Source organism: Nomascus leucogenys, chromosome 20 (assembly GCF_006542625.1).
Source record: "Nomascus leucogenys isolate Asia chromosome 20, Asia_NLE_v1, whole genome shotgun sequence".
NCBI classification, from domain to species: Eukaryota; Metazoa; Chordata; class Mammalia; order Primates; family Hylobatidae; genus Nomascus; species Nomascus leucogenys.
Genome location: NC_044400.1, coordinates 32293259 through 32437437, shown reverse-complemented (window position 1 = coordinate 32437437; position 144179 = coordinate 32293259). Strand labels below are relative to the sequence as shown.

The 144179-nt window shown below is 44.2% G+C and overlaps 1 protein-coding gene and 1 non-coding gene across 2 annotated transcripts; one reads left to right on the top strand and one right to left on the bottom strand.

Moving 5' to 3' along the window:
* Window positions 1-40701: 40701 nt before the first annotated feature.
* Window positions 40702-40808, top strand: LOC115831990. Its single transcript, XR_004027466.1, has one exon. It is a non-coding gene; the product is annotated as a U6 spliceosomal RNA (small nuclear RNA).
* Window positions 40809-47084: 6276 nt separating this feature from the next.
* Window positions 47085-87072, bottom strand: GYPC (glycophorin C (Gerbich blood group)). The gene is made up of 4 exons (XM_030801273.1): window positions 86755-87072; window positions 53370-53477; window positions 49807-49863; window positions 47085-47808 (listed from the first exon to the last, which is right to left on the bottom strand). Exons 2-4 carry the CDS (start codon window positions 53461-53463, stop codon window positions 47612-47614), a joined length of 348 nt encoding a protein of 115 aa, XP_030657133.1. The 5' UTR covers window positions 53464-53477; window positions 86755-87072; the 3' UTR covers window positions 47085-47611.
* Window positions 87073-144179: the final 57107 nt, after the last annotated feature.

Sequence of the window (144179 nt, the reverse complement as noted above, 5' to 3'; positions counted from 1 at the left end):
CAAGCTCTGGGCACTAGTTGTGCTAATTGCTACTGGGATGTCATTGCTTTAAATGTATATTAACCTGGGGATGTGTACATATCTATTCCTATTTCTATGTGTAACCGTCTCTACGTATACTAAGCTAACATGAGTTCTTACTGATTATCTGACTCTAATCCATTATCATATAAATAATTCTAGTCTCCTTCTCTTACTTATCTTTAAACTCCCACTTCAACAGTGAGAAACCTAGCTCCCACCATCTCCCATTCTTTTACTTAATTGTTCAATTCCAATAGATGTGTGCAGTGATATCAGAATTATTACTATTATTATTATTATTTGAGATGGAGTCTTGCTCTGTCGCCCAGGCTGGAGTGCAGTGGCAAAATCTTGGCTCACTGCGACCTCTGCCTACTGGGTTCAAGTGATTCTCCTGCCTCAGCCTCCTGAGTAGCTGGGATTACACGTGTGCACCAACACATCTGACTAATTTTTGTATTTTTAGTAGAGATGGGGTTTCACCATTTGGGCCAGGCTGGTCTCAAACTCCTGACCTCAGGTAATCTGCCAGTCTTGGCCTCCCAAAACACTGGGATTACAGGCATGAGCCACCACGTCTGGCCATGATACAGAATTATTAACCAGTGCCCCATTGCAGGAAAACTTTATCAGGTAGCATTTATGTACAATTTCTTTCGTCTTTAGTCTTACAGACTCCACTCATTTCCAAAGTTACTTAGGTCAGTCCCTTTTCTTCTCATTTCCTTCAGTGAGGTTGTTTCATACATTTGTAAGTCAGATTTTTTGCCACGGCTTGCATTTGCAGTCCAGTGTCCCTCAACCATTTTATCAAAATTATTTTGATAAAATGATTACCAAAAACATTTGCATGCAGTAAGGGTTCACTCTGTGTGCTCTAAAGTTCTATGGGTTTTGACAAGTGCTTAATGTGACATATCCACCATTTCAGCTTCATACAAAATATTTCACTGCTCTAAAATATCTTCCATGTTTCATTTGTTCAACCATCTCCTTTCCCCGGCTACCACTGATCTTTTTGTCAATGTCATAAGATTGGAATGATAGAGTATATTCTTTTTCAGAACTGGCTTCTTTCACTTATCAATATGTATTTAAGATTCATCCATGTCTTTTACAGTTTAATATCTCATTTCTTTTTACTGTTGAATAATTTTTTTATCATATGAATGTACCATAGTTTATTCATTCACCTATCAAAGAACATTTTGTTTACTTCAAGTTTTTGGTCATTATGAACAAAGCTACTATAAACATTCACAAGCAGGTTTTTATGTCATCATAAGTTTCCAACTCAATTGGTAAATATCTACAATTGCTGTGTATTAGTCCATTTTCATGCTGCTGATAAAGACATATGTGAGCCTGGGTAATTTACAAAGAAAAAGAGGTTTAATGGACTCACAATTCCACGTGGCTGGGGAGGCCTTGCAATCATGGTGGAAGGCAAAAGGCACGTCTTACATGATGGCAGACAAGAGAGAATGAGAGCCAAGCAATAGTGTTTCCCCTTATAAAAGCATCAGATCTGGTGAGACTTATTCACTACCATGAGAACAGTATGGGGTAAACCACCCCCATGATTTGATTTTCTCCCACAGAGTTCCTCCCACAGCACGTTGGAATTATGGGAGCTACAGTTCAAGACGAGGTTTGGGTTGGGGACACAGCCAAACCAAATCATGCAGTTTCTGGATTGTGGGGTAAAACTATGTTCAGCTTTCTAAGAAACTGTCAAACCACCTTCCACGGTAACTCTACCATTCTGCATTCCCGAAGCAATAAGCGAGTAGTTAGGTTTGTGAGTGTTAACTATTCTAATGGGTGTGTAGTGGAATCTCATTGTTTTAATTGGCATTTCCCTAATGATAAAATGATATTGAGCATCTTTTCATACACTTATTTGCCATCTATATATTTTCTTTAGTGAGCTATCTGTTCAGATATTTTTCCCATTTTTTGATAGGGTTGTTTTAATTGTTGCATTTTAAGCATTCTTTGTATATTTTGGAGACAAATCTTTTATGCAGTATGTGTTTTGCAAATATTTCCTCTTAGCCTGTGGCTTGCCTTTTGATTCTGTTAACATTGTCTTTCACTGAGCAGAAGCTTTTCAATTTAATAAAGTCCAAATTTCTACTTTTTAAATTTTATGGATTGTACTTTTGGTATTGTATCTAAAAACTAATGATCAAACCAAAGATCCCCTAGATTTGGGGGCAGATTTTTACCATCCAAAAATTAAATTGCTTGTCTTTGTTTGACTTACAAGTGTTTTTTGACAAAATGATTTACTACTTCTGGATATATTTTCTGTGTGCAGCTTCTAGGATACCACACTATCTTTTGTTTTTCTCCAACATCATAAACCATTCTTTCTTAGTCTTCATTGCTGATTTCTCCTGATTTCTCTGATCTTTTGTTTCCAGAGTACTCCAGGGTTTAATCTTACAACTACTTCACTTTTCTACGTATGCTCACACTCTTGGGACTTTATCTAGTCCTTTGTCTTTCAACATTATCTATGTAATGTTGACTCACAAATGTTTATATCCTTCTAGGACCTCTCCCTTAATTACAGATTAATATATGCCTGATTGAATCTCCACATTGATTGCATCTGGAATTTAGTGGGCCTTAATCCAAACTCCTTATTTATTATTATTATTATTTTTTTTTTGAGGCAGAGTCCCACTTGTAGCCCAGGCTGGGGTGCAGTGGTGTGATCTTGGCTCACTGCAACCTCCTACAACCTCTGCCTCCTGGGTCAAGCGATTCTCCTGCCTCAGCCTCCTGAGTAGCTGAGACTACAGGTGTGTGCCACCACGCCTGGCTAATTTTTGTATTTTTAGTAGAGACAGGGTTTCACCAAGCCGGCCAGGCTAGTCTCGAACTCCTGACTTCAGATGATCTGCCTGCCTCATCCCAAAGTGCTGGGACTACAGGCATGAGAAACTCCTCATTTCTACCACCAAGTTCGTACTTCCTAGTCTTTTCCTCTCAGTTACCAACAATTGCCAAGGGGTCAGCATTTTCTTGGGTGGTGGGCATTAAAGATGGTATCCATTTCATGGAAGCAGCCTGGGACTGGGTTTGCAGAGCAGGCAAGCAATGCCTCCTATAGATTATTTGCCATGTGGCTGCCATTGTGCACTTTCCCATATGCAAGCAGTGTCTTCCAACACCAACTACAGGCTTGGCCATGTGACTTACCTGGACCAAAAGAATATGGAAGAAGTGATGTGTGACTTCTGAGCCTAGGCCTTGAGAAGCTTTACAGCTTCTGCTCTCATTCTTTTGGCATACTTCTCTGGGATCATCATGTGAAAAAGGCTGATCGAGTTTCCTAAAGGATGACAGTCCACAATGAACAGAGATGATCCTTCCCAGCTAAGATTCCCTAAATTATGAACCCCTAGTTAGTGCTAACATCAGACATGTGATTGAAGGCATCTTTGACCATCTGGCTTTATTTAAGTCACTTGATGACCACTGTCATATATGTGACTTCAGACAAGACAAGCAGAAGGACCTCCCACTGCAACCTGGGCCAAATGTCTGACTCACAGAATTTTGAGCAAATGAAAAATAGTTTTTGCCTTAAGACACTAAGTTTTGGGTTGGTTTGTTATGCAGCAAAAGATAACTGTGATACAGGAAATCCAAGCCAAACTTCTTATCTTTAGTGTCCAATATGGCATAGTACAGGTTTGGGAGCTTTGGAGAATGTGCTCACTTGAATGTGACCAGATGGCCTGTGTTATGTGAGCCAAGCTGTATTTTTGTTCAGAGAAAACTGCGTTTAACTTTCTTCTTTTCCCTTATGATTTAGTAAAATTTGTAGAGCTCCTTTCTTTACCAATTGGGCCTACCTTCCAAAATACCAGCTTGTGAACTTCGTGGGGACAGTGTGTCAAAGGAGGTCCTTGGTGTCCATGCGAGGGTGGCAGTGGGACCAGTCCAGCCAAGGCAAGAACAAGTTTAGTCATTTAGCTGCAATTTCTTTGTTGTTGTTGTTGTTTTTTTGAGACGGAGTTTCACTCTTGTTGCCCAAGCTGGAGTACAGTGGCGTGATCTTGGCTCACTGCAACCTCTGCCTTCCGGTTTCAAGCGATTCTCCTGCCTCAGCCTCCCGAGTAGCTGGGACTACAGGCACCCGCCATCACGTCTGGCTAATTTTTGTATTTTTAGTAGAGACGGGGTTTCACCACGTTGGCCAGGCTGATCTCGAATTCCTGATCTCAGGTGATCCGCCCACTTTGGCCTCCCAAGGTGCTGGGATTACAGGCGTGAGCCACAGCGCCCGGCCTCAGCTGCAATTTCTTTCCTCAGAGGGCCAATCTCTGAATGTTGTAAGACCTCTCTTATTGATGATGTCTGCTTCCTTCTCAGATTCCTTTTTAGCTCCCATACTCCTTTTCCAGGCACTGGACTGGTTTTACTACTCATCATCATCCATGCAACAAACAGCTATTGAGCTCTTCCCTAGGGTCGGATCCTGCAGGCCCAAACATTACAGAGATAAAAGACTTAATTCCAGCCCTTAAGAAGCAGATAAATAGGGCTGGGCATGGTGGCTCAATTTAACTGAGCCAGCACTCTGGGAGGCCAAAGTGGGCGGATCACCTGAGGTCAAGAGTTCGAGACCAGCCTGGCCAACATAGCGAAACCTGTCTCTACTAAAAATAAAAAAAAAAAATTAGCCCAGCATGGTGGCAGGCACCTGTAGTCCCAGCTACTTGGGAGGCTGAGGCAGGAGAATTGCTCGAACCTGGGAGGTAGAGGTTGCAGTGAGCCAAGATCTGGCCACTGCACTCCAGCCTGGGTGACAGAGTAAGACTCTGCTTCAAAAAAGAAGCAGACAAGTAATAAGATAAGTTTAACACTGTCTAATAAAGAAAGTAGAAAGATGAAATATATTGGAGACATAGAAAGGCAACAGTTAACTAAGCCAGGAAGTATTCCCAAAGTTGATGGCACCTGAGTGAGTCTGGAGTAAAAATAAGAAAAATAGAGGCCATTTCCATCCCCAAGGAGGTCTCATGCTTGTGGGAAGACACACAGTACAAAGGTGGAGCAATACAGGAAGATTAGGGTCCTGACTTCGGCTTATGGCTCCATGTCCTCTGCAGGAGGCCCTGCTACACTGCTGCAGGGAGCTAGCAGCATTCCATGGCATGAACACACACTATTTAAACATCCATTCTCCTGTTGGTGAAAATCTCGTTGCTCCAAGTTTAAAGATACTACAGATTGTCTGGAATGAACACATTCGAATACATCATTTGGCACATATAGATACACATTTCTGTTGGAAAAATACTTACAAGTGGGATGGTTATGTTCAGCTTTGGTAAATAATGCTAAACAGTCTTCCAAAACAAGTTTCCATTCCTATCTGTCTATCTATCTATTATCTATCTATCTATCTATCTATATCTATCTATCATCATCTATGTATCTATCATCTATGTATCTATCAATCAATCTTCTTTCTATCATCTTTCATCTATCTATCTATCTATCTATCTATCTATCTATCTACTATCTATCATCTATGTATCTATCAGTCTGTCTACTATCTTTCTATCATCTGCTATCATCTATCTATCTATCTTTCTATCTATCATCTATGTATCTATGTATCTATCAATCTATCTTCTATCATCTATCTATCATATTCTATCATCTATTTATCATCTATCTGTCTGTCTGTCTGTCTATCTATCTATCTATCTGTCTATCTATCCATCTATCTATCATCTTCTATCATCTATCTATCTATCTATCTATCTATCTATCTATCTATCTATCTATGCAGTGGATGAACCTAATTTTCTCAGATGAAGTGTGCTTTAATTGGAAGTGTGGCAAGAACCTCAATCCCCCAGTTGTCTCTGTAAGGCTTTTTGTGGCTCTTACAGGCATGTGCAGGTCACAGGAAGTATTGGGAGAAACATTAAAGGGCCTTGCAGCCAGAAAGTCCTTGTACTGAATCCTGACTCCATCACTAACTGGCTGTGGGGCCCGAGCAAGGTTCATAACTGCCTCAAGGTTGCGTCATCATATTCCACGGAGTTTAACCTGCCCAATCTCTCAGGGCCACTGAAAGGAGTTAAATGTTGTATATACCGTGGGCTGGCCAAAAGCCTAGCCTGTGGCAAGTGTGCAGTAAACAGCTGTTGTTGTTACGGTTGTAAATGCTTTCTCTAAGTGGTGACAGGTTGTGAGAAGCGCTTCCAGTTGAAACCACAGGCTTGCAGCAGTCAAACTGCTGGTACAAGAGCCATGCAGGAAAATTTAGGTTCTTGAGGTTTGTTAAGGCTCCAAGGTTTTCATTTCAGCTCAGTTATTCCTATTTTATCCCAAGTTAGATAAGAAGTTTCTATTTCCTTTGTCTCCAGGTCATAGCAGATTCATGGAAGGCATATGCGGTCATGGTGGTAGTGGTGGTTGTGGTCATTGTGGCGAGGAGGACTGCCCTTCACAGACATGCCGACAACAGCGGGTATGTGTACCCGAGGGTTAGCAAAAAGGAAATGAACAACAGAAAGACACCCATGCCCCTGTCTCTGTTTTTACAATGCACCAACTCACCCATGGTGGTCAGAGTGGGAAATGTTAAAAAGCTGCTGCAGCCCCCTGACCTCAGATTGTCCTCGGGCTTTCATTCCACCTGCCTTGATGGTTCCCTGGTGCTTTTACCCATCAGGCTCCATGTGGCATCCCCACCTGTATTGCCCTTCAGGTCTTGTGTCTGTGCCATGCTCTGAACTCACATTCCTTCTGTATAACACTTTGGGTCCAAACCCCACCTCCAGGCTGCCCTGGTTCGCTAGGTGGGGCAAGGTCAAAAGAAAAGCTGCTGAGAGGCTGGGCGCAGTGGCTCACACCTGTAATCGCAGCACCTTGGGAGGCCGAGGTGGGCAGATCACAAGGTCAGGAGTTTGAGACCAGCCTGGCCAACATGGTGAAACCCTGTCTCAACCAAAAATACAAATATTATCAGGCGTGGTGGCATGCACCTGTAGTCCCATCGGGAGGCTGAGGCAGGAGAATTGCTTGAACCTAGGAGGTGGAGGTGGAGGTTGCAGTGAGCCGAGATCACACCATTGCACTCCAACATGGGTGACAGGGCGAGACTCTCTCAAAAAAAAAAAAAAAAAAAAAAAAAAAGAAGAAGAAAAAAGAAAGAAAAGCTACTGAGAAAGAAAGGGAACACTCAAAGTCCCTTTAGAGGAGCCAGAGTGCCCCCTCTGTCCCCAAAATGTCCAGGGGCAGCACAGCACAGTCATGGTAAATCAGAGACTATCCCCACCCTTAGTGGTATGTTCAGTTGGATTTAGGATGCTAGAAGACAGGGTGGTGTGGGAATATTTCCACGAGTAAAATTAAGAGATAAAAGAAGTTTTGAATCAGACAAACACTTTGTATTATTTGGCTTCCGCTTGGCCATATTTGACATTAAAAGAGAAAGTATTTTGATCTACATTTGAACTATTAAGACCTTCGGGAGTCACACAGCTGGTCCATATGGCTGGACCCCATAGCTGGCCCTTAGTCCAAAGACCACACTGCTGGCCAGAGAAGAAGTCCTCGAAACTGGAACAGGTTATGAGTGTGATATATATATATAATGTTTAGGGGTCCTGAAGCTGCAGGAGTCCCCAGACCCTGAAGGAGCAAGGCTTGAATATCTCAGGAGATGAAACAGAAGGTGATGGTTATGACTACAAGGCTGGGGATAGGCTGCAGGGAGGCCTTTATGAGCAGCAACCCCAGGGCACAGGCAGAGGGGAGAAATTCTGTAAAATAAAGAAGCCCAGTGGTGGTGGTGCCATTAGTCGTACTAAATATCTGGGGCTCAGAGGTTAAGTGCATTATCGAAGTGCCAAGTTAATTTAGGCAATTGAGTTTTGTTCAGTTGCCGCACACGGCTATGCAGCAGAATACACAGCACTGGTTGAGGAGATGGGAGCAGAGTTACAGAGGTAGGTGAGGCTTCCTGGGTAGCCAGCTCCCCTTCTTCCGCAGTCCCCAGGCCTCTGGTGCTTGCTTCCTCCTTGGGCACAAATGCTCTGCCCCTCCGCTGGGACTGACATGGACCTGTGTCCCTGTACCCTGCCATCTCTGCTGCTGAAATACTCGCGGCCTCAAGTCAGGTGCATTTGTCCAAGCAAGCATGCCACCTGGAAGAGGGATCCTAGACTTTACGTTTTTTGAGATGTCCGTGAAATTTTTAAAAGTCAATATATTGAAAGGATTTTCATCTGTTAATTTCCCAAATTAAGACATTGTAAAAGTTGCCAATCAGAGCTTATCATTTCTCCAAGGAAAGTCCATTTTGACACTGAGAGAAGGAAAACAATTCCTCAGAATAAAGGACAATCAATTATGTTGACTAAATAGATTAAATTTCTGATATTTTCTTTCTTTCTTTCCTCTTTCTCCTTTCTTGAAGGATCAGTGTGAAGTTTACTGTGGACCAGGGCAGCTAAGGGGGTTTCAAGCTGTCCTAGATTCAAATCTGCTAGCCTCACACGATTGGCCTGTCTTTGGGCATAGAAGTTAAGCACAGAAGCAACAGGGTGTGTTTGCATGTGTTTGTGTGTGTGTGGGGGGAGAGAGAGAGAGAGAGATTTTTAGGGATTGTCTCATGTGATTGCAGAGGCTTGGTAAATCTGAAATCTGCAGGTTAGGCTACCAGGTCAGAGACCCAAGGAAGAGTTGCAGAAAAGTTTGAGTCCAAAAATATCTGCTGGCAGAATTCCTTCTTGCTTCGTCCATCTTTGTTCAATTAAGTCCTTCAACTGGTTAGATGTGGCCCACCTGCTTTGTGGATGGCAATCTGCTTTACTCAAAGCCCATGGATTTCAATGTTAATCTCTCCCAAAAATCACCTTTACAGAAACATCCAGAATAATATCTGGGCATGATGGCCAAGCCAAGTTGACAAATAAAATTAACCATCACAGTAAGCTTCAGTTTTCTTGATGTATAAATGAAATAATAATCCCTTCCTAACCATAGCCTGGTTAAAATGACTTCACAAAATATCACCTAAAGGCTGCCCCAGAATGCCTGCCCTGGCACCATTTTCTGTCCCTCTCTCAGGCTCCCCAGGCTCCCTGCAGACAGTCACCAGTGGGCTCCAAGTCCCTGGGGGTGCAGCTGTATCCTCCTCCAGAGGCCTGGCTGGGCAGGGTCTTAGCAAGCTGTGTGCCGTGACTTTGCCATGACTCCCATCCATGATGGTCCACCCATCTTCCCCACCAGACGGCCCTGAGGGGTGGACGGTTTCCTGCTCATCTCTTCAGCCAGTGCCCATCACAGACTCTGGCACATAGTACGTGTGTGGGATGATTGAAGAGCTGGGTGAATCGAGGGGAGTTTTGGTGGGACTTAGGGACACCATCAACTGCTTTCCCAAGGCTCAACTCTCCTTTTGTGGGGCTCTGCTGCCTGCCCCCTCTTCCCTGCCCTCACAGGAGCAGGACTTTTGCACTCACCTGAGCAATTGCACTCACCTCTCCGGCCCCCTTCCCCTGGGTGCCGTGGCAGCTTTCTGTCTCTTACAAACACCAGTGTCTGTCCTGCTGGCCTCTGCAGCCCCCTCCCAAAGTAGGAGTCCCCTCGAGGCCCTGCAGAGCCGTCTGTCTGCCCTGGGTGCTCCACCTCTGCAGGGCCTCTTGGAGGTGCTGGCTGCTTCATCTTCGAGAGTCTTCCTCCTGCTTCCCTGACCTGCCGGTGCCTCCTCACACTCCCAGACCACAGCTTCCTGTCAGCCAATCGCCTGGCTTCCTTCTGCACTGGGACCTCCCTTTTCTGACTGGCTTCTCCCTGAGGACTATAAACCTCACTACCCTCCCTAAGAGTTTCCACCCACCCCTGCCCCACATTTTCTCAGCCGTGGGCTCCCCCTGACCTCACTGGGAAGAGGGTGAGCAGATTGCATCACTTCTCTCAGTCAAACCCTAAATATCCCTGATGCTCACCAGCCTCTCTTCCTCCACTGAGTTCTTGGAACAAGCAGCCCCTGTGTAGATGTTCCCACCCACCTGAGCCCTGGCTGCCTTGCCGAGTGTGCTGTGATGAAAAAGAGAATGTCTATGGATCAGAATGAGTGAGATTGAGAGAGTTCTCTAGGACTTTAGGCAAATTACTGCACCTTTTTGGACTTCAGAGTCCTTGTCTTTAATTTCTGTCATTCAGTGAAGTTGCTGTTGGGCACACTAGATCTACTGGACATTCATGGGTCTGGCACAGAGAGAGTACATGAGGAGAGATGGCTTTCACCACCTGTCATGCCACCCAAATCCTCAATGACCCTCCTTGCCCTTGCACCCTATTCTGCTCCCACTGGTGTGGGAATGAACCGTGGTGCCTGGTCTCCCACGCATTTGCCTCCCCTCCCATCACCACACAGGCACGATGCCCTTCCTTCTTTTTCTTTTTTCTTTAGACGGTGTCTCGCTCTGTCACCCAAGCTGGAGTGCAGTGGCATGATCTTGGCTCACCACCGCCACAGCCTCCCAGATTCAAGCAATTCTTCTGCCTCAGTCTCCCGAGTAGCTGGGATTACAGGCACCCACCACCACGCCTGGCTAATGTTTGTATTTTTAGTACAGATGGGGTTTTGCCATGTTGGCCAGGCTGGTCTCGAACTCCAGACCTCAGGTGATCCACTTGCCTCGGCCTCCCAAAGTGCTTGGATTACAGGTGTGAGCCACCGTGCCCCGTCTGCCCTTCCTTCTTTTGCAGGCAGGGCTAGGGCTGAGCTGATCCAGGGGAGACAATGCTTGGGTCGGGGTGGCAGGGAGGGTGACAATGGCAGGCATCCTTCCCTTGGGGCTGTGCAGGTGGAAAGCAGAGGACTGAGGGCTGGGGCTATCAGGGTTTTCATGGCCTGAGAACAGCCCGGGGTGGCTCTGGGGCCCAGGACACTGGCTGGGCCTGTGGGAACTGTCCCAGCTTCCTCTCGCCTTTGCCCCGCTGCCTGCTGCTGCTGCTGCTGCTGCTGCATCTTTTTGGCCTCTTCTCCAAGAATGTTTTTGCAACCCCTGTTCCTGCTGCATGCTGAGGTGGCCTTGCTCCCTTACCTGGGCAGAGGCCTCTCCTCCGGCATGCTGTGGGGGCTTCTCCTGGTTCCCACCCTCAAGCAGCCCCTCACTGTGCTGGCCTGGCTTCACCCCGTGAACCTCCCATTCTGGCACCTGGACCTTTCCAAACCGGTTCTGTGAGCCTCTCCCCGCCGAGGTGGCCCCTGCTACCGAAGGATCCCTGTTGCATTGGTGACAGCTCCCCTACGACCATCCCGGCTCAGACCAGCTCAGCGGAAGCTGGCCCATGGCGGACAGGGAACTTCACCAAGGACCACCACATTCCACCCCCACTGAATCACTGAATGCCCCTTCTGTGTGCTTTTATTGAACTATTAAGACTACATTATGAAATAACAACTAATTACCGAAGAGAAAGCTTTGGACAAAGGCAAAAAAGAGAGTGGTCTGTGAAGTAGAGATAAGTTGATTTTGGTTACGTATTCAGTGTTGGAAAGAAGAAGGGGTGCAGTTAAGCCTTTACTGAGAACCAGTGGCTCACCATGAGAACTTCCCTTCTCCTCCTCTTTTTCTTTATTTGCTGAAAAAACTGCGTTATTTGTTTTGTACAACGTCCCACGTACTAGGTCTGGCCAATTGCATCTTTGTGGTATAATTTAACTTATTATTCTATCCCCCACATTTCTTAAAAATTGGGAGTCAGATCTGGAGGCTGTTTGGACCAGTTTTAATTTGGCAAGGACCCATCACAGGAGATGCTGTGATTGCTGCAAATCTGTTATCTGGCATCAGAAGCACGTGCTGAGGGGTCGTCCCTCTTTAGCAACCCTGAGGTGTGCCAGTCCGAGCCCTCCATTCACAAGCCTCATCTGGGGAGATTTTGATGGGCAGCCAGGGTTGAGAACCCTGGTTAGGATCTACCTCGTCATTTTTCAGGTGAGCTGAAAGGTGTGTGACCATCACCACCCACACAGCAGTGCAGGAGGCCCCAGTCCCGGAGTGCAGGATAATCGGCTTCTGCCCAACAGGGCGTCTTGCAGGCAGTTTTCCAGAACCCTCTCTGGGTTTCTCACATTTCCTCCTTACCAGGGACAGCGTCAGGGCATTTCCCTGTGACATTTATTTACTGCTAGAGAGGAACCAGAGATCTCTCCTGACTGTCATCTAACTTCAATTAATGTCTCACGTCCAAGGCATGACAAGGGCTTGCGAAAGTCAGTGGGCTTATGGGGGCACTGGAGAGGGGTGTGAACTCCTCTTCTAGGCACCTTGCATGGGAGATTCAGTCTGTGGTGGGCCCTGGGTCCAGCTGACCCCATCAGAGGCTGCCTTAACCCTGGAGCCCAGAGGAGGCTGGTTCCTGGTGAATCATCCAAGTGTCTCTGTTGCTCAGTGAGGGTCCCAGGGCACCTGCGCTGGAGCTGGATGGGACGATTCTTACCTCTTGGCTTTGTCCACGGTACACATACTGCCTGGAATGCACTTCTGCCCACTGGCCCCCATGCAGGGTTCTGGCGTACTCCATGACTGCTCCCCTGCACTGCCTGTGCTGATCCCAGGTCGCGTCAGACTGTTCACTTTCCGGCCTTCAGCACTGACCACGCTGCGCTACAATCAGGGGTGTACTGGTTACTATTGAGCAGAGCAATGGCCTCTGCAGAAAAGCAGCCCTGATCTGCAGCATGTGCTGATACTGGAGTGTGGACACTCTCACCATGGTGATTTCAGGAGCTGGCCCTCTGTTCCAGGGAGTCTGTGGCTTGAGTGAGCAGTGGACAGATTCTCCCATGTTCCTGCCCTATCTTGGAGGTTTCTCTGCTGGGGTGAGTGCAGCCTCTTCTGTGGCTGAGCCATGCAGAGGGATAACAGGAGGCCTTGCCTGCATCCCCTCCCTGCTTCTATGGGCTTCTCATGTCCCCGGTTTTCATAGGACAGGTTCGGCACCTCTCCAGTGGGGAGTGGTGTCTCCAAATCTTCCCCGGGGATTCTGCCTGGCATTTCCTCCCGCACAGGGTCAATTTGGGCTCTGTCTCTTGAGACCCCCATCTCAGCCTTTGCAGGCGGCCCCTTCTGTACCTGGCGTGTTGGGAGCAGCATGTCACAGCAGAATGACAGGAGAGCTCTTTGGGCCTCACACCTCATCCTGTCCAGCTCTGGTTTGCCGGTCCTGCTGGCCAGGGACAGAGACGAGGACTTGGGGTTACCATCCCCTCTCAGAATCCTGGGTCTCTATCTATCTCTGACCTCTGGCTCAGCTGTGGCCTCTGCAGGGTTCCTAGGGCAACCTAGCTCTTGGGCCTTGACAATGGAGCCCCCTCTGCCCACTGAGCTGTCTGGAGGCTCTGCCTTCTTTCCCAGCCTGCTTTCAGAGATGCCTTGACTGAGCCTGGGATACTGCCTGTGTCTTTGCCCAGTTTCTTCAGCCCCTTCACGTTTGAGTTTTATGAGGTGTTGGGGGCTTTCGCACACTCAATTTGTGAGAAGTTCACCATAGAAGCGATAGGAGGGTAGCCTGCACATCATGAGTCCTTGTTTTGTGCCAGCCTTGCTCTAGCTACATCCTTCAGCCTCACAACTGCCTGATGAACCTGATGTCATCATCATGCCCATTTTATTTTCAGTATATTGAGGTATAGAGGTTAAGTGTATTACCTGAGGTCATACAGCTGCTGAGCAGTGCAGCTTGGAATTGAAACCTGGCAGACGAGTCCATAACATCAATGCTGGAAATCTGAATGTATAATGCCTCCAGCTTTGGTCTTTTTTTTTTCTTAAAACTGATTTGGCTATTCATGGTTTTTTATTTTGTATTAATTTTGGAATTGTTTTTTCTATTTCTGTAACCAATACCAACGGGATTTTGACAAGGATTTATTTGAATCTGTACGTCACTTTGGGTAGTTGGACATTTTAACAATATTACATCTTCTGATACATGAGCGTAAGCTATCTTTCCATTTTTTAATCTTTTTTCATTTCTATTACCAATATTTTGTAGTTTTCAATATTCAAGTCTTTCTCTTCCTTAGTTAAGTTAATCCCTACATATCTTATTCATTTAGTGCTATTATAAATAAACTCCTTTTCCTAATTTCCTTTCCAAATAGTTCATTATTAGTGTACAGAAACATAAGTGAATTTTTGTAAATTTATTTTGTATCCTCCAACTTTATTGAATTTGTTTAGTAGTTCTAACAGTTTTTCTATAAAGTCTTTAGAAATTTCTATATATAATATGTCATCTGCAAAGAGGGATAATTTTACTTTCTTTATGATTTGAATGCCTTTTATTTCTTTTTCTTGCCTAATTTTTCTGAATAGGCCTTCTAGTGCTATGTTGAATAGAAGGCGCAGAATGGGCATCCTTGTCCTTGTTTTTCATCTTAGAGGAAAAGCTTTAAGTTGGTTGCTATTGAGTATGATGTCAGCTATAGGTGTTTCATTCGTGGCCCTTTATTACATTGAAGTAATTTTCTTTTATTCATAGCTCATTGAAAGGTTTTTTAAATCATAAAAGGGTGTTAAATTTTGTCAGGCACTTTTTCTGCATCTATGATACATATTATTGTGTGATTTTTATCCTTTATTCTGTTTATGTATTATATTAATTAAATTTTGCATTTTGAACCATCTTTGCATTCCAGGGATACATCCCACTTGGTCATGGTATATGATCCTTTTACTGTGCTGTTGAATTCAGTTCACTAGTATTTTGTTGAGGATTTTTGCATTTGTACACATCAGAGATACTGGCTTGTTATTTTCTTTTCTTGTGGTGCCTTTGTCTAGCTTTCGTATCAGGGTAATACCATCCTCATAAAAAGCATTTAGAAGTATTCTTGCTCTTCAATTTCCTGGAAAAGTTTAAGAAGGATTGGCATTAATTCTTCTTTGAATGTTTGGTAGAATTCACCAGTGAAGCCTTCTAGTCTTGGGCTTCTCTCTGTTGGAAAACTTTAGATTACTGGCTCAACCTTCATATCATTTATAGGTCTATTCAGATTTCCTATTTTTTAATGATTTAGTTTTTTGTAGTTTGCAAGTTTCTAAACATTTATCAACTTCTTCTAGGTTTTCCAATTTGTTGGCATATAATTGTTTATAGTAGTATCTTACGATCCTTTGTGTTTCTGTGGTATCAGCTGCAATGTCTTCTCTTACATTTAACATTTTATTTGAGTCTTCTCTCTCTTTTTTCCTTTGTTTAGTTAAGGGTTTGTTAACTTTGTTCTATTATTTTCAAAAGAAAAACAACTCAATTTCATTGATTTTTTTCCAATTGTTTTTCTGTTTTCTATTTTATTTATTTCTTCTTGAATCTTTGTTATTTCTTTCCTTCTGCTAACTTTGTGCTTAGTAGTTCTTTTCTAGTTCCTTGAGGTATAAAGTTAGGTTACTTATTTGGGATATTTTTTCTTTTTCAATTTGGCATTTATCCCTGTGAACTTCCCTCTTAGTACTGTTTTGCTGCATTCCATAAATTTTGGTCTGTTGTGCTTTCATTTTTTGTTTGTCTTAAAGTATTTTCTGATTCCTTTAAAAAATTTCTTTTTTAACCCAATGGTTGTTCAAGGGCATGTTTTTTAATTTCCACATACTTGTGAATTTTCCAGTTTTCTTTTTACTATTAATTTATAGTTTTATTCTATTATGGTTAGAAAAAAAAACACTTGCTATGATTTCAGTCTTCCTAAATTTGTTAGAACTTGTTTTATGACCTAACATGTTATCTATCCTAGAGAAAGATCCGTGTGCACTTGAGAAGGATGCTTATTTTGTTGCTGTTGGATGAAATGCTCTGTATATATCTGTTAGGTTCATTCAGTTTGTAATGTTTCTCAAGTCCTCTGTTTCCTTATTTTCTGTATAAATGCTCTATTCATTATTGAAAGTGGGGTACTGAAGTCTCCTACTATTATTGCATTGTTGTCTGTTTCTCCTTTCAGTTCTATTAATGTTTGCTTTATATATTTAGGTGCTCCAATGTTAGGTGTATATATATTTATGATCGTTATATCTTCTGGGTAAAGTGACCATTTTATAATGATAAAATGTCCCTCTTGGTTTCTTGTGGAAGTTTTGACTAAAGTCTATTTGTCTAATATAAGTCTAACCACCCCCTCTCTCTTTTGGTTGCCATTTACATGAAGTACCTTTTTATCTCCTTATATTGAGCCTATGTGTGTCTTTAAATCTAAAGTGAGTTTTTGGTAGACAGCATATAATTAGTTTTTTTTAAATAAAATTATTGAGTGACTCTATGTCTTTTGATAATGATTTTCATCCATTTAAATTTAGGTAATTATTGATAGAGAAAAAATTACGATTGCTATTTTTTGGTTAGTTGTTTTTCTTAGTCTTATAGTTCTTTTATCTGCCTTTTTTTTTTCTCTTGCTGTCTTCCCTTGTGTTTTGATAACTTTTTTGTATTGATATGCTGTAATTCCTTTCTTTTTTTCTTTTGTGTAACTTCCACAGCTATTTTTATTTGTGTGATTACCTTGGGGCTTATATAAACTATCTTCAACTATAACAGTCTATTTTAAGCTGATAACAACTTAAGTTCAATTACATATAGAAACTATACACTTTAATTTCTTCTCTGATCACTTTATGTTACTGCAGTCATGATTTACATTTATTCATTCTGTAAATCTTTAAACATGTTTTAGTTTACTTTCTGTACTTCTGTCTTTCATACTAGAATTAAAAGTGAATTACCCACTTTTATACTACAGTAATACAGTATTTTACATTTTTGTATATTTACCTTTACCAATGAGTTTTATACTTTCTAATGATATCTTATTGCTCTTTAGCATCCTTTTATTTCAACTTGAAAAATTTCTTTAGCATTTTTTGGATGGCAGGTCTACTGGCACAGAACTCCCTCAGTTTTTGTTTGTCTGTGAACATATTTATCTCTTTCAGTTTTGAAGGAGAATTTTGCTGGGTGTAATGTCCTTGGTTGGCAGTCTTTTTCTCTTAGCACTTTGAATATATTGTCCTATTGTTTCCAGGCCTACAAAGTTTCTGTTGAATAATTCACTGATAGTCTCATCAGAGCTTCTTTTTATGTGACAAGTTGCTTTTCTCTTTCTACTTTCAAAACTTTCTGTTTTTGACTTTTGACAATTTCAATACACTGTGTCTTGGTGTGGATATATTTGGATTCATTTTTTGGTGTTCTTTGGGATTCTTGGATGTGGCTCCAACTCCTTCCTCAGATTTGGGATGTTTTCAGCCATTAATTTTTTTTTAATGAGCTTTCCGATCCTTTCTGTCTCTTTGCCTTCTGAAACTTCCATAATGCATGTATTGGTTCACCCAATGGTGTCTCACAATTCCCTTAAGCTTCCTTTACTCTCTTTCATTCTTTTTCTTCTCCTCTGGCTGAATTATTTCTAGTGACTTGTCTTCAAGTGGCTGATTCTTTCTTCTGCTTGATATAGTCTGCTATTGAACCTTTCTAGCGGATTTTTCAATTCAGTTATTGTGTTCTTCCACTCCATAATTTTTATTTGGTACTTTAAAATATTTTCTGTCTCTTTGTTGAAATTCTCACTTTGTTTATGCATTGTTCTCTTGGTGAACATCTTTAAAAGAACTATTTTACATTCTCTGTCAGGTAAATCATATAATTCTGCTTTATTAGGGCCAGTTTTGGGAGATATTTCTTATTTCTTTGTTTGGAACACTTTGCCTGTTCTTCATTGTGTTGGGCTCTGTATTCATATTTGTGCCTTAGACAAAGCAGCATCTCTCAGACTGGCCCTGTACAGAAGACTCCCAACCATCAGCTGGGTCAGAGATTCTGAGGGCTTTTATCAACTCTTCCTCTCCCCCAAGGAGAAGCAGGCAGCTGTGGTTTTTGCCCACTAGCTCTGTGTTTAACCAGAAGGAAGAGAGCTATGCTTTTTATCAGACCAAGCTGCCATCTTCACTGTTCCTCAGGCTATGAGGCTGTGGTGGACTTATTCATGTCCCAAGACTGGCAGGACAAAACTTAATTCTCTGGCAAACCCTCCTGAGGAAGTTGGGACATTGAACAGTGAATCAAACCTTGTCCTTTTTGGGAGAAGCTGGGAGCTAATGGGGTCTTTTCTAATCATATGATCCTGTTCTGGAGGCAGAATCTCTGGTGCAGGGTGTCCTGAAAGTTTTTACAAGCTTTGATAAGTCTGGTTTCACATTCTCTTAGGATGCAGGAGCCTTTCAGTGAGGCTTGATAATTTTAATAATTTAAGACTAATGTTTTTTAATTAAAAAATTTAATTTAAAAAATTTAACTATTTAAGAATAATTTTAATAATTCCTGATTTCAGAATTATTTCTGAATCGGTTTGTTTGTGGAGGAAAGGAGGATCTAGGGCTTCTTACTCTGCCACGTTGCTAATGTCACACTCTCTGGTTGTTATACATTTTGGCAACTCAGACAACCTCCAATTTAAATCCTTCTGCACACACTGTTTCTGAATACTAGTCTATAACTAGCAACTGCAATGCTAGGGCTTAATAATATAATAAAAGCCCAAACTGCCCACAGTTGTCAGAAGCTGCAGAAGCCTAAGGTCAGATTGTTGATGGCACCATCTTTTGGCTTTCATCTCAGGACATCTCATCCTTGGGGTGAGAGAGAGGATGAAGCCATCAAAAGGGAGGAAGCAACAGGGGAAGAGGAAACAAATGGGAGAGATGAGCGGTTAAAGTGCTGGAGAGGAAGTGAGAAAGGTGGGAAAACAAAAGTTGGAGGAGGAGAAAGGGAGAAAAAGTGAAGAGGAGCAGGCAAGAGTGAGAGGTTTCTACCCTCCTCCTTCACTCCTAGCCATCTCCTGCTCCCCCCCTCTGCTTCTGTCCAGGCCGGTAGCCTTTGCCACAGGGAGCTCTTTCTCTTCCTTAGGGCCAGTGCTCCTTACAGGTGACATAATTTTTTACGCTTTTTTTGCTCTGGTCCACTCACTGAAGCTACTGCCTCCATAGAACCTTGGTCCTCAAGGTAGAGAGAAATTCTAAATGCCTATGGACCAATCACAAGGACTACACAGAGGTCCTTTGCTTCACCATTGCCCAGGCCAATCAGCCACACTCATCTCTCCAAGGAAGAAAGCATGGAACCTCCTTCCTGGGACAGCCTATTCTTTCTGCACAGCTTTGGGTCCTGGCAGCCAGAGTCTTGGCAGGAAAAAGCTGGAACATCCACGCTCAGAAGGCCTGGGGTGTGGATGGTTTCTGCTGAAGTCAGGCTACAAGCATTTGCATGACAAGCATGGGAAGGGAACATGGACAGATTTTATTTTACACTGGTCTTTTTATTGGGATACACATGACCACTTGAGGCTTGAGGGTGCTGGTTGGCTCTAACCTATTGCTCTGATCTAACTGCTTTGAGCCCTGAGCTTCTGTGACAGACAGGAGGAGGACAAGCAGGGAGTGGGCTCGAGTCATCCTCTCAGGGAGGGAGCAGAGGAGAAACCCATTCCACTGGCTTCCTCAAGCAGGGAAATAGGGAATAACGGCCAGAAAGATGGCTTTGAAAACAAAGATTTAAACAACAACAACCACAACAACAAATTCAAGATGCTTTGGACTGAAAGCAAAGAAGACCCAAAGTAAAACAGCTATAAGAACAAGGATATATATGATATGCCACAGCAAAAGCATAGGTGTGGGTGGTCCCAGAATTGATGTAGTGGCTCCAGAGGTCCTCAGGGACCCCAATGGTTTTTCATCTTTCCCCTCTGCCACTGCTGTCTGCTGTGATGCCACTCTCAGTGGTTGCAGGAAGACTGTGGCTTTTCCATGCAGCAGAAAAACAGATTTCTCCTACTCAACCGTTCCTTATCAGTAGGGAAAAAAATCTTTTCCTTGGAGTCCATGGCAGAATTCCTATTAGTGCTATTGGCCAGGGCTGGCCCTGTGCCCAAAACTCTGCAGGCAGTGCGGGCTGGTGAGGGCTACTCTTCCGGGCCTCATTGTAGAGGGTGGGCTGTGCTCCAGACACCTGGGAAGGAGGGGCTTCTGGATAGGCCCATGGCATCTGCTACATCCCACACATCATAGAAATCTCTGAGGGGTCGTTTCTGTTGTCTCTCTGTTGGGATTCACAATGAAATTATGATGATGACTGTGGAGTGCTATTTTTATAGGAGCATGGATGCAGAGGCATCTGCATCCTGCTTCACAGCCAGACTCAGGGAATCCCCAGGGAACCATTGGACCACTGAATGTCTGGTCCACTGAGAAAGAGAAGGCGAGCTGATCCCGTGGGAGGAAGAAAGAAGACCCTGGGGGAATCAGGGGCTCGAATAGCCACTGGGGGACATTCTGTAGTGAACAGTGCTTAGCCACAAGCAAGAACTAATGGATCAGGAAGAACTGTTTTGTTGCTCTGTGCCAGGCAGCGTGGTGAGTTCTTTACACTCATTTTGCCTAGGCCTAATCTTGCCAGTGATTATTACCCCAAGTTTGCCAATAAGGGATAATTGTTTCTTATCTCCAGCTGTTGGCCAACAGCCCCCCATCACCCATGTGACTCTTCAAATGTGCACCAGATGCTTGAATTCCTGGAGGGATGTGCTCTCACTCCGGGTTTTGCCTGGTCCAGGAGCTTAGCATGGAGCCACTTAGTCATTATCGTTTGTGATTTTTTGTCCATTACTGGTAGTTTCTAAAAGCACTGGGCACAGTCTTTAGCAGGGGGTCCAGCTCTCTTGGCAGCTAAACTGCTCCTTGTAGAAAGTTAGAGTTGCAGAACACACCAGTCTCTGAGAGCCACTCTGTCCAGCATCGCTGAGGGTCGTCAGAGACTCTGCCTGTGTTCTGCAGATCCAACCTGGGGTACCTCATCCCCTCCTGCTGAAGCAGCACCTGGTTTGCTGATCAGCTTTTCTGTGCTCTGACCACTTTTGACAACTGTCCTGCTCTACCCCTGTCTCTTCTCCCTGCGCATGGAAACAGGACCCTCCTTTGTTTGCCCAAAGCATAACAAACACTAAGATCTGGCATTTAACACGACTTCCTGAGAAGCTTGGGCATGACCTAGGAGATTACAATGGAGAAGAGGACAACTCCACACCGAGTCTCATGCACACACATAGAATATCTAAGGAACGACGTACAGGTACCCTGTAACATAGCGGGGATTAGGTTGCTGGAGAGAAAGATGAAAGGGAGATTTTCTTTCTGGTCCAAATGTGTTGAATGTTGCACTTGAAATTTAAATCATGTTGCATATATTCCCCTTTCCAATTCAATCAATCAAACAATAAGCACACATGAGATTAGTCACTGCTGTTTCTATAATCTAGAAGCCCTTCACAGGGTCTTTCCTTTTTGTCCCATTTGCTGTCCCATTTTGCAGGGCTTAGCTTATCCTGCCCCCTCTCCACACACAGAGTCCCCCATGGTCCTGAACTCCCTCTCTGAGCCTCTAGGATCCCAAAACACTGTTGGGCCGAAGAGAAAGTCAAGGCAACTCATCCTAATGCCCAGGCCTGGTCCTCCACTCCTGGGCAGATGGCCTTTCACATCACTATGGACTATACCTCTCCTTGTCTCAATCTCTACTCTTTTAGAAGAGGATTTAGGCTTTACCTGCAGAAACAAAGGTTGACTGAAGAGTTGGCCTCTGCTTGGAGAGGCTCAGTAGCCAAAGGCCAACTGAAGAAAGTAGACCACAGTTTTCCATAGTTCACAGGGAGTCTTGCAGCTGGGGAGATTTTGGAGATAGTGTGCAACCAGCTCTTTTACTCATAAAGACATTGAGGGTCAGAGGGGAGAAGGAACTGCAGCTTGAATTTCTCTATCCAGAGAGTGCTGCTGGCCCCAACATGACTGGAACCAGGGCCCTGACACTCTCTAACCTACAATTCAGCCTCCAGACTTCCCTGGGCTGTGTGACTAAGCATGGAGGGGCTCCCCTCAGCCCAAGTCACTGCAGAGTGTTCACAGGGCAGGTGGCAGAGGACAAGACAAAAGGCCAACACTAATAGAGATGCGACAACTGGAAGGTGCTACAGCCCCTTGAACATTGCCTGTGGGAGGGATGGCCAGAGTCTCTCCCCACAGGGGGATTATGGATAGAGTCTGGAGGGGGCCAGCTTTGAGCATGCTAAAGGAAAAGCCTTGTAGGTGGGAGGCCGACATCAGCTCTCAGACGGAGGCTGCAGCTCTGCAAGACATAAGCCCAGCCAGGGAGTTCGGAATGCATTCTGGCGCTCCTTGCTGACACTGAAGTACTGGGCAGTCTGTTATGGGTTGGGTGAGTCTCTGAAAATGAAGGTGATGACCACCAGGTCATCCCAGGACACTCTGTCTGTTGGCTTCCTTTTTGGCTTTTCCACGTTCCCTCAGAGTGCTGCTTCCTAATTACATGTGTCTTCAGGCTCGCGCTGGCACTTACTTCCCCCAAATGGACATGCTGAAGCTGACCTCTATGGATCCTAATTCGGGGGTCTGAGGTGGGGACTGGCTGTGACAGTGTTGGAATTCTCCCCAGGTGAGTCAGATGCGTGAGAACAAGATCCTCAAACCTTGTTTCCTCTGCACAAGATTCAGCAGCTGGGAGTCAGGGCTGATGAGTCTGGGTGTTGGGTCAGGGCTTGGATGTGTCATCTCCCTCCTTCACCCTCACATCTCTAGCCAGCTCTCTCACTTCCCTCAAGGCCCACAGTAGCCTGTTCCATTCACCTTGAACACACTCTCTCTATGTCTGCCACCTCCCCTTTGCTTATGACATTCTTTCAGCTTGGAATGGCTGGCCCTTTTATAACAGCAGGAAGGAAGCCTTCCCTCCTAATCTCATCCTAATCCCCCGACTTCCTACTTCACTCAAGGACTGTACTCCTGGATGCATGTTTGCTACATCCTGCTTCACAGCTTAAAGCCAGGTGCTCTTGCCTCTTATAGGTCCTGTGTCCTGAAACACTCAGCCAAGTGTTCTATTGACTGAGCAAATGGCGTAAGAAAAAATGAATGCCCATATGAATGAGTGTCAGCTGAAAGAACAAATCAGTAAATGAATGAACAAATAAAGAATTGCAGACCTCATTGCATGCCTGCACCCCTCCAAAAATAGCACAAACCCAGTCACTTGCTTTCATCTTCCTTCCTGAAACCTCTTCCCACTTTAGAAAGTGGCTAAGATTGGGGGTGAGCTTCATTTGATTTGACTTGATCTGCTCAGCTCTTATTGACTGAGTTTCATCCAGCTGCAAACTGGCCCATTTGGGTCCATGGCACAGCAGAAAGCCCCTGGGCTTTTTCTGCTCTCAGAACACTCAGGGTGACACGCACAGGCCCGAGATTCCACAGCCAGATTATCAACGGCCTCTGCCTGCTTTTTCCGGCTGGCTGTTGCCAGGACCGCTGAGCTATTAATACTCTGCCATCAGCTGCCTTGGAACAATGCGTGGTAAGCAGATTGATCCGTCAGCTGACTTTTCTGTGAGCTGGAGGTGGGGGGACGCCTGGGACGAGTGGGGGTGAAGCAGCCCTGTGGGGCTGGCGCCTAGATCTGTCTACAGGGGATTTGTCCAGCACCTCACTCTCAGGGTCACAGGTTTTCCACACCTAAGTCCTGTGTGTCCCTCGACCAACACATCTGCATCATTTCAAGTGTCCTAATGGAAGTGATGATTGCCAAGGGCCTTGGGATTGGGTTACCTCTGGGTTATCCCAATTGGATAGTGACTTAGGTGAGAACCTGCAAGGAAGTTCCTGAAGCTCTGTCAGCTCAGTGATCTGGGGCTGGATGCAAATGGTCCCAATGTGATGCCTGCCATCTCAGTCAACCCATCTCTATCCATCATCACTGCCACCTCTGCTGCCTCCAAACAAACGGTGTAAGAAAAAACGAATGTCCACATGAATGAGCGAATGTCAGCTGAGAAAAACCAATAAGTAAATGAATGAACAAATAAACAAACAAATAACCATCATCGCCACTATCGTTACCCCATCCCAACCTCAAAACTACCACCACTGTCATTAATACCCCATCCCAACTCCAAGATTGGCAGATTACCCCATCACAACTCCAACCCCACCATCAACAGAAGCACCAGCCCAAATACCAAGACTCGCCCCCACATCACCCTCCACAACACCCACCCCAACCCCACGTGTCCTGTAGCACCCCTCACCATTCCCTTTTCCCTGGTCACCTCTGCTGGCTGTAACGCACTCTGTCACTCACTGTGTCTGAAGAGCCAGGCTGCCTATCTCCTGCATCACACATGCCCTTGGGCTCCATTTTTCTTTCTAAACTGCCCTTGGGGTGTATTTAAAGCCCCTCTCATTTGTGTGGCCAGGTTGGGGGGTGGTTGAAGAGATAGATAAGTTGATGACAACCCTGGAAGGGCTCACTGGCCCCAGACAGTGGTGCACCTTGAGGGCTACAGGCATCAGTGTGAATTTGATCTTGAGATTACCTTTTTGAATTAGGAGAGGTTTCTGAGCAAAAAGTTACATGAAAAATCCAAAGAATCACAGGATCAGGGGTCATTCAGACAGAGAACGCTTATTGGATACCTGTGAAGGAGTAACATGGCGAAGTGAGGGAGCAGGCTGGGGACAGGAGAGCAGGTGCAATGACCAGAGCAGACTTCTGAGGAGCTGGCATCTGGATAAGAAGGAGCCAGGCATTTGAAGATCAGGGAGAAGTGTTCTGGAGAGAGGAGTCGGCAGACACAAAGGCCCTGAAGTGGAAAGATCTTGACTGATTTGAGGAAGAGAGAACTAGTGTCCTGGAGCCCCTGACCCCTGAGAGCCAGGGTCTCCTTATTTACTACAAGATGAAACAATATACCCCATGCATGGTTATTATGAGGAATCAATGAGATAATATGCACTAAGGCCAGGCCAGCATATGCAGCACATATCTTGTACACACTAAGCACTAAATGAAGAGCTATTATTACACTTCTTTGCCTTTAAAAGCCTGCTCCACCTACTCCCGACAGCCAGTAGAATGTATCTGGGCTGGACGTGGGGGACATGGTGACTTTTTTTTTTTTTTTTTTTACGAAGCCTCACTCTGTCGCCAGGCTAGAGTGCAGTGGGGCAATCTCAGCTCACTGGAAACTCCGCCTCCTGGGTTCAAGTAATTCTCCTGCCTCAGCCTCCTGAGTAGCTGGGACTACAGGTACATGCCACCACTCCCAGCTAATTTTTGTATTTTTAGTAGAGACGGGGTTTCACTGTATTAGCCAGGATGGTCTTGATCTCTTGATCTCATGATCCACCCACCTCAGCCTCCCAAAGTACTGGGATTACAGGCATGAGCCACCGCGCCATGCCGACATAGTGACTTTTATGAAGCGGTTGACTGGGAATGGAGAGGCACAGGATGGCAGATGAAAAGTGAGTTAGTAAATTGAATTTTTTGTTAGAAACTGTGAGTATTCCTGATGAGACAGGCAGGCCAACACTGCTAGATAAACAAGATACGTGAATTTTTATTCACATCCTACCAAGTCCTACTGATGAAAACATACCTTTTGAACATTAACTCCTTCCTGGAAGATTATGTTTCTACTTCTTGGAGATTTTTTTTTGTTTCCCTGTAAGCATGGGGAGTTTGATATTCCTGGCCACAGGCCTTCAAGGGACACAAAGCAAGATCGTTGCATTTCATAACACAGTCTCATGTGTTAATTTTCCATATGTAGATGCTATAGTTTGAATGTTTGTGTCTCTTCCAAAATTAATGCTGAAACTTAACACCCAATGCAGCAGTATTAAGAGTGAGGCTGGCCGGGCACAGTGTCTCATGCCTGTAATCCCAGCACTCTGGGAGGCCAAGGCAGGCGGATCACGAGGTCAAGAGATCGAGACCATCCTGGCCAACATGGTGAAACCTCATCTCTACCAAAAATACAAAAATTAGCTGGGTGTAGTGGCACGGGCCTGTAGTCCCACCTACTCAGGAGGCTGAGGCAGGAGAATTGCTTGAACTCGGAAGGCAGAGGTTGCAGTGCGCCGAGATTGTGCCACTGGACTCCAGCCTGGCAACAGAATGAGAATCTATCTCAAAAAAAAAAAAAGAAGAAAAGAAAAGCAGTAAGGCCTCCAGAAAGTGATTAGGCCATGAGATCCCTGCCTGGTGGATGGAATTAGTCACTGATCAAAGGGCTGGGGGAGCTAGGTAGGTCTCCTTTCGCCCTTCCACCTTTTCTGCCATGTGAGGACACAGTACTCCTCACCTCTGGAGGTCACAGCCACGCCGTGCCATCATGGAAGCGAAACTGGGCCCTCAGCAGACGCCACACCTGCTGGTGTCTTGATGTTGCGTTTCCCAGCTTCCAGAAACGTGAGAAAGAAACATCTGTTCTTTATAAATTACCCATTCTGTTGTTATAACAACAGAAACAAAACCAAGACAGTAGAATATAAATCCCGGAGTGCACCTTCTGTGTGTGAATAGCACAACCTGCCCTTTGAGTCCTAACCGCTGGCCTTGAGTTGGGATTACTGGTGCCCACAATCATTACTATTCTGGAGCAGCTCTTGCAGAACCACACACCCATAAGGGCCACCCAGCCTCGCCCTGAGTGGACTGGGCACGATGTACGAGCTGACAGTCATTCGTTTTAGAATGACATCTTCAACTGTATTATTTTGGCACAGATTTTGTTTTCGCGTTAATCATTCAGGAGCACTCTTTTGTCCCACAAAGTAACACACTCTCTCCCAAACTTCTCAAAATGCGTGGCCTTCCTGGTCCAGCTCTTTATCTCCCATAAAGGAACAGTGCAGAGACAGTGAGGAATGGCAGCCAACATGTGGCTTCAGGTAGGCTAAGGGATGGGGTTTAAATAAGACTAGAATCCAGAGGAGAATGTGTCCAGCCTGAAGCAGGCACTGTCACGTGCTTCCAGCATATTGTTGCAGCGGAGGAAAATGCCTACTATCTCTGGCTTCTCTAATTTTTCAAGAGAATCCAGAAATTCAGATATTTATGGGATGTCTTCCAAGTTTTAAGTGTGGGCAAGTAATCCAATGTTTTTAAAAACCCTGTGCAGGGAGCACTGTGAGATCAAAACCTACATAGCTGTGGGTGGGATGTGGAGCTCTGTTTCAGAGGATCAGTGCAGGAGGCTGTCAATTTCCTTCCCCTAGTTCCTTCAGCTGTTATTCCTGAGGAAAGAGCATGTGATACTTGCATATGTGACCAAGTTACACTGGTCCTCTGTAGGATTTCATTTTAAAAATTGTATTTTCTCCACTGTGTCCATGGAGGGCAACATGCTTGCCCAGAGCTTTCAACCGAGTTGCCTGGCATCAGCTTGCATCCCACCAGCACAGGAGGACTGAGACATATGTTCTCTGGACTCAATTAAAAAATCCCACTGAAGGGCCCTGAGTCAGCCCAACTTGAGTCAAATGCCGTCTTTGGAAGGAATCAGCTATAAATGGAGTGGATGTGAAGTACTGTGATTGGCTGAGCTTGGATCAGGTACTCCCTCCTGGGCCAATCAACTGTGGCCGGAGGGTGTGTGTCCCTGAACCTGGAGGGTCCTGTGTAAATCACAGAGCAGCTGCGGGAAGGGTGTGTCTTTGAAGAAGAGAAATGAGATATACTCTACAGAGAGAAACAAAGTGACTCTGTGTGTTATGGACTAGATGTGTCCCCTCGCCAATTCATGAATTCATGCCTTGAAGCCCTAACCCCCAATGCAATGGTATTAGGAGGAGATGGGGACCTTTGGGAGGTGATTAGGTTTAGATGAAGTTACTAGGGTGGGGCTCTCATGATAAAATTGATGCTCTTATAGGAAGACACCAGAGAGCTCTCTCTTTCTCTCTTAATCTCTCTCTTCCTCCACCATGGGAGAGCACTGCAAGAAGGCAGCTGTTCTGCAAAACAGGAAGAGAGCTTTCACCAGAGGCTAGGATCTGGGACTTTCAGCCTCCAGAGCTGTGAGAATAAATGTCTGTTGTGGAAGCCACCCAGTTCGTGGTATTTTATTGTGGCAGCCTGAGCTGACAAAGACACTGCCACAGGCAAATTAGACACTTGTTAGGAAAATCTTCCCTGTCATTTCCCTGAACGTGAACTCATTGCCGAAAACATCCTTGCTAATACCAGGCCATGATATTTACCAGTTCTGTCACCTTGGGCAAGTTTTTTGTTTGTCTTGTTTACTCCCTGAGTCTCAGAGCTTTAATTTCTCTAGTAGGGGTAATTATAATGATCTCCTCGTGCTGTGTGAGGATTAAATGAGATAGTACTTTTTGAATGCCTGGTATGGTCCTTAGCACATTAAATAATAGCTGTTGTTCCTGTTACTCTTACTACTGTTATGACTTTTATTGGACATTTTTTTCTTTTATGGCCCATGTCTCAGGGCTGATGCTGGAGAGCTGGGGTTTGGTTTTCACACATGGCAACAATGACCATAAGAATCTACTTCATTTGTTGCTTTGCCTCATTTGCTATCTTAGTGCTACTTTGGCATAAACGTGGTATCAGTCACTGTGCTGATGGTCCTGTGGTACTTTGGGAAGATGGACAAGAGGGGTCAGAGGCTTCAGATATCTAGGGCTTCATGGGACCATAATTAACAGTGAAGTGGTGTTTTGATCGATGAGTCTCAGAGGAAGTCTTGTCCACCTGCACTGCTAGAGCAAAGCTCAGGCGTTGATTCAATCCTGGTTGCTGGGGCCAGTGTGGATGGCAAGTGGGAGGAGATGATGTTTCTTGGGCAGCATCAGGACCCTCCTCTGAATCCCTGACCCTGGGTCTTGTGCTCTAGCCTGCTGGTGTCCCAAGGCTCTCACAGACAAGGCAAAGCTGACAGAGGTGGTGAGTTCAGAAGCGATGCTTTTGGGGTGTCCAGGAAGGAATTGTGAGCAGGCTGAGGTCACCCTGGGGAGGGGGTTGCTATTTGGCTTGAACCTGGAAGAATAAGTGACGTAGAGGAAGCAGATGAGTGGTGAGGAGCCTAAGGCAGAGGCATGAAGTGAGGAAAAGGCTGGAACAAAATGTGGGTCAGAAGCACAGAGACAGGGAGTCAAAAAGAGGGACTCAGGCACCAGGTCACCCTGGCTCTTGAATCCTGTTCAGTTTAATATGAAGCTGTTGTCTCTCAGCCCCAACTCCACCCTTTTACAACTCAGTTTGCAATGCTGAACTTGAGACTGCAAACCAGGTTTCTGCCTTGCCAGCTTCTCTTTGTTAGGCCTCTCTAATTGCCCCCATGAGTCCCTGTGAGGCAAGTGTGGGAATGGCTCCTCCCTGTTTCCTGTAGCCTTTCTGTTTCCTCCCTGTTCCTGGGAGAATCAGCCAGCCCTGGTTCTTCCTCATAGCAGTGACAGTTCCTTTCCATTGCAGCCTCTGAACTGTTCCCCTGAGATGCACCAGCACTGCCCGAACAGTGCCCCTTCCTGAGGCCTGGGCCCCAGATCTTCCTGGGCCCAGACGCACCAGCACCAATAGCGGAGATGAGAAAGTTCAGAGAAGGATCAAGACCTTAGAAAACATATTTTCTTTATTTCCTCAAAAGTCAGGGTTTTCTCCTAGAAGTTCAATCTAGTTCCATCATGAATTAGGTTGAATGGATGTGCCGCTCTAACTTTTGGTTCCCTACTCATTTCCGTTTGTCTTTTCTCCCCTTCTGCACCAATACCTCATTGCCTAATTACTTGAGATGTGTAATAATTCCTGGTCTTTGACAGGGTGAGTCCTCCTGTCTAAGTCTGCGTCTTCAGGGCCATCTTGGCTATTCTTACTCTTTGTTCCTCTTTGTCAGCAGAAGCCGCAGACCAAGCTACACAACCACAACCACAACCACAACACGACAAAAACAAAAAACCCAACCACTTTTGTGTTCAAAACACAACAAGTGCTTTGTCTGCTTTGGAATGCATTGAAGACACAGACAACGGATATTCTTCAATGTTTTTAAATCAGGTTTATAATTTTGTCCATATAGGTCAGGCATATCCTTTGTTAAATTTACTCTTGTGGACTTCATAAGCTTGAGACAATTTTAAATGATACCTTTAAAAATGACATTTTAAAATGTTTTTAGTGTATAGAAATGCAATTTTAAAAAGTGACCTCTACTAGTAATCTACAGAGTAATGGTAAATTATCTTATTAATTCAATAATTCACCTGTAGATTCTCTGGGTTTTCTACATGGACAGTCATAGTATCTGCAAGTACTGACTGTTTTGGCTGTTCTTGCCTGATCTTCATAACAATATTTTCCTTGCCTTCCTTTGGGAGCTGGGACCCACAGTATGATGTTTAATGGAAGCAGTGATAATGGGCCCTTTACCTCCTCCTAACCTTAAGGAAATGCTTTTAACATGCCACTCTTCTATGTGATGTTTGCATTATTGGGTTGAGAAACTTTCTATTTCTAGCTTGCTGGGAATTTTTATAATGAAAGTAAAGTTGTATCAAATGCTTTTTCTTCAACTGGGAGATACTGATCTTTCCCTTTGAACTGTGAATGTATGACTTTCATTCATTGATTTTAAAAAGTGTTAAATCCACCTTACACTGCCAGAATAAACCCAATGGTGATATATAAGCTTTCTTATACATTGCTGGATTCAGTTTGCTAAGATATTTTAAGACTTTCTTACATCTAGGTTCATGAGAGACAGGTTGCCTGTAATTTTATTTTCTTACACTGTTGTGGTTGGATTTTGGTATCCATGGTATGCCAGCTTCATAAAATGATCCCATTGTCTATTTTCTGGAGGATTCTCAGTAAATTTGGAATTGTTCATCTCATGGGTATTTAATACAGCTCTCTGTGGAACTCAGACCTGGTGCTCTCTCTGTGGAAAGAGACCTTTCTAGCTACTACTCCATTAAGTGGCTATAGAACCATTCAAAATTTTTGTTTTTTAGTTTTCCTCAGCGTTGGTAAGTTATATTTTTATTGAATTTGCACATATTATCTAAATTTTCAAGTTTATTGGTATAATGTTGCTGTCCTTGTATTGCCTTCTTAATAGCTGCAGAATTTGAAGTTATGATTTCTCTTTTACTCCTAAATTATTTGTTCATGCCTTCCCTCATGTTTTTCTTGATTACTTTTGCCTGAAGTTTTAAAATTGGCCATTTCAAAGAACCAATTTTTAGCATTTTTTGTCTATTGTATATGCTTATTTTTCATTAATTTTTGCTTTCATCTTTTGTATACTCTCCCTTCCATTTTCTTTAGGTTTGTTCCATTTTTTTTTCTTAAGATGTTTAGTTCGTTAAATTGCAGCCTTTCTTGTTCCTACTATTAACATTTAAGGATATACGTTTCCATCTATACAACGGAACTTCAAAAAGTTCATGGAAAATTTAATTAAAAGATAAAAATTAAAAATATAAACTTTATTTCTCAACATAAGCACCATCAAGTTCAAGACACTTTTGTAAGCAGTGAAGCCAGCCAGTTAGTCCATCCCTAAGGAACTGAGGGTCCTTAGAATTTAACCATGTCAATGCAGTCTTTTTTACATTATTAGCTGAAGAAGAATGGGTGCCCTTTACAAACTTTTTAAGATTAGGAAGAAAAAAGAAGTCAGAAGGAGCCAAATCATGATGGAAGGCAGATGCCTCATGATATCCCATAAAAACTCTCATGAAATTGCCCTTGTTTGATGAGAGGAATGAGCAGGGTCATTGTAGTGGTGGAGAAGGACCCTCTGGGGAAGCTTCCCCAGGCATTTTTTTGCTAAAGCAGAAACTGCTACCTTTCTCAACATACTCTCGTAATAAGTAGATGTTATTGTTCTTTGGTTCTCCAGAAAGTCAACAAGCAAAATGCCTTGAGCAGCTCGAAGAGCTGTTCCCATGACCTCTGCTCTTGACCCATCCACTTTTGCTTTGACTGGACCACCTCCACCTCTTGGTAGCCATTACTTTGATTGTGCTTTGTCTTCAGGTAAAGCCACGTTTTATCTCCTGTTGCGGTTCTTTGAACGAATGGTTCAGGATCTTGATTCCACTTGTTCAAAATTTCCATTGGGAGATCTGGTCCTGTCTGCAGCAGATCTGGGCACAATGGCTTGGGCATCCATCAAGTGGAAAGTTCGTTCAACTTTAATTTCTTAGTCAGAGTTTCGTAAGCTGAATGATTTGAGATGTCTATGGTGTTTTCTCTTGTTTCTGCTGTTAATCATCAGTCCTCCTCGATTAGGGCATGAGCAAGATTAACTTTTTTTCTCACAAGTTGATGTGAATGGTTGGCCACTATGGGCTTGATCTTCAACATCTTCTTGTCCTTTCTTTAAAGAAGTTATCCATATGCAAACTGCTGATTTTGGGGGCATTGTTTCCACAAACTTTTCATAAGGAACCAATAATTTCATCCTTCTTCCACCTACCTAAGCTTCACCACAAATTTGCGTTTGTTTTTGCTTCAATTTTAGCAGAATTCATGTTGCTTTGATAAGGGCCCTTTTCGAAATGATGTCTTATCCTTCTTAGTGCCTCAAACTGACATGTTATAACAAGTTAGTATGAGTTTGTTTTGGTGCAAAAAAATTTTCAAATCCATGCTTAGTGTTTTTATAATATGCATTTTCTATGAATGTTTTGAAGACCCTTTGAATATCAAATTAGCATCTCATTTCATTTTCTTATGCAGTCTTTTAAATATTTTCTAATTTCCATTATTATTTCTTCTTTGACTCGTGTTACTCTGAAGTATGTTGTTGAATTTGTGTGTGTGTGTGTATATATATTTATATATATAATTTGTGTGTGTGTATATTATATATATATAAAAATTATCTTTATGTTATTGATTTTTAACTTAATTTCATCATGGCCAGAGATTAGAGTTTGTAAGATACCAAGATACCAATCCTTTGACAGTAGTTAAGATTTTTTTTTTTTGCTCTTAGCATGTTAACAATTTTTGTAAATATTTGTTTTTTGTTTGTTTGTTAGTTTGTGATGGAGTCTCACTCTGTCACCCAGGCCAGAGTGCAGTGGCACAATCTCAGCTCACTGCAACCTCTGCCTCCTGGGTTCTAGCGATTCTCCTGCTTCAGCCTCCTGAGTAGCTGGGATTACAGGTGCACACCACTATGCTTGGCTAATTTTCATGTTTTTTTAGTAGAGAAGGGGTTCTAGTACATTGCCCAGGCTGGCCTTGAACTCCTGGCCTCGTGATCTGCCCACTTCGGCCTCCCAAAGTGCCTGGGATTACAGGCATAAGCCACTGTGCCTAGCTCAATTTTTGTAAATATTCTATGTAGACTTGAAGACAATGTGTATTTCTTTACTGTTGGATGCTGTGGATATTAATTATTACCTATCTATCTGTCCATTGTTATCTTCTATCTTCTATCATCTCTACCTACCTTCCTATGCACCTACCTACCTTCCTTCTTGATCTCCATTATATCAAGACTGGTGTATTTTTCAAATCTTGTGTGTCTCCTTTCTCTCCCTCCCTTCCTTCCTTTTTTCCTCCCTCTTTGCAAGACAGCTGTGTCAATATCTCCTGAAATAATGGTGGATTTGTCTATTTCTCTGTGAAGTTCCTGCCAACTTTTGCTTTATATATTTCAAAACCGTATTTCTAAATGCATACAAGTTTATAACTATCATATTAGCTTTGTGGAGTTGATATTTGTATTTTTTTTTCTTTTTTACTTTTATCCTTTCTGTATTAATATGTTTTAGACCTATTATAAATAGCATGTTTTACTTTTCTATGATGACAATCTTCTCTTTTAAGTGGAAAATTTAATACATTTACATTAATTGTATTTCTAATATAATTGATTGGTTTCTAATAAGTCACTTTGTACTTTCTGTACAATCTTTTCTATATTTGTTTCTCTTGCTTTCTTTTGAATTGATTAGATATTTTTTCTTATTCCATTTTTTGGGGCTCTGGTTTAGAATTTATACATGTTTTTCTGTTATTTATTTAACAGGTTTGTTTAACTTATCAAAGTCAAAATTTAATAAATTACAATTTCCCCAAACAATACAGGAACCAAGAACATGTTAATTTTAACTCCTTTCTAAATAAAGTATTGATTCCCAGTCTTTTAGTTTTAACCATATTTCTAACCTTATTGGACATAATAATAATTATTATTTGTATAAAATCAGTATTTGTTTAGATTTACTTATATTTTATCATCATGTTCTTGACAAATATGAACTCTAGGTTGACAATTTTTTCTACCTTCTCCTTGAAAGTATTATTTCTGTTTTCATGGCTTCCTTTGTTGCTGTTGAGAAGACATTTGCCAAAATACTGTTGACACATTAAAATTTAGCCTGTATTTTCTCTCACATTACTGCTAATACATTCTTATTCTCATCACTATTTAGCACTTTCACTATGATATGTCTAGGTGTGGATTCTTTGTATTTATCCTATTTGGGTCTTTGGGATTTCTGTATTCTGAAGATTGGCGTCTTCAATTAATCCTGGAAAGTTCTCAGTCACCTATTACCTCCCACCATTTCTTTCTTCCCCTTCTGGAAAACTGGTTAGATGTAGTCTAGCTTTCCTTACTCAGTCCTCCATGTATTTTTGGCACACATCTGAAGTATGGACTTAATTTTGCTTAACACACTTGGTGCTCGTGGGGCCCATTTGCTATGAGAGTCTGGTTTTCTAACTCTGGGTCTCCCTTGCCAGGCAAATACTTTTACTTCCTGAGTCAGCAAACTGGTGCCTTTCTGCATCTTCGTTTCTTTTCTGAGTCCACAGAAATGTCCTCCTTGCTTTGAGGCTACTTTCCCTCTTATAACCATATATTTAGAACAGAAGTGATGCATCTAAAGAGGAAGTTTACATGTGCTATCTTGACAGAAAGTCAAAGTACATAAAAGAGACCGAGACCATCCTGGCCAACATGGTGAAACCCCGTCTCTACTAAAAATACAAAAATTTTCTGGTCATGGTGGTGGGTGCCTGTAGTCCCAGCTACTTGGGAGGCTGAGGCAGGAGAATTGCTTGAACCCAGGAGGTAGAGGTTGCAGTGAGCCAAGATTGTGCCATTGCACTCCAGCCTAGCGACAGAGTGAGACTCCATCTCAAAAGAAAAAAAAAGTGATAATAATGATTTTAAGCCTAAATTAAATGAGCTTTCCTTTGCTGCATGAACTTGGAGCCTAGTTTTGCTTTGTCATATAATCTGAGAAAGGGGTGTAGGTTCATGTGCTGTAAATGTTTACATGCTTGTGGACTTCAGTGTCTTAGTAGGTGAAGGTTAAGGAATTGTAAGGTGAGATACCCAAGGAACATATTTGCATGCTCTTCACTTCCTTTCTAGAGATAATGGGTTCTTTTAAATTAGGAACTTTGAAAAACGGCAGGAGTTTTCATCATTTTGGCCTGCGGTGAAGGAAGATTCCCTCTAGTCCATCTCATGACACTAAAAGCGATGTTTCTGAATTCCAAATTTGATGATGCCACTTCCTGCTGAGAATCCTCCTGGGGATCCCAGGAGGATTACAGAGCTAAGTAGAAATTTCGTAGCTGGACCCGCAGGGCTGTCAGTGAGCATCTTCCTGTTTCCTTCTCTAGGCTTGCCTCCTGCCACCTTTCCTGCTCCACCTATATGCTCCAGCGACTCACAGCGCTTTGCACATGTCACAGCCATTTCTACCTAATCATTTACCTCTTCCTGAAATCCCTCATTTGCTAGCTCAGATACCTGATAACTCTGATAACTCAATCATACGTTCTTACCCATTCAGTACAAACAGAGTTCTTCCTCTGAGGTTTTCTTGACCAACTCCTCTCTCTCCATCCCGCTGCCTTCTGGGTCATGCATTGAAGCATCCTGCAGTTTTCTCTCTCCCTGTAGTTAGCAAGCTTTATTGCCATTTTGGGGTTACTTTGTATTGTTGTTGTGGCCTCTGGGACCTCCCTGAGCACAGGTATTGTTCTCTATAGACCTAGTGTACACACAGGACCAGGCACATAGGAGGTCCTGCATGCATGCTTGGTGACTTGGACTGAAGGCGTGTTCTCCCACTATGGTGTATGGGTGGTGCTGGGCTGTCTCAGGGCCCTGCAAGTCCTGCTCTGCTTTGGCCTAGGAACAAAGCTTCCCACTTGAATCTAGGGCAACACCATCTCCCAGGGCTTTCCCCATCCTGAGAATTAAGTGTTTGTATCCGGATAAGAGATTTCTGGAAGGATGTACCATTACCCCCTCCTTTATCCCATCCCAGGCAGACATCTCTGGTAAAGCAGAGAAATCCCAAAGGAACAGCTACCTTGTGGGGTATCTCTGAGAACATGTTTGCCCTTGGGAAAGTTTGCTTGGGAAAGTACCTACTTCAATGGGAATAGATGCCAGCTCTGCGAATGGGGATGCTGGCTTGGCATCCCCACTCACCTTGAGGCAAGCAGGAGGGTGTCTGGGCCCTTTTAGAGCAATTCTCCTGCAGGTCCCTTGGTTAAACCCCACATTCCCAGATCTCAGTGTGGATCTTCCATCTCAGAGCTAGCATTTTCTAATACATTGTAGTTATTATGTGTACTGGCGGAAGCCTGGGTTCAGCTCTGGGCTTTGCCACTTCATGCTATGCAATTTGGATGAGCTTTCTAGTGTTTATTTTCTCTATTTCCTCATCTGTAACATGGGGAGAAAATAATAATACCTACCTCAAAGCATTGTTGTGAGCATTAAATGAGTTAATAGATTATACCTTGTACATAGTAAATGCTTAGTACACTTAGAAATGTTAGTCAGAACTCATGTCTAATGCACTGTGTAGCCTCAGAAAAGCCCTTGCCCCATCTCTTAGCTGGCCTTCTAGCATCTGAGGGCCCTAGTTCTCTCCCATTTCACCAGTCAGTCCCACCCTAGTTGGCTTCCAAACACTCATGGCATGTTAGCAGTGCAGCTGGGCACAGGTCTGGAATCCCTCTCTGAAGGAAGGGCCTTGACTGTAGTTTGGGTGATAATCATGATGATTCACTTTCTCTTTTGGCTCTAAAGACCACCCCCTTGGGCGTGGGCTGGAAAATACTCTGCAATTTACAACAGTGCCAATTCTTGGTGAGGCTCATCTAATTTTTAAAATTCTTTATTATATATTTTTGGTAGGGGATGTGGAAAAGTACTTGATAGGATGAAAGTATCTGGAAACAATGACCCACAAAGACACCCATAAAGGTGTCTGATCCTGGAAGGCAAAGAGAAGAGGCACAAGCTGAAGCTCCCTCCTGTCTCGGCCTCTGAAGCGGGTGGGGTCTTGGAAAACTTCTTGATTCTGATGGAACTGCTTTTAATGGTCTTAGCACCCTAAGTAATTACCCTTAATATGCAGGTGAAATTTTCCAATCTTTTCTGTGCTTTTTTGGCATGCTTGAGTTTATAGTGGGTATATTGTGTATTTTACTGTTTTTCACTTAATATTATATCACAAGCATTTCCTCAGCTTATTAAAAATTCTTTGTAACATCATTTTCTTGCTGTAGAATATTTAATTGCAAGTCTGCATCATAATTCTCTTAACATTCTCCTAACAATGCAAATTTAAATAGTTCTATATTTTTTCTATGGCAAATAGAGCTATTATAAGCCTTTTTTAAACGGAAATTTTGGCCCATATTTCAGCATATTGTTTTCAGGATAGACATTTAGAGGTAGAATTTTTGGATCAAAGAATACGAACATTTACAAGATTCTTGGCACACTGCCACATGTACTGTCAGAGAGGTCATGCCCACGTTTATATTCACCAGCCAGTGCAAGCCTAGTGACTTTTGGTAAGATTCTTTTAAATGATCTCTGGCCTAATTTAATACATTAAAATGCAATACACAAGTACACCCATATTTACTACACATATATATGCACATACATGTATATATACAAGTGTATACATATACGTCTACCTATCTATATCTAAATCTAATCTATCTATCTATATCTACATCTCTATAAAGTTGACCCTTGAACGGTGTGAGGGTTAGAAGTACCACCCCCATCCCTACACAGTCGGAAATACATGAATAAGTCTTTTGACTTCCCCAAAACTTAACTACTAATAGATTACTGTTGAGTAGAAGCCTTACCTATAACCTTAATCAATTGTTACATGTATCATATAGTATATTCTCATCATAAAGTAAGCTAGAGAAAACGTTACTAAGAAAATCATAAGGATGCGTGAGGTGGCTTGCGCTTGTAATCCCAGCTACTTGGGAGGCTCAGGTGGGAGGGCTGCTTGAGCCCAGGAGTCCAAGGCTGCAGTGTGATATGATTCTACTGCTGCACTGCAGCCTGAGCAAGAGAGAGAGACCTATGTCTCAAGAAAATTATAAAGAAAAAAAGAAAATCATAAGGAAGAGAAAATATATTTGATATATTTATTATTCATTAAGTGCAAGTGGATCATCAGAAAGATCTTCATGTTGAGTAGGCTGAGGAGGAGGCGGCGTTGGTCTTGCTGTCTCAGGGGTGGCAGAGGTGGAAGGAAATCTGTATACGAGTGAAACTGCTCAGTTCAAATCCGTGTTGTTCAAGGGTCAGTGGTGTATATATACATACACATATACAAATATACATACATATATGTATTTTTTATTAGTAATGCAGCTGCACATTTTTTTCCTGTTAGAATCATTTTTCAATGGCAGGTGATTAATAGTGGGTGGAATAAACAAGCTACAGAACTTCCTTCTACCTCCCTGGGGGGTAGCTGCAGTTAGCTGCCAAGAATTCCAATTCAGCTTTGCTATTTAAAATCTCCAGCCTTGTTTTAAAAATCAAACATGTCTGTGAGGGGAAAATCTCTCTCCATGTAAACAAACAAAAAATATCTTTCTGATAGTACATTTCAACAGGGTATTGAAAGGAATGAAAAATATTCATGGCAAAGAGCTTTCTTCACTTTTAGGCACCTCTGCAACTCACTACATTTTTGTTTTTTGTTTTTTTGTTGTTGTTGTTTGTTTGTTTGTTTTTGAGACAGAGTCTCGCTGTGTCACCCAGGCTGGAGTGCAATGGCGCAATCTTGGCTTACTGCAACCTCTGCCTCCTGGGTTCAAGCAGCTCTCCTGCCTCAGCCTCCTGAGTAGCTGGGATTACAGACACGTGCCACCACACCTGGCTAATTTTTGTATTTTTGGTAGAGACAGAGTGTTGCTATGTTGGCCAGGCTAGCCTCCAACTCCTGGTCTCAAGTGATCTGCCCACCTCGGCCTTCCAAAGTGCTGGAATTACAGGTGTGAGCCACTGCACCCGGCCTATCACCCTTTTTTTACTAATGAGGAACAAAGCTCCAAGAGGAGAGCCACCTGACTCTGCTCCATGTCATCTCCCAGGAGCTGCCTTGTCTTATTCACCTAGTGAATATCAACTGCAAGACACCAACAGATTCATTCAATTGTCAGCCCACATGTGGTGTCTAGTAATTGCACAGGTACCCAGTATTGAATGGATGCCTAGTATTGCTCTGGTATCTAGTACTGCACAAATATCTAGTATTGCACAGGTGCCAGTATTGATCAGATGCTAATATTGCACAGCTATACCCAGTATTACACAGGTACGTATTGCCCAGGTGCAAACATTGTTTTATGCTAATGTTGTACAGCTGTCCAGTATTGCATGGGAGCCTGTATTGCTCAGGTGCCCAGTATAGAATAGGTGCTCAGTATTGCACAGGGGCCAGTATTGCACAGGTATTCTGCATGGCACATGTGTTGATATTACTCAGATGCTAGTGGTACACAGCTGTTCAGTACTGCTTAGATGTTAGTATTGTATAGGTGCCACTATTGCCCAGGTGGCTAGTATTCCACAGCTAGCCAGCATTGCACAGGTGCCCAGTATGGAACAGATGCTAGCATTGCACAGGTATCCAGTACTTACAACATATGTGAAGCCTGCTCCCTCTGGCATCTCCGTGACCTCATTTCTTAGAAAAATGAGAAAGTGGGACACGAGTCCCGTATTGGATTTTGTGACCTTGTCTGAAACAATTGCCTGACTTCTAGCACAGCCTTTTTTTGGTCTCATGTTCTCACATGGGTGCAGGATGGCATTCCGACCTGAGAAGGGTGTCAGAGCTGAGCCGGGGAAGAGTAGTGAACTTGGAATCATCTACGTTTTCTTCCGTCCTGTGTCCCTCCCACCACACACTCCACACACATGCCTCGGCATCCCTTTCTGCTCTCCTATCTCCAGATGAAGAGGGAAGGTGGTGGGCCTTCTCACTATTCTCCCTGCTTCCTCCCTGCCTGGAGGGACGTACTTGGCAGAGAACTTTCTAATACTCATCCCAAAGAAGAAAACTTGCAGGGTAGAATTTCTGACTCAGGTCAAAAGCCTGGGTGGAATGGCCTTCCCCCTGGCCTCCCAGAGGCATAGAGGCCAGGCCTCATGAGGTAGCCCTTCTGAATCCTTTGCTTTCATTTTCTCTCTGGGATCCTAGTTAGGTATCTTTTGTTGCAGAGGAGCTGCAGATGTGTCTATGTGATACTTAAAAACTTGGTTTATTCCGTAGAGATTTTAGTACAAAGGCAGATGAACGGTCTTCATCCACAAACTCAACAGGTCTAGTTTGATCTTTTGCTCCAGGGGCTATTGTGTTCTGTACACATGGTGCTTCATAACCAATTCAGGGTCATATTGATTCACAGTTGTGTTAAAAGAGGATTTTGGTGCTCACTTACACAGCACATATACTAAAATTGGAATGATACAGGGAAGATTAGCACAGCCCCTGTGCACGGATAACATGCACATTCATGAAGCGTTCCATATTTTTATTAAAAAAAAAAATAAGAGGACTTTGTCTCATCCTGAGAGATCTCTCATAAGGTGCTTTTCCCTATTCAGGCCTCAGTAATTTCTAGGTTGTCTTCCTCCCCAGAGTACAACCTCTAATTCCTCTCAACATTGGATGCAACGTGATTTGTGAATCTGACCATATCTCTACCCACTTTCCTCCTGTAAAGGGCTCTTACCACCTTCAATTACAGCATAGTGGCCAGCTCCTCATTACCTTGTTCTTTGCAGTCTCTGGGTCTGGAGTCATCCTTGGTTACTTCCATACATGCCTGAAGCTGCTGGAAGAACTGCACACTTGCAGGTTCCAATTTCACCTCGATTTCTCTGCATTTGTCATCCCCTCACCTAGACAGCTCCTTCAAAACCCATCTCAGAATTCTCCCTCCAACAATCCTTCCCTGACTTCCCCTCAGGCCATTTGGTCCTCTGTGATGGAACCCTCACAGCTTGAACTATTTTAACACATCTCTTATTGGAGCCAGTGTCCTCCAGGGAGCCAGCAAGGCCTTGCTCAGCTCCAAGTCTCTGGCATTGCACCTCCTGCAGTGTAAATGCAGAGAACGTTTGTGTCCTGAATGAAGGAATTAATGGCGTTATCTCTGCCTGGGAGCTGAGGTCTGGATGCCTACCATCCTTTCACCCTAACACCTCCATTTGTTACCTTAAGAAGATAATGTCCGTGCACTGCAGCTATGAATAAAATGGTCATTCCTGGGCCTAGTGTGGTGGCTCATGCCTGTAATCCCAGCACTTTGGGAGGCCAAGGTGGGTGAATCACCTGAGGTCAGGAGTTCAAGACCAGCCTGGCCAACATGGTGAAACCCCTTCTCTACTAAAAATATAAAAAATTAGCTGGGCATGGTGGTGGGTGCCTGTAATCCCAGCTACTTGGGAAGCTGAGGCAGGAGAATTGCTTAAACCTGGAAGGCGGAGGTTGCAGTGAGCCAAGATTGCATCATTGCACTCCAGCTTGGGCAACGAGAGCAAAACTCTGTCTCAAAAAAAAAAAAAAAAAGATCCTTCCCTGGAGAAAGGAGTGGCCTGACTCTGACTTGGGGCATCTCAGTAAGCCCAAAGGATGCTTTATCTTGAGAGGGCTGAATATAGAACTTGTTTCTAAGTACTTTTTGAGAGAGAAAAAATGATAATAATTTCAGCTACTTGAAAAATAAAAGGCGGCTAATGTAATATATTTGGTTCTAAAAAGACTAGGAGATCTGCATATCTTAACATCAGCTTTGGAGGTCTATAATGTTGGCAAGAGACCTCTTGATTACGGGATGATCTTAGAATAGAGGCTGGTGAACTCCACCCAACCTTATTGCCAGGGCTCTGGATTTATGGATCCGCCCATGAACCAAAACATTCTCACAGCTGTATGCCTCTATGTGTTCCTGTCATAGCAAACCAATAAAAAAGACCAAGCCTGCAGTGAGGTCTCTTATACACTGGCCAGAGGTTGGAGAAAAGTTTTCTACTTTAAACTCTTGCGTGTGGTTTGAGAAACAGAAGATGTTTTTGATTTTCTGGAGAGAAAGCTGGGACGCTTTAAAGACCTATGAGCCCTGTTATTTAGTTCATTGCTCATTCAACATGTATTTATTGAGTACTCACAGGTACCAGGCACAATGTTAGGCAGTGCCTACCTTGTTGGGAGACAATTCTCCATGGGTCTCTTGCATTTTTCACATCTGTTGAGTGAGGCAGGAACTGCACTGTGTTCTTGACTACCTTTTCCAGGATGCTTGTGTATTAAACAGACTTGGAAGACCCAGTAGTAGCTCCCTCCAGTGCAAAAGGCAGGCATTTTACTGCCCATTATGAGATTCTGATTTTCTTGGTTCAAGATTTCTCTTCTGGAACTTAACCCACCATATGGATTAACATCCTCTGAGATCACCCACATCACCCACGTGTAACTTGGAGATGAAGACATGTCATTCAAATATGCTGATGTCATGCTGCTTGCTGGGCTGTAAGTGCCTTTGTCTCTGACCCAGGAATCTCATGTCTTCTGTCAGCATCTACGAAACTGGTATAGGCTGAATCCCTCACTTAAAAGCAGGGCAAAACCTCAGACCCTTAACAATTCTTGGCAAGCTTATATCTTCCTTTAAATTACTATTCAAAATACGAAAATGCAAATATTTTGGTCGCCATGTTACTGGTAAGAACCCTGGAGCACGGAGAAGTTAAGTAACTCTTCTTAGGTCATGCAGAGCTAGTTAGTGCCTGAGATGAGATTTTTGTCCAAGTCTGTCCAATTCCAGAGCCACTCTCTTTTCATAACATCATGCTGACGTGCTAAATTGCAAACATTAAAATGCCTGTAGTTCTACTTGTGGCACTGGGCCAGTTAAAGTCCTGTTGGCCCCTAAATCATTCCCGTTGCTACGATGATAAAAATATTTAGGTAAGGAATGAAAAACAATTGAGCAGGCTCTCTCCAGGGAGGACAAAAAGATAAAATCATGAAGGGGAGTTCCTTCCATTAAAAAAAGAAGAGAAAATTCTCTCTAATATTTACATAACAGTTGGCTCAAAGCCTTGACCTCCTGCCGCTTCTTCTGGTGGATAGATGAGATCCATCTCTCTCCAGGCAGGATGGGCCGAGTCATGTGAAATTCAGACTAAACAATGGGGCAGCTGGAGGAGCGGGTGAGCCCCAGGGTGGGGAGGCCTCCAGCTCCGCAGGCAAGGTCTGAGCCTTGCTAGATCTTTTGAAGCCCCTTTGTGAATTTCCATGGTGCATTTTCATCTTTTGTCTTGTTTAATTTGATCATTATCTTATCCATATGATAGAGACTGACCTATTCCTTCAGTGACTATTACCTATGCAACGAAGTCCAAATTTCTTTGCTTGGGACTGAAGCCGCTCTATGGTCAAGCCCTTATATACTGTGCAACTGGCCCAAGCCTCCCTTCCTCTCTAAAGCCTTTGCTAAGTCCATCTCACTCCCAAGATAGAACTGATCTCTCTCTCTTTCGTGTTTTAAATTGATCTGTATCACTACTCTCTCAGCATCCATAATACTTTAGGGCTTATATATATTTACATGTTTATCTTCTCCCCTAAGCTAGGGACCCCTGAAGGCAGAGGCTGCTATATTCAGCTATGTAATTTCAACGCTTATATGGTACCTAATAAATGTTTGTGGATTACAGCTATATACTCAGACACACACACATATATATTATCTATCTGTCTCTGAATCTGAAATTTAATCACTAAATACTCTTGGTTTGGGAATGAGCACTTTGAAAAAGCACAAATCATCTAAGAAGTGTTGGTAGGGATGCTTTGGCATGATGTGATCTAGATGATCACTTTCCTTTTCATAAGAGTGGCCTGGGTGCAAGCATCCTGGGTGTAAACATCCTGGGTGCTGAAGTGTGGATGAGGTGTGACCGGGCTGGCAGCACTTGCTATCTCTGTAAACTAATCATCCCATCAAGAGCAGATAGGCTCCACTGCATTATCTCTCCTCACCACGATGAGAGACCTCTCAACCAGGCCAGCTCTGACTAGGGACGGGGATGCTGGCAGAGGTGCCTGGGCCATCACTGTCCAGGGCCACTGGGTGGCAGAGACCTGGCTGGGGATTCTCTGATCCCAGCACTGGTGAGTCATGCCAGCATCCATGAGTCTTGATGCCACCTGCTCTGCTCCCTGGGCAGCTCCTGCTGACTCATCTCAACCTGCTGAAGGGAGGCCAGATAGGCCTGAGTTAAATGGCTCCCCTGCCATTAGAAGCTGTGAGACCTCCAGTAAAGCTCATTGACCTTGCTCAGCCTCAATTTCTACAGATCTAAAGGGAGGATAAGGATATCCACTTGCCAGGATTATTTCGAGGATTAAAGGAGGCTTATGTGCAAAGAAGCTTGGATTTTCTACAGACAGAGCTCTGTCCCTTTCCCTCTTCTTCCAGCCCTTCTCTGCCCTATCCCCTCTCTTCCTTTCCTCTCCTCTTTTCTTCCTTCTTAACCGTCTTTTTGACTCTTTGGTGTGTGCAGATTTGTGCATTATTTATCCCGACTAACATTGGTCACAGGCATGTTGCAGAATGACAGTGCATTGCTGGAGGAAGTATCAAAGATTTAAAAACCTGGTCCCTAATCTAAAATAGCATTATTAATTGCCCACCAGTGTCCACCAGTGTGCACTGTGTGTGTGTGTGTACATTATCTCTTTAAGTTGCCCTGCTCTCTGGTGTGGCCATCTGGCCTCTGCAGTTATCCTGCAACAGCTCCCTCCTCGTGGCATCTGAGCTAGGCCACCTGGGACAACCTAGTTCTGCAGCTTCCATGTCATCACTACTGCTGCTGAGCCTGATTCTGGCTGGGTCTGGGGACCCAGTGGACTGGGAGCAGACTGTATTTCAATTGTTTTCCAGGACACTGGGCAGGCAAAAGAGTGAGGATAAAGGAAGGTGAGGAAGGGGAGGTGAGTGGCCAGGGAGTCAAGCTTAGTACAGACAGCTCCTGGGCCCAATGAGGGAGAAAGGAATGAGTTACCATCATCCTTCCCCCACATGGGCATCTGCTCTCTAGGAGGCCTGGAGAGCCCTGGGCTCATCCTCTTCTGGAGCCTTTTCACCCCAATGCGTGTCTATGTGTAGGTTCTGGTGCCTCCTCTGTGCTCACTGGACAGTGATCTGTGCTCCCAGACCTGGAAGATATGGGTGCTCAGAAACCTGAAATGGCATTGCCACAGGAAGGGATGTCAGAAACCATTTACCTAAGTGTTTTCCAAATGTGCTCCAAGGACCACTTGGTCCACGAGTTCCTAGCAGATATCCTGTGAGCAAATGGGGTCTCTGGTTCAACACGCTTGGGAAAGGCTGTGTGCACCGCTCCCCTCCCACCAGTGTCAGCATCCACACTGGGCCAGTGAAGACCCTGAGGAGCCTGCACTGCTTTCACTTTGCATGATACATCATTTTCTAAACTGACTTGTGCATATTCGTTGGGACTATTTATCGCCATTTTTGCCACACTTGTGTTCCGAAGATCAGTGTGGGCCATGCAGATACAGCCAAGCCCTTTATTTCATAGACGAAGGCCTGCGAGCTTGGGTCACCAGGAAAAGGTATCACTTTTGGACCAGGCTTCTGCCGTCACTGCTTCTGTGAGCTCCCAGCTCATCTCCCCCACCACTGCCCCAGGACTGCCAGCGACTCTGACAGGTGGACCCCCCACTGAGCTCACATCCCCATAATCCACCCAGGGAGATCTTTGGGACCTTTCTTCCAGCTCCCAGGTGGAGATGGTCCAGCCTGGAGAAGCCTGAGCCCCAGGGAGTACCTGGGTGACCCCGGCACCTGGTGTAGAGTCTTTAACCTCACAGCTGCTGGTCCTTGGAGTGACAGCTGAGCTGTTGGGAATCTTGGAAAAACTCGCCCGGAAGGGGATAGTTAACCAGTTCATCTTCTCTTTTTATTATTATTTTTTTTTGAAACGGAGTCTCGCTGTCGCCCAGGCTGGAGTGCAGTGGCGCGATCTCCGCTCACTGCAGGCTCCGTCCCCCAGGGTTCACGCCATTCTCCTGCCTCAGCCTCCCGCGTAGCCGTCTGTTACTCTGTTATTTTTGAATTACAGCTATTCCTCAGGAAGTGTGCAGAAGTACTGCAATGAGGAATGTTTGTTTACTGCTGCACACAGTTGTTGACACTGGAAGATAGGGAGGTCTGAGCACTTGACCCTCAACGCTGGGAGTCAGGCCAAACAGAGGTGCCATCATCAGTATCATTTCTACGTGAGGGAGGAGAACACGGAGGCCAGCGGGGCCAAACAAGTTGTTCAAGGTCCTGGGACCCAAAGCCAGCGAGCGGAGCTCTGCAGCCTCTGCTCCCACCCCGGGGTGCCATGGTCACTGTGATTGGAAGGATGAGATTCACTCATATTTTTGGAGCAGGTCCATTTGTTCTAATACTGCACCTTGGAAAATCAACACTTCAGCCAGTGCCCTGGCCATTGGGACAGGCTATTTCTAGAGGGACATCTCACCCTTCCTTTTGTTTCGTGCAGCTGGTGCTCCTGCAGGGAAAGGAAAGCTGGTCACTTGTCCTTTCTCCCTTGGCAGGCTTGGGAGCCGCCGGTACTGGCTGTGCTCTCTGAGAACTGGCCCCCACAGGAGCCAGAAATGAACTGTCCTGGCCCCGTCAGAGAACATAATATTGCACAGGTGAAAAGCAAGCCCTGGGTGGCATTTATCTTTCCCCAGATAACTACAGTGATACTGTTGGACTCTGAATGCTCGGTTACATTTCAAATTTATTTCCAATCGTTCTGAGCTGGATCAATGGGAGACAAAGGTACCTTTTAGCTCTGGCACCTGCTGTTCCCCCCAAATGTCAAGGACTGACATTTGATGCCATTATCCCCAGTCAGCATACAGATGACTTATTTCCTTGCTTCCCCAGCCCCCGGGTACCCCGGCACCCCCTCACCCTCAACAAGGACTTTCCTGCCAGTGAGCTGATGTTGTCCTGCACTGCCCAGGGGGCCCCATGTGCCCAGACTTTCTCCCACCTCCGTGGAGCAAAGGGTGGCCTCTGGGGTGTCCATCGCCTCCCTGGGTCTCTGGGAGAGGCCTCTTGTAGCGCGAGTCCTCCTCCGTTCCTCCCTGGGCAGGCACCTAGTGTTTCCAGGTGCCTATCTTGGGAAGGAGCAAGTGCTCTCTCTCTCTGCCTGGTGGTATCAGCAGGGGTGCTGGGCGATGGGGTCTATTTTTCCGATGGAGCTGGAGGAGGCATTCAGGGAAGTGAAGTCTGTTGTCCGTCAAATAAAGTACTCCTTTCTGCTGCTGTCACCAGCATCTTGGAGGGCAGGGTCACCCTGCAGGGCTGCATCTGCACTCTCAGCAAACTCTGTGCCCTTGGCCTCATTGGTGTGGTACGTGCCCTTGTGCCGGTACATGTAGTGCAGCATGACAAAGAGGAGGCAGACTAGGACGATGGCCACAGCGGCAATCACGCCTGCAGGTGGGAAGAGGTGCAAGGGTCAGTCTGAGGCAGGGGCCCTGGGACCTGGGATGGGGGTCAAGACCCACAGGGCTTGTGTGAGGACAGATACGATGCCACAACCAAAACAGATGCTCCTTGATTTATGATGGGAGCCAGGTTCCTGTAAGCCCATAATAAGTTAAAAATACTGTAAATGAAAAATGCATTTAATACTCCAAACCTACTGAGCATCAAAGCTTGGCCTAGCCTACCTTAAGCAGGCTCAGAACACTTACATTAACCTAAAGTTGTGCAAAATCATCTGACCCAGAGACTATTTTATAATATTGTATCATACTATATATTGCCAGCCTGGGAAGCGGTCAAAGTCCAAAATTCAAAGTACAGTTTCTACTGAATGCTTTTGCACTCATGCCATTGCAAACTCAAGAACTCATAAGTTGAACCGTGTACATTGGAGACAACTGTACCAACACCAAACAGGCCAGTTCATTCCTTCCCCATGCTTCACCAACCTGTTGTATGGTGGCCCTGTAACCTGTGCCTTCCTAAAGTGATCCTCCTTTCCCCTTCTCTCCTCTCCTTCCTTCCTCCCTTCTCTTTTTCTTCCTCACAGTTCTGCTACTAAGCACCCTAAGCACTCTGCAGACAGATTAGAATCATACCCCAGGACTGAACCTTGTTTGGAGATTTTCAATTCTAAAAGCAGGGAAGTCCCAGACAACAGGGCAGAGCTGGTTGCTCTTTGTACACTATACAGGGGGAAAAAAGATGAGGCTATTAACTGTGCTTGGGGAAGGTTGTGTGGTTTGTGTTTTTCAATGGCCTGATGGCTGCTCCTCACTGTACCCTGCTCCCATTCCCTCCTGGGGACTGAGGACTGTGGTGAATCTGCAGGAGGAGCAGGACTTGGCCACACAAAGGACTGAAGTGGGAGAGGGTAACGCAGAGGATGCCAAGGTGGTGGCTGTGCGAGGGGGCAGTCACCCCTCACTTCTGCTGGGACTCCAGAGGGGTGGGGAAGTACAGTGTGAAGCTGCTCAGGAGGGGGTCAGATCACTCAGGTCCTTGAGAGTGAGGGGGCAGCTGTCTCACGGGGCAGGGGTGTTTTGAGTTTGGGCATTTACTTTGAAGCTGCAGAACAAGCCTCTGTCTTTTCTTAGAATGCAGGTTTATTTGGAGGCCCTGGGGAGGGACTGCTGAAGAATATGGAAAGTCTGAAACTGCTCCCAAGTCCCACCTTTATAGAACAATTTCCTAAACTTCCTACTGCCTTCAGGGGTACACTTGTGTCTGCAAAATGTTAATAATACCATCTAAGAAGAAAAAAAGCTCAGTGGTGCAATGAGTTGGAGAATGCCAGGTTACACAGAGTCCAACAGGTGTCTTTGATTGCTTGCTGCTGCTGCTTTTTCTTTCTTTTTAAATTGTAGTTGTTTCCTGAGTTATGAATAAGCTGCTGAGAAGTGTGGATCTCAAATAAGGTCGCAGAGCACACGGCACCTCCCAAACTTGGTTGTTCTTGAAACACAGTTTGCAGTCACAGCCATGACACGTGGGGAGCCACTTGCCCAGGGTTCAAAGCAAGGCAAAGGCAGGCTCAAGTTTCCTTGAGGATGGAGGGTTGGGGGTCATAGACCCAGGGTAGAAAATAATGTGAGATGAGGGAGATGGTAGAGAAGCCTAAGTAGTCTGGTCAGTCTACCCTCATCCCACCTCCACCCTCAACCTCCCTCACCAAAGCTGCTGTCTCTCCAGCCCCTGAGTTCCTGTGAGTCAACAGCCCTGAGAAAGGCCAACAAATATATACACAGATACGTACAATGTACGTATGTATATATATTTACCCAGGGCTAGACTCCTCCATTCTACATTCAAAACCACCTCTGAGGGAGAGAAAAAATGGCCACAGCCACCCCTGTCCAAGTCCTTAGGTCAGTTCTCCCCCTGGATGTTTTCACCAAGGCCGCCCACCCTGGCTGCTTGAAGGGCTCTGTGATGAGAGCTCACCTGCAATGATGGCAATGTCCAATGTGGTGGAGGCGGAGGCCATCCCTGGATCAGGCTCTGTGAACAGAGGACAAGAATCTGAGGTCAGAGAGGAAGACTCTCCTTGTCTAACAGCACCTTGGCCCAAGCTGCATCCTTTGCTCAGGTGTGAGCAGCTCTGAGAATGGGTCGAAGTGGACAGGAGCAGTGTGGTGCACCCACCGACTCCTAGCAGGGATGCACAGGCCAGGAACCAGGTTCTGCTTGGTCACTGACTGGGATGGAACTGTTTGAACCTGAACCACCAGGTCACTCCAGGCCCATTTGAGTTCTCTGCAGTATGCCTCCACTGAGAGTGGAGCTGCACCTGGTAGATGCTCAACAGATATCTGTGTTGTGTATGAAGGCAGGGATTCTTGATTTATTTAAGAAAGAATGTTTGTGGAGTGTCTGATGCTCATACCAGCTGTCTCAGTCCATTTTGTGTTGCTATAGCTGAATACTTGGGTAATTTATAAAGAAGAGAGGTTTATTTGGCTCAAGTTCTAGTGGCTGGGAAGTCCAAATTGGGCAGCTGCATCTGGTGAGGGCCTCATACTGCTCCCACTCATGGCAAAAAGCAGAAGGGGAGCAGACATTCGCAAAGAGACCACAGGGTGATATAGAAAGCAAGAGAGTTTAGAAAGCTGAATTTGCTTTTATAACAACCTGCTCTCCAGTAACTAATCTAGTCTCGTGACAGATAGAACTCCCTCCCTCCCTCAAGGGGGTATTAATCTATGCATGAGGGATCTGCTCCTATGACTCAAATATCTCCCTCTAGGTCCCACCTCCCATCACTGCCACACTGGGAATCAAATGTCAGCATGAGCTTTTGCAGGGTCAAACCACATCCAAACCATAACACCAGGTGTTGCTTTAATTGCCTTCTATCTACTCCATCGTGCAGTCTTCGCAGCAATCCTATGAGGTGCCTGGTGTTACTGGCCCATCTCACAGGAAGAACACCAAGGCTCAGAGATGTGATGTGCCCATGATCACACAGCACATCTAATTTCAGGTCAGGACTTAGCCAGTGCTTTTGCCTCTGGAGTGCAATTTCTCTCTTGGAGAAGCCCTTCCCAGGGCTCCTGTCTGAGGAGTCATTCCTGAAGCCCTCCCATAGGTGTTTACATTGACTCTCCTGTGGGAAGGACCACTCTATGACACTGTCCAAGTTACTGAGTGTGTTTTTTCACAGCTTAATGGCCTGGCCAAAGAGGGTAGGATGTCGAGGACATTGGGGATCTGCATGTTTCCTAGAGCTGCTGCACTGATTGCCTTCTCTCCTCTGGGAGATGATTGTGAAAAAGGATTTATTGGATCACAGAAATATCTGTGTTAACATAGGAAATCCCATGTTCCCATTATACAATGGCTCTACATAATAAAACAGAGAAGGATGCTTCATAACAGTCATTTCCACTCAGATAATCACTTTAATTATAGTGCTATGAGGTCATTCTCCCCAGTGCAGCTGCCAAATGCCTCTTTCTTATAAGTAACTTTCTGCTAGAGTCAGGAGTCATCGTGGGTGAGGGGAAAACAGACTCCCAGCTAGGGGTCCACAGCAGGAAGCAGGTGGGCCAAGCTAGGGGTGTCTGGGGTCAGCAAGAATCTTGGAGGTTGGCAAGAAGATAATACAAGGCATTGAGTCAGCAAAGGAACCCAGTGAACACACCAGGAGTCAGGACCTCAGGAGCCAGGAACCAGGCCGGGTGGAGCATCCAGCATTCACAGTGCTTCTCAGTAGCAAGACCTGAAGCAGGAGCCATAGCAAGTTCAAGTGGGTGCTAGACTTTACCACACAGTGTGAACAAGTGCAGCCTCCAATTTAGTATCTAGCACATAGTAGGTACTCAATAAATATTCACTGAATGCATAAGTAAATGCATGCATATATAAGTGAATGGATTTAGTGGTGGGGTTCTAGACTTTTCCAATCATCAACCACCTCAAAATTCAGAAATAAAGAAAGAATAACACCTTGCTTAAGTATGCATGGATGGTTATAGAAATTCAAATACCCAGAACTGCCCTCAGAAATTTTCCAGGTGAAGACAGCATTTCTTATGACAGTTTGTCCAACACAATCAGGGTTAGAAGAGACTGTTATTTCCTCTTCCTTTAAAACAACTAAGAATCCCTTACTAGATGCCAGGTGCAGGTCTCAACATTTAGTGCATTTTAACTCAGTCCTTGAGACAATTGCAAGAACCTTGCTTGGAGATTATTCATTATAAAACAAGGAAAGTCCCAGAAAACAGGACAGAGCAGGTTGTTCTATGTACTCTATACAGGGGGAAAAAGTTGAGGCTATTAACTGTGCTTGGGTCAGGTAGTGTGGTTTGTGTTTTTCAATGGCCCGATGGCTGCTCCTCACCCTACCCTGCTCCCATTCTCTCCTTGGGAGTGAGGACTGCGGTGAATCTGCAGGAGGAGCAGGACTTGGCCATACAAAGGACTGAAGTGGGAGACAGTAATGCAGAGGATGCCAAGGTGGAGGTTGTGCAAGGGGGCAGTCACTCCTCACTTCTGCTGGGACTCCAGAGGGGTGGGGAAGTACAGTGTAAGGCTGCTGAGGAGGGGTCATATCACTCAGGACCTTGAGAGTTAGGGGTCAGCAATCTCATGGGGCAGGGGTTTTCAGTTTGGGCATTTACTTTGAAGCTACAGAACAAGCCTCTGTCTTTCCTTAGAATGCAGGTTTATTTGGAGGCCTTGGGGAGGGACTGCTGAAGAATATGGAAAGTCTGAAACTGCTCCCAAGTCCCACCTTTATAGAACAATTTCCTAAACTTCCTACTGCCTTCAGGGGAACACTTGTATCTGCATAATGTTAATAATACCATCTAAGAAGAAAAAAAGCTCAGTGGTGCAATGAGTTGGAGAATGCCAGGTTACACAGAGTCCAACAGGTGTCTTTGATTGCTTGCTGCTGCTGCCTTTTCTTTCTTTTCAAATTGTAGATGTTTCCTGAGTTATGAATAAGTTGCTGAGAAGTGCGGCTCTCAAAGAAGGTTGCAGAGCACACAGCACCTCCCAATCCTGGTTGTTCTTCAAACACAGTTTGCAGTCACAGCCATGACACGTGGGGAGCCACTTGCCCAGGGTTCAAAGCAAGGCAAAGGCAGGCTCAAGTTTCCTTGAGATTGGAGGGTTGAGGGTCATGGAACCAGGGCAGAAAACAATGTGGGATGAGGGAGACGGTGGAGAAATCTAAGTATCCTAGTCAGTGTACCCTCATCCCACCTCCACCCTCAACCTCCCTCACCAAAGCTGCTGTCTCTCCAGCCCCTGAGTTCCTGTGAGTCAACAGCCCTGAGAAAGGCCAATAAATATATACACAGATACGTATGACGTACGTATGTATATATACTTACCCAGGGCTAGACTCCTCCATTCTACATTCAAAACCACCTCTGAGGGAGAGAAAAAATGGCCACAGCCACCCCTGCCCAAGTCCTTAGGTCCGTTATCCCCTGGATGTTTTCACCAAGGCCCCCCACCCTGGCTGCTTGAAGGGCTCTGTGATAAGAGCTCACCTGAAGTCATGGGAATCTCCATTATGGTGGGGATCTGTGATGAGAGCTCATGTGCAATGGTGGTAATGTGCATTGTGGTGGAGGCGGAGGCCATCCCTGGATCACGCTCTGTGAACAGAGGACAAGAATCTGAGGTCAGAGAGGAAGACTCTCCATGTCTAGCAGCACCTTGGGCCAAGCTGCATCCTTTGCTCAGGTGTGAGCAGCTCTGAGAATGGGTCGAAGTGGACAGGAGCAGTGTGGTGCACCCACCGACTCCTAGCAGGGATGCACAGGCCAGGAACCAGGTTCTGCTTGGTCACTGACTGGGATGGAACTGTTTGAACCTGAACCACCAGGTCACTCCAGGCCCATTTGAGTTCTCTGCAGTATGCCTCCACTGAGAGTGGAGCTGCACCTGGTAGATGCTCAACAGAAATCTGTGCTGTGTATGAAGGCAGGGATTCTTGTTTTATTTAAGAAAGAATGTTTGTGGAGTGTCTGATGCTCATACCAGCTGTCTCAGTCCATTTTGTGTTGCTATAGCTGAATACTTGGGTAATTTATAAAGAAGAGAGGTTTATTTGGCTCACAGTTCTAGTGGCTGGGAAGTCCAAATTGGGGAGCTGCATCTGGTGAGGACCTCATACTGCTCCCACTCATGGCAAAAAGCAGAAGGGGATCCTATGGGGTGCCTGGTGTTATTGGTCCATCTCACAGGAAGAACACCAAGGCTCAGGGATGTGATGTGCCCATGATCACACAGCTCATCCAATATCAGGTCTGGACTTAGCCAGTGCTCTTGCCTCTGGAGTGCAATTTCTCTCTTGGAGAAGCCCTTCCCAGGGATCCTGTTTGCGGAGTCATTCCTGAAGCGCACCCATAGGTCTTTACATTGACTCTCCTGTGGGAAGGACCACTCTATGACACTGTCCAAGTTACTGAGTGTGTTTTTTCACAGCTTAATGGCCTGGCCAAAGAGAGTAGGATGTCGAGGACATTGGGGATCTGCATGTTTCCTAGAGCTGCTGCACTGATTGCCTTCTCTCCTCTGGGAGATGATTGTGAAGAAGGATTTATTGGATCACAGAAATATCAATGTTAACATAGGAAATCCCATGTTCCCATTACAATGGCTCTGCGTAATTAAACAGAGAAGGATGCTTCATAACAGTCATTTCCACTCAGATAATCACTTTAGGTATAGTGCTATGAGGTCATTCTCCCCAGTGCAGCTGCCAGATGCCTCTTTCTTAGAAGTAACTGTTTGCGGGAGTCAGGAGTCATAGTGGGTGAGGGGAAAACAGACTCCCAGCTAGGGGTCCACAGCAGGAAGCAGGTGAGCCAAGGTAGGGGTGTCTGGGGCCAGCAAGGAGCTTGGAGGTTGGCAAGAAGATAATACAAGGCATTGAGGCAGCCAAGGGACCCAGTGAACACTGGGTCAGGAGTCAGGACCTCAGGAGCCAGGAACCAGGCAGGGTAGAGGATCCAGCATTCACAGTGCTTCTCAGTAGCAAGACCTGAAGCAGGAGCCATAGCAAGTTCAAGTGGGTGCTAGACTTTATTATATAGTGAACAAGTGCAGCCTCCAATTGAGTATCTAGCACATAGTAGGTACTCGATAAATATTCACTGAATGCATGAGTAAATGCATGCATATATAAATGAATGGATTTAGTGGTGCAGTTCTAGACTTTTCTAACCACTATGCACTTCAAAGTTCGGAAAGAAAGAATAATACCTTGCTTAAATAGGCATGGATGGTTATAGAAGCTCAAATACCCAGAACTGCCCTTAGAAATTTTCCAGGTGAAGACCAGCATTTCTTATGACAGTTTGTCCAACACAATCAGGGTTAGAAGAGACTGTTATTTTCCCTTCCTTTAAAACAAGTAATAATTTCATAGTAACTGCCAGGTGCTGCTCTCAACATTTAATGCATTTTAACTCAGACCTTGCAACATTTCCATTCTATAGGAGTTATTATTGGCCCCATTTTACAGATTTGGCAGCTGCATCCCAGAAAAGTGTTATTTTCCCCGGCTTGTACAGCTACCTTGAGAGTCAGAAGTCAATCATTTGAAGCCGTGGCAGCTTTGAGTCAGTGTGTTTAGCCCTGCAGGGCACTGCAAAGTGGAGAGCCTTGGTAAGCTGGTTTCCAGATGAGATATTTGGCTTGAACAACTTGGGGTTCATTTCTTGCCTTCTGGTTAGGGACCTTGTACCCAAATCTGTATACTGGGAGACTATACACACTTCCAACAGGCCAGCCAGGCTGGGAGGGGAGGTGGGACCTGAGACCTTCGGGGCCTCATTGGGAGACCATTGGGATTGCCAGCTGGGCCTCCCAATCTGGGCTCCCTCCAAGCTCATGACCCCTGAGTAGCGTGGTGGGTAGGAAAGGCCCCTCAGCTGGAACTACTCTCTCCATGCCCCACCCCCTCCAAGTGTGTGGAGCTGAATTTACACGTTTCACAATGTGACAGACTCCAGGGAAGTGACATTTCAGCCCGACCAGAGCTGCCTTCTATTAATAGATCAGAATCAGCACAGAGAGGAAGCTCGAGGCTGTCTGGGAAGGTGTGGATGCTGTGAGACAGCAATTCTCAAAGCATAGTCTCTGGATACACTGCATCCTCTGGGAGCCTGTTAGAAATTGAAATTCTCAGGCCCCAGCCCAGACCTACTGAAGAAAAACACTAGGATTGGGACCCAGTAATTACTATAGTAGATTCTGATTCATGCTGTAGGCTGGGAAGTGCTGGTGTAAAGAGGGCTTCCAGAAGTGGTGACATCAGGATTGGTCCTTTAAGGGCAAATAGGAGTTTGCTGCACAAAGCATATAAGCATTCCAGGCAGAGAGCACAGCCTGTAAGGTAGCTCTCCCCACTTCTCAGCTTTCTCCCCAGTGTCTGCTTGCCATCCATGGCTCCAAGGCTCCAGAAGCCTCTGGAGATAGAGGGGTGAGAGCACCCCTTGGCGCACTCCCTTGCCCTTATCCATTCAGCTTGCAGCAGTGATATCAGGTCTTTGGAGAAGGCTGGCTGAGTGAGCTCAGATCCTGCCCAGAAAGTAGGTGGTTGGTCTGCATCCAGCTTAAGGGGCCTGAATGAAAGCCTGCCCCTTGCTGGAGCTGAGGGATACTTCTGAGGTTGAGATTAGGATCATGCTGAGCTCAGCAACTAGGATGGGGGTGATCTGCGGGCAGCCTTTGGGGTGGATTTATGGTAGAGTAAGGTGTTGATTATGGCCAAGCTTGGGTCTAGTATCAGAAATAGACAATTACCCAGCACAACGATTGTACAGACATGAGAGGACCCATTTTTTGGAAAGACCCAAGCATCCTACTTTTTTTCTTCCCAGCCCTCCTCCAGGTTGCAAGGTTCCCCTGGCCCCCTGCAACACCCCACCAGACAGGAAGCTCCACACATTCAGGCTTGTCTTGCTCACAACTCTATACTCAGCATTGGACTGGGTGCCTGGCACTGAATGACAACTGCTGAATGTTTGAAAGCCTTCTGGGGAACCACGAACCAACTAAACTGCAGCCTTCACTATGCTCATCTTTGTGGAGCTTGGAATGGCTTTTCATCCATAGGATTTGCCACTGGCTACAGTCATCCCTACTAACTCTCTATGTCCTCAGGATGTCAGCTGTCCATTCTCTGGCGGAAGGCAGCCACCCCTGGAGGCAGTGGGGCACACAGGCACAACCCTGCAGTGCGGGCAGTGCTCTCTGCTTCAGTTGGCAGCTTGAGTGCAGCTGTTGGGGTGCAGGACCTCAGTTGCAATGGATTCTCAGGGCCAGTGGTATTTTTCAGATGTGGATGGAGAGCAGGGGTCAGGTGCTAGCCCTGAGGATGGAAGTCACACTCCTCTGTTGCCACCAAGAGCCTCTCTTCTCTTGCATTTTCAGATGACACTGTGCTAAAAAGTTCTCTTTTTTTCCTGCATGGGCTGGTCTTTACATTTCCCGGCCCATGTCCCATGGCTCCCCTCTGCCGTAGGAGTTGTTGAAGGGGTTCCCCACTTCCTGTCTTCCTCCTGTCCATCTGTCCCAGCAAAGAAGGAAGAATTCAGGCACAGGGTGAGGGCTTGAAGGAGGGGAGTTGAGAGTGAGGATGGCTTCAGACTAGAACACCTAGGTGTTCTGGGAGGAGGAAGATGATTTCAGCCTCAAAATCATGATAGGAAATGCAGGTTTTTCATGGGGGGTCCTTGGAGACTTCCTGCAATGACAAACCTTGTTGATGACAGTGATGCAGCAGAAACAGCAACGTTGACTGCTTGACAGTTGGCCAGGTGCTGTGGCAGTTACCTGGAGTGTTCAATTGCGAGGAACTTACAAGCCTGGTTAGAAAAGTCAATTTACCTGGCCGGGTGCAGTGGCTCACACCTGTAATCCCAACTTTGGGAGGCCGAGGTGGGTGGAACACCTGAGGTCAGGAGTTCAAGACCAGCCTGACCAACATGGTGAAATCCCATCTCTACTAAAAATACAAAAATTAGTTGGGCATGCTGAAGGGTGCCTGTAATCCCAGCTACTCAGGAGGCTAAGGCAGGAGAATCACTTGAACCTGGGAGGTGGAGGTTGTAGTGAGCTGAGACTGTGTCATTGCACTCCAACCTGGGCAACAGAGTGAGAATCCCTCTCAAAAAAAGGAAAGAAAGAGAAAGAAAGAAAGAAAAAGAAAGAAAGAGAAAGAAAGAAAGGTCAATTTACCAAGCACTCTGAAGCAGAAAGGCTTTGTATAAGTCTGATTTGGGGTTCAAGAGCCAGACAGCAATGGGGGAAGGAACAGTAACCTTTGGGGATGTGGAAAGTGCTTCTCAGCTAGCACTGTGGTTTTTCTTCCTGCTCTAGATTCCTCAGCGTCCTTGCACGAGTGAAGTAGAAATCAGATGAGAGTTGAAGTACATTAACTAACTTTTCTTTTTGGTAGGAAAGGTCAAATGCATTTACTTGCCCTTGATGGCTGGCTATTATTGCTTCCGGAAAAGATGCAGTGTACAGGCTGTAGGGTCTCAGAATAAAGTGCCCCCAAGAAATAAATGAATAGCTTATTACCCACCCATCCATTTCTCCTAGAAGCCAGCCAGTGTTGGCTAAGCAGTTAGCATTTATTCAGCCCCAGAGTTACAGGTGAGAGAACATGGTGTGCATCCCCAGGAAGCATATGACTTGGCTGGGGAGGTGCAAAAGTCAGACTGCCCACAGTCTCTATGTGATGAAGCATCAAAATGAGCTTTGACGAGGTACTTGGGGGACTTGTGGAGACACAACTGTGAGACTGAGCCCCAGGATTCTAGGATTCTATGGCAGTGGGGATGCTCATAATTGTGCTGGTTCATTCTTTCCTTCAGCAAACCTTTTGTAGCATCTCCTACGCTCCCACCATATGCTCCATCGTTAAGGCCAAGTCCCTGCCGTCAGGAGCATGCTGTGTAACTGACAAGGACAAATGCATGTGGGTAAGTTGGGAAAAGGTTGCTGTCTGTTGGAACCCATGGATCTCCAGTGTCCTCAGGAAAGGCATCCTGAAGAGATGGCCCCAAGTCTGTCCTTCTGAGATGGTGGGTGGGCAATGCCAGTGTGGTAGTGGGCATGGTGGTGGGAGGGATACATGAAGGGAAGGCCATGATGATAGACTGGTCAGTAAGCCTCTGGGTTGGGTGGAGAGCTTCCCTGGATGCCTGATCACCATGGGCTCCAGGGACCTGCTGGATGTATGCTATGAGGGCTTCAATCTGCCTTCACTCTCAGGCATGGCCACTCTTCCTATCTGTGCAGAAAGCACATGTGCATTCATCTGGTCTTGCAGATGGAACACACAGGTGAGGTTGATGTGAACTTGACCAGCCTGTTCAGAACGCGTCTGAAAGTCTCAAGGTCAAAATGATTGCCCTGAAGGTCCGTATGGGTGGCCTTACAAATAGTCCCCCAACAATCCCCAGGGCTGCCAAGGTGCTGTGCAATTTAGCTGTACTACTTTGACACTCTATAAGACGATCAGAAGTGCTTTCCTCCTCCTAACCCTTATCCAGTCTTATCTGCCACTACGGTATCAAAACACCACATCAATGACAGGATTGGACCCACGCAGGCTGCACTACACCATCTGGATGGAAGTGTAGAGGCTTGCAAAGGTGGGTGGGGAGGAGATGTGGATGTGGCTTCTCTGCCCTGGAGAAGACAGTCATTCCCACGTCAGTAAATTGGGATGAAGCAGAGGCTCAACACTTAGAAGGCAGAGTCAGGAAAGGACATCTCTTCCTTATGTACATCTTGGAGTCTTGCTGGAGAACTTTTCATACCTAGTCACTTGCTTTTGGGATGTGCTCCCAGGAGGGGAACTGGAAAGAAAGGGGGCTGCCGTGACTTAGAACTTGAAATGTCTGGTTCCAGGGTTTCCTCTGTATAGATTTCCCTGTTATTCCCCGAGCCTTAGAAAAAAATTTAAACAGAACCTTACTTCAACACCATAACAAATCTGCCTCAGTTGAGCTACGACATCTAAGTAAAAGGAAAGACTGCTTTTTCTCCCTTGTGAGGCGAGAGTATGAAAAAGTGGAACCATCGTCTTCAAAGTCCAGGATGCTGACAACAGCAGAAATCAGCAAGGCACTCTGAGGAGGAAGAATCTGGGGATAAAAGCCGGCTGAGCAAGGTGGAGTTGCCCTTGTCCACCACTGGGGAGAGGACTTTGTCAGCTGTGGATGGTGCAGCGTTTGTAGTTTATCAGGAAAGCAGCAAATATCCTTTTTTTTTGAGACAGAGTCTCGCTCTGTCGCCCAGGCTGGAGCGCAATGGTGTGATCTCAACTCACTGCAACCTGTGCCCCCCAGGTTCAAGTGATTCTCCCTGCCTCAGCCTTCCGAGTAGCTGGGATTACAGGCACTTGCCACCATGTCTGGCTGATTTTTGTATTTTCAGTAGAGATGGGTTTTTCGCCATGTTGGCCAGGCTGGTCTTGAACTCCTGACTTCACATGATCCGCCTGCCTTGGCCTCCCAAAGTGTTGGGATTACAGGCGTGAGCCGTCTCACCTGTTCACAAATATCCTTATTTACTCATGGCACAGACTGAAGGAAAGCAGAACTGCAATTCCCCCAGCCTGACCCCCAGCAGACACACCCTGCCGGAAGATTCCTAGGGAAATCAAATTTGAAAGAGGCAGGAAGAGTGGGGAGGAGGCGATTCTAGTGGCTCTTATGTCTGGGAAGCTCCTGGGGCTTGGTCAGTATCTGGCTGCTGGAGATGGGTAGGGACTGGAGGGGGTGTCTGGGGTCAGCAGGCAACTGAAGAAGCTCAGGCTTAAGACAACGCCTAGACTGCTGAAAGGAGCCAAGTCAATGTGTTCTTCCTGGAAGCAGAAAGCTGCCCTGAACAGTTGGTGTGGCTTCAGCACACTAGCAGGGCAGCCCTCACTGTGTAAACTCTGACTTGCCCCTGCATCTTCATCACGCTGAGGGATCTTCACAGTGGAAGTGGAAGGAGAACAGAGTCCTTAAGAGGGAACTGAAGCTGAGGGAAGAAGCGGGAGATGCCATCTGAGAGTGAGTCAGCAACCAGGCTCGCAAGAACCCCACCCTGACAGAGATGGGGACCGGGCACAGTGGAGGACTCTGAGAATCTATTCCTTCTGCCTGTCCCCTGCCTGCCCCCATGCCTGGTGCTGGGTTCAGGGATTTGGGGCCCTTGTGCCAGGGTCTGGTCTATGCACACACCCTTCTGCTCCATAGCTCCTGAGACTGCAGTCTCCTTGGCCTTGTTGTTGGGAAATTAAGCAGATGTTCCCAGCTGATCCACCTACCAGACCACTGCTGATTGATTTAAGGATAGCTAAGCTCCAGTGAGGCAGCAGGGAAATGCTTCTCCAAAAATAGGTGTTCGGGGCACCAAGATGGCAAAGGAAATGGCTGTGTGCAGATGTTCTGAGAAGCCAGGAAGGCCCGTGTATCCCAATCAGCATCTGCTTGACTTGCCAGCTCCAAGCTCCACCAGAGGTGGCTGGAGCGCAGAACACCCTGGACACACCTATTTCCAGTCCCAGCTCCACCCAGACACCTCCCTGAGGAGAGTGAGGGTGTGCAATCCTGCACACCGTGCTCCTGGGGTCACCCATCTGCCAGGCTCAGGGCCAGGCATCTGGCCGCCCCACTGTGAAGTCAGCACACTTGCCAGGCATGACGCAGACAGGTGAGGGAGTGGCCCCTCAGTGATGATACTCATGGCCAGACCATTTTGAGGAATGCTATGTAGCTTTTCTCTCTTTCTTTTCTTTTCTTTCTTTCTTTCCACAGTGCCTGACATAGGTCAGGCTATTTGAATATTAATTATTCTCATCATCAATATGTCAAAGTGGGATTCCTAGAAACAAGTACCTTCAATACTCTGGTACACTATTTGGCATATGTATCACCCCGAGAATCAAGCAACCCACTTCTAGGAATTGATCCTAGAGAAACAATCTGGAACAGGAACAAAAGTCCGTGCTTGGGAAAGTAGATGGCAATGCAGTCTAAAATGAAAAATTAAAGAGAGAGAACAATCTAAATGTTCCATATTTGGGCATTGGTTATGTAAATTATGATACCCCCATATGACCCAGTATTATGCAGTTAGGGAAGGGGTGCACGTGAACTTAGCGACAGGAGGAAATGCTTAGGGTATGATGTTAAGTGAAGCAAACAGGACCCTCTAAATAGAAATGATGAAAAATATTCCACAAAAAATCTTAAAACAAAGGAATGAAAGGAAGTACACTTCAAATGTTAAGTACCGGCTTTTAAGAAGTAGATGGGTTAGGAGTGGTTTTGTTTTCTTCTAATATACGGCTGTCTGTATTTTCAAAGTCATCTACAAAAAACATGCGTTACTTTTACAGCAAAGAAATGGGGATGAATCTTCAGAACTGGCTATTGTCTTGCAGAATCTTCAAAGTCGCGACTAGAAGGTCTGTCAAGGTCCTTTCCTGCCGCCCTGACCTGCCCGCCTTGCTCCAGGTTCCCACTGGGTGCCTGCACCTGCTTGGCGGTGTCTCCCGCGAGCTGGCGTCAGGCTGTTGTTGGATATTAGGACCATGAGCACCCTCTCTGAATGGCCCTCTGAGTCTTGTGTCCACACATCCTTTGCCTAACCTGGTCAGGAGATGCTCCAAGTAGCTATTTGCATTTTCAAGAAAGACATGCGTGTTGTGGAAAAGAGACAGTGCATTCAGTGACCACAGCTCCCTTCACCCTTTCCCTGGGCTGCAATTGCAGATTGAGAAATGTGGGCTGTGGCTTCAGTCCATGGTTCACCCCCAGTCCCTTGCTTCTGCAGGTGGAAAGGAAGGGAAGTTCTGAGCTCTCAGGGAGCAGGTCAGAGGCTGGGCTTTTGGAATCACAGGGCCGCTGGCCACAGACTTTTCTTCTCGAGCTCCCTGAGCTGTCCTCTCAGGGGTCTCCAGTGTGAACAGTTTACTAGAGACACTGGAAAGTTTCCTCTTACTTTCTATGCTCATTGAGAGTCCCCTACCAGGATTATCTGAGGGGAGGCTCCGGGTTGTCCCTTGGATTTTGGGCTCATGGAGGGAAACCCTACACTGAAGTGTGCAGACTCAGTTTCCCCTCTTGGCCTCATCTTTCTCCATCTCCTCCTCTGACAATTCCTGTGACCATCTTCAACCTCTTCATCCTTATTCACATCATTGGCTTCCTTTTCCAAGATACAATGAATCTTTCTTTCATCAACAATTTGGCTCCAAGTTTTGTTTCCCTATTTATAAAGAAATATGAGGCTTGGCTCCTGGACGCAATGATTCACTCTGGACCCCTCACTGGAGTTGTCGATGTACAGTGAGTGATTAATATTATGGCCTTGGAACCTGAGTTGCATGGGATGGAAGTGAGGAAATACCTTAAAGAGGTAAAAATCATTCTTAGCTTACCTGACCATACAAAAACAGGCCACAGGTTGCATTTAGCCCACGAGCTATAGTTTGCTGAACAACCTGTTCATATCACCATTAAGATGCTTTCTCTGTCTCTGCATTCATTTATTTTAGATGGATTTTCACTCTTGTTGCCCAGGCTGGAGGGCAGTGGCACGATCTCGGCTCACTGCAACCTCCGCCTCCCGGATTGAAGCAATTCTCCTGCCTCAGCCTCCCGAGTAGTTGAGATTACAGGCATGCACCACCACACCCAGCTAATTTTGTGTTTTTAGAGACGGGTTTTCTCCATGTTGGTCAGGCTGGTCTCAAACACCCGACCTCAGGTGCTCCACCCACCTCGGCCTCCCAAAGCGCTGGGATTACAGGTGTCAGCCACCAGGCCCGGCTGACTCTGCACTAATTTTTGAGCTCCTAGAAGACACTGACTGTGTTTTTTTGCTTTAGCATCTGAATGAATGAGTGATGTTGCTTAAAATATCCTCTGACAAATCCTGGCTGATCCTTCTCTCGTTTTCGTTTTCTTTCTCTACACACCTGCCTCTCAGATGCTGGATAAATAACCTCCCTAAGATTCTCTAAGTCGCTCAGTAGTCAGTCCATAGATGTATACTATGCTCCCAATGACATTAATGACTGTCATTTATTAAGTTCCTGGTGTGCAGCAGACCTTTGTAGAGTCCTGGAGGTGAAGCTGGCATCCTCTGTGTGTGAGCCTGTGTGGGCCGGTGTGTGCTCACACATGTGATCTGGGTTCAGAACAGTTGGCCCCTGTGCAGCCTGGAGTCACATTTGGGTGCCCTTCGAGGTCCCTGCTCACCAGACAGATGCTGCGTGCTAATCTTTACCACTTCTCTGGAGGACTTAATTCATTTAAAAAATCATATAATTGCATTTTCAGCATAATTAGGTACTTAATTACATGACTAAATGTCCTCGATCGGGCTGCATGTGTAAATAATGATGATTTAGTTAGGTACGTTTTGTTATTGGGTTTCCAGAAGGCTCATCAGTTGCTGAACAGGATGTGGAAAGTGTTTTTCTCCTTCCTCCACCGGGTTTGACAGGCAGGAGCAGCAGAGCCCATGTGGGGAGTGGGCAGGACCACAGTGGGGGCAGGAGGCAGGAGGGAACATTCTGCTGCCTGGAAGCTCAGTTCAAACATTCAGGATTGGCTCCAAGGTGGAGGTTCGTGGCTAGTCCCAAGACAGATGGCCGTGCTTCTCTAGAAGATGTACTGAGGAAGGGGAGGCCAAAGTGGCCCAGAGACAACAGGACCCACGGTTTATGGGCACAAAGGGTGGAGACGCTGTGGTGAAGGATGCTAGAAGGAAGGAAAAGTGCAGGAGCAGGATGCAGGGGGCCGCTTCTCCTCATTCCCTAGAAGGCTTCTCCTCCTCCCTAGCCAGGGAGGGTTCCGTGAGAACTCAAGGGTTCAGGAAAGGCCACTGCTTTCTCCCTACTCAGGCCGGCCAGAGGCACACTGGCTCTGTATGAGCCAGAGGCACACAGGCTCAGTGGGATGGGGAGGGAGCCTGCAGCAGAGGGTGGTGACCAGGCTCGCAGGAAAGGATGCCTGTGAAGGTTGTGGGGAGTGTATACACTGTACATCTTAGCCATTACTGTTGATGATGCCGTGATCTGTCTTTTATGTCAGACTCGTATTTGAAAGCCTGTTGGAAAGAAGGGGGACATTTATTTTTTCTTTCTTTTATTTTCTTTCTTTCCTCTTTCCTTTCCTTTTTTGAGATGGAGTCTCGATCTGTGGCCCAGGCTGGAGTGCAGTGGCACCATCTCGGCTCACTGCAAGCTCTGCCTCCCGGGTTCAAGTGATTCTCCTGCCTCAGCCTCCTGAGTAGCTGGGATTACAGGTGCGTGCCACAAGGCCCGGCTAATTTTTTTGTATTTTTAGTAGAGAAGGGGTTTCACCATGTTAGCCAGGATGGTCTTGATCTCCCGACCTCGTGATCCACCCACCTTGGCCTCCCAAAGTGCTGGGATTACAGGCGTGAGCCACCGCGCCTGGCCGATGGGGGGCATTTTCATCTGAATATTGGACAGCTACGTTTGGGGCAGTGGTGAAGACAAATGCACGCCAACAAATGACTCTTTCCAAAAAGCATCTTAAAAGTGCTTTAAGGGTGCATCCTGATAGGTGGCATAGGGAGCATGGGTTTTGGTGTCAGAGAGATTTGGCAGTAAGTCTTGGTGCTCCGTGTCCTGACTCCAAGCACCCCTCCCGGACACTCACGTGCTCATCCCTAGCGAAGGATTACGGCAGGCAACACACACAAAGCACTGAGTGTGGCTCTCAGGGCGTTGCCCGGCACATAGGAGCTATTCTTATTGTCCTCATATATTTAAGGATGAACATACACACGAACACACTCACACACATACACTCACATACAGACTCACACACTCACATACACACTCAGACTCACACTCACGTGCTCACACTCACACACCCTCACACTCATACACACTCACACACTCCTACTCTCTCACATTCTCTTACTCTCACACTCTAACACACTCACACACATTCTTACACACTCTATCACACACATTCTCACACACACTAACACTCACATGCACTCACACTCATACACATACACTATTACACACACACTCTCCCACATATGCACACACAGGCACACATGCACACACACTCACACACACTCTCCCACATATGCACACACAGGCACACATGCACACACACACTCTCTCACATATGCACACATAGGCGCACACACATGCACACACACTGATACACACACACACAGCCTCAGGGGACAGAAGCCCAGACTTGCTCTATGGGAAGATATGGTGTGGGAGCCTGGCTTCAGGGGCCAGTTCCTGTGACTGGGGCAGGCAGGGAGTGCTTTATCTCCTGGAGCAGCTGGGTACCCTGGGCACTTCCAGCTGTGCTGTGAACCCTTCTTTGTCCTCCAATCCTGTCTTCTGGGTATCAGGGCAGGAAAGGAGCTTCAGGAAGTTACCAGTTCGATTTCATTTTGCTTCTGAAACAGAGCCAGAAAGCCACCTGCCCTGGCTCAAGCGCCCATCCTGTCTTTTCTCTGTGCTTAGGGAGAAAATGCCATCTCTCTTCACTGTCCCTGCCCCACCACCCCTCTGCCCCATCTTCCCACTGTTTTTCTAGCAGATGAAAATCTTCTAAAACACGTCTCAATCCATCACCCTGGCAAGCTCCTGCTCCATCTTCCCAGCCCCCATCTAGGTCTTGTGATTTATATTTGCCCAACATTAATCTTTTAAAAGCAAAGAAGCCATAAACACATACATAACTCTGCCTCCTGTCAGAAGAAATCCCATGACACAAATCAACTGCCATCTAAATTAGATGCTTCTTTCATAGAAAGAAGCATAAATGCACTGGAGACTAATCAAAGAAAAGTCAACTAACTTAGACTTTGTTTCACTTCAGGATTTTGTAGGTGATGTGGTTGAAGTTGGACAACCAGTTAATGTCTAATGACCAACAGGAATGGGTGAATTGGCCCAGTCCTGCTGTTTTGATGCTTCCAATGTAAACAGGAGGCTTTGTTCATGATTTCTCATCAGAGTTGTTAGCACTTCAAAAGCAAGTTTGAAAGCTAACACTTAATCTTAGGAGAAGAAGGGTAAGCACAAACACAATCTACTCTTCTGTCAGACTGGTGTGTGAATTTCCTTGATAAAGGCAAGAAGCCTTTGCGTAAGCAAACCAAGTAACAAAGTGAAAGCAGTTACCCAAAAAGACATGAGGCAGCTACAGGGGTGGATCTGTTTCTTCAATCAGGATTAGAGGCTCCTAGAGAAGCCAGGTTGTGTGGAGGGCTCACAGCACAGCTGGAAGAAGCCAGGTTGTACAGTAATTTCAAATAATTGTATCATTTTCAAGTATAGATGGTTTCATAATGAAACAAATGCATTAATTTTTTTTACACATTTAACGTAACTACTTCTGAGTTGTTTTGGGAAGTATAAAATCTGTGGTTTTAGGAGGGAAAAAATGAAAGAATATAAATGGCTAAACCCAGTACATATCATTAGCTTATTTTTCTCTTTTTCTTTTCCTTGTCTTATTACTTCTTCCACCATCACTACTATGGTGAATATCACTAAGGAATTTTATTACTCACCTGCTTGCGTGAGGAATGGGCAATGAAGTATCCTGAAGACCAGGCTAAGAAGTCTGGGTTTTCTCGGGTAGTGACGAACAGCCACGACAGGTGAAGAGGTCATAGAGAAGGGGATTCTCTAGAGTTTTGAAGCAGGGTAGGGATGGAAAGGAGAGCCCATTGTTTAGAATAGCACTTAGAAGCTACTGAGAAAGAATCAGGATGACACAATGAGAGGCTCACAGGAGTGGATGATGGACAGAGACGAGAGTCTGGGTGAGAGGTAGGAGGTGCGGGAGAGGCTGGCAGTCTGAGAATTTGGGGTTTAGGCAGGAGTGCGAGTAGAAGCGAATGAAGGGAACATCAGTGTGATGGGAGATGTAGGAGGGTTATGAATAATCATTTATTATTCTATGTTTCCACATGCCCCGTTATTGAATCACTTCCACAATTACAGTAAAGTATTACAAATTAAGATGTGTCTCAGATTCTACATTTACATACAAAATAGATTTCTGTTCATTGTGGGAGGAATCCACAAGATGGATGCAAAGGATGGGAAGGGAATCTGGGAAAGCCCCTTGGAGGATGTTTCTGATGACGAAGGGTCTGTCCACCCTGGGCTTTGTGGTGGGGCCTGGCAGGGCTACAGCAGGTGGGTGCGCTCAGCAGGAGCCACTCGCCCTGGGCAATCAGCTCTGGCTGCACCTTGGAATCATCTGGGACCCTTTCAGAAAACACCCATGTTCAGGTCCTTTTCTACCACAGCTGCCAGACACAATACAGGAAGCCAGTGAAATCTGACTTTCACATAAACAATGAAAATTGTTTGAATATAAGTATGTCCCAAATATTGCACGCCAGCTCTACTGTGGGTCAGGCCTTCGTTTGAACTCACCAAATGTGTTGGGGGGTTAACAGTAACAGAAGGTGAGGAAAAAAGTTAACTTCTGAAGGTAAAATGCGCTATCTCAAACAGGGTGTGTGTGTGTGGCGGGGGTGGGTTTCAGAGGGGTGAACCTGTCCAGCCCTAGCTCCCAGGAAGGAGCAAGGTGCTTGGGCTTTTGGCACCAGCAGACCTGGCTTCCAACCCGACCACACCAAGTTATACCTTAAACGAACAAAATACTTAAAAAAAAGCTTCCATCTTCTCTGAGGCTCAGTGCTGTCACATGGGAGCAGTAGTGTCTGCCTCACAGGGAATTCTGAGCACACTCAAAATCCTGTCACACCTGTGGGAGGCACCGGCTCCCACCACCACGTTCAGGGCTCGAGGGCTTCTCTAGTGCCCCTTTCTCCACCCGCGGCCTTGCCAAGCCTGTATCCCCACTTGTTTCCAATCAAGTCCTTCCTGTTGCCCATAGCCACCAGAAGCCTGCCTTGCTTTGGTATCTCAGAAAGTAAAGAAGTTTTCTGGGTCTCACTGCTCCCATTTCTAAGAGGTTGGGGCCTAGGGATGGGTCTGAGGGAGCAGCTGGTGAGCGGCTGGCCCAAGCCCATTTTATCAGCACCAGGCCACTCAGCACAGGCCCACCAGGTACCCCTGCAGCTGACTGATAAGAGGCTCAGTTCTGCCTCTCCCGCTCGGAGGCTTATCAGAGGCAGGCTTGGGTGGAGGAGCCACTTCCATCTGCTTGAATAAGAGGAGGGAAAAAAGGCCCTTGGAAGAAATATTATAATACAATGCCCAGGCACACTCAGACACAGCCACTCACAGCCTGCCTGTGAGTCCGGGCTTTGTGTCCTGATGTTGCAGACAGGAGGCGGGTGTCTTACTTTCTATTCAGAGACAGGGTCTCTTAGGACAAGGTGCCACAGTCCTGCTCTGGAAGGACTTGGGAGCCCTCAGGTCACATAGGGTTCAAGCTTAGCAGAGACTTGAGCTTAAATCCAAGAGGCTGATCCTCCTGGATTTAAGAGGTGTCATTGAAGTCTCCCAACAGTGTGCCTGTGCCCATGTGCATGTGTGTGTGTGTGTGTGTGTATGTGTGTGTGTACGTGTGTGCATCTCATGGAGAGGATCTGGCAGTGCTTAAGCATGAAACAATTTGTGCACTTAAAGTTATGGTACCTAAAGCACCTGGTTGAACTGAGAAGAGGAATGGCCCGGTCTGCCTGCCCAGGAGTCTGTGGGGGACAGAGGTTGTGGGAAACACCTGAATTCTAGTTGTGGCTCTGCCATTTGCTATTGGTGTGGCTTTAGGACTGTTATTTCACACCTTTCCAATCTCATTTATTTAGGAACACTCAGGATACCCAGATGTGTTAGGATCCCAGACCTTGTCTTTTAAACAAGGGCATAATGACACTCTCCTCCCGAGAGCACACTGGCAGCTTGCCTGGCACAGGGAGGGCTCAGTGAATGTGATCACCTTCTCCACCCCCACCCCGCCACTGTCCCAGGCTGTGGTGAGGACAGAGGGATAAGAAATGTGAATGTGTTTTGGTGTGCATGAGCGATTCCAAGTACAGACAGATGCCCAGGGACCAACTTCTAAGATGTTAGGTGAAGATGAGAAGTGCGGGAATCAGGAGTCAGTCTCTTCCGGGACAACTGGATTCTTGTCCTGGTATCATATTACTTGAGGACAGGAGGCACGCAGCAAGAGCACAGAAAGAGCCCATGTGCTTGGGTTGGAGGGCTTCGCTCGCTTGCCCTCCCTGGACTGTTCATCACATTAAGCGGATGAAAAGCACCTCCCAATACCCTTCTGGGTCTTAGGATCCTGACCTCGAGTGTGACTTGCCTTCCGGGTGAGTTACATTAGTCTGCACCTCTGACGTGGGTGAGGATAAGACTGAGGTGGTGGAATACTGGGTTCTAGCCTGAGCTGTGTGAGCCCGAGCTGTTCTCTCTGCCTCTCTGATTTCAGAGAGGAGAAGGAGGCTATGCTTCCCTGTGCTTTCATTGTGCCAGGGAAGTGTGGGTGGGGCTGAGTGTGGTTCTGGCCTTCCTCCCCCAGGTTAGGTGGCAGCTTGGACCTAGAAGCAACAGGTCGAGACCTCCCTTATCCACCTCCTTTCACAGTTCTGTTCTCCATCCACTGCTGGGCTAGCCCCTCCACCGAGGGGAGATGGTTGCTGCTCTGTGCTCTCTCTGGGGCTGATGCCTATAGGGCTTGCACTGACCCAGAGCTGCGGGTGAGGGGCCCATGCACATTCTCCCTGCACCCTAAGGGTCCTGTGTGCTCTGTGGACTGCAGATGCTGAGGGGACAGGGGACCCACACTCACACTCATTCCCTGCAGGGCCAGGCACCCAAAAGATACAACTGACAATTTCAGACAGGCTCTGAAAGCTGGCCTCTGTGTGTGTGTGTGTGTGTGTATGTATGTGTGTGTTTGTGTGTGTGCAGGTGAATGTGCAAATTGGGCACTGTGTGAAGCCCGCCATTTCAGGGACTGCAGGAGGGCTCACTATCCTCTTCCTCCTTCCCAGCTCCCACCTCATGTCACAGGTTGCCCAGGCCTTCCTCTCAGTCTCTTGTTAGGGCTAAGGTGAGATGCAGAAGGGCACCTCCTCAGAGTCATGAACCTTCTGGAGGGGGCTTGAAGGATCCAGGACTTAGAGGGGATGGTGGAATTCTGGATGCTGTAACAGGTGCCGGGAGGTGGTCCCCTCATCTCTCTGTCACCTCATCTGTCCAACTGCATGTCTCAGTTACCTTTTCCCTCCCTCCTCCCCCAGCCACCTGGCCCTGGATGTGTCTTGGTCAGACCAGGCCTGCACCTGCCTCAGGACCCTTGCACTTGCTGCGCTCTCTGCCTGTCACGCTTCTCTCCGATGGCCCCATGTCTGGATCACTCACTTTTTTCAGGGCTTTCTCAAACATTGCCACCCTTAGTGAAGCCTTCAATGGCCACCCTATAAGATGGCACCCCCTCACTCCTCACCTTCCATCTGCCTTCCCAGCTTCACTGTCCACCCAGCCCTTAGTGCCATCTGATGTACTGAGCATTCTACCCATGTGGCCACCCCACCAGAGTGTGAGCTCCTCTTGGGATTCCTGCTGGTTTGTTCACTGTCTTATTCCCAGGGCTTTGGCCTGGGCCTGACACACAGTTGGTGCTCAGTGACCATTTGTGGAATTTGAGCTCCCAGGCCACACGTGTGCTAGGACAGTTGGCAGAAGTGTGGACTCCAGGAGACCACGGTTGAGCTCAGGAGCCACCAGGTTATGACTGGACGAATGCAGACACACATCGACTCCCAAGGCTCCATCTCCAAATCTAATGATGGCCTCCTAGTAGGGAGAGGTTTCAATGAGGAAGCATACAAGGTGCACAGATGACACCTGGCCCATGCATGGAGAGGTTGCTCCCCTGTGCCTGTGCCTGCAATAAAGTGCTGTTTTCTGAATTTGGGTGTTAGCTGGTTGTCCCTAGCTGCAGGGCTCAGGGAAGCCTGCCTCGCATGCTTGCACCTGCTCTGGCCCTCCCTCCTGCACCTGCGCAGTGAGGTGGGGATTTTCTGCAGGGCAGAGGCAAAGCCCCGAGTGCCTGTATTTCCAGAGGAGGTAGGAGGAGTGCAGGAGAGAGGTGAAGACTACGAGAGTATCCCATACCCGCTGGCAGCCTGGGTAGTGGCAGGTCACGGAACGGGAACTGATGCTCTTCTCGTGGGCCCAGGTTAGTGGGCCTCCCTGGCTGCTGCCTGCTCCCTGACCTCGGAGTGGATTTTTCTTCCATCGTTTCCCATCCATTCATGGGGTTGAGGTGCAGTGGGGTCAGGTGGGCCCAGGCCTAGAATTTGTGCCATCAGAGAGTCTCCTGTTGGTTAAAGTCAGGAGTCTATAAAGGGCTGGACAGTAAATAGTTTAGGCTTGGGGGCCACCGGTCTCTATGGCAAAGATTCAGTGCTGCTATTGTAGCAGGGAAGCAGCGCGGGACACGCTGTAAATGATAGGTGCTGTCGTGCCCCAAGAAAGCTTCAAGTGTGCAGATAGGGGCAGCTGGATTTGGCAGTGGGTCTCAGTTTGCAGCCCTCCTGTTTAAGTCTGCCTGTCTCTGAGTCTCTCTGGTCCCTCCCTGGTTAACATTTACTGAGTGTGTGCCCCGTGCTAGGCCTGGGCCTTCGTCCACAGCCTCTCATGCAAGGTGCCTATGGGGACTAAGCCACCAAGAGGCTGAGCTGTGCCTGTAGCCCAGCCTGGCCCCCTCGAAGCCTGTGACCCATGCGATATCCTGCTTCTTGTCAGAGCGCAGGCACATCCCTGCTGCCTCAGCCACTTCGAGGGATTACAGAAGTGCCTGTGAGGACACAGGCATTGCAGGGGAAGCAGAGGCCAAAGGAGGTGAAACCAGTACCCCAAGGCCACCCTCACTGGCTCGTGGCAGGGCCGAGACAGCAATGGGGAGGTGAGGTGGGTGGCCTGCTGGGCTCTTTGTGCCCCTCTGTGAGTGCACTGGTTGGTGAGGCGCTGTACAGTGAGACTTCTCCAGGCAATCCTGAGCCCCGGGGTGGAATCGGGGTGTCCCAGAAGGGCCCCCATGCAAGTGAGTCCTGGCTAAACTTAGGGCTCGGTCCAGCGAGGCTAGAGCAGCCCTGGGCAGTGGTGTGCTGCAGCACAAGACTCCCTGAGTGGGAGCTGCGGTCTCAGAAGGAGACATCATGAACTGGAGCAGAGAGAACTTGTTTCTCCTTGGGGAGGGCCTCACACGCAGGGAATTCAAAGGAGAACCGCCTTTGAGAACCACTGGGGCTCTCGGGGCAGGAGGCAGGGCAGTGAGAGGCCAGCCTTTCATCCTTTCATCCTCCAGACAGTTCAGCCTCTGTTCCCACGGCCCTGGGCCGAGGAAGACGAGATGTAGCCAGAAACTCAGATAATTGTGCCTCTGAGATGTTGCAAGCTCAGAGAAGGCTTTTACCAAAAGCACCACCCTGGAAACAGAAGAGAAAAGGACCACGAAGAGAGTTAGGCAGAGGACAAAAGCCTCCAGGAAATAATAATAATAAGGCTCAGAAGTGCCCATGAGCGGGAAACACTAGCTCATCGGAACTTCGAAGGAACACCGTGGGTTTCATCCGCCTGTGACCGCCACGTCCTGAAAGAAGCATTTTGACTTCCTCTAGCATTATTGGTTTTCTCAGTGAGTGACAAGCTTCATTTCGCTCAAATAAATTGTTTAAAAATAGCCTGTCCCAAAAGGGTTTTTCAGAGGCTCCAGGATTCTGAAATAAGAAATGACCCAGGGCGAATTACCAAGGCCTGATATAAATCAATGTACTCGACAGCCTGCTTGAACCAACTTTCTCTCCCTCCTCCTGGGAAAGGATACTCTGTTCTTCCTTGAAACTCCCCAGTTTCCGCACATAAGAGGGGTGGTGCTGTGCAGGGTTAAGAGATAGCCTAGGGGTTGGAACCCCTGGGCTTGAATCACAACCCTGACACTCACAGACACATCCTGTACCCTGAGGATGGGGCACGGCCTAGAGCACCCACTCGCAGCACAGGATGATGACCAGGGACAAATGTCGCGGGGCAACACTGCGCATGTAGTGAGCTCTGGACATTAGCACTGTTATTCCTGCTTTATATCCCTGCAACTTGTCTTTACCAATTCATTCTCCAGAGTTAGAGCATCCTCAACAGTCAGCATTGATCACCGACAACTTGTCTCTTCAAGCACAAGATTTTAATTCAACAAGCTGAGACTATGTCTAACTAGGTCAAAATTTACTATAATTTCCTATTAGCTAGAAAAGCACCCATTTACGTGGGGGGAATTATACTCCTTGAAGTTATTCTCTAAGTAGCTAGATAGCTATTGAGCCAGTTCAGCAACTAATCACAGGAAGTCATAGGCAATTCGATCTGAAACCTGAATTCGTGTAATAAGAAATTTCTCACCAGGAAGACTGGATGCTTTTTATTCCTGTCACGATGTGAACCTTGCTGTCCCAAGAAGCCCAGCAAGGCTTCGAGGGCAGCCATCTCATCTCACACCTTTGTCCCCTCTCAATTCTGAGGACTGACGGCAAGGGAGAACCACTATAACGCCAAGCGTTTCCAATGATGGTGGAACCAGGGATGTATAAAGTGATTAGTAATTGCTTGTGGATGAATTGCTCCTGCAATCGAATTTTGTATTCGGTCTCTTTTTTAACATTTCAGATTTTCTTCCTGGAATTTGAGTGTAGACCTTCTGAAGTTTGATAAGCATTTTTCTCGTGGAATTAATTGCTAAAGTGATAAACAGCTGCATGTGCATTGTACTTGGCTGTAGGCAAATATTTAACCACAATGAGAGCATTTTACAACTGCATGGGGTAGAGACGTCTGCTATGGAGGGATCATCTGAGATCCAGGCCTCAAAGTGTCCTCCTTGAGAGCAAATAGTGACTGAGCATCAGTTAACTGCTCTGGCTCTGGAAGGCACCAGGCAGGAGATCTCAAACCTGTCTCGGGAGTGAGCCATCACAAGGGGCCCTTGGGGTATGGCCACCAGGCCTTATTCCTTACTCAAATGGGTCAGATGGACTTTTATCTCCCATGTGTTTCTCGACTTCATCTAAGAATTAATTTTATAAAATTGCCACTGCTGCAAAAAAAGTCAAAAACAAAAATATTGCAATAGAGATTTGTAGTTGTGACACTCTTTTGTGTGTGTGTGACTTTTAGGGTGGGGATCCCAGGTTAGGACTCCCTTCTTTTGAAAGTTCACGAAGATGTGGCCTTCATCTCAAAGCAGCCTGGCACTGTTACCTGTGCCTGAGCCAGGTGCAGCAAGCAGTCTGCTGGGCCCCGTGTCTCTAATCAGCATTTTGACTTGTTCTGTTTTCTGATGCTCCTGGATCTCCCCTTCCTTACTAGGCTGAAGCTCCTTTGAAGATATGGTCTTTGTCCCTTTATGTCTCCTGCGCAGCACCTTGCACACAGTAGGGACTCCCTGGATTAAAATCAAATGCATCAGATTAGACTGGGATGATCTGAATGGTGGGGCTCTTGACTGTATTCACTATAAGTGGATGAAAAGCTCAAGGCTCGGGGCTCAGGTCACCTGCTACACAAGAGGCCCCTGCAGATTTGGAACTTAGAAAAGGACTCCACAGTCCAGGTGTGGTGGCTCATGCCTGTAATCCCAGCACTTTGGGAGGCCAAGGCGGGCAGATCACCTGAGGTCGGGAGTTTGAGACCAGCCTGACCAACATGGAGAAACCCCGTCTCTACTAAAAATATAAAATTAGCCAGGCATGGTGGCGCATGCCTGTAATCCCAGCTACTCGGGAGGCTGAGGCAAGAGAATCGCTTGAACCTGGGAGGCGGAGGTTGTGGTGAGCCGAGATCATACCACTGCACTCCAGCCTGGGCAACAAGAGCGAGATTCCATCTCAAAAAAAAAAAAAAAAAGGAAAAAAAAGAAAGAAAAGGACTCTGGATCATGTGATAGGCAATGCATGTAGGAGTCATGTCTGGAAACTGACCCAAATATTTAACTGCTGGGGTATGATTGGGGAAGGTTGTTTCTGTTTTCTTTACTGATACACTCAGGAGGGATTCATTGCAGAAGGGTATGGGAGACTTAGTGGTGAACCCAAACCAAAAATAAGCAAAACAGCCTTGCTGAATTCTCTAAATCCACCTATCTCTAAATCCTCTGTCTGCTAGGTGGGGTCTGATGGCTACAATGACCTTGAGTGACAAGCAGACAGAAGAGCCTACGAGGAGATATTCTACAAGGCAGATGCTCTACACTCAGCAAAGAAGTGGGAACAGAGTCCTAAAAATAGTGGAGTAGAAAAAGTTTCAAAAGCATGGGCACCTAACACCCAAGGCCAAAAGATGTTGTAGGCAGCAGTTCTTACTTTTGTTTCTAGTTATGTTTGGGAGGTCAGTAGGATCCATGGACCAAATGCCCGTCTGCCCTGTCCCAAACCAGATCCCCAAGGGTCTGCCTCAGGTCTGGGGCTGATACCTGTCTGCTGCTAAGAAATGCAAGGAGGTGGTGTGTAGGAAGAAATGTGTGTGTGTGTGCATGCATGTGTGTGTGTGTGTGTCTGTAGGGAGGAAGAGGACAGGGGGCAGGAGAATGGAAGGCCAGCATCACAGTTTCTTACTTCCAGTGACTCTTCAGCCTCAGACCCACCCACTTAAGAATGAGGAATGAGTTTCGGTGGCCTGAACAGTATACTCACAAAGGAGTCGGGAACCGAGGACTGGTCCAGTCTGGCTCCCTCTATTGCAACCTGGTTGTGTAAATTCTGCCAAGTCGCTGAACTTTCCTGAGGTCTGCTTTATTTGCCTGCGAAAGAGGGAGACTAGTATCTCTCGAATAAAGAGAGGAAACCAATTTGAAAGTGCCTAGCAAAGTGTAACAGAAATTGCAGTCATGCAGTGACAATGATCCTCTGGCGGACTTTTTGTATTTCAACACAGAACAAAGTTGCCAGCCCAGGGGTGGTTCCACGGTGGAGGCATTCCAGGAATTGGCCAGGAGTTGGTGGGGCCGTTATTCTCTCCCAGTGCCCCTGCAGTGACCTTGGGAGGCAGCTGCCCACTGCTTCCCCGGGGGAAGAGTGGGTTGGCCTGGGCTGGCAGGACAGTCACAACCCAGCCCTTGTGTACCACTCTGAGCACTGCATTCGCAGCTGCTGGGACACAGGTGGGTGCCTGTGGAGGATGGCGGAGGGAACACAAGTGGTTCCGGGTGTGGGGGGAACAAAGAAAGGCCTTTTCTTCACAGGCCAGGAGAGCGACCTCAGGGCTGCAAGGAGCTGAGCAGAAGGGCAAGGGGTCATGGGCAGCCCCCTCCCAGCAGGGCAGGCTGCAGAGTCCCAGAGCTGGAGGAAGACACACCTGGCTTCCAGGAGACAGCGTGTCAATGATGCCCAGGGAAGCACTGGGGAAATCACCTCTTTGAGCCTCACTTTGTGTCTTCCTAAACTGGAGTTAATAATATCTGCATCTGTGTGATGTCTTCGGCATTAAAGGAGGCACCGTGTGTGTTACATGTCCTCACTAGGTGTGCAGCAGGGCAGAGTGGGTGCTCGCCAGGGCGTGCACAGCCCCAGGTGCCTATGCCGAGTCTGCTGTAGTGCTTTGCCCTGCATCGGCATCCCTTGGGCCCCCATCTGAAGTGATTAATGCACCTAGAGGGTCTCCAGGGCTCCCTTCTGGGCCCCTCACAGGGTGGTCTCTTTACACTGACGTCCTCCAGCCTTATCTGTGCCCTAATCTCCCTCTGAGCTACCACTGGGTGATCATCTATCTGTCCCATGAATCAGTGGTTCCCCCTTACCTATGGGAGATGCTTTCCAAGACCCCCAGTGGATGCCTGAAACCAGAGATACCACTGAACCTTACAAACGTGATAGTTTTCCTATATGCAAATACCTACGATAAAGTTTATTTTATAAATTCGACACAGTAAGATATTAACAACAATAATGAATAATGAAGTAAAACAATTGTAACCACGTACTGTATAAAAGTTATATGAACTAGTCTCTCTCTCTCTCTCAGTATCTTACTGTACTGTACCTTAGGTAACTGAAAGCTCAGATCAGGGCAACAGACTCTATCTCAAAGTCACCCTCTTCCCCAGAGAGATTCTTCCTACATCCTTCCTCTTGATCTTTTTCCTACAATTCCACAATGAACATGAATTGCTTCTGCAACAATGAAATAGGGCAAAGACAACTTATTTTTAAACTTGTTAGTGAAGAGTACCCTATTCTTCTGACTTAAAAGGCCAAAAGAGTAAGAGAAAGATAGAGATAGAGAATGAGAGAGACACAGAGAGAGAGAGAGAGACAGCAAGTAGTGCATACCCTGAGCCTCCCTAGCATCTACTCCTGCTGTGTTCGTGAAGTCCCACAGGGAGAGGTAGAGGCTGCCCCTGCAGCTGCCCAGCCCAGGGAGTCCTCCCGTGACAGACAGGACTGCTAAGGAACCAGGACTGCCAATGTAGAGGAGAATCAGAGCCCTGGGAGCAGGGGGCAGATTCAGGTAGGGAGAGCAGAGGCAATGGGCTCCGGCCCCTCGGCCTCCAGTGGGCTGAGCTCAGGTCACAGGGAGACTTCCATGGGCCAAGGTGCTTTACCTTATGGGTCCCTTCTCCTCCCAAATATTAGAAATCATATTATATGGCTGCATTGGTATAAAGGCAAATATACTATTTGATCTTAGAGGTTCATTTCCTTCCTTCTGATTTTAAAAGAAGCTCTAACGCTGTTGTGGGCCTCTAGAAGCACTGTGTGCTCTGAGCACTGCGTCTGGGGGTCAGGCCCTGGCTGAGCCTTCCATGTAGAGGCGGAAGAGAAGGAGGTGTGAGGCGCTGGTAGGTTCTCTGGAAGTCACATCCACTTGCTAGTTTCGGTATCATCACATGCAAAATGGAGATAAAAATACCTCCCTGGGGCTGCCAGAGGGCTAACCGAGATAGCGTGTGTGGAGTGGAGCGTCGTCTCTACTCTCTGAGACAGGGCTACAGTCACCAGAAGAGGAGGATGGCTCAGGATAGTGTAGAGAATCAGTGAAAAAGAAAAAAAAAAAGACTATGAAAAATTTTTAAAAAGGGAATACTCAGGATTTTCAGCCATAACTGAAATTAATTTCACTAAAATGAGAAGTTTTGCAGAAGTTGAAGGAAAGCGATTCATATGACAAGTCCATCCAGGGCATGATCAAGCAAGGCCTGGCTCCCTTCCCAGGAGTTTGAGACCTGGAAAAGTTGGAAAAGTCTGAGAAGGAGCTTTCTCCAGAGAGAGAGAGAGAGAGACAGAGAGAGAGACCAGAACCTTAGAGAGACCCAGCTCCAAGCCTGTTCAAAGGGGAGCATGAAGGAGAAAGGAGAAATGACTGCCAAAAGAAGACATTGAAAACTAGAGCGCATTAGGGCCAGGTGAGGCGTGGGAAGGAGGTCCCCCCTTCACACTCAGGGGAGGGGGCACTGGCAGGCAGGGGAGAGGTCAAGGGCTGAGCTGAGAGGATCTTAAGGTGCACCAGGGTCAGGGCCTCACCCAGGGCAGGGAGAGGGTGCAGTGAATGCTGGGGCCCAGGGCACTCTCTGCAGACCCTGCTTGCCTACATGGATGGACCTTCACATCCCTCCATCCGTTTGCTGACTCATTCACTCATTCCTTCACCCATAGGGTGCTTTCAAAGAGTCTACTCTTCTCAATGGAGAACCAGACGGCCCAGGTATGAGTGGCTGAAGGGCTGGTGCCCAGATGAGGTGGGGGTAAAGATGACCTCTCACCAGGGTGATGTGAGGAAATGGAGCTCTGGAAGGTAAGAGGCTTGCTCCCCGTCACACAGCTGGTGTGTGTGGCCAAGAGCAGGGCCTGCGTGTGTTTTCCGGGCTGTCTCCACCGCAGTGCTGACTCTTGGATAAAAACACGAAGGAGGCCGGGCATGGTGGCTCATGCCTGTAATCCCAGCACTTTGGGAGGCCAAGGCAGGCAGATCAGGAGGTCAGGAAATTGAGACAATCCTGGCCAACAAGGTGAAACCCTATCTCTACTAAAAATACAAAAATTAGCTGGGCGTGGTGGCACATGCCTGTAATCCCAGCAACTCGCGAGGCTAAGGCAGGAGAATTGCTTGAACCAGGGAGTCAGAGGTTACAGTGAGCCAAGATCATGCCACTGCATTCCAGACTGGCGACAGAACAAGATTCCATCTCAAAAGAAAAACAAAAACAATAAAAACAATGGAGGAGCAGCATCGGGAGCAAGAGGGCCTTTGCCCTGGTCTCCGTAGGACCACACAGATGCAGATGGCCCCCTGTCATTGGGTATGATTTTCAGTGGCAAAGGGGCAAACATTTGAGGAGTCTGGAGAGCAGGGAGGGAACAGGGCAGTGGGGAGGAAACTGGCGTTTAAGCACACACGCAAGCACTCAGTGAGCGGAAGCAATTAAGCACAATTACGAGCACATACCAGGCACTACACTAGGATGTTTATCTACGGGAATACACTGAATCCTCCGAACAAAGCCCTGAGGTAGAGACTATTATTAGCTCCGGTGACAGGTTCAGGACTAGCTGTAGAATTTGCAGAGACCAGTGCAAAATAAAAACATGAGGCCCCTTGTTCGAAAGAGAAGAATTTGAAGATAGCAGTGACAGAGTGTTAAACCAAGGAAGTGCAGGACCCCGCTGGGCGGGTCCCATCCCTGTGAAGCCATCCCTGTCCCAGATGATGGACCAGCAACTTGTCCCAGGTTGCAGCCAGCTCATAGTGGATCCAGACACAAAACCTCATCCTCAGATTTCAAAGCTAACCCTTTATCACTAGCAAATTGACACAAAGTCTATTTGAGCTAAAGGTTTAAAAAAAATACAGAAGGGGAACCTGAACTTGAAGCTTTGAGCATTGCTAAGGCCTGTGTGAAGGTTTTAGCAAGCCCACTGGGTGAGTTTCTCAAGTCAAAGTGGATTTCACAGCCAGTGGGCCCCTGTTGCCTGGTGAATACAGGAGAAGGGCTCGGCTGGGCCCCGCACCAGAGGCATCATTGTTTTATCAGGTTTTGATCTGGCAACCCATAATTTCCCCCTTTTAAGACTCCACTGAGAACACATGTGCCCATCGGCTGCTGACAAAATGTGAAGATTCTCCATTCCAGAGTTCAAGGAGGAAGAGTGGTAGTGCTGGGCTGGGTCAGCTGGAGACCCTGTGCTTGAGCCCCTCGTAAAAATGCCCGCTGCGTGTGGGAGCAGCGGGTGCGAGGCGCCCTGGCAGTGACTTTCCGCGAGGATGTGTCAGTCAAGACCATCATGTGCAAAGTGCAGATAAACAGCGCCGTCAGGGTGTGCCACGGATGCAGGGAGATAACCAAGGCCACCCTGCCCAGGGCTGGCTGTACATGCCCCAAAACGGAGCTTCCTCCCCTGAGCCCTGGAAAGGGGTCACTGTTGTGCCTGCTGGGCCCCAAGCAGTGTGTGACCACAGTGTTTTGGCAATAAGAAAAGGGGCATCTGGTAGGCCAGCACGGTGGCTCACACCTGTAATCCCAGCACTTTGGGAGGCTTAGGCGGGCGGATCACCTGAGGTCGGGAGTTCGTGACCAGCCTGATTAACGTGGAGAAACCCTGTCTATACTAAAAATACAAAATTAGCCGGGCATGGTGGTGCATGCCTGTAATCCCAGCTACTTGGGAGGCTGAGGCAGGAAAATCGCATGAACCCAGGAGATGCAGGTTGTGGTGAGCCGAGATTGCGCCATTGCACTCCAGCCTGGGCAACAAGAAAAAACTCTGTCTCAAAAAAAAAAAAAAAAAAAGAGAGAGAGAGAGGGAGAGAAGGGGCATCTGGCTTTCACATGCAGAAGCAGAAGCAAGAGAGACTAGAATGCAATTCCATAGAGAGTTCTGAAGGAGGGGTGGTGACGCCAGCAGAGCGGGAGAGGGAGCAGGGACCACAGAACCAGGCAGGTCGGCAGCAAGTCTTGCTCTGCCCCCATCTGCAGCTGGGGGACACCAGGCGAGGCAGGCACCCCTCACCAAGCCCAGGGCTCACTTGTGAAGGGGTCAGAACTGCACAGGCTCTCCAGGGGCTGGAGAAGTCATGCCAGGGCCTGCCCGACCCTTGCCTTGCCCAAGAAGGAACCCAGTGTCGGCGGGCCAGGCTCTGCCTGCACATGGGAAACGGTCTCTTGCCAGTTTCTGCCATGGGTTAGGATTTTGTATAGGAGCATTGGTCTGGAAGAATGTTGAAAAATGAAAATGTATAGTCACTAAGGACAGGAGCCAGCATTCTCTCCGAAGTTCAGATTATGTAAGGAACTGAAGAAAACCCCAGGCCACGATGAGAGGGAGGTGGGGTAGGGGAAGGGAGTGGATATGAAAATGAACCCCAGCTGGGTGAGAAGGTGGGAAGCACTAGGTGGGATTCTTGGGGCCCAACAACTGTGCCTTTAGAATTTGTTTGGGGTTGACTCCTGTCCATTTCAACTTAGTATTTACTGGCCTCGAAGTCCATGCCAAGTTCTGGACCAGGAGCTCCTGAGCGAAGGCTTTTAAAAGGCTCTTTTGGTATTGGAATGGTGGCAGTCCTGGGCCTTGGGTCATCCCTGCAGTCATCCACCTGCCTCACAGTGGCTCAGCAAACCCCTCTCTGTGACAGGCCCTGAGTGGGGGACAGGCAGGGTCACAGAGCCCCTGGGGAGGTCAGAATTCTGGGAAGAGGCAGACTCAGGAATCTGTCAGGGCTGCAAACTGTGCCCAAGGCTGTGGTGGGTCATTTTATAGGCTTGGGAAACTGGGTCCTAGCAGATCAGCAGGTGAGTGTGTGCCGGGCCCGCGGCGTGTTGAGGGGCCTGACGTGAGCAGTTGTGAGGGGTGCAGCTGGAAAGGCAGCAAGCCTGGGACGGTGCATGAGGGAGGGCTCAAGGGCCACCCCAAGCCAGCTGCTAAGGCGGGCAAGGGCAGCAGCAGCCCAGCGCAGGCCAGGCCTGACCACAGAAAGCAGAGCATGGACACAACTGTGGACTGGGGTGGGACACAGGCCCAGCTGAGGAACTGGGGGAGGCAGGCAGGTCCTGAGTGTCTGTGCATGCACTTCCTCGGTGTGCAGCTCCACAGCAGCGTGCCCTGCCTGGCACATATGAGCTGTGGGCCCACATACCCTGCAACTTTCCCCTTGGGTTGGCGTCAGTTGCCTGTGGAGTCTGGCAGTTTGTATCTACAGCCTGGCTGCGCCCTCAGTGCTTGGGTGCCCTGTCGTGGCTTATCTCCCCGAGCCTCTGGTGTTTCATCCGAAAGTCTCTACAAAAAATACAAAAATTAGCTGGATGTGGCAGTGTATGCCTGTAGTCCCAGCTACTTGGGAGGTTGAGGCAGAGAATCTCTTCACCGCAGGAGATGGAGGGTGCAATGACCTGAGATCACACCACTGCACTCCAGCCAGAGTGACAGAGTACGAGACTCTGTCGCAAAAAAAAAAAAAAAAAAGAAAGAAAAAGAAAAGAAAATGCCTATCATAGCAGATGTGCAGGGGAGACCCAGGACAGCCCCTTACCAGGGCTTGGCATCTAAGTTTGTTGTTATTTTATCAAAAGCGAAAAACAACAGCTGTCTGGAGGGTGACTCCTGAAATTACCAGCATCCTCAGGCCAGGTTTGCTCCAATAAATTCCGCTAACAAAAGCCACCTCCCAAGCCTCTGCCATTGGGAGCAGCTCCAGGCCCTTCTGCTGTTGCTCATCAGGTGATTCTGGGGAAGTGGCTGTTATCATTCCCACTCACAGATGGGAAAACTGAGGGGCTGAGGTATTTCCTCTCTCTCCCAAAGCTGGTGAACATTGGAGGGCAGTCAAACCCAGGGCTGACTCCACAGCACGGATGTTGCTCTGGCCACTGCTCTGCCTGTCACTCGTCATGTGATGAGGACACATCCTTTCACTTCTGGGGCACGTTTCCTCACGGGGGTGGGGTGTTGACAGGAAATGGACAAAGGCATCAACCGACGCTTCCCAGAAAAGTAATACAACCTCTTATGGAAGTAAGAAAACAGGCTCAGTCTCACTTAATTGCAGAGGTTCATTCCAAAGTGACAGCGTTTTTTGTTTTTTTTTTTTTACCCCTCAGTTTGGCCAAGATAAAAAATGCAGTGTGAGTGAGGATGCAGGGAAATAGTGACTTTCATAGGCTATTTGTGAGCATGAGAAACCGGTGTGACCTTTAGGAGGGTAGTTTCTTAAGATCTACTAACATTTCAAATGGATACACACTTTGTCCCAGAAATCAAATGCTGAGGTGGGAGAATTTATCCTAACAGTTTACAGACACATGCATGTAAAATCCTCCGTACTCATTGTCACAGGAGTACTGTGTGTGGTTTAAAAAATTAAATGAAGTCTGCATACAGCCTAAATGCCCATCAGCAGAGGAATTTGTTAAAGAAAATAACAAGGTATAACCTTTAAGAGATACTCTGATGGAAAAAAACAAGATGAAATAAAATATATAAAATGCATTTTTATTATGTAAAATAAGAAATATTTGTATCAGCAAATTTACTTCTAGAAGGATTGTCCTCAAGAAATAAAGTAATTGCCATTGAGGTAGGGAGAAGGTATCTTTCTCCTATTTTTAACTCTTCATTCACTGTTAACTTTACTGTTTGTTTGGTTTTGTATTTAGAGCGTGCTTGTTGGCCCATTGCGTATGCTCAGTTACTGGAAGATGTTTTGGCTGTGGCCTCAGACAGGCACTTGAGGCATAGATGTACATACATGTCTGCCACCTGAAGAGGCAAACTGACTTGGCTTGGCCCAACCTCTCACCTCTGTTGAGGGGACCTCTTCCCACTCACTGCAGATGGGTTCACTTGTTCCCACCACAAGCACAGAATGCCTTGTACTTCACAACCCTTTGCTCCCCAGGGAGCTCTGCAAGTCCCCAGAAATACTTGCCCAACCACAGGCACCCTTGGAAGGGTCCAGCTGCTGACCACCAGCATCATGTGACTCCCAGTGCCAGTGACATCTGGAGGAATTGAGCAATGGCTGAGGTGGAATTTCATTTGGCACTTAACGCAATCCTCTGCTTCTGCCAGAGGCGGTGAATTCTATATAAAGCTGCCAAACCTGGCCGTCTTCTCACTGAGCCTTGATCCCTTCCATCCAAGGGCAAGGCAACGGATTGCTGTGCATGACTCACGCGCAGTAACTGCGGCATTGGGGCCTAGCCCAGCTGAGCTGAGCAGAGCAGGCCCGCCTGGCGGAAGTGGGTCCTCTCCGCTCTAACCTCTGGCTCTGATGAGCAGCTACATAAACTGAGACAGGATATAGACACATCCTGCATGAGTTAGCAGCAAGAAATAGCAGCCCCCCACCCCCTGCAGTTCTCGCACAGCAGGGATCCTGCCATAAATCAATCCGTAGTCTAATGTGGAATAGATTGCAAGCAAGGGCTGCACCGCTGTTTGTCTCCCAAGGCAAGTGTTGAAGGTCTGAAACCTGAGTCCTGGAGAACTGCTTGGGCTGCTGGGCTGGGCTGGGCACGGGGGCGGGGGTCAGGCAAGCCCATCCTCTTCAGACATGGGAATGCCTCTCAGCCTCACCTCCTCAGTGACTAAATTGGAATAATGACAGTGGCTTCTGTGCCTTTAACCCGGGACCCGCCATATACACACACACAAACATATGCTCAAGTTACGTGCTCCGGGAACCACAGTCTCATGTACAATTATATAAACATGCCCAGCACGGATCCAGCACTTAGTATGTGTCATTCTCCGGGCCGGGACATTTATACGCACTTCTTACTGCTGGATGAGTTATCTCCTGTTATTATTCCTACTTTGCAGATGAGGAAACTGGAGCTGAGAGGCTGCCTTGTTTATAAGCAGTGCAGTTGATCCCAGTGCAGACCGAGGGGCCTCGCTCCCAAGCACCACTGATGCCTGCGCACTCCCTGGCTGACGCAAGCACAACCACAGGCACACGGAGTGCTGTGTACACACGTAGACCGAAGCAGCACTCCTCCATGCCTAGCTCCAAGCTCGGGCCGGGTGAGGGGTGAGGCCTCACAACCCCCTGGATTTCAAAGACTTATAAAAGAGTTGGTGTCTCCAATACCCATATCATTATCATATCAATAAGGTATCATTGTCACATGATAGGCTTAGGATATCTCCTCTCTGACAGACTCTAAGAATCAGACCGCGGCAGGGTGGGGAATAAGAGGGATGTGCATTAGGTTTTTTGGTAAAATAAAATGGTAGTTTTTATTGCAGAAGTCCAACGGCAGAGGAAGAGGGCAGAGAGAGGCCCAGCAATGTTTCCAAGCATCTACAAAGACTTTCATCGCATATGACTTCCTATCAGCAAGAAAACGTGATGGTTTAAAAGAGAAAACAAGCAGCGAGGAATTACAAATCCCCAAAGGATCCAGGCCGCAGGATTCCCTCGCATCTGTGTGCCTTTGCGGCGCCCAGCGGAGCAGCAAGTCCCTGGGCAAGACTGGAGTTGCCTGGAGTTCACCGGAGCCTGGCCGGTCGGACCCTGGCTGGGGAGCAGCACAGAAGCAACTCGTGATGTGAACTCTTACCTAACTGTTCTTTAGGGAGACAGTTCTGGCCCCACACATTTCACATGCCCCGCACAAAGAAACAGAAAGCGGGCGACACGCCCTGGGAGGGCGGGCTGGCGGCCTCTCCAGCTCCGGGCGCGTGGAGGCTGCGCGTCGGGGTCCGGGACGCGGCACAGGGACTCCGCGCAGCCCAGGCGCCGGGGAACCGGGGCTGGAGTCGGGGATCTGAGCCCAGCGGGTGCCTCCTCCGCCTGGAGGCCGGGCACGGACCGGGACACCCGGGCGTCCGTGGCCGTGGCTCGGCCCCTGGCTGCTGCGGGCCGCGGCCTCCAGTGGGTCCCCAGGACCCTTCCCCACGGCGGGTACTCACCGAGGCTGAGGGGTCACGCCGTGCTGTTAGGGCTTCTCATCGACCACGGTCCTGGGCGTCAACCCGGGCAGAGACCGCTGGGACGGGCCGGGCCGGGCCGGGCCGGGGGAGGGTCGCGCTCCCGGGCTCCTGACCCTGGGCGGCGAGAGGAAGCGGCACCTGGGTCACACTCCTCCCGCGCGGGCCGAGGGGAGGGGCTCTGGCCCGGAGATAGGCAGACTTCATTTATTTTTTTTCTGCAGACTTGGCTGGTGGGGTTTCCACCCCCCCTTTTTTTTTAAACACACACCCGCCCACTTCTGAACTCTTCTTTGCTCCAACTTTCCTGCGCAAGAACCACGCTTTTCTAACCGTTTCTCTTTCCATCTGCCACTACCGGATACAGGGGTTGCGGTTGAGAATTCCCCCTGGAGTGCAGGGAAAACTCCCCAGTGTGACATGATGGCCTGGCCCAGCACTGTCGGGGATGGTGACCAAATAGGGCAGACCTGTGTTGAAATCTTGGCTGGCTGCGCGGCCGCTGGATAGCTGGGCGGCCTCTCTGCGCCAGCCGCGGGGCATTTGTCCCTGGAGAGAGTCCCTGTCTTGTTGGCCTTTGAGGGCCCTGTACCCATGGATGGGCTGTTGAACAAAGATCATTCCAAAACAGGAAGAATTGCTGGACAAGTGTCCTGATTTGTTCCCATTGTTTTTGTCTGAAGCTGCCAGACACAGTGCAGTTTGTGAATTCGCTCTACTTTTGCCATGAAAACCTCCATGTGGATTTCGATACATACTTTTGTTGGTTAAATGCAGTCAAATGGCACCACCTACAAAAAATGTATCATAGCATTGTCTGCCCCTTCTGCCCACAGACAAGGGCAGGTAACTTGAGGCCCTTGTTTTAAATCCCCGCCCAGGGGAACACCCTGTGCTTCTGCTGTGTGATGTCTGAACCTTCCTGTGCTGCTTTTCATTCTTTACTTTCTAGTTCCCCAAGCACTTTTGTGAGGCCCTCCTCTCCCCTACCTTCTGCCATTAAGGCCTATCCTGCACAATCCGGAGAGCCAGGCCAGTTGTCTGTACAATGTATGGGCGGTGCCTTTGGGGCTGTCATCTGCATTGAATACAATGAGAGGCTGCGCCCTGGAGATACCCTACACAGAGGCTTTGCTCACCTCTAGCTGGGCTGCACAAACTCCAGGCCTTCTTGACGCAGTGGGAAAGCACTCATGATTCACTTTAGTTAGATCATGAAGAACCCCCGATCCTGATAGATCTTTACTCCAACTGCCATGTGCAGCACAGCCATGTTAAATTGAAATAAACTACTCACAGAATGCCTTTGGCCTGGTGGGGAAGCCCTGAGTCTTGATTTCCTCATCTATAAAACGGAGGCAAGAACACCTGCATTCCGGGGTTTTACAGAGGCAGTGATTGTAGAATCACGGTGGGAACAGAAAAGGCATTTAATAAACAGAAATGAGCAATGATTAATTTATTTTTATTTCTTTATTTTTTCTGAGACGGAGTTTTTGCTCTTGTTGCCCAGGCTGGAGTGCAATGGCATGATCTCGGCTCACTACAACCTCCGCCTCCTGGGTTCAAGCAATTCTTCTGCCTCAAACTCCCGAGTAGCTGGGATTACCAGCACGTGCCTCCACACCTGGCTAATTTTGTATTTTTAGTAGAGACGGGGTTTCTCCATGTTGCTCAGGCTGGTCTCGAACTCCCGACCTCAGGTGATCCACCCACCTTGGCCTTCCAAAGTGCTGCTGTTACAGGCGTGAGCCACTGCACCCGTGACTACTTTAACAGTTTAACTTTTTTTTTTTTTTGTGGTAATACATACATAGATGTCTAGGTGGAACAGTAGTCCCGCTCCCCTGTCCTGAGAGAAAATAACTTTAATTATCTGAAATGCAGCTGGAAAGTTGGAAAGAAGCAGAAAGTCCTGCCAGGTAACAAAGGACAAGTCATTAGGTCATTACAGCACACTTAGAGAAGTCACTTTTACAGACTCATTTAGAACCTACTGGCCTTAGACGTAGTCATAAGAGATTTCCTTAATTTCTTAGGGTAAAACAGGTTGAAGGCATCAAAATATTGCAGAGAATTCCTTACAGAAAAGAAGCCAAAAATTAATAAATTAACTAACTAAACAGCGAAAGTTGAAAGCCCCACAAACTGCAGAGGTCAGATACAAGAACGAAGTGGCATTTGTTAACAGAACTAAAGCAATCTCAGCTCCAGCCATCACTGGAGGATGTGACAGTTCCTTGCGCTATTAGAGAGCCAGGGCTTTGGAACTCAATCTGGGTTAGTTACTCTACTGCCTACTAGCTGCGTAACCTTCAGCATTTTACTTTCTTTCTCTGAGCCTCAATTTTCTCAGCCTGGAAATTGGAGCAATCTGCAAAGTTAGGCTGTTGTGAGTAATATATTCGATAATAATTAATGAGGTAGTTACAATGAGAGTACACTGGAGTTACTTAAAGATATCGGCCCCCTTCCTCCTCTAACACATACTTTGTTCATAGTAAGGACCCTAAGTCATTTGAAAAAGAAAGTAAATAGTGTGTCTTAGTTTGTAGCAAATTAGCTAACAGGGAAACATTTGGTATATTTTAGAAAATTTAACTATGAAAGTGTCTAGTGTTAAATAAATGACTCAAGAAGGGAAAATAATTATGTGAAAAATTTAATTATGTGGTAACAGTCTGACATAAGTCAAGAAATGTATTATTAGTGTGTCTTCATGTGTTGGATATTTATTAATGAAGTTAAAAAAAAAACTCAGCTATATCTTGCAACAATAAACCAGTTCTTATCTTGTCTAGTTCCCATAAATACTCTTAAACAGAGTATTGCCAAGAGTCCATTGTAAAGATGAGAACCCAGAAGTTCAGTGCAGTGACAAGAACTTGCTCTGCAGTGCAGCCGGGATGGACGGTTCTAGCTGTGTCTTCACTGACTGTACTGTGGCTGATACAAGCTGCAGAGCCCTCCAAGGTGTGAGATGGTATGATCTAGTCCTGGAGATGAATTTTCTCTTCCTCTTCAGGGAAGAAACTGCTCATGGGAAGCTGCCTTCCAAATCCTCAGTGCTAGTTCCTTACTGGGAGTGGAGTTGGAGGTCCCCTGCTGCTGTTGCTGTCTCCTGGGTGAACCCTTACAGATGGTGGCGGGTAGATGTTACTTGGGCCTTTAATGAAAGGTTTTGCCCCTCATCACAGTAACACATGCTCTTTGTGCAAAAAGAAAAAAAAGAAAGAAAGAAAAAGCCAAAAAGATACCTAAACTCTAAGAACTGCTTGCAATCTCTAGCACATTAAAGTTATTTACCTTTAGTCTTTTTTATGCATTTACGAATATCTGCTTTATACTCTTGAGATTTTACTGAATATGTGATTTCAAGTGCTGAGCTTTTACTACCAAACATTATGTCATGAGCATTTTCTCATATAAAAGTAGAAAAGCTCTTTAACTCATTTTAATTACTAGGTTGTTTCATTTTCTTTGCTAGTTGAATAGTGCTGTGATAACCATATGAACATAAATATCTGGATTTCATAATTTTTTCCTTAGCGTATATTCTGACAAGCAGAATTAATCAAAGGTTAGAAATGCATTTAAAGCTTTTGATACATTCACAAGTTCTGGCTGTAACCTTTACTTTCTTCCCAATCAAGAGTACCAGTGTTTATCTCAGAGTCTCTTGCCAGAATTAAACAGTAAACTTAAAATCATAGTTAATTCTGTAGATAAGAAACATACGTAGTTATTTGTGTTAGCATTTTCTTTGATTACCAGAGAGGCCGAATATGTAAAAGAATCACAGGTTCTTTTAGGTGAATATTTTGTCCACACTGTTTCCTCATTTGGAGGTGTGATGGTTAATACTGAGTGTCAACTTGATTGGATTGAAGGATACAAAGTATTAATCCTGGGTATGTCTGTGAGAGTGTTGCCAAAAGAGATTAACATTTGGGTCAGTGGGCTGGGGAAGGCAGATCCACCCTTAATCTAGTGGGCACCATCTAATCAGCTTCCAGGGAATATAGAGCAGGCAGAAAAACCTGAAAAGGAGGGATGGGTCTGGCCTCCCGGCCTACATCTTTCACCCGTGCTGGATGCTTTCTGCCCTGGAACATCAGACTCCAAGTTCTTCAGTTTTGGGATTCGGACTGGCTCTCCTTGCTCCTCAGCTTGCAGACAGCCTATTGTGGGACCTTGTGATCATGTAAGGTAATGCTTAATAAGCTCCACTATATATATATATAGATAGATAGATAGATAGATAGATAGATAGATCCTATTAGTTCTGTCCCTCTAAGAGAACCTTGACTAATACAGATTTTGGTACCAGGAGTGGTTCTAGAGGAACAGAATATAAAGGATGGAGTTCTTTCATTGGTTTTGGGGTTTCTGGAGTTGGCTGCTTAAAATGATTAGACCCTAAAATGCTAAGGACTCTTACTTCTAATAGTATGGAGAACACTGATAGTCCTTGGCATAAACTGTTTAGAGAGTTATGCAAAATAAATGCATTTGACACTCCTGATTCTTCACTCGTGAGAGGCCAGTAGTTTAGTGACTCTATACATAATGCCTTTGACCATATATGGAGAAACAAGGAACATAATGAAGCTGGTTGGTTGCTCCTAAGTTCAGGGACAAAGTGATGAAAGAAAATGATGAACTCAGGGATTCTGTCTCCTGGCTTCAGAAGCAGATACTGAGCCTCAAATCTGCTAAGACTGCCTTGAGTGAAAGTCTTAACTTCTATAGAGAAAGAGCTGAAATTGTGGAAAAACAGACACAAGTTCTTATGCTAGTGGCTGACCTGCAATGAAGGATGCATGCACAGCCTCACCAGGTGTCTACTGTTAGAGTGAGGGCATTGATTGGAAAAGAATGGGACCCTGCAACTTGGAATGGGGACATCTGGGAGGACGCTGATGAAGCTGGGGACACTGAGTTAATAAACTCTGATGAACCTTTTTGGCCAGAAGGAACAGCTTCCCCATCCCCAGTAGTGGCAACATCCCCTCCGCCACCCTTGCTGCTATCAGCCTTTCCACCTTTGTCTGAAGAGATAAACCCTGCGCTGCCTGAGGCAACAGTAATTGCCTTCCCTGAGGCAGTTGCCAGGGAAAATAATGTTGATTCTCTTCAGAAGCCACCCCCAACACCTCTGTTTGATTCCAGGCCTACAACTAAACTAAAGTCTTGGTGGGCCCCTAGAGGTGAGGTGGAGAGTGTGACCCATGAGTAGGTGCACTACATTCGAAAAGAACTGTTTGAGTTCTCTAATTTATGTAAACTGCAATCTGGAGAACAGGCATGGGAATGGATATTAAGGGTGTGGGATAATGGTGGAAGGAACATAAGAGTTGGATCAGGGTGAATTTATTGATTTGGGCCCACTAAGTAGGGGCTCTGCATTTAATGTTGCAGCTTGGGGAGTTAAAAAAGGTTCTAATAGTTTATTTGCTTGGTTAGCTGAAATATGGATTAAAAGATGGCCCACTGTGAGTGAGCTGGAAATGCCTGATCTCCCTTGGTTTAATGTAGAGGAAGGGATTCAGATGCTTAGGGAGATTGGGATGGTGGAGTGGATTAGTCACTTTAGACCTACTCATCCCAACTGGGAGGGTCCAGAAGATATGCTCTTGACCAATTCCTTGAGAAATAGATTTTTGAGGGCAGCACCTGCATCTTTGAAGAGCCCTGTATTGCTCTTCTATGTATATCAGATCTAACTGAGGGAACCTCAGTCACTCAGCTACAAAATTTAAATACAATGGGAATAATTGGATCCTGAGGTGGCAGGGGCCATGTGGCAGCACTCAACTGTCAAAGGCAAGGTGGCCATAGCTACCATAATGGACAGCAGAGTCAAAGCAGCAATAAGAATAGTCTGACTTGTGTAGAGCTCTGGCATCAGCTAAATAATCACAGTGTTCCTAGAAGTGAAATTGATAGGAAGCCTACCACATTCCTACTTACATTATACAAGTGGAAAACTTCTAGGTCAAATGGACAAAATACTGATTTGAATTATGAAAACAGAGAATCATGGCCCCTCAATCAATTTGCAGACTTGAGCCAGTTTACAGACCCAGAACCCCTTGAATGAAGGGGAGGCCAGGTCCCCTTGAGGAAGGACCCCACTACATTACTGACAGCTTATGCAATGAATCTTTCTCCCATCCTTTCCCAAGGAGACCTCCAGCCTTTAACCAGGGTAACTGTGCATTGGGGAAAGGGAAATGATCAGACATTTCAGGGACTACTGGACACTGGCTCTGAGCTGATGTTGATTCCAGGGAACCCAAACTGTCATTGTGGTTCTCCAGTTTAAGTAGGAGCTTATGGAGATCAGGTAATTAATGGAGTTTTAGCTCAGATTTGACTTACAGTGGGCCCAGTGGGTCCCCGGACTCATCCTGTGGTCATTTTCTCAGTGTCAGAATGCATAATTGGTATAGACATATTTAGCAGCTGGCAGAACCCCTGCATTGGCTCCCTGACTGGTAGGGTGAGGGCTACTATTGTAGAAAAGGCCAAATGAAAGCCATTAGAGCTGCCACTACCTAGAAAAATAGCAAATCAAAAAGAATACCACATCCCTGGAGGGATTGTGGAGATTAGTGCCACCATCAAGGGCTTGAAAGTTGCAGGGGTGGTGATTCCCACCACATCCTCATTCAGCTCTCCCATTTGGCCTGTGCAGAAGACAGACGGAACTTGGAGAATGACAGTGGATTATCATAAGCTTAACCAAGTGGTGACTCCAATTACAGCTGCTGTACCAGATGTGGTTTCATTGCTTGAGTAAGTTAACACATCTCCTGGTAACTGGTATGCAGCCATTGACTTGGCAAATGTCTTTTTCTCCATTCCTGTCCATAAGGCCCACCTGAAGCAATTTGCCTTCAGCTGGTAAGGCCAGCAATACACCTTTACTGTCCTACATCAGGGGTATATCAACTATCTGGCTTTGTGTCATAATATTATTAAGAGATACTTTGATCACTTTTTGCTTCTGCAAGATATCACACTGGTCCATTACATTGATGACATTATGCTTATTGGATCCAATGAGCAAGAAGTAGCAAACACACTGGACTTACTGGTAAGACATTTATGTGCAGAAGGATGGGAAGTAAATTTGACTAAAATTCAGGGAACTTCTACCTCAGTAAAATTTCTTGGAGTCCAGTGGTGTGGGGCCTGTCAAGATATTCCTTCTAAGATAAAGGATAAGTTGCAGCATTTGGCCCCTCCTACAACCAAAAAAAAGGCACAACATCTAGTGGGCCTATTTGGAGTTTGGAGGCAACACATTCCTCATTTGGGTGTGTTACTCTGGCCCATTTATTAAGTGACCTGAAAGGCTGCCAATTTTGAGTGGGGTCCAGAACAGCAGAAGGCTCTGCAACAGGTCCAGGCTGCTGTGCAAGCTGCTCTGCCACTTGGGCCGTATGACCCAGCAGATCCAGTGGTGCTTGAGGTGTTAGCCTTTGGGTAGCTCCATAGGTGAATCATAGTGGAAGCCTCTAGGATTTTGGATCAAGGCCCTGTCATCTCCTGCAGATAGTTACCCTCCTTTTGAGAGACAGCACTTGGCCTGTTACTGGGCTTTGGTGGAAACTGAACGTTTGACTATGGGTCATTGAGTAGCATTCCATCATCAAATGGAACTGAAATATATGTGATCAGGCTCAAGCAGGTCCTGAAGGCACAAGTGAGTTACATGAGGAAGTGGCTCAAATGTCCATGGTCTCCACTACTGCCACCCAGCCTGCATCGATGGCCTCATAAGGAGTTCCCTAGGATCAGTTGACAGAGGAAGAGAAGACTAAGGCCTGGTTCACAGATGGTTCTGCATGATATGCAGGCACCACCCAAAAGTGGACAGCTGTAGCACTACAGCCCCTTTCTAGGACATCCCTGAAGGACAGCAGTGAAGGGAAATCTTCTCAGTGGGCAGAACTTCAAGCAGTGCACCTGGTTGTGCACTTTGCATGAAAGGACAAATGGTCAGATGTACGATTACACACTGATTCATGGGCCATAGCCAATGGTTTGGCTGGATGGTCAGGAATTTGGAAGAAACATGATTGGAAAATTGGTGACAAAGAAATTTGGGGAAGAGGTATGTGGATGGACCTCTCTGAGCGGTCAAAAACTGTGAAGATATTTGTAACCAATGTGAGTGCTCACCAATGGGTGACTTCAGCAGAGGAGAAGTTTAATAATCAAGTGGATAGGATGACTCATTCTGTGGACTACACTCAGACTCTTTCCCCAGCCATGCCTGTCATTGCCCAATGGGCCCAGGAACAAACTGGCCATGGTGGCAGAGATGGAAGTTACGCATGGGTTCAGCAACATGGACTTCCACTCACCAAGGCTGACATGGCTACAGCCACTGCTGAGTGCCCAATTTGCCAGCAGCAGAGATGAACACTGAGCCCTCCATATGGCACCATTCCTTGGGGTGATTAGCCAGCTACCTGATAGCAGGTTGATTATATTGCACCTCTTCCCATCATGGAAAGGGCAGAGATTTGTCCTCACTGAAATAGACACTCCAGATATGGGTTAGCCTATCCTGAACGCAATACTTCTGCCAAGACTACCATCCATGGACTCACAGAATGCCTTATCCACAGTCATGGTATTCCACACAGCATTGGCTCTGACCAAGGCACTCATTTTACAGCTAAAGAAGTGTAGTGGTGGGCTCATGCTCATGGAATTCACTGGTCTTACTATGTTCCCCATCATCTTGAAGCAGCTGGATTGATAGAATGGTAGAATGGCCTTTTGAAGTCACAATTACAACACCAATTAGGAGACAACACTTTGCAGGGCTGGGGCAAAGTTCTCCAGAAGGCCATGTATGCTCTGCATCAGCATCCAATATATGGTACTGTTTCTCCCATAGCCAAGATTCACAGGTCCAGGAATCAAGGGGTGGAAATGGAAATGGCATCACTTACCATCACCTCTCAAAATTTTTGCTTCCTGTTCCCATGACATTACATTCTGCTGCTAGAGGTCTTAGTTCCAGAGGGAGGAATAGTGCCACCAGAAGACACAAGAACGATTCCATTAAACTGGAAGTTAAGATCACCACCTGGACACTTTGGAATCCTCCTACCTTTAAGTCAACAGGCTGTGAAGGGAGTTACCATGTTGGCTGGGGTGATTGACCCGGACTACCAAGATGAAATCAGTCTACTACTCCACAAGGGAGGTATGGGAGAGTGTGCATGGAATACAAGAGATCCATCAGGGTGTCTTAGTATTACCATGCCCTGTGATTAAGGTCAATGGGAAACTACAACAGCTCAATTCAGGCAGGACTACAGATGGCCCAGACCCCTCAGGAATGAAGGTTTGGGTCACTCCACCAGGAAAAATAACATAACCTGCTGAGGTGCTTGCTAAAGGTAAAGGGAATACAGAATAGGTAGTAGAAGAAGGTAGTCCTCAATACCAGCTATGACCACATGACCAGCTGCAGAAACCAGCACTGTACTTGTCATGAATATTTCCTCATTCTTTTGCTAAAAACATGTTTGTGTTTGTATACACTTGTACTAAGAAAATATATTCATTTTAGTTCCTTTTCTTATGTGACATAAGATTTATTGACTTCATATCAACATTTAAGAACTGTTAACTTTATGTAATAGTATTTGGGTTAGGGATTGGTGCGTTTCCAGTTGTACAAAGGATAGTTGTATTATGTTAGATGTAAATACGACCTTATGATTGTCTTTATTTGGAGATTATGTATGATCTCAGGAGATGTGTATGGGTTCAAGTTGACTGGGGGTGAACTTGTGATGGTTAATACTGCATGTCAACTTGATTGGATTGAGACATAAAAAGTATTAATTCTGGGTTTGTCTGTGTGGTTGTTGCCAAAAGAGGGTAACATTTGAGTCAGTGGGCTGGGGAAAGCAGATCACCCTTAATCTGGTGGACACAATCTAATCAGCTTCCAACGAATGTAAAGCAGGCATAAAAACATAAAAAGGAGAGACAGGCCTAGCCTCCCAGCCTACATCTTTCACCTGTGCTGGATGCCTCCTGCCCTTGAACATCAGACTCCAAGTTCTTCAGTTTTGGGACTGGCTCTCCTTGCTCCTCAGCTTGCAGACAGCCTATTGAGCCTATTGTGGGACCTTGCGATCCTATAAGTTAATACTTAATAAACCTCTCTCTCTCTCTCTCTCTTTATATATATATATATTCTGTTAATTCTGTCCCTCTAAGAGAACCCTGACTAATACAGCAGGAGTGGAAGGAGTGGCAAATATTTTTCTTTTTGATTTATGTGAACCTTTTATATGCAAAAGGAAACATCACCTTTTCATGTGTATTGCAAATATCTTCTCTTTTGGCCTTTTTCTGGTTCTTTCAATTAACACAGAAACATAGGTTGATTTACATAATTGGCAAGTTGGTAGCTTTTAAGAAAACCAAAGTCCAGCTATGCATATTTTATGATGGATGTGGACAAGAAGGAGAAGTTTACTTTGTTCATCCTGCCACAGGCTCCTTCTAAAGGGGTGGACAGTAAGAGGTGGGAACTGGAGAGGGTGGGGACAGAGAGACAGCCTTGTACCTGATCTAGACACAGAGAGATTGGTGGCCACAAGCTCCCAGCCTTGACTGGGAACCTATCCTCCTCTTTCTCAGCAGAATGTTCTTTCTGAGAATTCACTAATGGGGTGGTTTGAAGGCTCAGATGAGTGCCTCCATGCAAGGGAGGAGACCTTATAATGCCTGCTCAGACTGAGCTGATAGATCCTCTTTCTTTTAGAAGTTGCTAAAGGCTGGCTCTCACCATGCAAGGCAGATAGATGGGAAACCACTGTAGGGGCCAAGAGAAAACTCCCTTGCCCTCTGAAGGTTCACTGAAAAATTAACTCACAAAGGGCAGATTAGCTGGAGAAAAGGTCTACAAGTTTATTTTAACATGCATAGCATAGGAGCATTGTAGAATAATTACCCAATTAACCAATGGGGTACTTCTATATCCTTCTTCTTAGGAGGAGGAGAAATGGGGAAGTGTATTAGTCCATTCTTGCATTGCTATAAAGAACTACCTGAGACTGGATCATTTATAAAGAAAAGAGGCTTCATTGACTCTCAGTTCTGCAGCCTGTATAGGAAGCATGGCTGGGGCTTACAATCATGGCAGAAAGGGAAGCAGGCATGTCTCACATGACTGAAGAAGGAGGAAGAGAGAGAAAGGGGAGGTGCTACACACTTTTAAACAACCAGAACTTGTGAGAACTCTTTCACAAGAACAGCAAGGGGGAAGTCCACTTCTGTGATTCAGTCACCTCCCACCAGGGCACCCATCCGACATTGGGATTACAATTCGACATGTGATTTGGGTGGAGACACAAATCCAAACCATATTAGGAAGTTTGGGTAATTTTAGGAGAGTAATAAGTGACTTTTAGGGAAATTCAATGGGCTTGAAGAACATACAATGGCTTGTGACAAACTGTTGTGCCTGCAGAACAGACCATGGTTTGTGACAAAAGTCTGCCCAGGTGCGTTGACAGACTTCAGACTTTCTTCCTGACATGTGAGTTCAGTTAATGAAAGCTCAGGGAAGGGACCAGGGATCATTGTTTTCTTCTTAGGAAGGTCCAGACTTTAGACAGATTAGGGAACTTCAGAGAACAACTTCATCCTGGGCTTTGGGAGAGACAGAAGATTAAGACATAGGAGGTGTTGGTGGGGAGGTGAGAAAGGGGAAGGCCAGACAGACTTTGAGGCTTCTTCAGTTCAGCATGTCAAAGGGCCATATTTTGAGGTATTGATTTCTGAGCCCCAAAAGCACCCAAGCATTTTGTGAGGCTGTGGGAGCTGTAGTCTACTCCCCTGACTTACAGCAGCACCTCATTCAAGGGTAGATCTTTCAGCATCCAGAATGGCCTCCTTCTGGAAGCTTCCTAATGGGCATCTCTAAGAGAACAGGAAGAGCATAAAAACTCAATGGGAACACTGGGTGGTCTGGGGTGGGCTGAGGCGATGCATAGGCCAGCCTCAACTGCTGGTGTGCGCTCTAAAAGCCGACGTCTATGGACTGGGGTTGAGAAAAGTTGGGAAGCTTCAGACTAGGGGGAGAAAAAAAGAAAGAGCCCAGAGAAATGAGGAGGAGCTTGAATTTCTAGCAAAAGAGTCAGTGAAAAAAGTGGACAACATGTAGGCAACCTGGGTGGTTCAGATGCTCTAGGAAGTGTGTATTTTTCCCTAAAAATGCATCTCAGCAGGCACAGGATTATAGAACCCATTTCCTGAGCATATGGGTATTATTAACTGTCACAGCTAATTGTCACAATAGGTGGTACTTTGTTTTTGTTTGTTTTCCTGTTCACTCTTCATTTTACAGAAGCTGAGGACCAGAGGGGTGACTCTCACACAGTGGCTCGGTGCCTGAGCTGGAATTCCAACCAGGGCTGTCGCCCTCTAAAGCCCTGCCGTGGCAGTGCTGCCAGCTCAATCTCCTTGGGCACCCTTCCCACCTCTCACACCCCCTGTCTCTGTGGACTCCTGGTGCCACGGCACAGCTGCATGGGGGCGATTCATGCTGGACACCTGAGACACAAGGAGAGGAGGCAGGGAGCTGCCAAAAGAGTTTCAGTTAAAAACGTCCAACAATGAGGGAGTGAGTTACCAACTTTCAGGAAGCCTTGTTTGGGTCCCAGCCCTTTTCCCTTTGGGTATAAGTTGTTGGTATGACACTAAACTAACACATTGCATCTCCAGCTGCTCCCTGCTGAGCTCTGGAGCCTACTAAGGGATGAAAACAGCTCCTCCTTAGGCCTTTTGTTGTGGCTTTTTCTCTTTTTGGCCTATAGGAGAGAGGAATTTGGGAATGATGCAGATGGGGTCTCTCAGAATCTAGCCCTGTGAAGAATAGGTGAAAAGTCTGTCCGGGCATGGTGTCCTGGATAGTCATCTGGACATGGTATCCTGGGTGTGGAGACTTAGTTTCCTTCCCTGTGGTAAGAATTCACCTTCTTTTGTTAATGTAGATACCAGGGAGGGGATTCATGACAATTGAATTTCTTTTGGAGAAACTTCCCAAGGAAAACTTCAGAGAAAGCCCCTCCACGTGCTTTGGGAGAGAAAGAGGATCCAGAGACAGGGGACAGGGGGAGAGTCAGAGAGACCTTGGTTCTGAGACTGCTCCTTAGTTCAAAGCACTCAGCACGTCCCAGCACCACACCTTGGGGTATTATTTTCTGAACCCCAACAGCTACCAAGAAGGGGGAACAGAATGGTAATGATGTTTGCCACAATTTTGCTATAAGCTTTGCATAGGTAACCTCATTCAACTTCCAGAACCGTCTCACAAGCAAGGACAGAGCAGGATTTAGAATGTGGCAGATGTGGCCTCTCGTTCCTGGTTCACCACCTACCGCTTTGCTTAGTGACTTTGCCCCCAAGTAGGTTAATGACATCTGTGTCTGATGTGCTCTGAAGGGTTGGGGCAGGCTCTCCTGGGAGGTTTGCAGCTTCATTAATGATGATAAAGACAAAGCCTTCATAACACTATAGAAAAAACTAGAAAATACCATGTGAAATAAACACACGTGTGTTGATTAGCTGTGCCATGACCACATCCAGATATAACTACTTCCACCCACAGGTGGGAATGGTGATACCAAGGCCACGGGACATGAGTGACTGTTTATTTTCTTAACTTTTTTTTTTTCTCATTTATAAGTTCCTTTGAGTGTTTGGCTCAAGTTTGTAGATTTAGCATGTTTTGTACTCTCTCCCTCTTGAGAGCCCATTCCAATTATATAAAGGAATACTGGAAGAAATAAGCTTGCAACGTGCATGTGCATAGAGTTTCCTCCAGCCACCTGTGAGATTTCAGGAATTCCTGGCTGCTGGATGGGGTGTGGGAGTGTGCTGAGAGGGAGGCAACAGAGAGCTGGAGACTGCAGCCCAGAGGAAGCCCAGAGGAAGGGTGTGTGTGCATGCGGGGTGCGGGGGTCTAAGACTGCCAGAGCCACAGGGGTCTGGGCTCAGAGATGGCTAGTTGGAGTGTGGGGGTCTGAACTAGGAATGAAGACAAGGGTTGAAGGTCTTTGCTTGCAGTGGGAGCATATATATCCTCCCCACTTCCCCACTTCTGGGTACAAAATGTCAGGCAGGCCACAGAAGTTTATCCACAGGGACAAAAAAAGTGTGGATGTCTCTAAGAAACTGTAAGATAGCCACTAGTGTGGGATGTGAATGCCTCCTGATGTAGTTTGGATGTGTGCCTTGCCCACATCTCATATTGAAACATAATCCCCAATGTTGGAGGTGGGGCCTGGGGACAGGTGATAGGATTATTGGGTGGGTTTCTCATGGGTTTAGTACCATTGCTCTTGGTACTGTTCTCAAGATAGTGAGTGAGTTCTCCTGAGATCTCATTCTTTAGAAGTGTGTGGCACCTTCCCATTCTCTCTCTCACTCCTGCTTTATTTATTTTATTTATTTATTTTTGAGACAGAGTCTCGCTCTGTCACCTAGGCTGGAGTGCAGTGGCACGAACTCAACTCACTGCAACCTCTGCCTGCCAGGTTCAAGCAATTCTCCTGCCTCAACCTCCCGAGTAGCTGGGATTACAGATATGTGCCACCATGCCTGGCTAATTTTTTGTGTTTTCAGTAGAGAAGCGATTTCCCTATTTTTGGCCAGGTCGGTCTTGAGCTCCTGACTTCAAGTGTTCTGCCCACCTTGGCCTCGGAAAGTACTGGGATTACAGGCTTGAGCCATCACTCCCGGCTTCGCTCCTGCTTTTGCCATGTGAAGGGCCTGCTCCCACTCTGCATTCTGCCATTATGTCTCAAAAATAAAAATAAAAGTTTAAAAAAATTGAAAGTTAAAGCTAAAGAAAATCTTCTAGACTAAGAGAAAAACAAGAGAAAATACTATAGAAAAAATGATAGATAATATAAAGACTTCCAAGTAATATGAATTTCCCAAAGAGAGAACAGAAAAAATGGAAGGGAGAGAGTTATATATATATAACTGTAGACATATAACTCTCTCTATATATCATTCTATATACCTAAGTATATATATCTATAGGTATGACTATATATGTGTATATATATGAAGAAGACAAACAAGAAGGAAGAGAAGAAACGGAAGAAAATATCTCAGAGCTAATGAAAGACAGTCTTCAGACTGAAATGGCTGAATTTAAAGACTACATCGATCTATATCTATATATATACACACACACACACACACAGACAACACGCATATATATATAATTACAGAACAAATATTTTAAAGAGAAAGGTTTTAAAAGTTCGCAAATGAAGTCGGTAGAGAGAGCTCTCTCTACAGAAAACAAAGTCACACACTGGCCTTAGAACTCATATCAATAATGCAGAAGCTAGCAGACAGCAGATCACTGCTTTCAAAGTTCAGGTGGAGATGACTTTGAACCTTAAATCTTCTACTTGGATAAAAGATCAATTGACTGTGAGAGAAAATAAAGACAAAATAAAGACATCTTTGGAGATGTAAAGACTGAAAAAGTTTTTTACAAAGAAAGCTGTTGGAAAAGAAAATCCATTAGAGCAGGGAGAATGGCAAGGAGAAGAGCCCCGGGATCAGGCGACCGTGGTGTGCCTGGAGGGCGGTGGAGGGACCCGCAGGGTTTTGTTTTGGTTCTGGAGAATGGCAAACTTCTGGAGGCACAAAGCTGCAGAGAAAAATAAAAAGGAGGCTCCACAGGAGAAACAGGATGATTGAACGGCTGGAGACACCTGAAAATGTGGTGAGAATGCATACTTTGTTTTTCCACAAGGAAAAATGTTGGCTGAAACCCCAGAAAACAAAAAGCTGTACAAATAAGCCATGGGCCAAATCTGAAGCTATAACTGAAGTACAGCATCACTTCGGGCCACTGATGGAGTGTGAGGAACGTTAATCCACTGCAGCCCCAGGCTGGGGGCACTTTCCCTGGGGAAGTACAGGGGCCAAGAAGTGGAATCCCAAGAACAGGAGACAAACCCCTTGCCCCACTTGGCTCTACAGTGGCAAAATCGAATACTATTACTTGTTGTCACTGTTCATTGGTATTCGGGTTTAGAATGAGCCTATAGAGAAACACACACACACACTGAAGACAATCGGGGTCACTGAATTGAATGTGATTTTTGGTGAGAATGAAATTGTGCAAGTCCAGGCCTATCAGTGGCAAGTAGAAGGAGGAGGGGGTGAGAAGTGGAGGGAAGGGAGAGGATGCTGATAGTCTACTTTGCACAGGGAGGTTGAGAGGCAGATGACATTGGATCACACAGGAACACGTGCTTTACCGTATTGTTTAAAGTTGCAAAGAATATCAACCCAGGGAAGAACCGAATATAATTATAAAAGTGTCCAGTATTTGGAGAAAGTGATGAAAAATGATGTGGAGAGTGATGTCAAAGTGTTGAACTGCCATCCTTCTTATGTGAGGTGAGTCAGCAGCATCCTGAAGTGGCAAAGATGATGGGTGCACTCAAAGAGGCGAACAAGGCACAGAGCATTTTGAGGGGGACTCATTTCAGAGCTGTGGGCTGGGTTAAGGGCCTTGCATCCCAGCACAAGCACCACCCTTAGGTCTTAAGGGACAGGAGAGGAATGTTGTTACTGGAGCTGGGCCAGGTGGGGGCCTTGGGTGAGGGGCCTCCCCTCCCCTGTTGCTTTAGTGGAGCATAGCACTGCAGAAGCACAGAGGGAGGTTGGGGCAGGTGGGGCCCTCTCTGTCCTAACCTACCTGCCTGTTCTGCTGATGAAGCCCTTGCAGTCTGCCCCCATCTCCTGGGCACAGAGTAGGGGAGAATGAATCTAGGTTGGGTAAATGAAGAATTACCTGCATGAAAGCCAATAGACATTGTTTGAAGCTGGCGAGTCCAAAACTAGCATAATAAGCATATTATCTAGAAAAATGAAGTAACCAATTGGAAACCTACAATCAAAGATGATGAAAGGGCTTTTGGAGAGCAGGGCTGTGGGTGGGGTGTATGTGGGAGAGGATTGCTTTTCAAACAAAAGCTCTCTGTACTATTTGAACTATTTTTTTAATTCTTGAAGAAAGCTTGTAAACCACAGGGAAAGCACACGATATCAAAAACATCTCGACTGGCTGAGGAAATGGACTTGATTTAGTAAGACGAAATTTATCAGCAATTCATTTAAATCAATGACCTTTTTCCAAAAAAGGCACGTGGACATTACAAAGAAATGACTCAGGTAGGCCCCCCAGCTTGAACTCTGCCTACAGCATGGTTAAGCGATGCATTGGGGGTGCCCACAGCTTTGTGATCTCCTTAAAGAACCGACCCTGCTTCCCCATTGCAGGTGAAAACCAATTCCAGAGGCTATAAGTAGAAATGATAACCTACCTTCTTCTGACACACCATCAGGGCAATACCATTGTCAATATCCCTGCTTACTGGAGTCACCACCCAAAGTTCCAAGTCTCCCAGCCTCTTCTTAAGGCCCTTCATGGAAATCCATCGCCCATTAGTCCTACTCCTCCAAACCCTTCCACCAGGTGCCCTGGAATTCACAGTCCTGTCAGCAACTTTCTCTGTGTTCTCTAACTTCTCATTAAATGTGACCTAATGTTCACGCGCGTTCAGGAGCCCTGCTTTCCCTGAGGACATTGTTCTCTCTTCAGTCCACTCAAGTGGGGACTGTTTGTTGTTGTTTGTTGGTTTTTCTCACCCTAAGTACCACTGGGACCTACCAAGGGGCAATATGCCAGGGTGAGGGGGCGGTTCTGTCTCAGTTTCATCTTCTTGCAAACACCCCGTTGTTTGAAATACCCTCTATCAGATTCCATTCCTGCTTCCCACCGCCCAGTCATTCTCCCTTGTTTCCTGGGGATACCTTGCAGCTTCATGCTTTTCTCTCCAGCACAACGTTTGCCTTTCAGGATCCACATAATCCTCAGTCTGATTTCACAGTTCCTTGGCCTGTTCACCAGCACGGACCATTTCCTCTGTCTCATAGGCCCCCTGCGGTGGCAGCAGGCCGACCTTACTGCTGCACTGCCTCCAGTGTAGCAGCATCCAGCTCCCTGACCATCTGCATCCCCACCTTCTCAACACTCTCTCTGGAGCTGATTCTGACAATTCTCTAGGCTTGTTGGAATCCTCGATACTCTGACTCTGCCACTTTTCACTTTAACCCTATCCTGTCTCTTACGTCCACAGTTCTTTCCTCACCCAGATGAGACTCTGAAGTCCACATGGGACCCGACCGCCAACCTCAACCTCCACTCTGCCTTGCCCTTTAGTGACCTTGCCCTTCTTTCCTTGTGACTTGCTGTCTAAAGAAAGCCCAACCCCGATGGAACACTATTCACCTCCTACCCTGTACTTTCACCCTCGCAGCTCTGTGTGTGCTGCTGATCTTGTGTTAAATTTATAACCACTGGACTTATATAAACTCCCAGCTCTGCCCAGTGGCCTGTTATATTTTCTGGTCACTCGGATCCTCTCTATGGGAATGCTATTGCACATCTCTTCTCTTTTTTCTCCAGACCCCTGAAGCCCTTCCCTCATCTTATTACTTTCAAAATAGAAGCCACTGAGATATGGCCACTTCCTCTTTCCACCACAGAATCTATGATTCCACAAGCCTAGAAGCACAGTCCTGCTTCTGACTCTGGCCACCTTTCCGCAGGGGCATTCGATGTCATCTCTTCTTTCTTATGGGTCTCACTCCTCTGCCTCCTGGATCACTTGGATCAGTGCACATCTTGTACTTTAACCCCCTCCATTTTCCTTCCCAACCACCAATTCATTTGTTCTCTATTGCAGCAAAACTTCTTTAAAAAGTCACCTAAAGTTACTGCCTCCAATTCATCTCCCATTCTTTCTCCTTTGACCATATTTTTAAAATTGTGAAGCTTTACATACATACAAAACATGCAGAAAACAAAAGTGTACATACAGCTTAATGAATTGTCACAACATCAGCCCCCATGGAAGCACTGTCCGGGTCAGGACGCGGGACATGTCCAGCCTCCCAGAAGCCTGTCATGCCATCTCCAAATCTTACGTTCCTTTTCTCCACACAATGGTAATAGCTGTGTTAACTTTACTGTATTCGGTTTCCTTTTCTTTTTTCTTCTTTTTTTTTTTTTTTGACAGAGTCTTGCTCTGTCGCCAGGCTGGAGTGCAGTGGCGCGATCTTGGCTCACTGCAACCTCTGGGGTTTAAGCGATTCTCCTGCCTCAGCCTCCCAAGTAGCTGAGACTACAGGTGCGTGCCACCACGCCCAGCTAATTTTTGTATTTTTAGTATAGGCAGCGTTTCACCATATTGGCCAGGATAGTCTCGATCTCCTGACCTCGTGATCTGCCCGCCTCGGCCTCCCAAAGTGCTGGGATTACAGGCATGAGCCACCTTGCCTGGCCTTCGTTTTTCTTTTTCAAGTTTCACCTAAGAAAGAATATGTTTTCTTTGCTTTTTGAACATTACATAAATGGAATCATATAGTGTCTACTCATTGGAACCTGGCTTTTCTCACTCAACTTATGTCTGTAAAATTAATTCACTTTGTTGTTATCCATAGCTGTAGTTCATTCATTTTCATTGTATCCTAATATATAAATATATTAGAATTAATTTGATCTATTCTGCCACCATGAACATTTGGATCATATCCAGTTTGGTGCAATTATAAGTAATGCTGCTATGAAAATTCTTGTGCATGTACACGTAGCCTGGTGTTCAGGTACACACATTTCTGTTGGATATGTATTTACACAGATATATACACACACATGCACACACTATACATTATATATACGTACTATATATAATATATATGTGCATACTATACATATTATTTATGTATACACATTATATACATAATATATACAGATACTACATGTACTATATGTATAGACACATACACAATGTACATAATATACACAGACACCTATACATTATGTATACACACACGCTTCACACTATACACAAAAAAGTGGACTTGCTGCTTCACAGAGTATACATTTGACTTTGTTAGATAATGTAAACTCTTTCCCCAAAGTGCCAATTTCCATGGCCACCAGCAGTATATGAAGTTCTCAATATTCTACTTCTTCCAAACACTTGGTATTTTGAGTGTTATAAATTAAGTTATTCTGTCTGGTATATAGGAGTATTTCATTGTGGTCTCTACTGGCATAGATAAAGAAATCAGATAGGATGACCTTTGAGGCTGAGTGTCAAAAGAAACTGGAAGGAGCTCACGGTTGATTACAGGCTGGTAGAACTGGACTTGACATCTGTCTTAGGCATCGACTCACTTACTGACACTGGACTACTTACTTAGTTTCTTTCCTTGATCTGTAGCTTTCTTTTATGTAATGCATGCATAACTTTCACCTTATAGATTTATGGTGAGGATTAAAAATAATAAAGCTGGACACTGTGCCTCACCCCTGTAAATCCCAGCAATTTGGGAAGCTGAGGTGGGAGGATTGCTTGAGCTTCTGAGTTTGAGACCAGCCTGGAAAACAGAGTGAGACCCCAATCACTACTAAATATATATATATGTATATATATGTGTATATATATGTGTATATGTATATATATGTGTATATGTATATATATGTGTGTGTATGTACATGCACACACACACACACACACACACATATATATATATTGACTGGGGCATTTTAGGTACCCAATAAGTGGTGACTGTTTTTACCTTGTATCTTCACTTATTAGTGGTAAAGTCACCAATGGGAACAAAGCAGGCAGAGTTCTAGCAGACTGTGAGGAAGCAGCAGGGGTCTTGAGGGTTCACTGCTGAATGGTCCCCTGGGATAGCTTGTATTGTGCAACAAATATTTACTCTTCCCTTCCCCAGCATGAGCCCAGTGCACTGCCCTACTCTAGTCCTCTGGGATTTGCTTTGGCTGGGGGAATGTGAGTGAACATGACCTGAGTGTATCCCAGCACAGTTTGGAATGTGCTAGATGGTTTGGTTCAGCCTCTTGTCCTCCAGCTCTCCCTCATAGGAAGAGCATGTGCAGGAAGCCACTGTTTCTCCAGCTTTAGCCATGCTCCTGGAAGCTTGGATGGCTCTTACTATGCCAGCTTGATGCCTTGACTCAGCGGTGTCTGACTTTGTCAAGAATTGTTGGAAATGATGACCGTCTGAAACATCAGAATTTTATAGTGCATGGCAATAATAAAAAAATAATAAACATGAAATAGATTTTCTTTTGGTATAAGAATAAATATAACAGTGGACAGATATTTTGATATTCAGTCCTGAAGCTGTTAGTGTTTGTTTTCTCAGAAACATGAAACAATAGGTATGAAAGGCTTTTCTGCTTGGAAAGGAGAAAATGCAGTTAAAAAAAAACAGTACCATTTTAAATCATAGTTCTCTGTATATTGATGCAGCTTGAAGGGTGAAAATAAATTTCACAAACTGGAATCTTGAAGGATGGTAATAAGCTAGATCAGAATATAGAAATATTTGCAGAATAGTAGATATTTAGACATCATCGAGTGCAAGCCTCTCATCTACATATAATAAGAAAACGGTTAATACTAAATATGAAATGTTGTTTATCTCCCTATACACCTACCCACTCATCTATTCATCCATCTGTGGTTCCAATCATTTATTTATTCAACAGCCATTCACCTACAGTCCATGTGTGCTGGACACTGTGCTAAGTGTAGAGGACACAGAGGTGAATCAGATGCAAAGTTGCCTTCAGAAAGAATAGAGTCAAGCAGTGGAGATAGTAACTTTACAGTAAATCCCACACAGTGCTGTAGATGTTGCCTGGATGCCTCGGCAGGGCTCCACTGGGAGACTGGAACGGAGTCCACAGTGTTCTACAAAGATGTCTAGATCCTTACATAAAGAGACTCCGTTTTGTACTTTTTCCTGAGACCCCACAGCAGTCGGCGCTGTGGAGCACAGGGAAGAGGCAGGTGATTAAAAATACTTGGTGTGGAGGCAATTAAATCTTCTCCCATGGTTATTTCATTTTAGGAACATGGCCAGCTCAGCCCTGTGGCTGTCTCCACCTGGTTCCATGTCACAGCCCCTTGATACATCTGGGCAACACTTTCTGATCTGTTTCTACCCACCAAAACCAAGCCTGGTACATTCAGCCATTCTCTCTCAATCTCTCTCTCTCCTTTTCTTTTAATTTTGCCTCTACTAATGAGTGTTTGAGACAACAGTAAACTCTTCTATAGTTTATAGTAATTTAGTCTGTTTCCATTCTGGCCTTAGTTTCCTCCCTCAACTACCATTCAGACTGGCATACATCTATCATCTCTATGTCATTGTGAGAATTGTATGAGTTTGTTCATGTAAAGCACTAAGAACAATGTCTGACAAATAGTGGGCTCTCAACAGTTTTTTTTTTATTAGCTGGTGTATCTGTGTACTTTTGTGAAAATTTCTGAATAAAAAATTCTGAAAAATCAAATTGCTGAGTCAAAGGGTAAATAAATTTGAAATACAGAAAGATATTTGCTAATTGGCAATTTTCACTCCCACTTCCATAGAATATGAAAGTCCTTATTTCACCATCACATGTCAATAGAGTATTGTATTAATCTGTAAAATATTAAAAATCCAGTGTGTGAAAAATAGCATCTTATAACTAGCTTAATTTGTATTTTCTTGATGAAAAGCAAGCCTGAATACCTACTAGATCTATTCATATGTAGAGTATTTGTGCTTTGTTTGTGAATGGCCTGTTTAGATTCTTTGCACACTTCTCTTTTTTTGTTGATTCTCTATATTCTTATTGATTTACTGTAGTTATTTGTATATTGTGTATAACAATTTAACTGTTACATATGCAAACATTTTCTTCCTGTCATGGTGTTTTGACTATTCGCCACTGATCTCACTCTTTATACTACTTCCAATTAATTTTAGGATTGGACAGGGCATCAACTATGCAGCCAAGAACGTTTATAAACCTTGACCACAATATTAAGAAAATTAGTTTGAGGTTATAGGCTAATAAATGTGGCAGGAAGACTTGAAGGACTAAGAGTCTATAGAAAGGAGAAGCACAGAAAAGTAGTTTTGATATTTGGTATCACTTTTTCTCCAGAGGCATTTTGTCATACACAAATGGTGGCTGAGAAAGCTGAGAAGAGATGACGACAATCTTTTGAGGCTGGGGAGAAAAATGAGGTTCACAGCTCAGCAAAGAGAACGGGCTCTGGTAAGTGCCTCAGCATTTAGGTGAGGTCAGCGACTTACTGACATTCATGTGATACATTTGTTACAATAAACCAATATAGATGCATTATTATGAACTATAAGTCCATAGTAATATGAAGGGTCACCCCTTGTGTTATATAGTCTATGGGTTTTGACAAGTGCGTAATATCATGTACCTGCCATTACAATGTCACAAAAAATAGTCTCATTGACCTGAAAATCCCCTGTGTTTCACCTATTCATCCTCCTCCTCGCCTGAGTCCTTAAAAACCATAGATCTCTTTTTATTGTTTCTATAGTTTTGCTTTTTTCTAGAATGTCATACAGTTGGAATCATACAGAATGTAGTCTTTTCAGATTGGCTTCTTATGCATAGTAATATACATTTAAGTTTCCTTCATGTCCTCTTGTGGCTTAGTAGCTCATTTTTAAAAATTACTAAATAATATTTTATTGTATGGACATGTTGAACAACTTTTGATATACTTATTTGACATCTGTGTATCTTCTTGGGTAAGGTACCTGTACAGATTATCTACTTATTTTTAGTTGGGTTGTTTGTATTCTTATCATTAAGTTTTAAGAGCTTTTTGTATATTTTGGATACAAGTTCTTCATCTGATATGTGTTTTGCTAAGATTTTTTTCCTCACTCTTGTCTTTTCAGTCTCTTAACAGTGTTTTTTCCAGAGCAGAATTTTTTAATTTTAAAGAAGTACAACTTATGAATAATTTTCATTCATGGATGGTGATGTTGATGTTGTGTCTAAAAACTCATTCCCAAACCCAGGGTCATTGAGAATTTATTCTATGTTATCCTCTAGATATTTTATAGCTTTTCATTTTACATTAAGTGTATGATCTACTTTGAGTAAATTTTTGTGAAAGACATACGGTTTGTATCTAGATTCATTCTTTTTTTTAATATGACAGTCCAGCTGTTTTAGGAAAATTTTTTGAAAAGATGATATTTTTCTCCATTGTATTGCCTTTCTTCCTTTGTCAAGATCAGTTGACTATATTTGTGGCTATTTCTGGGCTCTTTATTCTGTTGTATTCACCTGTTTTCCATTCTGTTCTATTTGTCCATTTTTTTTTTTGCCAATATGACACTGTCCTGATTACTGTGGCTATTGAAGTAATGTTGAAGGTAATTACTGAAGTTAAGGTAGTGTCAGTTGTCCAACTTTGTTATATTTAGTATTGTGTTTGCTATTCTGTTTCTTTTGTGAGTTTTGATATAAACTTTAAAAGAGTTTGTTGACATCCACAAAATAGCACCCTGGGATTTTTGGGGGATTACATTGCATCTGTAGTTCAAGTTGGGAAGAATGGACATCTTAGCAACATTGGGTCTTTCTTTCCATAAACATGGAATATTTCTCCATTTAGTTCTTATTTGATTTCTTTCATCAGTTTTGTGGGTTTCCTCATATTGATCTAGTGCATTTTTTATTATATTTATATCTAAGTATTCATCTTTTGTTGCTATTATAAATGGTATTGTGTTTCTAACTTCAAATTCCAATAGTTTCTTGCTGATATATAGGAAAGCACTTGATTATTGTATATTAACAATGAATCTTGCAAACATGCAATATTCACTTCCCAGTTCCAGAAAGTTTTTTCTCCATTCTTTGAGGTTTTCTACATAAACAATCATGTAATCTGCAAAGACAATTTTATTTGTTTACTTTTCAATTTGTATACCTTTCTTTCCCTTTTCTTGTTTTATTGCATTAAAAGAACTTCAAGTATGATGTTGAGTAGGAGTAGAAAGAGGAGACATCTTTGCCTTGTTACTAATCTTAGGGGTAAATCATCTATTTTCCTACCATTAAACATGATGTTAGCTGTAGGGGGTTTTTAAAAAATCGATATTTATCATCTGATTCAGGAAGTTTCCCTCTGCTGTTAGTTTACTGAAAGTTTTTAACATGAATTGGTGTCAGATTTTGTCAAATGCTTTTTCTGCATGTTTTGATATGATCATATGGTTTTTCTTCCTAGCCTGTTGATATGTTGAATTGTATTAATTGAGTTTTCAAATGGTTGAATCAGCCTTGCATATCTGTAATAAATTCCGGTTGGTTATGGTGTATAGTTTTGTTTACATATTGTAAATTTGATTTAGTAATACTTTGTTGAGGATTTTTGCATCTATGTTCATAAAATATGTTGGCCTGTATTTTTCCTTTCTTGTAATGTCTATCTGATTTTGATAGTAAAATAATACTCACCTCATAGAATAAGGTAGGAAGTGCTTCCTTTGCTACTATTCTTTGGGATGAGACTGTAGAGAATTGATATTACATCTTCCTCAAATGTTTGGAGGAACTCAACAGTAAAACCATCTAGGTTCAGTGTTTTGTGTTTTGGGAAGTCATTAATTATTAATTTAATTTCTTTGACATAGGCCAATTCAGATTTGTTATTTTTTTCTTGAAAGACAGCATCTCCATATTTTATTGTTCCATTTAATCTAAGTTATCAAATTTGACATCTTAGCAATACTGAGTCTTCCTACCTACCCATGAACATGGAATATGTCTCCATTTATTTAGTCCTTATTAGATTTCTTTTCTTAGAGTTTTGTGGTTTTCCATTTCTTCTAAGTTATCAAATTTATGAACATAAAGTTGTTTATAATATTCTCTTCTTTTCTTTTTAATATTCATAAAATTAGTGGTGATAATCCTTTTATTTCTGATATTATTAATTTGCAACTTCTCTCTTTCTCTTTTGGTTAGCCTGAGTAAAGGCTTGTCAAATTGACCAATTTATTAATCAATTTTATTGATATTTTTAAAGAATCATGTTTTGATTTCATTGATTTTCACTACTGTTATTCTTTTATCAGTTTCACTGATTTCTGCCTTATTTTAATTTTTTTTCTTCTTGGTTTTAGGTTTATAGTGTTTTTTTTACCTCTAGTTTTATATGATGTGAGCTTATATTATTAATTTTGTATCAGTCTTATTTTCTAATGTATGCATTTTAATGCTATAAATTTCCTTCTAAGCACTACTTTTGCTGCATTCCATAAATTTCGATCATTAGTATTTTCATTTTGATTTTGTTCAAAGTATATTAAATTTATCTTGAAACCTCTTCTTTGACCTATGTGTTATTCAGGAATATGCTTCATCTTCAATTATTTTGGGATTTCCCATATATATTTCTGTTATTGATTTCTAGCTTAATTCCACTGAGGTCTGAGAGCAGACATTGTGTGATTTCTATTTTCTAAAGTAGGTTAGAGGGTATTTATGGCCCCAAAAGTGATCTTCAATATTAAGTGCTCAATTTGAACTTCAAAAGAATATATAGCCTTCTGTGGTTGAATGAAATACTTTATATATGGCAAATATTAAGTTTGTGCAAAAGTAATTGAGGCTTTGTCATTGCTTTTAAATGGAAAAAAAAAAACTTGCAATTTTTGCACCAAGCTAATAGAACCAGGAGATCTATAGCATGGTTCAGTTAAACTATATCCTTACCAATTTTCTGCCTGCTGGATCTGTCAATGATGAAGGAATGTTGAAGTCTCCAAATATAACAGTGGACTTATTCATTTCTCTTTGCAATTCTATCAAGCTTTGCTATATACATATATATATATATATATTTTTTTTTTTTTTTTTTTTTTTTTGACGGAGTCTCACACTGTCACCCGGGCTGGAGTGCAATGGCACAATCTCGGCTCACTGCAGCCTCCTCCTCCCAGTTTCAAGCAATTCTCCTGCCTCAGCCTCCTGAGTAGCTGGGATTACAGGTGCATACCAACATGCCTGGCCAATTTTTGTATTTTTAGTAGAGATGGGTTTTCACTATGTTGGCCAGGCTGGTCTTGAACTCCTGACTTCATGATCCACCCGCCTTGGCCTCCCAAAGTGCTGGGATTACAGGTGTGAGCCACCACGCCTGGCCTGCCTCACATATTTTAATGCTTTGTTGTTAGACACATATGTGTTAAAAATTGTTATATATTCTTAAAGAAGTGACCCCTTAAACACTATGTAATGCCCTTCTTTATTCCTGACAATTTCCCTGAAGTTTGCCTTGTCTAAAATTAATGTGGCTACTCCAGCTTTCCTTTGATTAGTGTTATCTTGGTATATCTTTTTCTATTTCATTGCTTTTAATGTATATTTGTCTTTATATTTAAAATAAGTTTCTTATAGACAACATGTAATTGGGTCTTTTAAAAATTCTTGGTGACAGTTTCTTTTTTTGTGTATTTGAGATGTTCATATTTAAAGTGATAATTGAGAGATAGCATTAGGAGATATACCTAATGAAAATGACGAGTTAATGGGTGCCACACACCAACATGGCACATGTATACATATGTAACAAACCTGCATGTTTGTATATGTAACAAACCCTAGAACTTAAAGTATAAAAAAAAGTGATAATTGATATAGTTAAATTAATATCTACCATGTTTGTAACTGTTTTCATTGCCCTTGTTCTTTTTGTTTGTTTTTCACTCTTTTTCTGTCTTCTCTGGTTTTAATTGAGGATTTCATATAATTCTATTAATCTCTTCTCTTAGCATATAAATTATACATCTTTAATGTTGTTTGAAGTTGTTGAGCTAATGTTTGCAATTTACAACCAATTGAAGCTTACTTTCAAAACACCATGTACTTCTTCATGAGTAGTGCAGTTATCTTATAATGGAGGTGTTCTCAATTTCTCCCCATTTTTTCTTATAACATTTTTGTTGTTCATTTCACTCATTCTTAAGCTATAATTACCCAATACCCTGTTGCTATTACTGCTTTTGAAACTGTGCCCCAAAGAGTTAAAGAAATCAGTTACTAACAAATTCTTGAGTTTACAGGATGGCAGATAAGAAAAGAAACAACTTGCTAAAACGTGGAAACTCCCTCAGCCTGTCAGATATCAAAACTGGCTGAAATTGTTTGGCACAAATGTGGCTAACTGGAGTCTGCCAGAAGGAGCATGCTAATGTCACAGCCCAAATTTCCACAGAATGTTTTATACTAACTCCCCTTGAATGTGCACATGTGATTCATAAGGTAGCACAAAGAGATAACTGCACATGCTCAAGGACTTTTCAGACCTCTTTCCTTCCACCAATTCCCTACTAATCCCGGAATCCAAGCCCTAAACATTTTCTAGTAATAAGATTGCCTTAAAGCACAGGGAGACAGATATGAGCTGGACTCCTATCTTTTTGTTGGTTGACTTTATAAAAAGCTTTGTATTCTCAAAAACACGATGTCATAGTATTGGTTTCTAGTGCATAGGGCAGCAAGTCCTTTGGCTCAGTAACAATTTGAACTATTAAATTAATCAAAAATAAGAAAAAGACTTTGTTCTACCTTTGTAATATTGTGATATAATTAAAAGATATATTTTGATATTCATTCCCATTTTCTGGCACACAGCTCTTAAGCTCTTGGAAACCCTGAAGTAATAAGTGTCTTTTGTATGCTAATTAAATGAGTGGTAGCTAGAGGGGGCTGGGGGTGTCTCAGATAGCTTTGGGATGGTTGCCAACTATGTATTACAGTGTTGCAAATTTCAATTCCACCTTCCAGGAAGAGGAGAGGGGCTGAAGGTTCAGTTGATTGCCAATGGTCAATGATCAAGACCAGTGGTCCCCAACCCATGAGCCATGGACCAGTACCAGTCTGCGGCCTGTTAGGAACTGGGCTGCACAGCAGGAGGTGAGCAGTAGGTGAGCAAGCTTCACCTGTATTTATAGCTGCTCCCCATTGCTTGCATTACTGCCTGAGCTCTGCCTCCTATCAGATCAATGTCAGCATTAGGTTCTTATAGGAGTGTGAACCCTATTGTGAATAGTGCATGTGAGGGATCTAGGTTGCAGGCTTCTTATGAGAATCTAATGCCTGATTATCTGTCACTGTCTCCCATCACTCCCAGATGGGATCATCTAGTTGCTGAGCTCTCACTGATTCTACATTATGGTGGGTTGTATAATTATTTCATTATATATTACAATGTAATAATAATAGAAATAAAGTGGACAAGAAATGTAATGTTCTTGAGTCATCCCAAAACCATCCCCACCTCATCCCCCACTCAGTCAGTGGAAAAATTGTCTTCCGTGAAATTAGTCCCTTGTGCCATAAAGGTTGGGGACTGCTGTTCTAGTCAATCATGCCTACATAAAAACTCAAAAGAATGGGGTTTGAAGGTCTCTGGTTTGCAGAATGTGTGGAGGTACTGGGAGGGTGGCATACCCACAGAACTCATAGAAGCTCCATGCCCCTTCCACCATATCTTGCCCTATGCATTTCTCCCATTTGGCTGTTAAACATTAGTGAAGTGTTTCCCAGAGTTCTGTGAGCCATTCTAGCCAATGGTTGAGCCTAAGAACAGGGTCATGAGAACCTCTGATTTGTAGCCAAGTTGGACAGAAGTCGTGGGTGACCAGAGGACCTACTACTTGTGGGACACCCTGGTAGTGGTGACCAGAAGACCTACTACTTGTGGGACACCCCAGTAGTGTCTGCGGAGAATTGGAGAATTGCCTGGTGTGTGATTAAACCCCCAAATACTTGGTCACAGAAATGTCCAAAGCATAGTGAGTGAATATACAGATTCACTCAACCTACATGGCTTGTTGCAGTTATAGATGTCAGAGGGTTTCAGTTTTCTTGTTAATTCTTTCTCTTCTCTTGTCTTTGTGTTTCCCTAAGAACTCTTTAAAGCATTTGTGTCTTGTAGGTTTTTTGGTTGTAATTCATTGCAATTACACTGGAGCCTTGGTGAGGTCGTAAGATATTGGGGAGGGAAAGCATTATATATCATTAAATCTCAGTATCTTTATCATTAAATCTCAGTAATTTTTAGTGGGCCTGAGTCCTTGGGCTGTGACCTTCAGAAACGTGTCTTACCTTTTTGTATTCTCTTTATATGAGAAAGGATGGTTGGTGGAGGCTTGGAGTTGTCTAATTGCCCTTCCCATGTGTCAGATAAGACTCTGGTAAAGTGGTTTCCCTTGTGTGAGGGCCTTTGTTAAGGGAGAAGAGAATGCTCCAGGCATATTTCAAAATGATGGGATTTCAAAATTTGAATGGGAATTAAACTATATATTTTGAATCCTTCAACCCATGAACATAGCATATCTCTCCATTTACTTAGTCTTTAATATCTCTCAGGACTGTTTTGTAGTTTTTCAGTGAAGAGGACTTAAACCTCTTTCATTAAATTTATTCCCAGGTATCTAAATATTCTTTAATGCTATTGTTAGTATAGTTGTTTTAAATTTTCTTTTCTAATTGTTGCTATCAACAGAAAATTAAATTATTTTTGTGTGAGATCATTTATCTTACAGCCTTGCTAAATTAGTTTATTCAATATGAAAATTCATTATAGTTTTTATTTTGTGGTTTCACCAGGATTTTCTACATAAACAATCTTGTTTGCAAATATTGTCTGCAAACCTATTTTCATTAAACATGTTCCAAATCATTTTATTATAAAACAAGTGACAATGTTAGCCCACCAATTGCAAGCCCTCCAGAGCCCTCTGTGGCCAAAGCCCAAACTCTTTGGCCTCATAATAGTGGTCTCCATATCAGAAGGAGAAGAATCCACAAAGCAAAACAGCCTGTGACATTGTGTTATCCCAGAGAGGGTGTAGAGACCTCCCAAGGCAGCAGTGACCTCACTACAGATCAAGGTGTAGGTGTAAAGTTTGCAATGAATTGGGAGACTTGGTGGGTTCTGCCTTCCTCAGTCCATCAAGTTGGTCCTCCGGCTGGTTCCACTTGATACCAAGGTCAATGCAGCAGTTCTAGGACAAGCAGGTGGATATCTGCCACCCAACAATGTCTCTTGCCATTTGTCATGGTGCCTGAAATGCACATGGTCCCCTCCTAACATGCAAATCAAACTTTAGATTGGACTAATAAATCCTCACATCAATTAATTAGCTAAAAAGATTTCAGATAAGTATGACAACATTAGGTCATTCTCAATAAATACAACCTCAGTATGAATTATTTAAATGAGAAAACAGGTTTAGAGATGTTCAGTGATTTTACTAATGCCACATGGCAATTTAATAACTGTGAAATGCTTCTTAGCTTTCCTGTGAAAAGAAAAGAGCTGTGAAATCAGTGATTCTTAACTTTAAATATTGTATGCGTATGTGGATATTGTTTATCTCTGCTTTCATTTGTGTGTGTGATTGACTACATAGCTTCAGATTGTGCTAAAAACAGGCCACACAACCATCTTTATGTTGGATACAGGGAATTTCCTATGACTAAAATGATGACTTTTAAAAGTTGACTGTGGAGCTGTGAGGTCAGCTAGACTTCAGCTTGAACCCTGCTTCCTTCACTTCATCTCTCTGAGTCTCAGTTTCCTCATCTGGAAAATAAGGATGGTGATAACTATGTAAACCAAAAATAAAATTCTCAACGCCCTGCCATCAGAATGGGCTTTCTCCTTGGCCAGGGCCCTCTTAAAATGTAACCCGGGATACTGGCTCAGGCCATGATGGGAAGTGGGGGTCAGACATGCTTCATTTTACTCCTCTGGCACTAACATCAACACAGACCAAAAGTCTGTTAAGAAACATTTACAATCTATCCTCTCTGAAGCCTGCTACCAGAAGGCTTCATCTGGATAATAAGAACTTTGGTCCCCACAATTCCTTATCTTAACCTAGACATTTCCTTTCTATGGATTCCAGGTCTTTAGATAACCAATTGTCAACCAAAATTTTTAAATATCTACCTATAAACTGGAACCCCCCACCCCCTTACCTCTTTTGCTGCCACTTTGAATTTTCTCACCTTTCTGTACTGAACCAATGTAGTTCTGAAATGTACTTGATTGAAGTTTCATGTCTCCCTAAAATGTATAAAACCAAGCTGCACCCTGACCACCTTGGGCATGTTCTGAGATCTCCTGAGGGCTCTGTCATGGGCCATAGTCACTCATATTTGGCTCAGAATAAATATCTTCCGGTATTTTACAGAGTTTGACTCTTTTCATCAACAACTATATTGAAAGCCAGGGTTGCTCAATCTTGATGCCATTGACATTTTGGACTGGATAATTCTTTCTTGTGAGGGGCTAGGATATTTAGCAGCATCCCTGTTCTCTACCCACAAGATGCCAGTGGCACCTCTCCTTCCCTTATTGTGACAACCAAAAATGTCTGCAGGCGTTGTTGTTGCCCCAGGAGGCATAATCACGGAGGTTGAGAGCTATTGCTGTGAGCATCATCTAATGTGTATTCAAGGTCTTCATGCAGTGTCTGGTACAGTGTGTCCCTTGGACAGTGTTAGTGTTGCTGCTTCTTCCCTGACCCCCATACCCTTCATGCCCAGGGATCAATTCCTTCTACTGTCATTTCTCCATGTTGAGGAAAACCTCTGCCATCATGACTGTGGGAAGAGGAATTTGCTGGGTTTGGAAAAAGCAACGGACCACCTCCTCAATTATGCTGCTTAGTCACCCAAATGGGTTTAAATTGGAGAGCAACCCTGGCAGTATCATCTTCCAAGCTGCTTCGAATACTGCATTTTTCTTCATATTTTCAACGGGCTTATTTACAAATTGCAGGCTCAGCTAAAAAATAACATGTATTACATGTGATAGCTGTGATTTTGTTTGTAGAGGAAGGTGCTGAATTTTTTTTTTAAGACCAGGAAGAAAATGCATGTTTAAAATGTGGGTTTTGAGTACAACCAGCAGATTTTGGATTCATTGTGGAGAAAACAGCCCATACAGGGGCACTGACTGGTGACTGTAGGACACAGGGCCCAGTGTGGAAGGATTGCATAGCTCCTGATTAAAATGCAGTCCCCAAGAAGTGAGGAGAGTAAGTGATAATGTCCACTTATAGACATTGGCCCCAGCTTTCCATAGTGTTGGTGGAAAAAAGACTCATACTCAGGAAACAATTGGGAGTGATTGAATTAGGGCGCCCTGAGAAGTGAGTGGCATGTGGTGGTACAGTTGCTGTGGTTCAGAGAAAGGCTCTCAGGCTGTGAAAAAGCCAGGCCAGCCTGCCTGGAAATGAGTTCTGGGCCTCGGCTGGGTACCTGGCTCTGGCTGTCAAGGCAGAGGTATGGCTTGGGGATCATTTGTCACCTTGCCCCCAGTCATGAACAGATTCAGGGAGAGATTTAGAAATCATGGCTGCTAGGAGTTATTTGGGAGCAAAAGCTCCATGCAGTGGGGCCCGGTTCTAATCCCGATCTCTGTGTTTTAATGAGCACTTTGGGTGACTCTCTAGTAATCTCCACATGCATCTCAGCAGCATCATTTACTTGGGAGATCTGTCTGTTGAGCAGCTACTTAGCTCTGGATTCATTCAGCAACCTTTGATATCAACCATATTATAATGCTTCAAATACACAATTCCAGCCTTAAAATGCCTAGGAGGTAGATGTTGTGTACTCATATTACAGATAAAAAGAAACATCTTAAAGGGGCTAATGGTGATGGTCTGTCAATAGTGGATTCACACTCAATTCTGTGTGACTCCAAAACCTATGCTTTTTTACCATCCACGGATGCAAAGGCTGTGATAGCGTCTGGTTAGGTGAGGAAGCTCAGGCATGACTAGATTTCACATAAGGTGCAGCCTGTTCTGCAGGGGTAACCACATACCTAGTGCCTCTCACTGCCCAGAGTCTACCTAGGGGGTCCTTGTGATAGTGACAGGAGGCAGCCAAATGCCTAGGCTGTAGGAGTGGGTCCCTGCTGAAATCCCGCTTTCAAGCCAAAAACAGTTTGAAGGCTGAAAGACCGAACTGCTGATTCCAGATGAAACCTGCAACCCAGAGTTCACTCTTTCCTTTCCTAATTGACTGTTTCCTTTCCTAATTGCCCACGCTTTCCTAACTGACTCTTTCTGAATAATGCCTTTTAACCAATCAAATGCTGCCTTTCCAATACTGCCTGTGGCCTGCACCTCCCCCATTCTGAGCCCATAAAAAGCCCTGGGCTCAGCCATATTAGGGGGACTTTGCCCCTTTGGGTAGGGGACCACCGCCGTGACCCCTCTCCACTGAAAGTTGTTTCATCATTCAGTGTAACTCCTCACCTTTGTCACTCTGTGATTGTCAGTGTATCCTCATTCCTCTTGGGAGTGGGACAAGAACTCATGAACCCATGCATAAGCCAGACTTGGCTCAGGTGGGCTGAGTGGGTGGGCAGTCTCCTGCAGCAGGTAATGTGGTCAGGCAAGGACCAGGCAGTGTCACTGGCTGGAGGTCCCTGGCTTGCAAAATGACTGAGAAGAAAATCCTGTCACTTGGAGGCTTCCAGGAGCCTCTGCTCACACTTTAAGCATCCTCCACACTGAAGTCCTATAATTCCCAGACCTCAGCACTGGCTGGCTGCACACAAATTATGTGGGGCACCTGTTAAAATGGTGATCCTAGGACCTTACCCTAGAGCTTCTGACCTAGTGGGTATGTTTACAGGACCCTCTAGACAACTGTATGTATGAGAATCTCTCAGATGGTTCTGACATGCTGCCAGCTACCACTCCCATCCTTGACCCTCTGCTTGGGCCACCCTCCCCCTGTCCTTTCCCAAGCTGACTCCTGATCCTCAGGCCTATTTGCTTGCTGCGACCCATGAGATTGAGCTCAGTGCCACTCCCTGTGGCCCCATCCCAAATTCTAGTTTCCATCTCAGCAAACAATTAATTTGTATATGGAAATTGCCGTGGCCTGGCCTGTGTCTGCTACCCTCTGAGACAGTAGTTCTCCCCTGGGGTGATTCGACCCCCTCCAGGGGAACACTTGACAATATCTGGAGACACTTTTGGTTGTCACAGCTGGGAAAGGGGTGTTACTGATGTCCAGTGGGTGGAGGCCAGGGATGCTGCCAAATATCCTACAATGCACAGTACAGCCCCATAATAAAGGACAATCTGGCCCCAAATGTCAGTAGTGCCACCGTGGAGAAGCCCTGCTTCAAGGTCAAGTCTCTCCACTCTGCTTGCTAGCTGGGTGCTCCCCAGCAGATTTCTCACCTCTAAGGCTCCATCCTCATCTATAACTGGGTTCCCACCTCCTCCCAGCTATCGTGGGGCTTACAGGAGTGAATGTGTGTGGTGTGCTCAGAACAGTGTCCAGCATGCAAGGGACTGGTGACTGCTTGCTGGACCCACAGCTCCATTCCTGGTGGAGTTTTGGGCCTTTAGGGAGCCAGGGTCCCTCCAGCCATACCCCATGTAGTAGCCACTCTGCACTGGACTCTAGTCACACCAGTCTGGCCAGGGTTCAGCTACACTTGTGAGGAAGGAGGAAGGCAGTTCCTCTTTCCTCTGTCCATTTCCCAGCCCTCTGGTGAGATGGAGTTAGCCTTCTGTGTGTTTGACCTTGACTCAGTGGTAACTCAGCTCCAGGCTGGCACATCATCTCATCAGGGCCAGTTAGGAGGAGATAAGAGAAAAAGGGCCTTTTCCCTCTAGCCCTCTTCTTTGAACTCACAGGCCTGTTTGGAAGCAGTTTTTCTGTGATTTCCTAGATTTCATGGATGCCTCCATGCCCCCTTCAAGTTTGCCCTGGGTCATCCCTAGTCAGGCACTTTGCTAAACTGGAGAAACAAGGCAAAATAAAACACACTCAATGATTACCCAAGAAGGTCACAGACAAGCAGAACACACTGAATAAGGAAGTGTCAGGGTTTTTATATCAGGAGGCCCTCTCAGCTTAACACTCTTCTAGAATCTGGCTCTGAAACTCTGGGGCTAAAGGGCTACCAAGAACAGAGGATAAAGTCTCATCTCCATGGCCATTGTGATGGAGTCACTGCTGACTTCCTCATGAATACCACACTCACAATCATGAACATAGTTATTTCTGTACCCATTTCACCCCTGGGGACACTAAGGCACAGGCAGGTGAAGTGACTTGCCCAAGGGAGTTGAATACAGCAGTGCCAGCGTCTTTTACACATGACAATAACAAGTGACTCTGCCCACAGCTCCAGGCTGTCCTGCTCTGGTACTTGGCCATTGCAGGACCCTTCCAGGGAGAAATTGGCTCATGGCCTCTTCTTTCTACTTATGAGCAGATTGCACTGGTTCATCTCTTTGCCTTGATGACAACCTACCAGCCATTCATATGCCTTTGGTAGGCACATCATCAGGCCCTTCCCCACCAGCCAGCATCCTCCACTGTCCTGCTTGTTTTGCTTGCAAGGAGATCTGACTTTCATCTTCAGCGGTAAATCAATGTCTCCACCCACACTGTTGATCAGCCTGGTTTATACACTGCTTCCAACCTTGCAAATCACTGCCGGGCAGCATCCTCATTGCTGTTGAACCTGCTTATCCGACTAGGAAGGCTGGAGGAGCCAGGTCATAAAATTAAATGAAATTACTACAGGAATTAGGGTGGTGGTGACAATGAGGTGGAATGATAACTTGGAGAATGGCAAGGGAGGTTTATGATGCCCCAATGCCTATCTGCAAAGTCATTATTCAAATAGTTCCTGTTTTCCCTGATGTCTGGGGTTAGTATTACCCTTTGCTGGCTGGTGGAGTGCTAATCGGCTTCTCCATATCTGTCCTCTCTGATTAACAGAATGTGGGCTTTGGAAAGGGTCTTGGGGTTTGGCTAATTCAACCTTCTCATTTTACAGATGAGCAAGCTGAGGCTCAGAGAGTTGCTGGGGCCTCCTCACTGTCAGAAGGTGTTAGTGACAGAACTGAAATGCAAGCTCAGAACTCTTGGCCCAGTCTAGTGCCCCCTTTTCTACTCTATCACTTTAGAACTCTTTGTAAGGTTAACAAAAAATGGATTCACACACCATGGTGAATTATCATTTAAACAGGCAAAGCTAGGTGACAGGAGAGACTAGCAGAGAATAGGACTTCCTCTGGATGGTATTTTGACCATCGTCACTGTTCTCTGCTGCAGAAATTGCTCTGCGTGAAGTGCCCAGCCTATGTCAGACCCAGAAGACCTGCTCTTATATCCACATTCTGTAACAGTAAACATTTTTTTTTCCTGGCACCAACTTTTTGCTAAGAAAGCCTAAGTCACAATGTCTGCCACAGTGAGCCCAGAGTCTACTAGGGAAATAAGCAAGTAAGCAAATTGCCTCTGAAACAGATGATGTGTGCAGAGAGAAATGTGCCTAAAATCCAGAGGATGGGCAGAGATGCTCAGGAGAGAGAGTGGTTGATATTATCTGGGGCTCTGGGAGGACTTTCTGGAGGAGGCATTGCCTTGCCAAGAGAGCCTCTAGTCTGTGTAACAAGGACAACTCATCACCTCTCATTGCTGCTTTTCTTTCATGGTGTATTACTTTTGTCCTTGGTCTGATTGTCAGCTCTATGAGGAGCAGAATAAGACCTTTCTCTCTACATTTGGGGCCTTCATCGGTACACGACTCAGGTTTACACACCCAGTAGATGAACACAATGGAATAAATTGATTGTGGATGGCCCTGTGGAATATGGGCTTGGAGCTTCTATCTCATTATAGGTTCAATGGAGGTGATTATGTTTGCTATGAAGGGTCACGTGGGTATTAAAATTATATGAAGCCCCTAGAAGAGTTCTTGGCATATGGAAGCTATTTTTTTTTTTTCTTTTTGAGACGGAGTCTCAGTCTGTCACCCAGGCTCGAGTGCAATGGCGCAATCTCTGCTCACTGCAACCTCTGCCTCTGGAGTTCAAGCAACTCTCCCGTCTCAGCCTCTTGTGTAACTGGGACTAGAGGTACCCACCACCACGGTTAATTTTTGTATTTTTAGCAGAGATAAGGTTTCACCATATTGTTCAGGCTGGTCTTAAACTCCTTACCTCAGATGATCCACCCACCTTGGCCTCCCTAAGTGCTGGGATTACAAGCGTGAGCCATCATGCCCAGCCAAAGCTATTTTGAGTGCTGATTTGTATCAGGCACTGTTGCCTGGTGCATTCAGTGGTTGTAGGCATTTTGTTAGTTGTTGCAGAAACAATGTTTTTACTTTTCTTTCAAGAAGTAGCCTGTGTCCCCACCATCCTTACAAAGCTGTCCTGGACTAGTGGGAGCAGCATGGTAAGGAGCTGTCCATCCAGGACATCCCTGCTGGCTCTCAGTGCAGAAGAGATGGAAGAGTAGCCTTTGTCCTCACACGGGGTAATGGAGTCCCATTTGTGGGACTTGCTGAGATGAGTCCTCATCTGCCTTTCTGTCCTTGGGGGATCTGAATTTAGACTTCAGTGAATTCTCAAACTTAGCTGGAATTTGCAGAAAATACCATGAACGAGATTTATTTCATGCAGGCCCCAAACAGCTCTGAACATATTGATGTCTATGGATGGAGAATTTGCCAGAAAAGCATGTGTTTTGGAACTATTTGGGGCTGGGTTCAAATCCTAATCCTGCCATTTAGGAATAGGGAGATCTTGGGTAGTTTCCTACCTTCTGAGTCTCAGGCCCTTTATCTACCAGAGCTGGGATATAAACACTGACTCTGTAAAATCACTGAGAGGATTATGAGATAATGTATGCACTAAGCTTGTAATTAGCAATGGCTCCACTTTCTGAGTCCTCATGTGAAATCCTCTGGGGGAAAGCTAGTGCTGACGTAGCTCACCTTTGACAAGGCTTGTCATTGCCTTGCAGCGGTGATGATCACCCAACAATCAGACCTTCGACAGGGAGGCTGATTGAGGGTGAGGGCACTGGGTGGGGAGCCTGGCCACCTGGCTCTGGAGGACGCTTTCAGCCTCCTGGTTGATGCGAGGGGCTCATTCTACACCGCCTCCTAGTAGCCCAGGCATATGCAAGCACAAACCAGCCCCTCCATGCCTTTCTAATCTCTTTTTATGGAAAAGGAACTGGTCAACAAGGGGGAAATTTTTAGGGTAATATCACAGTTCATTTTGAAAATGGTTCAGCCTCTCAAGAAATAAAAAAACACAAACTCCAAATAGACTCCCGCACCACCAACTGAATCACCTTGCCAGTCCTGAGGGCATTTTTGCCCTTGGGACTCAGGATGGATGGCTGTCACGGCCTTGCCCACCTCCCCTCCACGTTTGAGAAAACCTGTAATAAGGATCCTCCCCCTAACCCTCTCCAGGGACTCTTCTAATCACTCTCTGAGCCTGCCTTCAAAGGAGACAGACAAGCATGACGCTGGCGATGGCAGACCTCTGAATTCCCTCCTATGATCATGCTTGAAAAGAGACAGGCTCAGCTCCATTGAGACAACCAGAGGGTGATTAAATTATTCATCTAAGAGCCTTGGAGAGGCCTTTATGTGACATTTCAACCCAGTTTTTCAGGAAAAAAATAGTACCACAGACAGGTGGTGACCATGTGAAGATGGATCAACCATACGCCCCAAATACAGCAGCTCCTCCTCAAAACCCCATAGAATGCAGGTGCCCTAGCCTCACAGACCTTGTCTTTACAAGTGGCATTTTTAGATTTCGGAAAGCTGCTAAAATCATCAGGTTTTCATTGCTGCAGTTATGACTTTGAATAACTTAAAGAAATCTTTTAGGAGAGAGAAAGAGCAAAACACAGCTAACAGAAGATTTCTTAAGTGTGGCTGTATGTTGAAGCAGGAATAATTCTCACTTGAGAATGATGTTATATGGATTGCAGCTCCCGTTCTTCATCCTACTAGCTGGTAAAAACTAGACCTCTCTAAAATTTTCTGGGCTTCATACTCTATCTACATGAATATTTTTCATTGAATCATATATCATAGACATTTTCTTATATCAATACATCATCTACTTTATTCATTTTAATGGTTATATGATATATTCCCAAGTATTGATGTATCATAATTTATTTAACAATTCTCATATTGAAGGTATCTTCTAATTTTTTTCCCTACACAAAACAATGTAGCAATGAACTAGCTTTCCCATAGATCTATGCAAAATTTGGAGAAAATTTTTCTGGAATAAATGAGAAGTAACTGAATTGCTGATTAAATGGGAAGAACACAATATTTTAATAGTTTCCACAAATTGTCCACCAAAAACGTTGTATCTGATTTACCCTTCCTCTGCCTATGTAGTTCAATTTCCTACAATATGGTGAGTTGTATTTTACCATCTCCATTGTAAAGATGAAGAACTAGAGACAGGTTAAGTTTTCTTTATGTCACACAGGTATTATATAATCTAATGAAGATCTGCCCAAGGTGAGTTTGTTCTGGTTTCACTCTCTGTGCCATGATAGCTTCTCTCAGTGTCCACTGGTTTTCATGGTCCATGGAAATGAGTTCATTCATGGTGGGATGACAGAAAGCTAGGATCCTGCAGGAAGACATTGGGACTGGAATGGTAATACCATGAGTCACGTTGTACAGGCAAGGCCACAACTGGATAAGTCATTATTTTAATTGGTTTTATTGAATGTTGGTTAGATACAAAATAATATATAATATGTATATTAAATATAAAATAATACACATTACAATAAATGGCAGAATATCCCCATATAGTTTAAGAAACAGACATTACCAAAATCTTTGAAGCCCAGAGAGTATCTGTACCTTCCCTAGAGGTAACCACTGTACCACTTTTTTTTTTGTCAATAATTGTATTGGATTTCTCTATAGTTTTAACAATTGTGGCTGAATCCATATCAGGATTACTATGGAATTCCTCAGAGAATGTGCACTGTCAAATTCCAAGGGTTATCTGCTGATGTGGTTAGTACAGGGCCAGCACAGCTCTGCCTTGCAGCCCCCCAAAAGGAATACAGTGTGTAGTTTCGCAAATTTCAAAATTTATTTAAATAGAATCATAACATACGCTTTCATCTGCAACTTGCTTTGCACTACTCAACATACCCCTCTGAGAGTGAGTCACCATATGCTCATTGCCATAGTTCATTTATTTTCACTGCTATACAGTATTGCTTGGGATGAATGTACCCAAATCTTTAGGTATTCTCTTGTCATTGGGCATTTGGCTTGTTTCTGAGGTTTTGCTGTTATAAACAGTGCTGTTATGAACATTTCATAGATAGTCCCTGGAGCACATCATGTGCGGAAGCATTCCATAAATTCCTAGGAAAGGAATTCTTCCATTTTTGAAATGCACATCTTCAGTTTCACTGGATAAATGCCAGATTGTTACCCCACAGCAGTAGATGGTTTTTTCTTAACATCCTTGCCAAAACTTGATATTGTGAGACTTTGAAATTTTTGCCAATTTGGTGGACGTAAAAACAGCATTTAATTGTGGTTTTAACTTCCATTTTCCTGACTAATGATGAGTTGAGCATCTTTTCATGTGTTTTTTAACCATTGGCATTTCTTTGTGAAGTATTCCTTCAAGTCTTTTGCAAGTTTGTCTTTTGTGAATTACCTTTTGCTTATCAGTGTGCCTATCAGTTCTTTAAATACTCTGTGTTCTATTTCTTTGTCAGTGATATATGTTGCAAATATATATTTTTTTCAGTTTGTGGCTTATGTTTAAGACATAACATGGTTCCTTAAAATAGTCAGAAGTTCTTAGTTTTAATATGTTTACTTTTTTGATTTGCTCTTTTTTAATCTTAAGAAACCCATTTCTATCCTGAAGTCAAAGATATTCTTTCATATAGCATTCTAAAATGTTTATAGTTTTGTGTTACAGATTTAAATATTTAAAGCATCTGGAATTAATGTTTATGTATGACGTGAGGTAATACTCTGGTTTGTTCTTTCATTTTTTTCTCCTCCTCATGTGGATAAGTGATCATCTCAGATCATTGGAAAGCTCGTGCTTTCTCCATTGTTGCTATGCTGCACATCTCTCTCATGTGCGCACGTATGTGTATGGCCTTTCCATTCTGCTTCGTCGGTCTACTAAGGCTGCACGAATGCTGTATTTTCTTAATATCACTTTTTAATAAGTTTGGTGGGGTAGAACTTCCTATGCGATTTCTTCTTCACCGGTATCTTGGTGATTCCTGCTCCTAATGTTTTCCATGTATGTTTCCATATATGGATCTGTCAGTTTTCATTGAACTGCTCTTCGCTCTGTGTTTCCTTCCTTTCACTCACATTGTGGCCCTTCAAACTGGACTCTTTGCTCAGTATATTTCATCCTTTTTGTAGAAACTACTTGTCAAGTACCACAAAATAGCTTTGAGGATTTGGGTTGGATTTACACTGAACTCATCAAGGGAGATAATTGACATCTTTAAGCTGCTGAGTATTCTGATTCATAAAAATTGTTCTTTCATTTATTTGAATTTGTCTTAATGTCTTTTAATATAACTTTATAATTTTCTTCATAAAAAGCTTAAAAACTTGTGCTAGATTTATTCCTAGGTACTTTATAATTTCAGGGTACTTAAGTAGTATCTTGCATTTAATTATAGTTTTAAAATGTTTGCTGCCATTGTATATAAATGATTGTTAAATCAGACAACTTTGCTAAATATACTTATTAATTGTAATAATCTGTTTCCTTTAACAATCATATTATCTATAAAATTTCTTTTCTTCCTTCCTGTTTTCTTTCCCTCTCTCTCTCTCTTTCTTGTTCTTAAACTTTTCATTTACTTGTCTATTCCTATTGCATGGTAAATCACTGGTAGATGTTAACTAGAAATGGTGATAACAAGTACCCTGGAATTTTCATGTTCATAAAGAAAACGCTTTCATTTTTCCATTTATTTAGTGTGATTCATGTTTTAAATTGCTCGTAGATAACAGATGGATTCACAACTGAATTCTACCAGAGGTATAAAGAGGAGCTGGTACCATTCCTTCTGAAATGATTTCAAACAATAGAAAAAGAGGGAATCCTCCCTAACTCATTTTATGAGGCCAGCATCATCCTGACACCAAAACCTGGCAGAGACACAACAAAAAAAGAAAATTTCAGGCCAATATTCCTGATGAACATTAATGCAAAAATCCTCATTAAAATATTGGCAAAACGAATTCAGCAGCACATCAAAAAGCTTATCCACCATGATCAAGTGGGCTTCATCCCTGGGATGCAAGGCTGGTTCAACATACACAAATCAATAAATGTAATCCATCACATAAACAGAACCGATGACAAAAACCACATGATTATCTCAATAGATGCAGAAAAGGCCTTTGACAAAATTCAACACCCCTTTATGCTAAAAACTCTCAACAAACTAGGTATTGATGGAACATATCTCAAAATAGGAAGAGCTATTTATGACAAACCCACAGCCAATATCATACTAAGTGGGCAAAAACTGGAAGCATTCCCTCTGATAACTGGTACAAGACAAGGATGTCCTCTCTCACCACTCCTATTCAACATAGTATTGGAAGTTCTGGCCAGGGCAATCAGGCAAGAGAAAGAAATAAAGGGTATTCAAACAAATAGGAAGAGAGGAAGTCAAATTGTCTCTATTTGCAGATGACATGATTGCATATTTACAAAATCCCATCATCTCAGCCCCAAAACTCATTAAGCTGTTAAGAAACTTCAGCAAAGTCTCAGGATAAAAAATTAGTGTGCAAAAATCACAAGCATTCTGATACACTAACAACAGACACACAGAGAGCCAAATCATGAGTGAACTCTCATTCACAATTGCTACAAAGACAATAAAATACCTAGGAATACAACTTACAAGGTATGTGAAGGATCTCTTCAAGGAAAACTACAAACCACTGCTCAAGGAAATAAGAGAGGAAGCAAACAAATGGAGAAACATTCCATGCTCATGGATAAGAAGAATCGATATTGTGAAAATGGCCATAGTGCCCAAAGTAATTTATAGATTCAAGTCTATCCACATCAAGCTACCACTGACTTTCTTCACAGACTTAGAAAAAAACTACTTTTAATTTCATATGGAACCAAAAAGAGCCTGAGTAGCCAAGGCAATTCTAAGCAAAAAGCACAAAACTGGAGGCATCATGCTACCTGACTTCAAACTATATTACAAGGCTACAGTAACCAAAACAGCGTGGTATGGTACCAAAATAGATCTATAGACCAATGGAACAGAACAGAGGCCTCAGAAATAGCACCACACATCTACAACCAACTGATCTTTGACAAACCTGACAAAAACAAGCAATTGGGAAAGGATTTAATAAATAGTATTGGGAAAACTGGCTAGCCATATGCAGAAAGCTGAAACTGGACCCCTTCTTTACACCTTATATAAAAAGTAACTCTAGATGGATTAAAGACTTAAACGTAAGACTAAAACCATAAAAACCCTAGAAGGAAACCTAGGCAATACCATTCAGGACATAGGCATGGGCAAAGCCTTCATGGCTAATACACCAAAAGCAATGGCAACAAAAGCCAAAATTGCCCAATGGAATCTAATTAAACTAAAGAGCTTCTGCACAGCAAAAGAAACTATCATCAGAGTGAACAGACAACCTACAGAATGGGAGAAAATTTTTCCAATTTATCCATCTGACAAAGAGCTAATATCCAGAATCTACAAAGAACTGAAACAAATTTACAAGAAAAAAACAACACAATCAAAAAGTGGGCAAAGGATATGAACAGACACTTCTCAAAAGAAGACATTTATGCAGCCAACAAACATATGAAAAAAAGCTCATCATCACTGATCATTAGAGAAATGCAAATCAAAACCACAGTGAGATACCGTCTTATGCCAGTTAGAATGGTGATCATTAAAAAGTCAGGAAATAACAGATGCTGGAGAGGGTGTAGAAAAATAGGAACGCTTTTACACTGTTTGTAAGAGTGTAAATTAGTTCAAGCATTGTAGAAGACAGTGTGGCGATTCCTCTGGGATCTAGAACTAGAAATACCATTTGACCCAGCAATCCCATTACTGGGTAAATATCCAAAGGATTATAAATCATTCTACTCTAAAGACACATGCACACATATGTTTATTGTGGCACTGTTTACAATAGCAAAGACTTGGAAGCAACCCAAATACCCATCAATGATAGACTGGGTAAAGAAAATGTGGCACATATGCAACATGGAATACTATGCAGCCATAAAAAAGGATGAGTTCATGTCCTTTGCAGGGACATGGATAAAGCTGGAATCCATCATTCTCAGCAAACTAACACAAGAATGGAAAACCAAACACCACATGTTCTCACTCAAAAGTGGGAGTTGAACAATGAGAACACATGGACACAGGAAGGGGAACATCATCCTGGGGCCTGTCGGGGTTGGGGGGCTAGTGGAGGGAGAGCATTAGGAGAAATACCTAATGTGGATGACGGGTTGATGGGTGCAGCAAACCATCATGGCAGGTGTATACCTATGTAACAAACCTGCACATTCTGCACATGTATTCCAGAACTTAAAGTATAATAAAAAAATTAAAAACCTCATCTCTACTTTTAGTTTGATAAGATTTTATTTTTAAAATACGAAATAAATTTTGTTTTTATCGAATACAAAATTCTACAATTATTCTCTTTTAAACTTAATATAGAACTTATATAAAATTATTTCTAGTGTTAGATTAGTCCTACATCTCTAATGGTATAGTGCATTACCTTTTCCATACATTTTTGTTTGGTTTGTTCACATTTATTCAAATATTTTTTGCATTTAAGTTCATGAGTGAGATGGGCCTATTAATTTTTTTCTCTTGTAAAATGAATTGTAGAGTATTTCCACTGTCTTATCATCTGGAATATTTGTCAAATTAGAATTATTTTCCTCTTGAGAGTCAGACCTAATAGAGAAAACCATCTGAGACCATTTCTGAATGGAAAGATTTTTAATTGCTGATATAATTTATTGAATAGTTACAGGATTATTTACACTTTTTGGTTTTTTTGGTGTTGATTCTTGTATTTTTAAGTAATTTGTGGATTTTGCATGTTTTTAAATGTATTGGTATAAGGTTACTTATCAAATCCTTTAATGTTTTTATTTGTGCAGAATCTGTAGTTACATACATTTATTACTTCTAATATTGATGACTTCCCTCTCCATTAGTCATGCAGAGGATCTGTCTGTTTTCATGGAATTGCTCTCTGCTCTGTTTCCTTCCTTTCACTCATACTGTGGCCACTCAAATTGGATTCCTTGCTCATTATATTTCATTCTTGTTGTAGTCTAATCTAAATTATTATGTTATAAATTTTCCTCTCAATACTGCTTTAGCTGTATCCCACAATTTTGTTACACAGGTTGAGCATTCCTAATCTGAATATCTGAAATCCAAAATGCTCCAATATCTGAACTATTTTGAGGTCTGACATGACGTGATAGGTATGTGTGACACCTTTGCTTCTCATGGTTCAATGTATAGATGTTTTGTTTCTTATACAAAGTTATTAAAAATATTGTATAAAATTACTTCAGGCCATGTGTATAAGGTATAGGTAACACATAAATGATTTTTGTGTTTAGACTTGGGTTCTATCCCCAATACATTTCATTGTGCATATTTAAATATTTCAAAATCTCAAATCCAAAATGCTTTTGGTGTACACATTTCAGATAAATACTTAAACCATACTGTACTTTAATTATTGCTCAACTCAAAATATTTTAACACAGTAATAAATTACTCGATCCACAAATAATTTAAAAACTATATTTTAAAAAAGATATTTATCTTTTTGTTATTGCTTTCTAATTTATAAAAATATAAGGCTATATGAGATGTTCTAAGTATTAAAATTTAAAATTTATATTCTTGTTATTGATCTTTAATTTAATTTCATTAATTCTTTAGTGTTTGAATTACAGCCCAGTTGGTCAATTTTATAAATGTTATATATAGATGCTGAAGAAAAATTTGTGTTTTCTACTGGCATGTACTACCTTTGTGTGTTTAAGTTTGTTATTTGCATCGTTTTAATTTTACATATGCATACTATGTAATTTTCTGATATATTTATTATCTACCATGAAAGTGTATCAAATCTGCTTTCATGATACTGTTTTTGTTGATGATGGTTTGTCCTTCTAGTTCTTTTAATTTCTGATTACTGTATATTAAACTATGTTCTTATATACATGCAACTTTATAATTGTCATATCTTCCTTAATAATAAACCTTTAACTGTTTAATAATGTTGCTATTAAACACCAGTAGATTAATAGTGTTAATGCCTTCTGCCTCCATCTATTTTTGCCTGCTATTAATAGAGGGCTATATAATTATTTTGGTTAGCACTTCCCTGGTATAATTTTCTTTCTTCTTTTAGCCTTATTCTTTCTAATAGTTATAATTCAGAAGTGTTTCTTACCAATAGCATAAAGCTAGCTTTTGTTTTTTCATCTAGTCTGACAATCTTGGTCTTAATTCTTGAATGCAGTTCTTTTACATTCAAATTACCATTATAATTACATTTATTCATATCATTTATTTTGAACTTTTTGTGTATTATGCATTTCCTGTGCTTTTAACCTTTCCTTTTTCCCTTCTTTTTGATTGTTTCTGTAAGTTTTCTCATTGCACCTTTTTCTCTCTAATATTTTGGAACTGATTAATTCTGTCTTCTGTTGTGTTAATGGTCACTTCAGGAAATTTAAGATGCTTGTTATCTTTACATCTGTCCTAAACAATACAAGGACTGATAATAAATTAGTAGAAGTCTCGTGGCCTCCTTATGATATATTATTGCCAATGACTGTTTTTCACCAACTGTTAATAAACAATATTATTATTGTCTTATATAGCCAGCGTTTGGATAGATTTACCTACATTTTGCCTTTTTAAAAATTTATTCTCACATCTGAGATCTTCCATCTGATTGTTTTCATTCTGCCTATAGGATAACCTTACAATATATTTAGTAAAAGCATTTGGTTTAGTTTTCGTTAGGCTGATTTTTTTTCCTTCATCTACTTTTAGAAAGATATTTTCACTGGAGCTATTTCCTCTCAGCACATTTAATATATTATTCCACTATCTTCTGACTTCCATTTTCTATTTGTCATTCTTTTATTGTTTATTTGTCTTTTCTATTTGAAGGTTTTTAAGATTGTCTCTTTTTCTTCTTAGTATTATACAGTTTCACAGTTATATTTTTAAGGTGGATTTAATTTTGTTCTTATTCTGCTTGCTTTTGTAATGTAAGTACCAATGTCATTTGTCAGTCTAAAGTTTCTTAGTCATTATTTCTTAAAATATCATCTTTCCCCGTCTCACTTCACTCTTTCTGGTCCTTTAATTAGCCAAATATGAGACTTCTTCTTTCTGCCCTCCATGTCTTCTAAATCTCTTTTTCTATTTATTGAAACTTTGTGTTTCTATACTGCATTATAGATAACGTATTTAAATTTAGCTTCCATTTTGTTAAATATCTCTTTAGCTTTGGAAACTTTACAGTTAAAACCATCCTTTGGGTTATTTATTTATATATTTTTTATTTTATTTCATTTTACTTCACATACATGCATAAAAATTAAATAATAAACATTTACACTTATTTAATTAGCAGGCTAGTTTCTTGTAAGTGCACAAAATAATAATCTATGATGTCACATTTTAACTTTTATTTATTTGATTTTATTTTTTAACCATTATTTTAGTTTTGGAGTACATGTGCAGGTTTTTATGTAGGTAACAGTTAAGGGGGTTTGTTGTACAGATTATTTCATCACCCAGGCAATAAGCCTAGTACACAATGGTTATTTTTTTCTGATCCTCTCCCTTCTCCTACCCTCCACTCTCAAGTAGGTTCCATTGTCTCTTGTTCCCTTCATTGCGTCCGTGAGTTCTCATCCTTTAGCTCTCACTTATAAGTGAGAATATGTGGTATTTGGTTTTCTGTCCCTGTGTTAGTTTGCTAAAGATAATGGCCTCCAGTTCCATCCATGTTTTCACAGAAGATACAATCTCATTCTTCTTCATAGCTGCATAGTATTCTATGATGTATATGTACCACATTTTCTTAATCCAATCTGTCATTGATGGGCATTTAGGTTGATTTCGTGTCTCTGCTATTGTGAATAGTGCTGCAGTGAACATTTGCATGCATATATCTTAATGGTAGAATAATTTATATTCCTCTGGGTATACACCCAGTAATAAGATTGCTGGGTCAAATGGTAGTTCTGGTTTTAGCTCTCTGAGGAATCACCACACTGCTTTCCACAATGGTTGAACTAATTTACAATCCCATAGACAGTGTACAGCATTTCTTTTTATCCACAGCCTTATCAGCATGTTATTTTTTGACTTTTTAATAATGGTGGTTCTGACTGGTGTGAGATGGTATCTAGTGATTTTGATTCACATTTCTCTAATGATCAGTGATACTGAGCTTTTGTTCATATGCTTGTTAACTGCATCTGTGTCTTCTTTATAGAAATGTCTGTTCATATCCTTTGCCTGCTTTTAAATGGGGTTGGGTTTTTTTTTTTTTTTTTTTGTAAATTTGTTTAAGTTCCTTATAGATGCTGAGTGTTAGACTTTTGTCAGATGCGTAGTTTGCAAATATTTTCTCCCATTCTGTAGGTTGTCTGTTTACTCTGTTGATAGTTTCTTTTGCTATGCAGAATCTCTTAAGTTTAATTGGATCTCGTTTGTCAACCTTTGCTTATGTTGCAATTGCTTTTGGCGTCTTCGTCATGAAACCTTTGCCCATTTCTATGTCCAGAATGGTATCACCTAGATTGTTTTCCAGGGTTTTTATAGTTTTGGGTTTTAAAATTAAGTCTTTAATCTTTTTTGAGTTGATTTTTGTATATGGTGTAAGGAAGGGGTCCAGTTTCTATCTTCTGGATATGGCTAGCCAGTTATCCCACCACCATTTATTGAATATGGAGTCTTTTCCCCATTGCCTGTTCTTTTTCAGCTTTGTCAAAGAACAGATGGTTGTAGGTGTGTGGCCTTATTTCTGGGCTCTCTATTCTGTTCCGTTGGTCAATGTGTCTGTTTTTGTACCAGTACCATGCTGTTTTGATTACTGTAGCCATGTAGTATAGTTTGCAGTTGGGTAGCATATTGCCTCCAGCTTTGTTCTTTCTGCTTAGCATTGCCTTAGCTGTTAGAGCTCCTTTTTGGTCCCATATAAATTTCAAAATAGTTTTTTTTTAGTTCTGTGAAGAATGTCATTGGTAATTCGATAGGAATAGTATTGAATCTGTAAATTGCTTTTGACAGTATGGCCATTTTAATGATATTTATTTTTCCTATCCATGAGCATGAAATGTTTTTCCATTTGTTTGTGTCTTCTCTGATTTCTTTGAGCACTGTTTTATAATTCTTATTGTAGAAATCTTTCATCTCCCTGGTTAGCTGTATTCCTATGTATTTTATTTTTTTGTGGCAATTGTCAGTGGGATTGCATTCCTCATTTGGCTCTTGGCTTGGCTGTTATTGGTGTATAGGAATGCTAATGATTTGTGTACATTGATTTAGTATCCTGAAACTTTGCTGAAGTTGTTTATCAGCTGAAGGAGACTTTGGGCTGAGACTATGGGATTTTCTAGATACAAAATCATGTCATCTGAAAACAGAGATAGTTTAACATACTCTCTTTCTATTTGGATGCCCTTTATTTCTTTCCTTTGCCTGATTGCTCTGGCTAGGACTTCCAATACTATGTCGAATGGAAGTGGTAAGAGAGGGCATCCTTGTCTTGTGCCAGTTTTCAAGGGAATGCTTAGCATTTCCCCATTCAGTATGATGTTGGCTGTGGGTTTGTCATAGATAGCTCTAATTATTTTGAGATATGTTCCTTCAATACCTAGTTTATTGAGAGGTTTTTACATGAAGAGATGTCGAATTTTATCAAAAGCCTTTTCTACGTATATTGAGGTAAACACGTGGTTTTTGTCTTTAGTTCTGTTTAAATGATGAGTCACGTGTATCGGTTTGTGTATGTCGAACCAACCTTGCATCCTGGGTATGAAGTTTACTTGATCATGGTGAATTAGCTTTCTGATGTGCTGTTGGATTCAGTTTGCAAGTATATTGTTGAGGATTTTTGCATCAATGTTCAATGATATTGACTTGAAGTTTCTTATTTTATTGCATCTTTGCCAGGTTTTGGTATTAGGAAGATGGTGGCCTCGTAGAGCCTCATAGAATGAGTTGGTGAGGAGTCCCTTCTCCTCAATTTTTTGGACTAGTTTCAATAGGACTGGTATCAGCTCTTCTTTGTACATCTGGTAGAATTCAGTTGTGAATCAATCTGGTCCTGGGCTGCTTTTTTTTATTGGTAGGCTATTTATTACTGATTCAATTTTGGAGCTTGTTATTGGTCTTTTCAGGGAATCAATTTCTTCCTGGTTCAGTGGTGTATCTGTTAAGGAATTTATCCATCTCTTCTCGGTTTTCCAGTTTGTGGTGTGTCTGTTAAGCAATTTATCCATCTTTTCTAGGCTTTCTAGTTTGTATGCACAGAGGTGTTCATAATAGTTTATGATGGTTATTTTTATTTCTGTGGGGTCAGTAGTAATATTTTCTTCATCATTTATAATTGTGTTTATTTGGAAATTCTCTCTTTTCTTATTAATTTAGCTTGTGGCCTGGCTTATTAATTTATTCAAAAAAACCAACTCCTGAATTCATTGATCTTTTGAATTTTTTTTTGGTCTCAATTTCCCTTAGCTCAGCTCTAATTTGCATTATTTCTTGTCTTCTGCTAGCTTTGGGGTTTGTTTGCTCTTGATTCTCTAGTTCTTCCAGTGGTGATGTTAAATTGTTAAATTGAGATCTTTCTAACTTTTTGACATGGGTATTCAGTGCTATAAATTTCCCTCTTAACACTGCCTTAGCTGTGTCCCAGAGATTCTGGTATGATGTACCTTTGTTCTCATTAGTTTCAAAGAACTTCTCAATGTCTGCTTTAATTTTATTTTTTACCCCAAAGTCATTCAGAAGCATGTTGTTTAATTTCCATGTAATTGCATGGTTTTGAGCAATTTCTTTTGTCTTAACATCTATTTTTATTGTGCTATCATCAAAGAGTATGTTTGGTATGATTTCCATTCTTTTGTATTTGCTGAGGATTGTTTTATGTCTGATTGTGTGGCTAACTTTAGAGTATGTGCCATGTAGTGAGGAGAAGAATGTATATTCTATTGTTTTTGAGTAAAGAGTTCTGCAGAGATCTACTAGATCCATTTGTTTCAATGTTGATTTCAGGCCCTTAACATCTTTGTTAATTTTCTGCCTCGATGATCTGTATAATTCTGTTAGTGGAGTGAAATCTCCCACTATTATTGTGTGTGAGTCTAAGTCTCTTTGCAGGTTTCTAAGGACTTGCTTTATAAATCTGGGTGCTCCTGTGTTGGGTCCATATATATTTAGGATAGTTAGGTCTACTTGTTGAATTGAATCCTTTACCATATGTAATGCCCTTCTTTGTCTTTTTTGGTTTTTGTTAGTTTAAAGTCTGTTTTGTCTGAAATTAAGGTTGCAACCCCTGCTTTTTTCTGTTTTCCATTTGCTTGGTAGATTTTCCCTCATCCTTTTGTCTTGAGCCTATGGGTGTCATTGAATGTGGGATGGGTCTCTTGAAGACAGCATACTATTGGGTATTGCTTTTTTATCCAGGTTGCCATTCTGTGTCTTTTAAATGGGGCATGTAGCTCATTTACATTTAAGGTTAGAATTGATATGTGTGGATTTGATCCTCTCATTGTGTTGTTAGCTGGTTACTATGCCAACTTGTTTGTATTGTTGCTCTATGTTTATTTATTTTAAGAGATGGGGTCTTGTTCTATCACTCAGGCTGGTGTACACTGGCAATTCTAGCTCACTCTAGCCTTAAACTCCTGGACTCAAGTGATACTCACATATCAGTCTCCCAAATAGCTGAGATTATAGACATGAGCCACCACTCCTGGCTCCAGATTCTTCATTTTAATTGTTATACATTAAACATATTTTTGGAAGCTTTTTCTTTTTTTTTTTTCTGATCGAATGGTTTTGGTATTTTACTAGTCTTACTTTTTTTTTGCTCATTTTATCAGTATTATATTTATTTCTTTAAACCCATTACATAAAAATATTTTATATTCTTGCCAGGAATTGTTAACATGAACTTTTGAGAATGCATTATCTCCTGTTATTATTGCTGATTCTCACCCAACCTGCCTACATTCCTTGTGTATTTTTTGACTGTGACATCCGAATCCTTGGAAGTTCATCTGTGGGGATTCTTTAAAGCCTGTGTTGAATATTTACTTTAACTGGTTAGCTGAGATTGACATTTTAAAGTGAGTTTTCACTTTGAGTCTTTTTAGACCTTCTGGGTATTGTGAATTCATGCTGCAATTTGAGTGAGGACAAGTTTTTTTTTTCTAGCAATTCTCAGGATACATTTATTTTTCTCTTCACTCAGTGCCACAGTTCACACAGGTACATTTCATTGTCCACCCCTACTCAGTGGATGTGGATGTGTGTAAGGGGAATAAGTGCAGAACATAGGTTTATTTCTAGTAGCACTTTCTGTTCTGGTTTTAAAGAATTAGGCTTCTCACCTTCAAAAGCTTAGCTTTGCATCTTGATCCCTAAGTCCTGCAACATCATAAATGGATGCTCAATGTCCCCCAAAAGAAACTTTCCTTCTGTGTTTGGCTTAATGCTCTAGGTTCCAGATTTCACTTGGTTTTGGCATTTGAAATATTCCTACTTTTTTGTCAGATAATCAACATACTAAAAAATAAAGTTTCAATATTTTGCTGGGCATTTTTAGTGTTTTTTCCATCTCATTTGGAGGAGTAGTCAGTGTCTAAAATACAAGTCTTAAAGTAGGTCTTACTTTATTTTCCCAGTACCTATGTACAAAGTACTGAGAAAATCATAATAAGTGAATCCGAGAAATATCTGATCTTAGAATGTTTAGTCTAGCTGATAAGCAATAGGAAACACACTGGAAATAGAATGGTAAAAGAGGCTGAAATTAATTTCTGAGGTTTGTACAAGTGAAGACCTTGGGAGTTTGGAGGAGAGGCAGGAGTCTTCTCCAGAGACTACCCTGGAGGAAGTGTGAAGCACGGGGAGGATCTGCACAGGCAGAATTGCAAGATGAGAGAGAATATTGCTTGCTCGGGCAATGACAACATGAAAGGCATTCAGAGGGAAAATTGATGAGAGCCTGGCTGTAGTAATTCTTATGCAGTAGTAATTGCTGCAGATAGAAGCTGGAGGTAAGACTGAGTAGGAGGCCAGAGTGGGGATGTGAATATAGCAAACCAGACTGAGTCTTGGATCTGTCTTGCAGCCTGTTGGGTGGAGTTTTGGAGTGGAAAAGCCATGTGAAGGCTGGACAGAGCTGAGAGCACACTCTGGTCAAATCAAGTCAGCAGTTGTCCTGCAGGTTTTGGGCCACAGGCTGCTTAAAACACTGGATTACTTGTACATTTAACAACCAGTGGGTTTCATGTTACAAATCCAGATTCCATTTTCTCTTAAGTAGCTGCACCCAGGGTTTGCATTTTTGTGGGCAGCACCTGGGTGGAGAGCAACATCTGTTTCTTTGAATGAGTAGAATGCTCCCCCAGCCACCCAAGTCCCAACCTTCCTTATTGTCGGGCAAGTGTTAGTTTCCACACATTTCCACAGCTCTTTTTCTTATGATAAATTTGGAATGATAAAATATTTCTTACCTGCATGTCTCTATTAGAAGTGTGAAGATGAAAAAGAAGACTGAGAGGGCCAAGTGTTTAAAAAAAAATAGGAGAGAACATATTATTTTCACACCAAAGTAGACTATTGTTGTTCATTTAACACACCAAAAAAAAATCTAGGTATAAAGATTATATTTTAAAATATAGTTTTAAATAAATCTGCATAACTGGTTTACCTGCACCCCTTTGCTTTGGCCATTTCTGAATCAGAAGGTGAGAAACTGGAAAGAGTGAGACACAATGGGTAGAGTCCAATCACTCATGGGTGGCCTGGCAGACCCAGGTAAGAACTGTGTCTGTCCTTGAAGGTGAGACAGAGGGCAAGTGGTTGGGAAATACAAATGACAATTCCCTAGTGGGTGGGGTACTATAGACTGAATGTTTGCATTGTTCCAAAATTCACATGTTGAATCTGAATCCCTAGTGTGGTGGTATTTGGAGGGGGGCTTGTGGGAGGCTGGAGTCCTCATGAGTGGGATTAGTGCCCTTATAAAAGAGGCCCCAGAGAGCGAACTGCCCACTTCTACCATGTGAAGAAAGAGAGCTCAGGCCTTTCTGGGGCCAGGCCTCCCCTCAGGTGCCTCCTTCTGCTTCACGCCACTGTATATCTCAGGACTGCTGGCCAGAGGATAGGGCTGGAAACCCAGGGGGCTTCTGGGAACTGTTGTGCACATGACTCACCTAAAATGTAAAAGAGTACACAATTGCAAGTGACTTGTCTCTAAGAGTTATAACACTAAATATGGAACTCATATTGGGAAAGTGGGGTGGGGTGAAGTTTTTCCTCCACTTTGCAAACCTGTAAGGTCATTTTGAAACTAAACACTCATGGAGAGGCTTCCCTTAGTCCCAATGAGGAATGACAGAAGCGACTGCGTCTGCCACCTACCATGCAGGCCACATCCCCTCTGCAAGATGCAGGAGGGGCTGTTTTTTCTACTGGGAAGAAGAGGGCAAGAGCATGTGACCTATGGGCACCACATGTTCCATTTAATCTGTGCCACACCCTGCAGGTGCTATGATGCTGTCACCATTGGGTACAGAGGGATCTGAGAACCACGCAAGGATAGGCAGCCCTGAGTGCAAGGTGACTCAGATGAGGTCTTTCTGGCGCTAAGCTTTTCCCCTCACACTTCGCCACCCTGCCTCCCTCCCAAGGGATCTGCAGACCAAACTTGGCATTGGAAAACTTGTGAGACACTTTGGCTTGCTTGTGAAACACTTTGGCTTGCTTGTGAAGAGCCATGACTGAGTCAATTTTTTTTCCAGTGGGTAAAAACTGTTGAAAACTACTAAAGAATTGGCCTTTCCTCTGTTTTCCTAATGGAGTTTTTCTTGGAGCCATGTGGGCACACACTGAAATATGGATGTTTACCTTTTAGAACATTGTCCTTGGAGGAGAGGATGGAGGGAGAATGAAAGGCATGACTGCAAATAACTATATTATATAGAGAACTAATCACTTTAATTGGCCCTTTTTATTCAGAGGCTCTCCTGATTTATGAATGTGTTTTTCAGGAGCCCAGGAAAAGCCTCCTGACTGGGTTTGTGCAAGCTTATGGGACAGCTTTCACCAAGAACAAATGTCTTTAATTGCAGTGTGAACGTTAAGGGGTTTGTAATTAGCTGCTTGCAATAGCTATGCACTTCCTCACTATTTGCTGACAGTCTCAGACAATCCCAGGAAGAGAAACTTCCACCTCTATATTTGCTTATTTGTTTATTTTGTGAAATGAGAAGATGAATTCCGAAGGAAAATTTCTTTTTCCAGAGCCTCTGAAGACTAGTGAAACTAAAATATCTCCTGTTTGTTTTTGGTTTCTAATATCCTACTCTTCCCCTATTGCATATTTTCAGGTAGAACTGGAAGCCAACAGTACCTGCCTCTGGCCACTAGGAAAAGCTGATGATTTTCACCAGGGCGATAGGGGCCCTCTCAGCCTTAGCTGGTAAAGAACCCCAGGAAGAAGGGAGTTTTCCTTCATTGGACATCTGTTGATTACAAATTACTGCCCAGAGTTCCGCATGAAGTTGATTTCTTAATTTTTGCAATACACCTATCAGAGAAATGAGTAAGGGAGCCCAATTGTATCTCTCTTTGTATGACTTCCGGTAACATCCTATCTGCCCAAGCAAGCCACACACTGAAACTAGAGTCAGGGAGGCATGGAGTGGGGCAGAGAATACAGATACAGGAACAGGTAAGGATATGTCTGGATGAAAGTCCTTGGTTTAATACATACATTGCTAATTTGTGAGTTGACAATTTCACTTTTAATGCTGGCTTTTGGCAAACAAGATTTTTTAATTGAATGAAGCTATATATTAATGTATTTAGCATTTATAATTTGCCTTTATATTTAGTGCTTTTTTGTTTCTGTTTCAGAAATCTTTGCCTAATCTGAGTTAATAAAATTGTTATTTTATGTTTTCTTCTAGCAGTGTTATTGCTTTATCTTTTATGTGACTTTTATATTTAGGTCTATGTTACATCCTATATTAATGTTCATGTACAGTGCAAGGTAGAAGTGAATGTTAATTTTTTTCATTTGGGGGCCCAATTGGTCCAGCACTATTTATTAAGATCATCCTTTCCCTCACTTAGTTGCAGTGAATTCTTTGTTATGAATAAGTTGACTGTCTTATATATAGGTCTATTTTTGGATATTTTACTT

Excerpts from the sequence above, each read along its gene's own strand:
- GYPC (XM_030801273.1), bottom strand. The coding sequence starts at position 53,463 with ATGGCCTCCGCCTCCACCACAATGCACATTACCACCATTGCACATGAG. Across the intron at positions 49,864-53,369 it reads GGAGATTCCCATGACTTCAG|AGCCTGATCCAGGGATGGCC; the intron begins GTGAGCTCTTAT and ends CTCTGTTCACAG. Across the intron at positions 47,809-49,806 it reads GGACATTGCCATCATTGCAG|GCGTGATTGCCGCTGTGGCC; the intron begins GTGAGCTCTCAT and ends TCCCACCTGCAG.